At 40.9% G+C, this 144,179-nt stretch overlaps 2 long non-coding RNA genes across 2 annotated transcripts; one reads left to right on the top strand and one right to left on the bottom strand.

Moving 5' to 3' along the window:
• Window positions 1–44,434: 44,434 nt before the first annotated feature.
• Window positions 44,435–94,992, bottom strand: LOC110522363 (uncharacterized). Its single transcript, XR_002473300.3, has 3 exons — window positions 94,169–94,992; window positions 93,998–94,053; window positions 44,435–46,820 (listed from the first exon to the last, which is right to left on the bottom strand). It is a non-coding gene; the product is annotated as an uncharacterized LOC110522363 (long non-coding RNA).
• Window positions 94,993–120,579: 25,587 nt separating this feature from the next.
• On the top strand, window positions 120,580–137,282 carry LOC149985495 (uncharacterized). The gene is made up of 2 exons (XR_016482855.1): window positions 120,580–121,010; window positions 135,584–137,282. It is a non-coding gene; the product is annotated as an uncharacterized LOC149985495 (long non-coding RNA).
• Window positions 137,283–144,179: the final 6,897 nt, after the last annotated feature.

Here is a 144,179-nt window from a genome sequence, read left to right as displayed (position 1 = left end):
GGATTTTTACCTATTCTTCAAGGCAAAACTGCTCCAGCTCCTTTAAGTTGAATGGGTTCCGCTGGTGTACAGCAATCTTTAAGTCAGTACCACAGATTCTCTTTTTTTTTTTCTTCTTTTTTTTTACCCCTTTTTCTCCCCAATTTCGTGGTATCCAATTGTTGTAGTAGCTACTATCTTGTCTCATCGCTACAACTCCCGTACGGGCTCGGGAGAGACGAAGGTTGAAAGTCATGCGTCCTCCGATACACAACCCAACCAAGCCGCACTGCGTCTTAACACAGAGCGCATCCAACCCGGAAGCCAGCCGCACCCATGTGTCGGAGGAAACACCGTGTACCTGGCCACCTTGGTTGGCGCGCACTGCGCCCGGCCCACCACAGGAGTCGCTGGTGCGCGATGAGACAAGGACACCCCTACCGACCAAGCCCTCCCTAACCCGGACGACGCTAGGCCAATTGTGCGTCGCCCCACGGACCTCCGGTTGCGACAGAGCCTGGGCGCGAACCCAGGGACTCTGATGGCACAGCTGGCGCTGCAGTACAGCGCCCTTAACCACTGCGCCACCCAGGAGGCCCAGTACCACAGATTCTCAATTGGATTGAGGTTGGGGCTTTGACTAGACCATTTCAAGACATTTACATGTTTACCCTTAAATCACTTGAGTGTTGCTTTAGCAGTATGCTAAGAGTCATTGTCCTGCTGGAAGGTGAACCTTCGTCCCAGTCTCACATCCCTGGAAGACTGAAACAGGTTTCCCTCAAGAATTACCCTGTAAATAGCACCATCCATCAGTCCTTCAATTCTGACCAATTTCCCAGTCCCTGCCATTGAAAAAGACCCCCACAGCATGATGCTGCCACCACTGTGCTTCACTGTAGGAATGGTGTTCTTGGGGTGATGAGGTTTGTGCCAGACATGACGTTTTCCTTGATGGCCAAAAAGCTCAATTTTAGTCTCATCTGACCAGAGGTCATCTTCCATCGTTGGGGAGTCTCCCACATGCCTTTTGGCGAACACCAAACGTGTTTGGTTATTTCTTTCTTTAGGCAATGTTATTTTCTTGCCACACTTCCGTAAAGCCCATCTCCGTGGAGTGTACAGCTTAAAGTGGTACTATGGATAGATACTCCAATCTCCGCTGTGGAGCTTTGCAGATCCTTCAGGGTTAACTTTGGTCTCTTTGTTGCCTCTCTGATTAATGCCATTCTTGCCTGGTCCGTGAGTTTTGGTGGGCAGCCCTCTCGAAGGTTTGTTGTGGTGCTATATTTTTTTCCATTTTTTTATAATGGATTTATTTGTGCTCCGTGGGATGTTCAAAGTTTCAGATATTTTTTATAACCCAACCCTGATCTGTACTTCTCCACAACTTTGTCCCTGACCTGTTTGGAGAGCTCCTTGGTCTTCATGGTGCCGCTTGCTTGGTGGGGCCCCTTGCTTAGTGGTGTTGCAGACTCTGGGGCCTTTCAGAACAGGTGTACATATACTGAGATCATGTGACAGATCAAGTGACACTTAGATTGCACACAGGTGGACTTTATCTATCAGATGAGTGTTCAATGTAGTTCCTGTATTTTCACAGTGAAGGTTGAGGCCATTAATGGTTATGTGTCTTGAGTGTGTAGGCAGAGATGTAGAGCACTGACTGTAATGCTGTCCTCTCTGGGCCGCTAGGGACTGTTTAGGGCTATAGCTCTCTGGGTATCGGTCCATGGTATTTTTGTTGTTGTTGTAGCTGCTACAGGAGTACATGGGATTGTTTAAGGCTGTAGCTGCCTTGGTATAGTGCTGTGGCTGTCCATGGTTCTAGTTTAGACTATAGCTGCATTGGTGTAGGCCTGTAGCTGTCCATGGTGCTGCATAGGTCTGTATCTGCCTTGGTATAGGACCCAAGCTGTCCATGGTGCTGTTTAAGTCTGTAGGTCAGGGGTGTCAAACTCATTCCATGGAGGGTCTAGTGTCTGCAGGTTTTCGGTTTTTCTCTTCAATTAAGCCTTAGACAAGCAGGTGTGGGGAGTTAGTTTCCTTAATTCATCAATCAAGTATAAGGAAGGAGCGAAAACCCACAGCCACTCTGTGCTCAAAGATGCGACCAGTTGTTCAGTGTTTTTGTTCTGTATCTATGGACACGTCGTTCGTTCTAAATGTTCCATTGCCATACTGGCAGGCAACACTCTTATCCCTTGCTTGCTAGCTAGCCAACTACGACTAACTTACAGTCACGTCAAAAAGTGCAGCCAGAATAATAGCAAAGTATCTGTATTTGCATTTGTTTAAGCTGTTTTCTAGAGACATTTATTTGGATACATCCATATTAATGAGCTAATGAGGCGCAATTTTGCCTGGCATAGATAATTTGCTCTCTCGTCCAGGACACTCGTTTAGAGAAGCCACAGAGGCCAACAACACAGCTAACAATCACTTCAAACTGAAGCTGGCAAACTAGCTGCACTTTGTTTCATTTGATATGTTTTCAATAGACATTTCTTTGTATATATACATAAAAATGATTCCAGCTGATTCATGATTTTGAAGAAACGCTGCCTGCCTGCCTGTCTGTCTCGTCCCGACTCCTGACATGTTCATTACTATGGGACAGCTGGAGGTCGAAATTGAATATTGAAACAATGTTGCAAATGTCAGAGAGACAGGCATCAAGGTGTATACAAACGTCCACTGTTGAAAACGAAATGTTAGTACAAAAGAAATGTGATATAATGTCTTGATGCTTTCTTTAGTGGATATCAAGTTCATAAATTGCTTCGCCTGGCTGATGAGACAATCAGTGGATTGCGCAGTCAGATGGAACAGAGTAAATCAGCATTGTAACATCATAGATTTGGCCAGTGGTAACTTGTGGAATAGATACCGGCTATGCGCTTTTAACCTATCATCATTCAGGATTAGACCCACCCGCTGTATAAATATTCAACAGGAGTGTGTGCATGCAATGAGTTATTGAGCTAATTTTCGCTGATTTCAATTGGCCACAGAAGACAAACAATCTGTTTCCCTTCCATTTCAGACTTATTTTATTCTACTGATTAACAACATTTGCATAGAAGTAGCATCTCTTCTTTTATAAAAGTGTGTGGTATCTCTTTTGGGGTCTTCCCCTGCCAAAGTAAGGAGCAATTGATGAAAGTGAATGGAGTTCATCCATTTTTTTTTATTATCGGGGGAAATATTCCCCTACTTTAAGAAGTTAAGAATAAACTCTGCTGCCAAAAATGAGGAAAAATAAAAAAGCAAGCACAGGCTTTAAACATTCCTAATATTTGTCCTGACTGATTATTATAAAAAAACTTTTTTTAAATGTATCCAGGATGGAAAGCCAAGCTCATACATATTGGCAGCTTGCTGAAAACCTGTATATTTCATTAATGTGTATCTGTTTATTTAATTACTGAAACATTTACATTGAAACTAATCAAAAGGCTCTGAAGAGATCTAAAATGGTATGTCAACATGTACTTCCTTATTCTACATTTATCCAAATCCACAACCGTATGTCATTGAGTACAATTAGTCTATTTGGACCTTCAAGTGGAGTTCTGATTAATTCCAGCCTGAACCTCAATATAGACCTGAAGTATCCAAGTGTGATGTTATGGCAAACAACAATTTTGAATGTAAGTAATTTACACATGTTGAAAATAGTATTTTACATTATCATTTGTGTATTTTCTTTAAACTACTATCTCACAAGAAACAAGCTCCCTAAAGTCAACTTGTTCAGAGCTTGCATCAGCACACGTCATTGCAGTTGACATTTAAAACACAAATACTTAAATGTTGTATCTTGATTGTCCTGTATATCTGACATCAGTCAACAAGTAGTGTGTTAGAGGTAGCCAATCTAACAGCTCTTATCATGTAAAAACATGATTGTTACATTTTCCTGTGATAGACAAGGGAATAGGACATTTTCTCTTTGTGAGTCAGCTTGCAAAGCAGACAATAATAATTAAGACACAGATGTGAAGCGGCTTACGACACCCGTCTGCTATATGCCATAACACCCTCCCCCTTCCAACATACACACACACACACACACACACACATGCACATGCACACACACACACACACCTATTGACATTGGCTGTGAAACAAGCAGGAGTGCAAACATGCAATAGTAATGAATCAATTGGTTGTGCATGGTGGCTAACCTCAGAGCAGTGACTTATGTGGCAGCAGCACAGCTAACATGTTGCTATCAGTCTCGGTATCAACTTACTGTTGAGAGTTATAAAAGAGGTGCAAGGTGCAATTTCAAAATTTGGTTTTGAATCAGCAGTTTTTCTCAATTAGCCCATGTCAGCAAAGAAAGTTAAGATTGGCTAGTTATCTAAACTTGAACCATTCATGGTCGAATTACCGATCGGAGGGCCCCCACTAGATTTCGTTCGTCAATCTCATTCACATATCATAGAATTGATGCAAAAATGCTTATACAGTGCATTCAGAAAGTATTCAGACCCTTCCCATTTTCCATTTTTTGTTATGTTACAGCCTTATTCTAAAATGGATTAGATTAAAAAAATGTCTCATCTATCTACACACAATACCCAATAATGACGAAGATAAAATTTGTTTTTAGAAATGTTTGCAAATGTATTAAAAATAAAAAACAGAAATATCCAATTTACGTAAGTATTCAGTCACTTTGCTATGAGACTCGAAATTGTGCTCAGGTGCATCCTGTTTCCTTTGCTCATCCTTGAGATGTTTTTACAACTTGATTGGAGTCCACCTGTCGTATTGGACAATTGATTGGACATGATTTGGAAAGGCACACACCTGTCTCTATAAGGTCCCACAGTTGACCGTGCATGTCAGAGCAAAAACCAAGAGGTTGAAGGAATTGAATGTAGAGCTCCGAAACAGGATTATGTTGAGGCACAGACTTGGGGAAGGGTACCAAGGCATTTCTGCAACATTGAAGGTCCCCAAGAACACAGTGGCCTCCATCATTCTTAAATGGAATAAGTTTGGAACCACAAAGACTCTTCCTAGAGCTGGCCACTTGGCAAAACTGAGCAAGGGCCTTGGTCAGGGAGGTGACCAAGGACCCGATGGTTACTCTGACAGAGTTCCAGACTTCATCTGTGGAGATGGAAGAACCTTCCAGAAGCACACTCATCTCTACAGCACTCCACCAATCTGTACTTTATGGTAGAGTGGCCAGACGGAAGCCACTCCTCAGTAAAAGGTACATGACAGCCCACTTGGAGTTTACCAAAAGTCACCTTAAGGACACCTTAACTTCTTGGTGACAGGAGGCAGTATTTTCACGTCCGGATGAAATGCATGCCCAAATTCAACTGCCTGCTACTCATCCCCAGAAGATAAGATATGCATACTAATAGTATTTTTGGATATAAAACACTCTGAAGTTTCTAAAACTGTTTGAATTATGTCTGTGAGTGTAACATAACTTATGTAGCAGGCGAAACCCCAAGGACAAACCATTCAGATTCCTTTTTTTGAGGTCACTCTCTTTTCAATGGGTTTCATTGGGAATCCATATATCTAAGGGACCTTCTTGCAGTTCCTACTGCTTCCACTGGATGTCACCAGTCTTTAGAAATTGGTTGAGGTTTTTCCTTTGTGTAAAGAAGAAGTAGCCCTGTTCAAAACGAGGGTCACTTCAAGTGTACTGTTAGATAGAGGCGCATGACCAGAAAGGTAGGATCAGTTTGTTTTCTTCCTGTACTGAACACAGATCATCCCGTCTTCAATTTTATTGATTACTTACTTACAAAAAGACCTAAAGTTGTATTACAAAAGTCGTTTGAAATGTTTTGGCAAAGTTTACAGGTAATTTTTAAGATATTTTGGGTTGGCGCCCCCCCCCCCCCTTGGGTTGTGCCGTGGCGGAGATCTTTGTGGGCTACACTCAGCCTTGTCTCAGGATGGTAAGTTGGTGGTTGAAGATATCCCTCTAGTGGTGTGGGGGCTGTGCTTTGGCAAAGTGGGTGGGGTTATATCCTTCCTGTCTGGCCCTGTCTGGGGGTGTCCTCAGATGGGGCCACAGTGTCTCCTGACCCCTCCTGTCTCAGCCTCCAGTATTTATGCTGCAGTAGTTAATGTGTCCGGGGGCTAGGGTCAGTTTGTTATATCTGGAGTACCTCTCCTGTCCTATTCGGTGTCCTGTGTGAATTGAAGTGTGTTCTCTCTAATTCTCTCTTTCTCTCTTTCTTTCTCTTTCTCGGAGGACCTGAGCCCTGGGACCATGCCTCAGGACTACCTGAAATGATGACTCCTTGCTGTTCCCAGTCCACCTGGCCGTGCTGCTGCTCCAGTTTCAACTGTTCTGCCTTATTATTATTTGACCATGCTGGTCATTTATGAACATTTGAACATCTTGGCCATGTTCTGTTATAATCTCCACCCGGCACAGCCAGAAGAGGACTGGCCACCCCACATAGCCTGGTTCCTCTCTAGGTTTCTTCCTAGGTTTTGGCCTTTCTAGGGAGTTTTTCCTGGCCACCGTGCTTCTACACCTGCATTGCTTGCTGTTTGGGGTTTTAGGCTGGGTTTCTGTACAGCACTTTGAGATATCAGCTGATGTACGAAGGGCTATGTAAATAAATTTGATTTTATTTGATATTTTGTAGTCACGTTGCGCAAGTTCGAACCAGTGTTTTTCTGGATCAAACACGCCAAAAAAATTGACATTTTGCATATATATCGAAGGAATTCATCTAACAAAAGGACCCTTTGTGATATTTATGGGACATATCGGAGTGCCAACAAAAGAAGCTCGCCAAAGGTAAGGCATGATTTGAGTTTTGTGTCGCGCCTGCAAGGTTGAAATATGTTTTCTCTCTATGTTTACGGAGGTGGTACCCTCAGATAATAGCATTGTTTGCTTTCGCCGAAAAGCCTTTTTGAAATCTGACATGTTGGCTGGATTCACAACACGTGTAGCTTTAATTTTGTATCTTACATGTGTGACTTCATGAAAGTTAGATTTTCATAGTAATTTATTTGAATTTGGCACTCTGCATTTTCACTGGCTTTTGGCCAGGTGGGACGCTAGCATCCCACATATCCCAGAGAGGTTAAATAAGATTCTCTGGTCTGATGAAACCAAGATTAACTCTTTGGCCTGAATACCAAGTGTCACATCTGGAGGAAACCTGGCACCATCCTTACAGTGAAGCATGGTGATGGCAGAAACATGCTGTTGGGATGTTTTTCAGTGGCAGGGACTATGAGACTAGTCAGGATCGATGGAAAGATGAATGGAGCAACGTACAGTGAGGTCCTTGATGAAAACCTGCTCCGGAACGCTCAGGAATCAGATTGGGGCTAAGGTTCACCTTCCAACAGGACATCGACCCTAAGCACATAGCCAAGATAACGTAGGAGTGGCTTCAGGACAAGTCTCTGATTGTCCTTGAGTGGCCCAGCCAGAGCCCCGACTTGAACCCAATCGAACATCTCTGGAGAGACCTGAAAATATCTCTGCAGCGACACTCCCCATCCAACCTGACAGAGATTTAAAGGGTCTGCAGAGAATAATGGGAGAAACTCCCTAATCACAGATGTGCCAAGCTTGTAGCGTCGTACCCTAGAATACTCAAGGCTGTTATCGCTACCAAAGTTGCTTCAACAAAGTACTGAGTAAAGGATATGAATACTTATGTAAATGTAATATACGTTTATTTTTTAGAAATTTGTAAACATAAAAAAAACTGTTTTTGCTATGTCATTTTGTGCTATTGTGTGTAGATTGATTAGGGAAAATAATGATTTAATCCATTTTAGAATAAAGCTGTAACGTAAAAACATTTGGAAAAAGTCAAGGGGTCTGAATACTTTCCGAATGCACTGTATAACTGCAACAATTTTCTATAGCCAATGGCAAAATGGGCTATAGAACTGTAGGACACAAACTCTCTGCTGTGAGGAGTGGGATGGCTAAAATGTTTTTCTTGCAAGGTAGGGCCTTCTCTGACTGCATGTGTGGGAATGAATGTGGGTACGCAGACCAACAAGCCACTACGGCCCTTCAATATAAGTTCTGATATTTTGTGGCCCCCACCAAGTTGAGCCCATCCATGGATTAAATGGTCTGAAATATGGACTGTTTTGTCTGACGAGGTGGCTATACATGTAATGGACACAACACACCCATCTACAGCTGAGCTGAATCTGAGAATATAATTCAAAAAGTGTTTTGTTGCCTTTTAGCTATACTAACAAAATAATCAGGCTAATTGTCTGCAGATTCAATTGCTTATTATAATTGTGTGAAGTTGGCTTGATGAAAAGCAATAGACAGTTACCACACACACACACACACACACACACACACACACACACACACACACACACACACACACACACACACACACACACACGAAGACTGCTGTTCATGCATTTAGGTTCTATCAGGATTGTAATTGTAACTCAGGGAGAGGTTGTAAATCAGGTCTGAGAGATCTGATAAAACCTCTGCATTGCTGTGTTTTTTTCACTAAACCTTTTATAGCAAACCAGGCATGACAACCTCACATCAACAATAAACCATTTTTAAGAGCCAGGCAAACCTCTCAAGCCATAAGAGTCAAACCTCTAATTATGAATATCAACCAATTGGTACATTCAAGTTCCAAAATTGTAATTTGGCATAATTAGTTGAGATATGGCACACACTGTGTACCACAGCAATACACTTTAACTCACTGGAATCATAATGAGCCACATTCCACAAAGCTCCCTGAGTATCAGCCAGCCCAAAATAAATGACAGCTTGCATGGAATGCAATGCCACAGCGTTAACTATGTGACAGCCAGGTAGACATTTGACTTCTGTAGCAGTCACTAGAAACATACCTGTAGGTTGACTCAATGTGCTTACCATGAAATGTAAAACCTTGTTGTTTGCCACTCTGAATGGCAATGCTAGAGTAATTTAGACAAGTCAGTCTGTCTTTAGCCTTTCCTATTGATAGAAGTGTTGAGATTCCTGGTATTGCAGTACAAATTCCCGACATAAATCAAGCACTATTTTAACAAACCTAACACAATGGTCAATCTAACTCTTAAGGTTCGGGGGTGTGTCAGAAATATTTGGGCTATTTTCACAAGCACAATTATCGTTGCAGTTGCGGTCGTTGGCGCAAAAGGGCTGGGTTTTCATGAATAAACATGTTGTGAGTGTGTCGAAGCCAATCAGAAGAGGTTCCATGGCGAAATATGTAGTTGTTTCAAGTTGTGTTTTTACGGTCTTTTATGTATTGCCTCAACTTTAACTTTATGTATTGCCTCAACTCCCATTCCAGTGTAAGTCCGTTATAGTTTGCTAAATGGCTTACATAAATTAAATAACAATATGAAGGCCTTCTGTATCTTTGCTAAATACCTTTACTTGAACCCATTTGCAGTCCACATTGTTTTCAGTAATTGCATGGCTTCAATACCATTCACACTGATACAAGGGCTAGGCCTACTCTAAATTGCATTATGGCTGAGCATGGACATGCCAAACATTGTCAAAAAGCAAGATTTAATTAATAATCGATGAGGCCTAAAAAGAGAACAAATAATTCTAATCAAATTCTAAACAAAACAACTTAGGTTATTAGAATGGCACCGGAGGGGATGGCTGCTGTTTTACGTGCTCCTAACCAAATGTGCTATTTTGTTTGTTTTTTCATGTTGTTTGTAACTTATTTTTTTACTTATTTTGTACATTATGTTGCTGCTACTAACTCTTATGACCGAAAATAACTTATGGACATCAGAACAGCGATTACTCACCTCTAACTGTCACACCCTGATCTGTTTCAACTGTCCTTGTGATTGTCTCCACCCACTCCAGGTGTCGCATATTTTCCCCGGTGTATTTATCCCTGTGTTTCCTGTCTCTCTGTGCCAGTTCGCCTTGTCTTTTCAAGTCAACCAGCGTGGTTTACCCATGCTACTGCTTTTCTTATCTCTCTTTTGCTATTCCTCCCGTTTTGACCTTTGCCTGCCCTGACTCTGAACCCGCCTGCCTGACCATACTGCCTGCCCTGACCTCAAGCCTGCCTGTCACTCTGTACCTCATGGACTCTGACCTTGTTATGATCTTTTTGCCTGTTCATGACCATTCTCTTGCCTGCCCCTTGGATACTAATAAATATCCGAGACTCGAACCATCTGCCTCCCATGTCTGCATCTGGGTCTTGCCCAGTGCCCTTACAGTACAAATTGGCCATGACAGACCCAGCAGACCTGGAGCATCTCTGCTGCGCTGTCTCCTTGCAGAGGGCCACCATTGGGAGGCATGAGGAGCTACTACAGGACCTTTTGGAAGGACTTTGTTCCCTGACGGAACACCACGACCAAGGGTTGAAGGCTATTATGGAGCAAATATGGAAGTTAGCTCATAGGCAGCCTGCCACCTCTGAGAACCCCAAACCACCCAGTAACCTTTTTTCTATTATTGGTGAGTTTGTACAGCCTACCTTGGCTCACCGAGAACCCCGAACAGACAGAGACCTCAAAAAAAAAAATATCTGAACGGTTAGTCCTCGGGGTTTTGCCTGCCACATAAGTTCTGTTATACTCACAGATATGAGTCATACAGTTTGTTTCTGTCCAAATCTACTAATATTATGCATATATTATATTCTTGGCATGGGTAGCAGGAAGTTGAAATTGGGCACGCTATTTATCCAAAAGTGAAAATGCTGCCCCCTATACCTTAAACCTCTCTGGGATATGTGAGACGCTAGCGTCCCACCTGGCCAAAAGTCAGGGAAAATGCAGAGAGCCAAATTCAAAAAAATTACAATAAAAATCAAACTTTCATGAAATCACACAATGCAAGAGGGCAAATTAAAGCTACACTTGTTGTGAATCCAGCAAACGTGTCAGATTTCAAAAAGGCTTTTCGGCGAAAGCAAACGATGCTATTATGTGAGGATAGCACCTCCGTAAACAAAGAGAGAAATCATATTTCAACCCTGCAGGCGCAACACAAAAAGCAGAAATAAAAATATAAATCATGCCTTACCTTTGACGAGCTTCTTTTCTTGGCACTCGAATATGTCCGATAAACATTACAAATGATGCTTTTGTTCGATTAATTCCGTCGAGACATATATCCAAAATTACCATTTATTTGGCGCGTTTGATCCAGAAAAACACCGGTTCCAACTTGTGCAAACTATCTCAAAGGTTACCTGTAAACTTTGCCAAAACATTTCAAACTACTTTTGTAATACAACTTTAGGTATTTTGTAATGTAAATAATCAATAAAATTGAAGACGGGATGATCTGTGTTCAATACAGGAAAAAAAAACTGTTTCGCCTGCTACATAAGTTATGTTATACTCACAGACATGAGTCAAACAGTTTTAGAATCTTCAGAGTGTTTTCTATCCAAATCTACTAATAATATGCATATCTTATCTTCTGGAGATGAGTAGCATGCAGTTGAATTTGGGCATGCTTTTCATCCAAAATTCCAAATGCTGCCCCCTATCCTAGGGAAGTCAACAAATTATCAGACTTCTGAAGGTAATTTATTGCACCAGATCTTATTTAGGGGCTTCATAGCAAAGGGTTTGTAAACATGTGCACACCACTTCTCAGTTTAAAAAATAATAATAATTGAAACAAGACATTTTTAAAAATTTCCCTTCACAAATTTGGACTATTTTGTTTATGTCCATTAAATGAAATCCAAATAAAAATCAATTTAAATTAAAGGTTGTAATGCAACAAAAAAGGAAAAAACACAAAGGGGAATGAATTATCTTGCAAGGCACTGTATGTGAGAATGCAATTCATTGACTACAGCTCAGTGTTCAACACCACATTGCCCTCAAAGCTCATCAATAAGTTAAGGACCCTGGGACTAAACACCTCCCTCTGCAACTGGATCCTGGACTTCCTAACAGGCCACCCCCAGGTGGTAAGGGTAGGTAACAAAACATCCGCCACGCTGATCCTCAACACTGGAGCTACCCAGGGGTGCGTACTCAGTCCCCTCCTGTACTACCTGTTCACCCACAACTGCATAGCCAGGCACGACTTGAACACCATCATTAAGTGGTAGGCCTCATCACCGACAACAATGAGACAGCCTATACGGAGGAGGTCAGAGACCTGACAATGTGGTGCAAGGACAACAACCTGTCCCTCAACGTGGTCAAGACAAAGGATATGATTGTGGACTACAGGAAAAGGAGGACAGAGTAGGCCCCCATTCTCATCGACGGGGCTGTGGTGGAACAGGTTGAGATCTTCAATTTCCTTGGCGTACACATCACCAACAAACTAACATGGTCCAAGCACACCAAGACAGTCGTGAAGAGGCCAAAATAAAACATATTCCCCCTCAGGAGACTGAAAGTATTTGGCATGGGTCCTCAGATCCTCAAAAGGTTCTACAGCTGCACCGTTGAGAGCATCCTGACTGGTTCCATCACTGCCTGGATTTGCAACTGCTCGGCCTACGACCACAAGGCACTACAGAGGGTAGTGGGTGCTCAGCCCCCTCCTGCACTCCCTGTTCACTCATGACTGCACGGCAAGGCACGACTCCAACACCATCATTACATTTGCAGATGACACAACAGTGGTAGGACCTGTCAACGACAACAACGAGACAACCTAAAGGGTGGAGGTCAGAGACCTGGCCGTGTGGTGCAAGGACAACAACCTCTCCCTCAACGTGATCAAGACATGATCCAAGCACACTAAGACAATCATGAAGCGGGTAAAACATAACCTATTCCCCCTCAGGAGACTGGAAAGATTTGATAAGGGTCCTCAGATCCTCAAAAGGTTCTACAGCTGCTCCCATTGAGTGCATCCTGACTGGTTGCATCACTGCCTGGTATGGCAACTGCTCGGCCTCCGACCGCAAGGCACTACAGAGGGTAGTGCGAAGGGCCCAGTACATCACTGGGGCCAAGCTTCCTGCAATCCAGGACCTCTTTAACAGCCGGTGTTAGAGGAAGGCCCTAAAATGTCTACAGCCATCTTAGTCATAGACTGTTCTCTCTGTTACCGCACGGCAAGCGGTACCGGAGCACCTAGTCTAGATCGAAGAGGTTTCTAAACAGCTTCTACCCCCAAGCCATAAGACTCCTGAAAATGGTAAAATGGCTACAAAGACTATTTGCATTCCCCAACCCCCCTCCCCATCATTGCCACTCTCTGTTGTCATCTATGCATGGTTACTTTGAAAACTCTACCTACATGTACATACTACCACATCTGGCCATTGCCCCCGCACATTTACTCTGTACCAGCACCCTCCCTGTATATACGGTTATTCTTTGCTGCTGCTCTTTAATTACTTGTACCTCTTATTCTTATCCATATTTCTGGGAAACTGCACGGTTGGTTAGGGGCTCGTAAGTAAGCATTTCACTAAGGTTTACACCTGTTGTATTCGGTGCATATGACTAATAAAATTGGATTTCATTTCAATAAATAAAGGTTAAATGGAATGACCTATATCATAAAATTGGCAGTATAAGACAGAAGTCAAAAGTTTACATACACCTTAGCCAAATACATTTCAACTCAGTTTTTCAAAATTACTGACATTTAATCCTAGTAAGAATGACCTGTCTTAAGTCAGTTAGGATCACCACTTTATTTTAAGAATTTGAAATGTCAGAATAATAGTAGAGAGTGATTTATTTCAGCTTTAATTTCTTTCATCACATTCCCAGTGGGTCAGAAGTTTACATACACTCAATTAGTATTTGGTAGCATTGCCTTTAAATAGATTAACTTGGGTCAAAGGTTCCGGGTAGACTTCTACAAGCTTTCCATAGTACATTTTGTGAATGTTGGCCCATTCCTCCTGACAGAGCTGATGTAACCGAGTCAGGTTTGTAGGCCTCCTTGCTCGCACACGCTTTTTCAGTTCTGCCAACAAATTTTCTATAGGATTGAGGTCAGGGCTTTGTGATGGCCAATCCAATAACTTGACTTTGTTGTCCTTTAGCCACAACTTTGCAAGTATGCTTGGGGTCCTTGTCCATTTGTGACCAAGCTTTAACTTCCTGACTGATGTCTTGAGATGTTGCTTCAATATATCCACATAATTTTCCGTCCTCATGATGCCATCTATTTTGTGAAGTGCACCAGTCCCTCCTGCTGCAAAGCACCCCCACCACATGATGCTGCCACCCCCGTGCTTCATGGTTGGGATGGTGTCCTTCGGCTTGCAAGCCTCCCCTTTTTTCCTCCAAACATAACGATGGTCATTATAGTCAAATAGTTCAATTTTTGTTTCATCAGACTAGAGGACATTTCTCCAAAAAAGTACGATCTTTGTCCCCATATGCAGTTGCAAACCATAGTCTGGATTTTTTGGCGGTTTTGGAGCTGTGGCTCCTTCTTCTTTCAGGTTATAGGACCCGTTTAACTGTGGATATTGATACTTTTGTACCTGTTTACTCCAGCATCTTCACAAGGTCCTTTGTTGTTGTTCTGGGATTGATTTGCACTTTTCACACCAAAGTACATTCATCTCTAGAAGACAGAATCCTTCTCCCTCCTCTGCGGTATGATGGCTGCGTAGTCTCATGGTGTTTATACTTGCATACTATTGTTTGTACAGATGAACATGGCACCTTCAGGCTTTTGTAAATTTCTCCCAAGGATGAACCAGACTTGTGGAGGTCTACATTGTTTTTTCTGAGGTCTTTGCTGATTTCTTTTGATTTTCCCTTGATGTCAAGCAAGAAGGCACTGAGTTTGCAGGTAGGTCTTGAAATACATCCACAGGTACACCTCCAAATGACTCAAATTATGTCAATTAGCCTATCAGAAGCATCTAAAGCCGTGACATAGTTTTCTGTAATTTTCCAAGCTGTTTAACCTCTCTAGGGTTGTGGTTATTCACAGTAATGCACAAAACTGAAACAAGGGTTTGTATAATGTGTTTATTTATTTAGTCAAAATACTGCAATATATGTACAGAAATAGTTGATACGTTTTTTTACCTTCTCGAGATCCTTCAATAATCTCCGGTTGAGGATGATTTTCCTCACTGCCTCAAGCTGCAGACGATGTGTTCATCTAGAGTCTCATTCTTCTTCTGGTTTCTAAGGGGGGTGCTCACAGCAGTTGAGTGTGAATCCAGTGAACCACTGGTGTTCATTCTTCATGTGGGGAACTGTGGTGATCCACTTTTCTTTTAGCACCTGGACACTCCCACCACAAGTGGTGCGTTAACCTCTCTAGGGTATGTGGGATGCTAGCGTCCCACCTGGCCAACATCTAGTGAGATTGCAGAGCGCCAAATTCAAATACAGAAATACTCATTATAAAAATTATATTTTACATAGGTTTAAAGATTAACTTCTTGTGAATCCAACCACGGTGTCAGATTTAAAAAATGCTTTACGGCAAAAGCATACCATACAATTATTTGAGGACATCGCCCAGCAGACAAATCATTGCAAACAGTATCCAGCCAAGTAGAAGAGTTACACAAGTCAGAAATAGATATAAAATTGATGATCTTCATATGGTTGCACTCAGAAGACATTCATTTATTCAATAAATGTTCCTTTTGTTCGATAAAGTCTCTCTTTATATCCGAAAACCTCAGTTTTGTTTGCGCATTTTCTTCTGTAATTCACAAGCTCAAACACAGTCACAACAGGCAGACGAAAAATCCTAATTGTATCTGTAAAGTTCATAGAAACATGTCAAACTATGTTTATTTTCAATCCTCAGGTTGTTTTTAGCCTAAATAATGGATAATATTTAAACCGGACAATAACGTCGTCAATATAAAAGGTAAACAAGAAAGGCACTGTCTTGGTCGCGCGCATGAAAAAGCTCTGTGACACGGCAGAGTCCACTCATTCAGACTGGTCTTACTCCCTCATTTTTCAGAATGCAAGCCTGAAACAATTTCCAAAGACGGTTGACATCTAGTGGAAGGCATAGGAACTGCATTTTGAGTCCTAAGTCAATGGATACTGTAATGGCATTGAATAGAAAACTACACAAAAAGAAAATCCTACTTCCTGAATTGATTTTTCACAGGTTTTCGCCTGCCAATTCAGTTATTTTATACTCACAAGCATTATTTTAACAGTTTTGTAAACTTTAGAGTGTTTTCCATCAAAATCCACCAATTATATGCATATCCTAGCTTCTGGGCCTGAGAAGAAGGCAGTTTAATTTGGGCACGCTTTTCATCCAAAATTCCAAATGCTGCTCCCTACCCTAGAGAAGTTAAATGCACAGTCAACTTAGTGTATGTAAACTTCTGACCCACTGGAATTGTGATACAGTTCATTATAAGTGAAATAACCTGTCTGTATTCAATTGTTGGTAAGATTACCTGTGTCAGGTACAAATTAGATGTCCTATCCGACTTGCCAAAACTATAGTTTGTTAACAAGAAATTTGTGGAGTGGTTGAATAACGAGTTTTAATGACTCCCACCTAAGTGTATGAAAACTTTCGACTTCAACTGTACTTTGCTGTTGAACCAGCCTTTGTCATAGTAGGCCTAAGAGAGGGCTTGGGTTTCCAATGTATGAAATGGAAACAAGACATTTTTACAGGTTAGATAACTTCTAAATATGAGGTTCACCAGTTTCTCTCATTTCATAATGGGCATGGACACGTAGCCTACATCATGGAGGGAGTTTTATGCACATCCAAAACGGGACCTGCATGGATAAAATAATGTGCGCCTGCCTACAACGCATGGATAAAAAAGTGAATGTCAGCTCAGTTTTACTCCTCTCAAACTTGATATTTTAATAACACTTTGATGATTGAGATTTATTTCCAAGCAGTCTCAGTAGCCATACCTGTTATCGACAGTCTTGACTACTTTGCGATTGCATTGTGGAGACAAAAAAATACTTAATTGAGAGGAGGGGAGGCTATGCTTGGTTTTAATTAATAACATTTAAAAATAATAAGTATACGGGCACCAAAAGCACATTTGGCTACTCTTGTTCCATTTACATATGGGCAGTGTGCATCACGGCTGGATGGGCTCCATTTCTGCCATAAGCATCTTACACAGGCAGCCCAATTATTATATTTTGTCTCCTAATTGGTCTTTTGACCAATCACATTAGATCATTTCACATCAGCTCTTGTTCAGAGCTGATCTGATTGGTCAATTAGTGAAAACAAGATCACAATTACAATCTTTGTAAACATAGCCATAATACTCTCAAAAGAGAGAAAATAGATTATTGAAATGAAGTCTTCTAACAACTACAATAAGTATTTGTGAGACTGGCTTGACAATCCTTGCCTCAGTGCACACACATGATAATCGACATGTGGGCCTTCAAAATAAGAAATACAAATCTACAATATACTTTGGAATATGTTTTTCAAACGGAACTGTTTTGTGGTTATACTGCAGATGAAATCCAACCCATCCAAAGACAGGAGGCATCTAATCACCTTACATACATAATATACAAAAACAGTCATCAGAAACATGTAATCACAAACAGGTTTTATTTTTTTAATTTCACCTTTATTTAACCAGGTAGGCTAGTTGAGAACAAGTTCTCATTTGCAACTGCGACCTGGCCAAGATAAAGCATAGAAATTTGACACATACTGTACAACAACACATTGAATAAACAAAACATAGTCAATAATACAGCAGAACAAAATGTAAAAAAAAGTCTATATACAGTGAGTGCAAATGAGGTAAGATAAGGGAGTTATGGCAATAAATAGGCCATGGTGGCGAAGTAATTACAATATAGCAATTAAACACTGGAATGGTAGATGTGCAGAAGATGAATGTGCATGTAGAGATACTGGGGTGCAAAGGAGCAGGTGGTGAAGTAATTACAACATAGCAATTCAACACTGGAATGGTAGATGTGCAGAAGATGAATGTGCAAGTAGAGATAATGGGGTGCAAAGGAGCAAGATAAATAAATAAATACTGAATGGGGATGAGGTAGGTAGATAGATGGGCTATGTACAGGTGCAGTGATCTGTGAGCTGCTTTGACAGCTGGTGCTTAAAGCTAGTGAGGGAGATATGAGTCTCCAGCTTCAGCGATTTTTGCAGTTCGTTCCAGTCATTGGCAGCAGAAGGAAAGACAACCAAAAGAGGAATTTGCTTTGGGGGTGACCCGTGAGATATACCTGCTGGAGCATGTGCTACGAGTGGGTGCTACTATGGTGACCAGTGAGCTGAGATAAGGCAGGGCTTTACCTAGCAGAGACTTGTAGATAACCTGTAGCCAGTGGGTTTGGCGACGCGTATGAAGCGAGGGCCAACCAACGAGAGCGTACAGGTTGCAATGGTGAGTAGTGTATGGGGCTTTGGTGACAAAACGGATGGCACTGTGATAGACTGCATCCAGTTTGTTGAGTAGAGTGGAGGCTATTTTATAGATGACATCACCGAAGTCGAGGATCGGTAGGATGGCCAGTTTTACGAGGGTATGTTTGGCAGCATGAGTGAAGGATGCTTTGTTGTGATATAGGAAGCCAATTCTAGATTTAATTTTGGATTGGAGATGCTTAATGTGAGTCTGGAAGGAGAGTTTACAGTCTAACCAGACACCTAGGTATTTGTAGTTGTCCACGTATTCTAAGTTGGCTCTCCTTCCCTGACAAATTGGATGCATTTCGCCAGGCAAAAAGGCTGAATATGTTAAAGGGTCTAAAAAACACAATTTGGGAGTGACATACCGGTGACAGAGTTAGAGAGACAGAGACAGCGCAACGGAGAGAGAGTGGAAGCCGCAATGAAAGGCATGCATGGAGGAAGTGGGACTTTGTTTAGATTGGCCGTAGCCAGGCACAAGAATAGAAAGTGGGATGCTCTGAGACATACTATGCTCATTTTGAAAACACCACCTGCAGAAAACCAGTTGGGCACTGGGGCTTCCATTTCATTCCACTGACACCACACACATGCACACGCAAGAACACATATGCACACATACACATATCCAATTAATTCCACTCACAACAAATGCATAAACACACAAACACAAGAGTTTCCATTAGCCAGCATTTGCCGGCTTTTGGTCAGTAAAAAATGAACAGCCGATAAATAAAGCTGTTGCTGGCCAAAATGACAGGGAGAAATATAAATTCCATTTCAAAATTATATTTTTTACTAATTGATAGAAATACCAGTAGATGAAAATACATTTGACCCATGTGCTTATCGGTCTCTAGGTTAATTTGCATAATGTAGTGGAATTAAAATGCAGTGTATTTAGCATATCTTATTTATCCAACAGCTGGATTTCTCCTGCAGCTCCTCAGCTGGTTCCTGCCAGCTTTGCCAACATGCAGTATATAAGCCCATTCATTGCACAACAATTCTAAATACAATCTGTGTTAACTGTTTTGCTGCACGATTAAAAAGAGCTAAGCCTACTATTTTATTTCTCAACTGGTATCCTAATTGAAAGCGCGCCTCACGTCCCATTCATCATTCGAGTGCAGGCAACAAACAGGTTATCAGCATGTCACCATCACTTTACAATGTGAGCAAACATAGGCCTACTTAATTGACTGAAACCTGAATGTTTTACTTCATATTATGAGGCATGTCTTACCTTGCATCAAGTAGCCTATAGGCAAATCTGACCAAGAAAACGTGGAGGCAATTATTTTATAAAAACTTTTCTAAAGACTTCAAGTTTGGGGAAGCTTACAATTTATCCTACCATTTCTACCTATCTGCGTGCCAGTTATGATATTCATATGCGCATTTTCGTGGAACAGTTTAATTTCAATAACAACGTGTTAGTTTCTCAAAATCATTGTCACCTGGTTAATCATAAAAATCTGAATTAAAATGATAAATATCTAAAGTTACAATGCAACTAATGCCAGAGCACTATCCTCTCCCATTATGATACTCAGTGATCTATCGGCAGCTAAAGAAACGAGCGAATGGAACGCATAGCCTAGAACCAGAATTTAACTACTGCTGCATTGGCCTATTGTCAAGTGTTAGTTGTGCATAGGTGAGAATGGAGTCAGGCGCAGGGCACTGAAATGAGTAAAAATAATACACTTTTCTCAGGAAAATAATCAGGAAAAATAAAGTCACACAGGGATCACAAACCTTAACAAAACAGACTAACATAAACCAGGAACAATCACGCACAAAACATAATGGGAAGCAGAGGGTTAAATAGGGAAATAATAATAACTTAATGGGAACCAGGTGTGTACACTCAAGACATAACAAATGGAAAACAGAAACATGGATCAGTGGAAGCTAGAAAGCCGGTGATGACGAGCGCCGAACAAGGAGAGGCACCAACTTCGGCGGAAGTTGTGACACCTATGAATTAAATTGTTAAGTCAAAATACATAAAGCCGACAAAAAAACTGTAGAAAATATGGTGAATTCTGATTCTTTCAATTGCATTTATCTCTCTACTCAGCCTGTCTGCATCACTTTCTATATCTTCACTTGATCTACTCTTTATCAAATCCCCATTTCATATGTTTACTACTGTATGTAATGGGGAATTGATCAAAAATAAACAATCAAAGGGCAAACAAAACACAATTAAACAGTGAATGTGCAAGAATTCATGGGAGACAGCTGAACCATTCTGGAGAGAGACTTGCCTATATCTTTGTCACAGAACCCTCCCCTTCTCCGCATCTCAATTGTCAGCTAGGCCTATTGCCACGCGCTCTGCCCAAATTGCGGGCTTCCCAAATAGGCATAGGCCTAAAACCTTGTGATTTGAAATAATCCACAGCTATTAAACAAAGCTAATGATCCTTGGCTTCTCTGTGGCTAAGGCATGCTTTCTGCTGAAGTATTTTAAAGTTATTTATTTATTTCTGTATAGAGAGAAGTAATTATATCATTTTGGCAAATTTCAATATACTTCTCAAGCCTATTTGACACGCCGTATATGAAAGACTTCCTCATATGCCATTTCTCTCCTGTTCTATGTAAAGAGCCATGCCATCGTGAAATTTAAAAAACAAATAAAACATTTAAAGATCTGATTTAACTGTACTGTATATAAGAATATGAACATGAATATATATATATATATATATATATATATATATAAAAAATATTTAGTCAGCCACCAATTGTGCAAGTTCTCCCACTTCATTCTTTCCTTTACACGGATCAGTCGTCCTGGTCCCTTTGTAGAAAAACAGCCCCAAAGCATGATGTTTCCACCCCCCATGCTTCACAGTAGGTATGGTCTTCTTTGGATGCAACTCAGCATTCTTTGTCCTCCAAACACGACGAGTTGAGTTTTTACCAACAAGTTATATTTTGGTTTCATCTGACCATATGTCATTCTCCCAATCTTCTTCTGGATCATCCAAATGCTCTCTAGCAAACTTCTGACAGGCCTGGACATGTACTGGCTTAAGCAGGGGGACACGTCTGGCACTGCAGGATTTGAGTCCCTGGCGGCGTAGTGTGTTACTGATGGTAGGCTTTGTTACTTTGGTCCCAGCTCTCTGCAGGTCATTCACTAGGTCCCCCCATGTGGTTCTGGGATTTTTGCTCACCGTTCTTGTGATCATTTTGACCCCACGGGGTGAGATCTTGCGTGGAGCCCCAGATCGAGGAAGATTATCAGTGGTTTTGTATGTCTTCCATTTCCTAATAATTGCTCCCACAGTTGATTTCTTCAAACCAAGCTGCTTACTTATTGCAGATTCAGTCTTCCCAGCCTGGTGCAGGTCTACAATTTTGTTTCTGGTGGCCTTTGACAGCTCTTTGGTCTTGGCCATCGCATAGACAATTTGTGGGCAGAACTGAAAAAGCGGGTGCGAGCAAGGAGGAATGGGCCGAAATTCACCCAACTTATTGCGGGACGCTTGTGGAAGGCTACCCGAAACGGTAGACCTAAGTTAAACAATTTAAAGGCAATGTTACCAAATACTAATTGAATGTATATGTAATCTTCTGACACACTGGGAATGTGATGAAATAAATAAAAGCTGAAATAAGTAACTCTACTATTATTCTGACTATTCACGTTCTTAAAATAAAGTGGTGATCCTAACTGACCAAAAACAGGGAATTTTTACAAGGATTAAATGTCAGGAATTGTGAAAAACTGAGTTTAAATATATTTGTCTAAGGTGTATGTAAACTTCCGACTTCAACTGTGTGTTGCAGCTTAGACCCTACTTTACATCAGCTGAGGTTTTTCTGTTGTGCCTGCCATCGTTTGAGACACAACATGCATTGACTATCTCAAAATATTTTTGAAACCTGCTCATATATGTATTTACCATGTGGTGTTATACAAATCAAGGACAAACATTTTTCTGATTCACAAGAAAAAATGGGCAGCTGATATTTGGTTTAAACCTAAACTTAGAACGTACACTCTCATCAAAGAGAACTACACCCCTGAACCATATGCCCGCCTGAAACTAACAAAAAGCCAAAGGACAGTTTGTGTATAACTCAAATCCGGAGACCTCCCTCTGGCTATAGAGATGGGTAGATTTAACAGGGTGCCTGAAGAGGAGAGAATTAACCTACTGTGTGATCTTGGGGAAATCGAAACAAAATCCATGTTGTGTTTTTTTGCCCTCTGTATGACGATCTGAGAAGTTATTTTTTGTAAAAGGAAAATGGTGATAACCCTGAAGTATTCTGCATACGGGACAATCAGAAGGTTGGATTTTGTTTCAGACAGGGCATGTTTGAGATTATTCAGTTTGTTCACGATGCCTGGAGGAGAAATATACTGTTTGTGTAGTTGTGCTTGCCATGATTACTGCATGTTTATGATTTGTACATTTGCATTTATTTTGAGAACAAGGAAAATAGTGCTGTGTTTAGTAAATCATATTATATTAAAAAGGTATGGCAGCCATAGAGAAGCAAAAACAACTCTAGAATATGTATATATAAACTGAGAGGCAAAGGCATAAGAAATACCAATTAAAGTGTGATAGTCGTATTCTCGGAAGTGAATATAAATTGAGACATGGTGTCATCACATGTTACATACACTGAGTGTACAAAACATTTGAACACCTGCTCTTTCCATGACACAGACTACCCATGTGAATCCAGGTGAAAGCTCATTCATTCACGACTCATTCAGGACTATCCATAATCATAGTAGCATCCACAATAAACATATTCTATTAATATTTACAATAAAAATGACTACAAAATGACACAATATGTTATTTACCATTCATTTTTATTGGTCACAAAATAATCTGAAATAAAACCAAAACAAACAGCAAATGCATCCAACAAGCTTGATGTAATAATTGCATGCTAGGAATATGGGACCAAATACTAAACTTTTGACTACTTTAATACACATACAGGATTATGGAAAGTATTCCAACCCCTTGACTTTTTCCACATTTTGTTACCTAACACCCTTATTCAAAAATGTATGTTTTTTCCCCTCATCGATCTACACGCAAAACCCGATATTGACAAAGCAAAAACAGTTTTAAAAAAAAAATATTTTGCTAATTTATTAAAAATAAAGATCTGAAATATCACATTTACATAAGTATTCAGACACTTTACTCAGTACTTTGTTGAATCACCTTTGGCAGTAATTACAGTCTCAAGTAATCTTGGGTATTACACTACAAGCTTGGCACACCTGTATTTGGGGAGTTTCTCCCATTCTTCTCTGCAGATCTTCTCAAGCTCTGTCAGGATGGATGGGGAGTGTCGCTGCATACCTATTTTCCAGTCTCTCCAGAGATGTTCGAATGGGTAAAAGTCTGGGCTATGGCTGGGCCACTCAAGGACATTCAGAGACTTGTCCTGATGCGACTCCTGTGTTGTCTTGGCTGTGTGCTTAGAGTTGTTGTCCTGTTGGAAGGTAAACCGTCACCCCAGTCTGAGGTCCTGAGCACTCTGGAGCAGGTTTTCATCAAGGATCTATCTGTATTTTGCTCCGTCAATCTTTCCCTCAATCCTGACTAGTCAGTCTCCCAGTCCCTGCCACTGAAAAACATCCCCACAGCATGATGCTGCCACCACCATGCTTCTCCGTAGGGATGGTGCCAGGTTTCCTACAGATGAGACGCTTGGCATTCAGGCCAAAGAGTTCAATCTTGGTTTCATCAGACCAGAGAATCTTGTTTCTCATAGTCTGAGAGTCCTTTAGTTGCCTTTTAGTATACTCCAAGCGGGCTGTCGTGTGCCTTTTACTGAGGAGTGGCTTCCGTCTGGCCACTCTACCATGAAGGCCTGATGGGTTCTACAGAGATTGTTGTCCTTCTGGAAGATTCTCCTATCTCCACAGAGGAACTCTGGAGCTCTGCTAAAAGTGACCATTGGTTTCTTGGTCACCTCCCTGACTAAGGCCCTTCTCCCCAATTGCTCAGTTTGGCCCGGTGGCCAGCTCTAGGAAGTCTTGGTGGTTCCAGACTTCTTCAATTTAAGAATGATGGATGCCACTGTGTTCTTTGGGACCTTGAATGGTGCAGAAACATTTTAGTACCCTTCCCCAGATGTGTGCCTCGCAACAATCCTGTCTCGGAGCTCTACGGACAATTTCTTCGATCTCACGGCTTTGTTTATTGCTCTGACATTTATTGTCAACTGTGGGACCTTGTATAGACAGGTGTGTGCCTTTCCAAATCATGTCCAATCAATCAAATTTACCACAGGTGGATTAAGTTGAAGAGGCATCTCAAGTATGATCAATGGAAACAAGATGCACCTGAGCTCATTTTCGAGTCTCATAGCAAAGGGTCTGAATACTTGTAAATGTAAATAATGTACTTCTGTATTGTTGTTTTTTTACATTTGCAAAAATAGGGTATTACGTGTAGATTGATGATGAAAAACAATTATTTAACCAATTTTAAAATAAAGCTGTAACGTAACAGGGAAGGGGTCTGAATACTTTCCAAATGCACCGTATAAGTGAATTTGTCCCAATACTTCTAGTCCCCTGAAATGGAGGAGGTTATCCTGATATGGATGAAAATATCCTCAAATTAATGCTGATAGTCTGTAAATATTGTATAATTTCAAATCCAAAGTGCTGGAGAACAGATTCAAAACAACAAAACATATGTCACTGTCCCAATACTTTTGGAGCTTTCTGTATGACATCTGTAAACAACCGCTTGCCTTCCAAATGGGATTCAGGGATCAGCTGTGTTCAACATATGTGCTTTCCCAGGACAATCCTTCAGCAGAGAAATAGGACAAGAGTAGACCTGTACCTCACAGGAAAGTAATTACAGGAACACATTTTTACCCCTGCTCTCCCTTTTGTTCTGGGTGTGTTGATTGTTCTCCTTTGCTTTGCTTTGCTTTGCTTTGCTTTGCTTTGCGAGAGCGAGAGAGAGAGAGAGAGAGAGAGAGAGTATATAGTGGGTTCCATAGTCTCTTATAGTTGAATGTTCCTCTCCCTGGCTACCCATTTCTCATTACAGTCCTGCGTTGTTTACCTTCAGTGGGAGGAAAATGGTGAAACAAAAATAAGCAATTTTTGCCTGCTAGATATTGCTGAGGGTGCACAGCAGGGTCAACATGAGGCCTGATGAACATTGCCCCAGTTCCACACAGTGTTGGGGCTTGCTCCTTCACAGGGTGGCCATTCCACCATTTTTATAGAACTGAAAAACAACCGATTGATCTCAGCAGTGTCCAGGGCAAATCAGAGGAAGGAAAAAGACAGATTCAGGTGTGCAGTCATCTGGAGAAGAGCAGAAGTTAATACCAGTCTGATGCTGCAATAAGCTTTAAAGGTACATGCTTATACACAAACACAACACACACACATGCATACACACACTAACTCATATAACTGTCATATGGTCTGTAAAAGACCACACACACACACACACACACACACACACACACACACACACACACACACACACAAACACAAACACACACACACAAACACTGTTACACACACGCACTGTTACACACACACACACACACACACACACACACACACTGCTACACACAAGCACTGTTACACACACACACACACACACACTGCTACATTTCCTTTCAAAATGATTTCGGAAAATAATTGGGAATGTGCAAAAGAGTCTCTTCAGGCATTCACATGGAATCTATCATGAGGCCCTGTGCTTTTTTCAATTGATTCCAGAATTGAAGTCTTCATGGACAGTTTTCAGTAACTCTCCTCCACCCAATATTTATCCACTCCATCCCTTCCAGTTTCCTGGTCCTCTTTTGATGGGCTGGGGAGCTATAGGCGCCTGTGAGCGTCTAGGGGAGCAGAGCAGCAATATCCAGCCAGTGGAAATGTCAGCAACAGGCAACAACACAATACTCTCACATATCACCACCCATCCCAGCGGGCAATGTAATAGGGCTGTGACATTTAAAAACAATACCGGCAAAATATCGAGCATGCAAGATGGTGGGTTACAAGCGAGCGTGGGTGTTGTGGATGCGCTGGTTAATTTTCCCAGCTCATAATGCACTAACATGGTTGCAGTTTATTTTGTGACACATCCACATGATTTCTCAATTAAAGATTGATAAATTCCTGCCCGTCTGCTAGTTGTCCGGAGGGACAGGCTATTTTAGTTCTCCGGTCAACCAGTAATGAGACACACAAAAGCGCAATCAACAGAGAAGAAAATTCCTCTGACATTGATGAATGGCTAGTTTAAAAGCATGAATAGCTGTAGACTTTACCGAATATTAACTTACCGGCACGAGGCACACTTGCGTGGCATATAATTACCTCAACGAGAGAAAGCAGTAATCTCAGATAATAATTTTTCAGGAGCAAGTGAGGTGTAAAAAGTGTGTTTCCTAAACAGAAGGGAAGTGTTGCAGAACCCCAGTTGAGATAGTGTCTCTGCACAGGGCTCCTGAGGTGAAATCTTACCCACTGATTAATGAAATGTCGCAATCAATTATGAACCTACAGCTACATTACAAACCTGACTAGAAGATGGTGTGTGTTTGTGTGTGTGTGTTTGTGTGTGTGTGTGCTTGTGTGCGTGGGTGTGTGTGCGCATGCATGTTGTGTGCTTGTGTGTGTGTGTGTGTAGCTGTGTGTGTGCATCTGCCTGGGTGCCTGTTTGTCTTCTTGCCTGTGTATACAGCACTGTATATCCATACTGTATGTTTGTGCTCTGTGGCTGTGTGAGATTGAGCATGTCTGCAGCATGTGTGGTTGTCTGTGACTGTGTACATGTGTAGAATATCAATGAGTCTCAGTGAGAGGCAGCACTCTGGGAGAACCTGGAGTCAGCACTAGTCGCTGCCAAGGTTATTGATGACAGACAGAATGTCTCTGAGGCTCCATGCCACAGCTTGGAACTGGAAAAAGGAGAAACCGCAGCCCCATTGGTGCACAGCTGCATTTTTATGTGCGTGTGTATTTGACTGCATTCTTGTGTTTATCAGTTGGGGACAGCACTGCTCCTCACAAAGTTACAGCCTGTCAGTTACTGTACAGGTAAAAACACAAAGACGCCTTGCCGCAATGCCTCCCTCCCCCGACTTTCTCCCTCGTCCCTCTCTCCCCTCTCACCCTGTCTCTCACCATACCCTTCTGTCCTTCTTAATGGAGGGGCCTGACAGATAGATCAAAAAGATGCACAATCATTGCAGATGCGGCATGGTTGGGGTTGGGGACGGAGCATTCCCATTATTCTAAAGCAAAGCTGTCTGGGGGGGCGAGCCCTGAACACTGCATGGCACCCTGATAGATGGGGGCCGTTAATCAAGGTAAGGGCTGGGGCCCGAGATTTATGCGGATAAAGTCAAATCCTCAAGCAGCATTTAGAAGATTAAAGCCTCATAGGCAAGTTTAGGAAAGAGTGGAGGGCCATTCCCCCAAAGGTGAGATAGAGTGGACAGATCGGGTGTAGGAGAGCTGTTCTCCTGTAGCAACTGTGTCATAAGTGTTCCGTCCCCATAATGATTCCCTTGTTTGATAATGAGGAAGATGTTTTCCATTCGTCATTGTCCCACAGACTTTTGTGAAACTGTGTGTTCAAGAGATACAGTATATTGTTTTATCCAGGACCTGGAATGATTCCAAATGTAGTCTCAAAGGGGAATTCACATTTTAGGAATAATTGAGACAGTTGTTCAGATTATGGGGCAGCATAATGAGCTAGTGTCCCACTAAGGTGAGCTGGGAAACTCTGAATAATATGTTTCTCAGGTAAATACAATCTATTTGTGTTGGAGTTACTTTCAGAAATAAGGAAATATCACCTTTAACTCTCTCCTGATACAATTTTAGGAAGAGGTAATAATTTTAACAGGTATACCATGGACAGAGGATCCATTTCTCAATCCCTTACTGGGACATCATGGATATCATGGAATCCTGACATTTCCTCAGGTTCTTGGAAGGAGGTGGAAAAAATACAACGTACTATTAATGTCTAGGGCAGGGGTTGCCAATCCTCCTCTTGGAGCTCCATTGGATCTGCAAGGTTTTTCTCCAGCGCTACACAAACACACTTATTCAGACAATAAGGTTCTGAGAAGCAGCTGATTGTTAGATTAGGGTAGCTCTGTAGGAGGGCACCGCTCCAAGAGGAGGGTTAAGTCATCAACAGGGTTAACAAGTGTGATGTGTCACAACCTGAAGATCTCCTCTAAATGTAATAAATGTGAATCATGTGACATATGTGGCTATTAAAGCTGTGCAATAGGAGGGACATCAAAGGCGTGAGAGAACAGAGAGAACAGAGCTGTGCATATGTGGAACAGGAAGCCAGGAACAGATGGGGACATTGTGGATCATTACCACGGCTTTGAATCAAAGACAACAGAAATTAAATTAGAAAAGGAGTGCCTGTTGGAAAGAGATTAATTGTGTCAGCTGCAAAGTGCCCAGCGACCTAGAAGAAAAAAGGAAAGCCAAACACATCTCACCATTTTCTGGAATCAGCATTACACACCCTGTGATATTTGCTCATCAAACACATTCCTGTGTTCCGAAGTGATTGCCAGCCTCATCAGATTGTTTCAATTAATAGGTATACTTCACCTCACTAACACCCCCCACGCCATCTACGACAATGTAAATACCCATCCCACGCTCCGCCTACCCCTCTGTCTGTCCTTCGTTTCATCTTCTGTCTAAACATACAGCCATGTACTTAGGCAATAATACATGGGAGGCCAAATGTTATGACTTTTTATCATGGCTTTGACGTGGTCACATTATGTCATTGCTTTTATACAACGGGTTACCAGCATTAAAAATACATTTTTCAACAAAACGTGATGCTACATTCACTAACACTGGTTGTCAAATGACATTTTCGGTGTTTCTGGTCGTTAGTTCTATGCGTATTGATTGGCATTTAAAGCAAAACTACCCAAGCGCTGGTTGATACACAATACAAAAGTATGTGGACAGCCCTTCAAATTAGTGAATTTGGCAATTTCAGCCACACCAGTTGCTGACAGGTGTATACAATCGAGCACACAACTATGCAATCTCCATAGACAAACATTGGCAGTAGAATGGCCTTACTGAAGAGCTCAGTGACTTTAAACTTGGCACCTTCATAGGATGCCAGCTTTACAACCAGTCAGTTTGACAAATTTCTGCCCTGCTAGAGCTGACCCGGTCAACTGTAAGTGCTGTTATTGGGAAGTGGAAACGTCTAAGAGCCACAAAGACTCAACCGTGAAGTGGTAGGCCACACAAGCTCAAAGAACGGGACCGCCAAGTGCTGAAGTCCAAGTGGTTGCAACACTCACTACTGAGTTCCAAACTGCCTCTGGAAGCAACGTCAGCACAATAACTGTTAGTCGAAATCTTAATGAAATGGGTTTTCATGGTCGAGCAGCCGCACACAAGCCTAAGATCACCAAGCGCAATCCCAAGCGTCGGTTGGAGTGGTGTAAAGCTCGCCACCATTGGACTCTGGAGCAGTGGAAACACGTTCTCTGGAGTGATGAATAAAGCTGAACCATCTGGCAGTCCGACAGACGAATCAGTTGCATATTGACAACTGTAGAGTTTGGTGGAGGAGGAATAATGGTCTTGGGCTGTTTTTCATGGTTCAGCCTAGGCCCCTTAATTCCAGTGAAGGGAAATCTTAACGCTACAGTATACAATGACATTCTAGATGATTCTGTGCTACCAACTTTGTGACAACACTTTGGGGAAGGCCCATTCCTGTTTCAGCATGACAATTCAACTGTGCACAAAGCAAGGTCCATACAGAAATGGTTTGTCGAGATGGGTGTGGAAGAACATGACTGGCCTGCACAAAGCCCTGACCTTAACACCATCAAATACTTTTTGGATGAATTGGAACGACGACTGCGAGCCAGGCCTAATCATCACACAACCTCAGAGCCCAACCTCACTAATGCTCTTCTGGGAAATCCCACAGCAATGTTCTAACATCTAGTGGAAAGCCTTCCCAGAAGAGTGGAGGCTGTTATAGCAGCAAAGGGGGTACGGACTCCATATTAATGTCCATGATTTTGGAATGAGATGTTCGACAAGCAGGTGTCCACATACTTTTGGTAATGTCGTGTAGTTTCAGAAACTTGGTTTCTAGGGACGCTGTCCATGGTTCTGAAAACAGTGCCCGTCTGGCCTATACATAGGACAAATGAATGCCAGATCGAAACATTGCATTGGGGCGCTGTTCATGGATATGAAAACAGTGCTGAACATTGTAGCAAAGACATTGATACTGTAGATCAGAATAGAAACCACAATGACATTGTTTCTATTGGTCACAGCATCGACAGCTATTTAAACTGAATTGCACATTTCCATGGGGCAGAGAACTTGGTTTCTTCATCGAAACTCAGTGTTGCATATCTCAAAATGTGTGTCTTCTTTTTGTCTTATTTTATTACGAATGCTTCAGTTTGCAATTTCCATCGGTGCCTCAGCTATTGTGGAACTGCAAATCAAACCACACCTTATTCAGTAATCCTCTAGGGGTGGTGGGTCTCAAGGCTTCGAACTAGCAGAGGATTTTTTTAGGTCCTGCTACATTATAGCTGGGTTGTTGCTGGTTCTGTCCCTGCCCTCCCAGCTGTTTTATGATACCAGCAAAGACATTGTTTGAGTTCAGAAACTCAGTATCTCTCATCAGGCACCAAGACTGGCACATTGGAGGCTCATTTAAGTGGCGGTTTTGGCCTGCCCGCAGTCTGCAAAGCTGCTGATTCCATTTCGGTCTCTTTTAGCAGTCCTTGCGGTGGTGTAGAAACTCCAGAGAATATTACCCATCTCCTGTTTTGAAACAGTTGCCAGATCGATGTATATCCCCTTTTTTGACAGACATTTCAGAAAGTACTTCCCTGCTCAGTTGGTTTGTCTTGATGTAGCTTTTTCATTTCTCTCCATATCTATGTCGTCTATAGCAGCGCTACTGATTAACACTATGCTCAGGTTGCTGGTCCACTTGCTCTTCTTCTTGTTTCATTTCTTTCATATCCTCCTCCTAGTTGTTAAAGTAGTAGTGGTAGTGCATTGCTAGGTAACAACGTAAATGATGCCACTTCATATGAATTTGGTGTTGTGTATGTTGTCTCATATATCATGGGCAGGATAGGTTATAACAATGGGCATTCCAAACCTCCCGTTGTATAAATTAAAATATTTAGAAAAGGACATGAATTATAATATACATGTATTCTGCTGTTTTACACTCAGTTGATCATTGTTGCAATGGCTCTTTCAAGCAGATTGAGCTAACTGACTCCTCTGCCAAAGTAGGACACAGTTTAATTAAATTCTCGCTGCGCTGTCTGCCCATTAAAATCAGGTGTGAGCTCCGTTCTCTGTGAGCTCCATAATTTTAACACTGACTGCAGAGGTCTAGACAGTTCTTCTACTCTCAATCTCTACACTCATCAAAGCGTATTAGTCCAAACTCTCCAACAGACTATGTGCTTTGGTAGACTTTAACACAAAACAAGTTCTCATTAGTGAGTGATACCTTTTCTCAAAATGGATTTCCCCATTATATTAATACATCTGCAGTTCCATATCTCCAGAGTAGCTCAGGCTAGTCAGGGTCACAAACATATGCAGGTCAAGATACAATTTTTTATTTGATACCAACAGAGCACAGGTCATCGGAAAAACAATATGTAGGTGTATTCATAAAAAAAAATATTGTTTTGACAGTGCTGGTTGAAAAGTGACAACCAGCTCTTGTTTAGCTAACAGTAGACACATACTGTATGTTTGGTGACCGTCAACATTGTTGTAATTTTCTTCAACGAGTACAGGCCTTTATGCATTGCACTTCTCCCCCCCAAAATGTTACTAGGCTCCCGGAAATTGTATTGTATGTCTGAGGCACATTCTCAATAAGCAAGATATAGCCTAGGTCTACCATTGATATGACCTTCTAGGGTTGAAAAATGTGAATATATTTGTAGGAGCCCTCTTTTGTAATCACTCTATGGAAATTGGGGTGGATAGAGGCCTAATGAAGTATGCACTGCAAGTCATCTTATGTGAATTGTGAATAATGCAAAAGCATGATGGAAAAAGCCTCACAAGTAGACCATTTAGAAACCTTTTATGGATATGTTACTTGGCTAATGCATGGCGAGGATAAGAAATACACCAGACACATTGTTGTTGAACCAGCTTTCGTTATAGTAGGTTAAGGACAGCCTACTATGGGCTTGTTTTTTAATAAAACAAAATGGAAGATATTACAGGAAAATAACTGAAATTTATCTAAATATGAGTGTCACCGGATTATCTCATGTCTTGTTTGATGATGGGTATAATTAGCCTACATGGAGGGTTTTTATGCACATTCAAAATAATAACAGGAGCTGGCAACAAATGTTGACAATAGCCTACATATATAAGAAGGTAGTGTCCACTCACTGATTTGTTGCTCCCAAATTTGTTCTTTTAATAAAGCTTTGGCGATTAAGAATTATTTCAGTCTAATGAGCCAAGCTCAAAATCTTTATTCTTGAACACTTGGCGAATTAAATGGGCAGGACAAAAAAAACAGCCTTCACTGAGAGTAGGGGAGGCTATGCTTGTTTTTTAATCAAATTAAACAAAATGGGAAAAATGAATATTAAAAAACAGTCTTTGAACAGGTCGAAATTGCAAATGAGCATGCATTTGACAAATGCATTGGCTTACTAATATATTGCCAACTGAAAATAGTGCCCGCAGACATAAGTGGATATGGGTATGTGGACTGCGGTGTGAAGGGTTGAGAGAGGCTTGCCTCGTAGGGGACTACTTCCTAACTACTGCCGAACTGTGGTGGTCTTTCTGGAGCTTATAGCTACCGAAGTATCACTCAGGTGGGTGCTGCACTTCAGTAGTGGACAATTCAGCCTACCTACAAAGGTGGAGGAGGAGACAATGAACAAGGTGCAGATAAAGAGCTCCGGGCCTGTCTAAGTAACTGACTGACGCTGCTCCCTCTCTGTGCCATCGAATCTCCCCCCGCTTAATACTGCCCAGCCTTTCTGAACTGCCTGAAGAAAATATTTTGATCTGAAGCTGTGGAAGAACATTGCCCAAGTCCTGTCAGATCTTTATATTTGGGTGAGTTCGTAAATTCACTCTGTTGAATATGACTGGTGTCAGTCGGCAACAAAACGTAATTAAATTGTTGCCAGCAGAAAGTTACAGTCACCAACGCTCTAGATAATATAAAAACAGCCTAACCAGCTCTGCTATGTGAGCGTTTGAGGAAATGAAGCATATGTTGCGGGTCACTACTTCCCAGGAGTGCCGTTTGAACAAATTCTTTACATTTTTTACATCAAAATTCCAGAAATGCCTTCTTGAACATGTGAACTTTCATGTGCCTTAATAACACACTTTTAAACCATCTGTAAATACCAATACAATTGTTAAATTACCAGCCTAGTTGGTTTAGCCAAAGAAAAGTTGGCAACCTTCCCACTAGCCATGATTGGCTGAGATAATGAGTGGGTGGACATGCCAAGAGATGAGTTTGGATTGGTCTGCCATATAGCACGTTTCTGTCTATTTGAGCTGGTCAGTATGTTTAGGTAATCCTTTCTAAAGCAGTTTTTTTATGTATTGTGTATTAAAACTACATAAGTGTTGCTCTCCACTTTCTGGAGGACTGAGTTTTGAAATCAGTGGAATTTGACTATGATAGCTTCTGGATTGCATCTTCAAACGAAGGGCAACCATGGCATCCAACAAGAGACGCGTCCAACCGTGAATGATGTATACGGCTAAAATAGTCTGTCTAGCTACATTATCAGATATTACATGTTTCTAATTTTGACAAAAAGAGACATTTATTTGGGTAACTAGCCAAGCTAATGGTAGCTGGCTGGCTCGCTAGCTAACGTTACGTCTATGACGTTATTATTAATTTCTCAGAGTTATTTGCTTAGCTAGCTATATTGAACCTGGTTGGTTAGCTACCTGCAGATTCATGCAGGGTAGTAATGTCATGAGTTGTTATTATGGTTCATTGTTTACCTAGCAAGCTAGCTAACATTAGCTGGCCAGCTCGCTAGCTAACGTTATGTCTATAACCTTATTATTAATTTCTCAGAGCAATTTGCTTAGCTAGCTATAGCCTAATGTTAGCTAGCTGACATTGAACCTGGTTGGTTAGCTACCTGAAGATTCATGCAGGGTAGTAACGTCATGAGTTGTGATCACGGTTAGTTTTTACCTAGCTAGCTAGCTACATGTCTTAACAAAAGACTCCAATATGCAAGTAACCATTTCGGGTGTGCTTTCGATTTCAGAGCACTCGAGTCTGAGTGTGCCAGAGAGCGTAGAATAACTGATGAATTTACAAATTCTTAACAGCCATTGAATATGGCCGGTGTCAGTAAACGTCAGTAAACTTATTGGCCAGAGTGTTCGCTGTGCGCTCAGAACGTGAAACGCTCTGAATTTACGACCGGACAATCTGAGAGCACAGTTGCAGTCACCAATGCCCTGGATAACATAACAGTCTAACCAGCTTTGCTAGGTCGAGTAATGTTCAGTGAACTGTTCTCTCTGACTTAGATGTCTGGAAGTAGCTAGCAAGTTAACTTGGGTGCTTGGCTGCTGTCAACCCTTAAGAGTGTGTGACTGATGCTGAATGGGTGTAGACAAAGAAGGGCTCTCCAATAGTAGTACCAATACATTCAAAAGCCTTATTCTCAAAAGTGAGTTTACAAGTTTATGAACTTTCAAAGCAAAATTACTTTCCCATTGTTCCTCAACTGTAGTGTATAATATACCATTTTGTAGCTTTAAGTCAAAATGTAAAATGTTGCTACATTTGTGTCTGGAAGTAGCTAGCAAGCTAGCCAAATTTAGCCAGTTAGCTTTGGTGCTTGACTATTGTTGGGAGGTCAGAATGTTAAGATCAATCCTACTCCTCGACCACAGCGTCCAGTGTGCACTCTGAACGGTCCGAGAGCGAAACACTCTGAATTTACAAACGGAAAATCTGACAAAACTCTGAATTTATGAATGGCCAAGGTGCACTCTGGGCGCACTCTGGCACTCCAGAGAGCATTTACGAACACACCCTTTGTTTTCTTTGTTTTTACAGCATCTTTGTAATGGACAGCAGTACTTAGAATAATTATAGTATTATTATATAGTTTGCATTGATGTTTCTTTGATATATTAGCTCAGTAGTACTGTAACAAAAAAAATGACAGTGGGAAGTTGAAGTTAGGAGAGAGAAAGATGAGTTTGAAGAGGAGAAAGAGTTTGCACTGATACTGTATCAGCAGGAATATTTGCAAAGCAGCATGGTGCAAATTACATTTCAACAGCTGAATCCCAATTTGTTGGGTAAAGCTTTGAGGATGGCCCCAGCAGGGTTCCTATTGTATTCCTTTCTGCCAGAACGCAGCGTGTTCGATCCCCATCATCTCCCTCCCTGTTACGTTATGGATAAAATCTCATTATATTACTCAACCATGAGCTACTAATCATCCAACTGTTGACCTGTACCCTCCAGAGATGCTGCTTTGAAATTAAACAGACATTTACAATAAATGTGTATATTTACAGTACTGCTCGGTAAAGTCACATGATAACAAAATATAGTAAAGAAAACAGTTAAATCACAGTAGGTTTAGACTCTGGTCAGCCTACAGCCAATGTACTTGTCAATTACACCACATGGATTAACTGTGCCATCCTGCAGGTGTCCAAGTTCATTTGGGAATACCTTCACTTCATAAGACTGTTCATTACATTGTTCCCTCACAGGGTAAGTCTGATAAGAGAGTAATCAGTAGTTAATTACAGAGAAGATCTCATTGAGGGGTACAATTTAGATGTGTTAGCCAGACTGATTAAACAGCTTACACTTCACATGCTTTTATGTCAACTGTTAAGACATCACAAGCAAACATTGTTAGATATTCTCAATTACAGGAGATCATATTAAATCCTTCAAGAGGTTCGCCATTGGATTGTGACTACCACTGATCAGAATAGTACTTAAAATGTAATTATAGTTAGTGAGTGTAGCCCTGTATTTGGAGGTCTGGTTGAGGAAGTCACTACAGCGGGAGGCATAAGGACAGAACACTGGTGTGGCAACCTGGACTCAGGGGTAGACATAACATAATAAAAGTACATCTCTCCCTCCATTTAGTATGACATACAGTTGAAGTCGGATGTTTGCATACACTTAGGTTGGAGTCATTAACTTCTTATGGGCAGGTGGGAAGGTAGCTGGCCAACATCCGGTGAAATTGCAATGCGCGAAATTCAAACTACAGAATTATAAATATTTCACTTTCATGAAATCACAAGTGAAATATATCAAAATAAAGCTTAACTTCTTGTTAATCCAGCCGCTGTCAGATTTCAAAAAGGCTTTACAGCGAAAGCATACCATGCGATTATCAGAGGGCATCACCCCGCATTCAAAAGCATGAAAAACATGTTTCAACCAGGCAGGTGTGCCACAAAAGTCAGAAATAGCGATATAATAAATACCTTACCTTTGATGATCTTCTTCTGTTGGCACTACAAAAGGACCCAGATACATCACAAATGGTCCTTTTGTTTGATAATGTCCTTCTTTATATCCATAAAACTGAAGAGCTGAAGAGCTGTCGCGCTTCAGTCAATAATCCACCCAGTTTCCCTCCATCAAAATGCATTCAAAATGAATCCCAAATGTTGCTAAGAAACCTTTCCAAACAAGTCAAACAACGGTTATAATCAAACCTTGGGTACCCTAATGCGTAAATAAACGATCAAATTTAAGATAGAGAATCATTGTCTTAACCGGAGAAAAATACCAAAGAACGCGCTCTCTTCCACGCACTTGGAAACACTACAGCCAAAATGGGAGCCACTTAGAAAAACTACAATTTCTGACTAATTTTTCATAAAACCAGCATGAAACTCTTTCTAAAGACTGGTGACATCTAGTGGAAGCCCTAGGAACTGCAAGCTTGGTGGATTTCGCTTAAAATAAAAATAATAGCCATTGAAAATAGTGGTAGGCTGAATTTGTTATGGGGGATGGTTTGTTCTCGGGGTTTCACCTGCCATATAAGTTCTGTTATACTCACAGACATTATTTTAACAGTTTTAGAAACTTTAGAGTGTTTCTATCCAGATCTACCAATTAAATGCATATCCTAGCTTCTGGGCCTGAGTAACAGGCAGTTTACTTTGGACACGCTTTTCATCCAGATGTGAAAATACTGCCCCCTACCCAAGAGAGATTAAAACTCATTTTCAACCACTCCACAAATGTCTTGTTAACAAACGATAGTTTTGGCAAGTCGGTTAGGAGATCTACTTTGTGCATGACACAAGTAATTTTTCAAACAATTTTTTACAGACAGATTACTTCACTTATAATTCAATGTTTCACAATTCCAGTGGGTCAGAAGTTTACCTACACTAAGTTGACTGTGCCTTTAACCTCTCTTGGGTAGCGGGCAGTATTTTGCATTTTGGATGAATGAGGTGCCCAATGTAAACTGCCTGTTACTCCGGCCCAGAAGCTAGGATATGCATATGAATGGTAGTATTGGATAGTTTCTGACTTTTGTAATTCCTTTACTTGGTTGTAAAATGTTTCTATGCTTTTGTAAGCGGGGCACTGTCCTCAGATAATCGCATGGTTGCTTTCACAGGAAAACCTTTTTTGAAATCTGACACAGCGGCTGGATTAACAAGAAGTTCATCTTTAAGCCGATGTATAACACTTGTATTTTTATGAATGTTTAATTTGACTATTTCTGTATTTTGAATTTGGTGCTTTTCAATTTCACCGGGTGTTGGCCAGGATGTTACCTGACGTTACCGTCCCACCTGCCCATAAGAAGTTAAACAGCTTGGAAAATTCCAGAAAATTGTGTCATGGCTTTAGAAGCTTCTGATAGGCTAATTGACATAATTTGAGTCAATTGGAGGTGTACCTGTGGATGTATTTCAAGGCCTACCTTCAAACTCTGTGCCTCTTTGCTTGACATCATGGGAAAATCAAAAGAAATCAGCCAAGACCTCAGAAAATTAATTGTAGACCTCCACAAGTCTGATTCATCCTTGGGAGCAATTTCCAAATGCCTGAAGGTACCACGTTCATCTGTACAAACAATAGTGTGCAAGTATAGCACCATGGGACCACATGGCCGTTATATCGCTCATGAAGGAGACGTGTTCTGTCTCCTAGAGATGAATGTACTTTGGTGCAAGAAGTGAAAATTAATCAAAAAACAACAGCAATGTCATGAATACCGCCGAAGATGGTGCCTCTTCCTGTTCGGGCGGCGCGCTCGGCGGTTGTCGTCGCCGGCCTACTAGCTGCCACCGATCCCCTTTTTCATTTAGTTTTGATTAGTTGCAGTTGTTTTCTGTTATTTGATATGTGTGATTTCTGTGGAAGTATTTTCTTCTCGAACCGTTTCGTCCTGTTGTTTTGGACTGGGTCTTATTGCGTCCAAGTGTGTGGCGTTGACCGACACTGTGGTTTTGGGAATAAACATTCCACATTTCAACTACCCTGCTCTCTGCGCCTGACTCTTCCACCCACTACTTCTAGAAGTACATGACAAGCAAAGGACCTTGTGAAGATGCTGGAGTAAACAGGTACAAAAGTATTTATATCCACAGTTAAATGGGTCCTATATCGTCATAACCTGAAAGGCCGCTCAGCAAAGAAGAAGCCACTGTTCCAAAACCACCATAAAAAAGCCAGACTACGGTTTGCAAATGCACACAGGGACAAAGATTGTACTTTTTGGAGATATGTCCTCTGGTCTGATGAAACAAAAATAGAACTGTTTGGCCATAATGACCATCATTAGTTTTGGAGGAAAAAGGGGGAGGCTTGCAAGCTGAAGAATACCATCCCAATCGTGAAGCACTTGGGTGGCAGCATCATGTTGTGGGGGTGCTTTGCTGCAGGAGGGACTGGTGTTCTTCACAAAATAGATGGCATCATGAGGGTGGAAAACTACGTGGATATATTGATGCAACATCTCAAGACATCAGTCAGGAAGTTAAAGCTTGGTCGCAAAATGGGTCTTACAAATGGACAATGACCCCAAGCATACTTCCAAAGTTGTGGCAAAATGGCTTTAATTTTAAGGACAACAAAGTCAAGGTATTGGAGTGGCCATCAAAGCCTTGAACTCATTCCTATAGAAAAGGTGCAGGCAGAGCGGAAAATGAGGGGTGCAAGCAAGGAGGCCTACAAACCTGACTCAGTTACACCAGCTCTGTCAGGAGGAATGGGACAAAATTCACCCAATTTATTGTGGGACGCTTGTGGAGGCTACCCGAAACGTTTGACCCAAGTCAAACATTTAAAGGCAATGCTACCAAATACTAATTGAGTGTATGTAAACGTCTGACCCACTGGGAATGTAATGAAAGAATTATAAGCTGAAACAAATCATTCTCTCTACTTTTACTCTCTCTGACATTTCACATTCTTAAAATAAAGTGGTGATCCAAACTGACCTAAGACAGGACATTTTTCCTAGGATTAAATGTCAGGAATTGTGAAAAACTGTGTTTAAATGTATTTGGCTAAGCTGTATGTAAACGTCCGACTTCAAATCTTTACCTTTAAAGAGATTTGTGGATGTCCATATCATTTCGAATGATATGCTATGAATTACAAATTGTATGATATGTTTCGAATAGCACCTTGTACAATTTGTTCCGAATTTCAATTTGTACATTTTGTTACAAAATGTGTAAATGATTGATATGTTATGAATTCCAATTTGTTGTAGCTAGCGTAAGTTAGGTGGCTAATGCTAATGTTTGCTGGGTGGATAATAGTAGCTAGGCTAGGAGTTAGGGTTAAGGGGTAGGCTAGGGGATGGGTTAGCTAACATGCTAAGTAGTTGCAATGTAGATAAAAAGTAGAAAGTGGTTGCAAAGTTAAAATGCTAAAAATGTCTCTGATGACATTCAAACATGAAACCTTTTGGTTGCCAGATGTTTGCATTATACATCTACCCATCCACCCCGATCAACCACCCTACTTTCGTTTTTTTACCTCAAATAACTTTCTGTCTCATGTAACCATACCAAACATAACATATCAACATGATTTAAGTGTCTAGGATTTACATTAACTTGTTACGTCTAGTCTATGAGACCAGACTTGGTGGGGAAGAGAAATGCTGTTTCTAGATGGTTCTAAAAACCATGTCAACCCCCCGATGGGGACAGCACCCAAATGGAATGCAGTCATCTGGCTCTGACAAAAAGAAATAAGTTAAGGCCCCGAAAAGGACTGCTTTATTTTTATATTGTTCCCATGACAAAATGGACCTTGGGCAACTCCAAACCCATCCACACAAGCATCTTCAATGGCTGTCTCTCCCCCTAGGGATGACATAAAGCATTGAGAGAGAGAGAGATTCTCTGTCAGACCTGGGCCTTGACAGTAAGTCTCAGTAAGACAAAAATAGTGGTGTTCCAAATAAGGTCCAGTTGCCAGGACCATGAATACAAAATTCAATCTAGACACCGTTGCCCTAGAGCACACAAAAAACTATACATACCTTGGCCTAAACATCAGCACCACAGGTAACTTCCGTAAAGCTGTGAACGACCTGAGAGACATGGCAAGAAGGGCCTTCTATGCCATCAAAAGGAGCATAAAATTCGACCTACCAATTAGGATCTGACAAAAATATTTGAATCAGTTAAAGAACCCATTATGGTTGTGAGGTCTGGGAGGTCTGGGGTCTGATCACCTACCAAGAATTCACAAAACGTGACAAACACCGAATTGAGACTGCATGTAGACTTCAGCAAAACTGTCCTCTGTGTACAAATAATGCATGCAAATAATGCATGAGGTTAAGAATTAGGCCGATACTCGCTAAATATCAAAATCCAGAAAAGAGACGTTAAATTCTACAACCAACTAAAAGGAAGCGATTCCCAAACATCCCATAACAAAGCCATAATATACAGAGAAATTAACATGGAGAAGAGCCCCCTAACCAAGCTGGTCCTGGTGCTCTGTTCACAAACACAAACAGACCACACAGAGCCCCAGGACAGCAACACGATTAGATCCAACCAAATCATGAGAAAACATAAAGATAATTACTTGACACATTGGAATGAAAAACTGAGCAAATTATAATGCTATTTGGCCCTAAACAGAGAATACACAGTGGCAGAATACCTGACCACTGTGACTGACCCAGAATTAAGGAAATCTTTGACTATGTACAGACTCAGTGAGCATAATCTTGCTATTGAGAACAGCCGCCAAAGGCAGACCTGGCTCTCAAGAGAAGACAGGCTATGTGCACACTGCCCACAAAATGAGGTGAAACCTTTCTAACCTGACAAATGTATGAGTAGAGACACATATTTCCCTCAGGTTACACAGACCCACAAAGAATTAAAACGCATCCAATTTTGATAAACCCCCATATATATTGAGTAAAATACCACAGTGTGCAATCATAGCACACAACAAAAGGGCAACCAGTGAAGAACAAACAAAATTATAAATACAACATATAATTGTTTATTTATTTTCCCATTTGTACTTTAACTATTTGCACATCATTAGAACACTGTATGTTGACATAATAGGATATTTCAAATGTCTTTATTCTTTTGGAACTTTTGTGAGTGTAATGCTTACTGTTAATTCTTTATAGTTTATTTCATTTTTGTTTATAAATAGATGCTATTTTACTTGCTTTCCCATGCCTGAAATTGAGAATTGAGAGAGAGTGAGAGAGACACACAGAGAGACCAGGTGCAGACATTCCCCTCTCAGTAAAATACTGCCCTGAAGGAACAAAAGATAAGGCTGGACCCAATAGACATATAATGTCTTATGTATTTTTTACTTGTAAGACTGTTCTAAGACAGATGGAATCTTATGGACCATGTGCTTGATTTGTTTAATCCTATCCCTATTATATGTTTCCTTAGAAGCCACCATTCCCCAAGTGGTCCAATGCTTTTAACCAGACTTTTATTCAATAATTTCTTATTTTTTAAGTAAGATATTTTCAATCACTGCTAAGTTAGTAACAGTAAGCCTTGTGTCTGTTGTAATTTGAATGAAAAGTAGGTAATTAGAATCACAAGATTGTTATAGTCAGAGAAGATTAACATGATTGACACAAGTAATAGACATGAAATAATAGAGAAAAGAAAGAGATGTCCAAAACCAGTTTCACAAGTATAGTCACCTCCCAAATTATTGGCACACGTAAAGATTAACATAAATAATACAATATTAAGCTATATTGTCTGCTCTAAACATTTTGACAATTATTTTATTTCATACTAATACAATGGCAGTCAAAAACGTGATTTATTTTAATATATATATATATATATACATATATTTCCACGCTATGAGGTTGGAATAATACTGTGAAAGTGTGAAAATTATGATAGTGACCTTTTCGTGTAAGAGCTGTTTGAAAAAACCACCTGAAATTTCAGCCTGTTGTGGTGGGATGGAGTTTTGGCCTGCCTGGTGACATCAATTGGTCTATTAATATTAACTAAACAGAGATTCATTTTAAAAGTAAAATGTTACTGCAGATTCAATTTTGTTTTAATTGAATTACATGAATCTTTAGGGGTGCCAAAATCAATCTATTTGAGAAAAAACAGTATTACCTGTTAAACAAAATCTCTTTCTCTGAGCAATTGTATTAGTATAAAATAATATAATTTATATTTTTTTGCATTCAATATAGCTCAGTATTTGTATTATTTATTTTATCAAGGGTACCAACCATTTTGGAGGTGACTATGCTTTAAGGACTTCAATCAAAGCAATCGTTTTTTTAATCTCTTCCCTTTGTAGTGCTGCAATACTTCAGCCAATACTGATAGAATGTAATTTCAGTGAAGCAGACATTTACGAGTGTGATGCATGAAATGGAGTTGGGTTGTGCAGTGTATCACAATGGATATCATCAATCAAGTGGCAATATAATTTACATTTTAAATTCTTATGAAATATACATGTTCTGATGTAGAATGCCAACCAAAAACCACACAGGTGATAAAAGTAATCAAAGATTCTCCCCGGAGAGGCAGGCTGGTGGTGGAGAGCCCAGTATCACAGATGAGTGGAGTGTCTCCAGGGTTGATCTCCCCACAGTCAGCTAGAGGTTGAAAACCAAGGTGGAAATGAAGAGTTCTATCAGTCTATGCAGCACCCATGGGAATAGCCTTTATTACAGGGGAAGTTCTAGAAGATGAGTCTCAGTGAGAAACACCCAGCTCAATGGAGACTTGGAGGCGGAATATTATAGGGATATATTTTTGTAATCTGGGATACTTTGGATACATCATTTTTGGGGGGATACATGCCAAAATTATCTCAGTGAAAAAATGTGTTATGTAGTGAGTTGATTATTATGTTACGCATTTGCAGTATGACAGTATAACTTTTCTGATTAAAACCTTTTTAACCATGCTAAAAACAGCATGCTAACGTGAACACAACCGTACCATCTATCATCTACTCTATGTGCCATCAACCTCCTAAACTCATCCTCAAAATGTCTTTGAAATTGGAGCAGGTGTACTGTTTTACTGTGTCGCCTAGCTGGGCTGAAACAAGAGGAACAGCCTAGTCCCATGGCACTCCTATAATTTATGTGGAGAATATTAAACACCAAGCGCTATTGATCTCCCTCTCTTTATGTGACGTCCTCCTGCTGGGAATAGCTGCTGAGGCCTTGTTAGGCACCCACCAGAGGAAGGAGAGATCCTGTCAAGATTTTTTTCAGAGGGACCTCAACACTTTGGTCTCGTTGTATCCGCAATGTCAAACCCTACACATTAAGCCCTCATCTTTTTTACAGGCTCAGTCTATATTTATTGTGCATAAATATAGACTGTAGGGAAAAGGGATAGATTATCTATTGTAGATATGGTACAATGTCAGAAGTGGTAAAATATAGTAAAATATAGCTACAGGTGAACTGTAACGATACACTGCTTTGGCGTTAGGGAGATGAAAATGTTCCAAAATATCAGCTAAAATATGGATACCATTAAAAGCAATATCAAATGATGTTTATTCAGGGAAGGGATTATATGTCAGTGAAAAAAAGTAAATAGTAAACACTTCAAAATGCATAGATGAATTTAATATAATGCAGGATACTGTTTACACATTTTGGTTATCCGAAGCCCATTACCGGTCGCCATTTAACATTTATCCAGAGTGCATGAAGCTTTACAGGCTCTGGAACTCACTTTTTGTGTATCTGTACATTACTATTCATATTTTTAACAACTTCAACTTCTACTTTACTACATTCCTAGTAAAAATATTGTACTTTTTACTCTACACATTTTCGCTGACACCCAAAAGTACTCATTAATAGCAGGACAAGAACATGGTCGAATTCACACACTTATCAAGAGAACATCCCTGGTCATCCCTACTGCCTCTGATCTGGCAGACTCACTTAATGCAAATGCTTTGTTTGTAAATTATGTCTGCATTTTTTACTGTGTCCCTGGCTATCTGTAAATTGAAAAAAAAAGAATTTGTGCCATTTGGTTTGCTTAATATTAGCAATCTGAAAATGTTATGCTTTTACTTTTGATACTTAAATATATTTTTTAATTACATTTACTTTTGATTCATACAGTAAGTGTATTTAAAACCAAATACTTTTAGACTTTTACACAATTAGCATTTTATTGGGCGACTTTCACCTTTACGTGAGTCATTTTCTATGACGCCATCTTAACTTTTACTTGTCAGGCAATTGGGTACTTTTCCCACCACTATTTGAGATACTCTTTAAAGTTTCAGAAGTTATCGGGAGATGGGCAGGGACTTCGCTGTCCTGACATTACGGTGAAAATTGTTCCATCATCGGCATGCTAGGACAGAGAATAGCTTTGACAAGGATGAGCGGGAACTGCCCTTCCAATAGGGTGGCAGGGCCAAGAGACCAGAGGTGGCAGAACAGAGTGTTTCAGTTGGGGTGTAGGGTTTGACCACAGTTCCCATTGCTGCTGCATAGGCAAGCACCAAGGTCTTGAAGATTATGTGAGCTTCGACTGGAAGCCAGTGGAGTGTGCAGAAGAGCGTGGTGGCATGGGAGAACTTGGGAAGGTTGAACACCAGGCACCAGAGGTTTGAAGGCACAAGTGGGGAGCCCAGTCAACAGAGAGTTGCAGTAGTGTAGACGGGAAATGACAAGTGCCTAGATCAGTACCTGCTCTGCTTCCTGTGTGAGGAAAGATTATACTCTACGGCTGTTGTAGAGCGTGAACCTGCAGGAGTGAATCACTGCTTGATGTTTGCAGAGAATGACAGGGTGTTGTCCAGGGTCACGCCAAGGTTCTTTGCACTCTGGGAGGGAGACACCCTGGAGTTATCAACTGTGATGGAGATGTCTTGGAGCGGGCAGGCCTTCCCCAGGAGGAAGAGCAGCTTCATCGTGTTGAGATTGAGCCTGAGGTGGTGGGCCAACATCCAAGCTGAGATGTCTGCCAAGTATGCAGAGATGTGTCACCACCTGGGTATCAGAAGTGGAGAAGGAGAAAAGAAGTTGAGCACCATCCACATACAGTAGCAATGATAGGAGAGACCATGTGAGGATATCAAGAGCTTGGGATTATAAAGGTTCTATCCGCAAAAATATGATTCTGAGAAGGTTGGCTTTCATTTTCGAAACCCTCATTTGTTTGAATGGTGTCAGCAATTTTTATATTGTATTATTCTGAACTTAACAACATGAATTAGGGTATTTAGAGTACTGTATAGGTAGAGGACATTGAACTGAACAAGGCTATGTCAATAGCAACATTTTGACAAAAATGCCTATAGAACCTTATAGTCCCAAACTTTCGATATGACAGAGCTGAGTGCAGACAAAGATCCTCTGTTTGAAGCAAACTTCCAGGTAGAATGCAATACAGCAGTGTGCAGAGCCTGAGATGTCCCGCCCTGAGAGGATGAAGAGGACAATCTGACTGTTCATGGTGTTGAAGGCAGCAGATAGATCTATGAGGATGAGAACAGATGAGAGAGAGTCATCTTTGACAGAGCGAAGAGCCTCCCTGACAGAGGAGAGTTGTCTCAGTTGAGTGAGCTGCCTTGAAGCCTGACTGGTTAAGGTCAAGAAGATCATTCTCAGAGAGATAGCGAGAGATGTGGCCATAGACAGCACGCTCAAGTGTTTTGGAAGGAAAAGAAAGAAGGGATACTGATCTGTAGTTTTGACATCAGAGGGGTTGAGTGTTGTTTTCTTGAGGAGGGGAGCAACTGGCCATCTGAAAGTACGCAGCCAATGGTCAGGAATGAGTTGATGTGGGACATGAGGAATGGTAGATGGTCTCCAGATATTGTCAGGAGAAGGGAGGAGGAGATGGGGTCAAGTGGACAGGTTGTCTGGTGGCCGGACATCACTAGTCACAGTATTTCATCTGGAGAGAGAGAGGGGAGAAAGAGGTCAATAAATATAGTGGTTCTGTGTGAGTGGACCAGTTGACTCCGTAGCGTGAGTGAATGAGGAGCGTAGGTCATCAACCTTTTTTTCAATGTGGTTGACTAAGTCATTAGCAGAGAGGGAGTACGGAGGGAGGATTAAAAGGAAACTACCCTTTTTTTCAATTTTCACCAAAAAATGACGGACCCAAATTTAACCGCCTGTAGCTCAGGACCTGAAGCAAGGATATGCGTGTTCTTGATACCATTTGAAAGGAAACACGTTGAAGTTTTTGAAAATGTGAAATGGATGTAGGAGAATATAACACATTAGATCCAATCAAAGATAATACAAAGAAAAAACATGCGTATTAATTAATTCATTAATAATATACAGTACCAGTCAAAAGTATGGAAACACCTATCCATTCAAGGGTCCTTTATTTTACTATTTTCTTCATTGTAGAATAACAGTGAAGACATTAAAACTATGAAATAACACATATGGAATCATTTGGTAACCAAAAAAGGGTTAAGCAAATCAAACTATATTTTATATTTGAGTTTCTTGAAAGTAGCCACCTTTTGCATTGATGACAGTTTTGCACACTTGCTATTATCTTAACCAGCTCCAAGAATTAGTCACCTGGAAAACGTTTCAATTAACAGGTGTGCCTTGTAAAAAAGTTAATGTGGAATTTCTTTCCTTCTTAATAATTTTGAGACAATCAGTTGTGATGTGACAAGGTAAAGGTGGTATACAGATTATAGCTCTATTTGGTAAAAGACCACATCCATATTATGGCAAGGACAACTCAAATAAGCAAGTCAATCCGGAAAATTTCAAGAACTTTGAAAGTTTCTTTAAGTGCAGTTGCAAAACCATCAAGCGCTATCATGAAACTGACACTCATGAGGACTGCCACAGGAAAGGAAGACCAATAGATACCTCTGCTACAGAGGATAAGTTCATTGGAGTTACCTGAACTTCAGATTCCAGCCCAAATCATGTATGATTCTCACCGTAAAGCATGGAGGAGGAGGTGTGAAAGTGCTGTGATGTTGACACTGACTTTGATTTATTTAGAATGCAAGGCACACTTAACCAGCATGGCTACCACAGCATTCTATACCGATGCGCCATCTCATCTGGTTTGTGCTTAGTGGGACTATAATTTATTTTTCAAGGGGACAATGATCTAAAACACACCTCCAGGAGGTGGGCTATTTAACCAGGGAGAGTGATGGAGTGATAAAAAAGATGACCTGGCATCCACAATCATATGGCCTCAACCCAATAAGATGGTTTGGGATGAGATGAACCACAGAGTGAAGGAAAACCAGAATGTTGGAAAAGTATTCCTCAGGAAGCTGGTTGAGAGATTGCCAAGCATGTCATCAAGGCAAAGGGTGGCTACTTTGAAGAATCTATAATATTAAATATATTTAGATTTTCTTAACACTTTTTTGGTTACAACATGATTCCATTTACGTTATTTCATAGTTTTGATGTCTTCGCTATTATTCTACAATGTTGAAAATTTTAATAATATAGAAAAACCCTTGAATGAGTAGGTGTGTCCAAACTTTTTACTCGTACTGTATATACAGTGTATCCAGAAGTATTCATATCCCTACACTTTTTCAAAATTTTGTTACGTCACAGCCTTTTTCTAAAATGAATAAAATATTTGTTTCTCATCTATCTACACATAAAAAACTGATATGACATTTACAAAAGTATTCAGACCTTTTACTCAGTACTTTGTTGAAGAACCTTTGGCAGCTATCACAGCCTTTTACAGCCTTTTGCAGTCTTTTTGAGAACGAGGCAACAAGCATGGCATACCTCTATTTGGGGAGTTTCTCCCATTATTCTCTGCAGATCCTCTCAAGCTCTGTCAGCTTGGATGGGGAGTGTCGCTTTTCAGCTACTTTCAGGTATCTCCAGAGATGTTTTATCAGGTTAAAGTCCAGGCTCTAGCTGGGCCACTCAAGGACATTCAGAATCTTGTCCCGAAGCCACTGCCGCATTGTCTTGGCTGTATGCTTAGTGTCGTTGTCCTGTTGGAAGGTAAACATGTGACAGAGTCTTAGGTCATGACAGCTCTGGTTTTCATCAATGATCTCTCTGTACTTTGCTCTGTTCATCTTTCCCTCTATCCTCACTAATCTCCCAGTCCATGCTGCTGAAAAACATCCAAACAGCATGAAGCTGCCACCACCATGCTTCACTGTAGGGAGGGTATTGCCCAGGTCATGAGAGGAGTCTGTCACTCAGGCCAAAGAGTTCAACCTTGGTTTCATCAGACCAGAGAATCTTGTTTCTCAGGGTCTGAGTCCTTTAGGTGTCTTTTTTCTGAAAAAAACTATTTTCACTTTGTCAACATGGGGAATTGTGTGTAGATTCACAAAGATTTTTAACCAGCCATGCTGGTTAAGTTTGCCTTTAATTCTAAAAATATAATTGACAGTGTCACCAGCAAAGCACCCCCACACCATCACACCTCCTCCTCCATGCTTAACGGTGGGAACCACACATGGAGATGTCATCCATCACCTACTCTGCATCTCACAAAGACACGGTTGTTGGAACCAAAAATCTAAAATTTGAACTCAGAACAAAGGACAGATTTACTCCGGTCAAATGTTCATTGGTCCTGTTTTTTGGCCCAAATAAGTCTCTTCTTATTATTGGTGTCCTTTAGTAGCGGTTTCTTTGAAGCAATTTGACCTTGAAGGCCTGATTCACGCAGTCTCCTCTGAACAGTTGATGTTGAGACTGAACTCTGTTAAGCATTTATTTATTTTTGCTGCATTTTCTGAGGCTGGTAACTAATGAACTTATCCTCTGCAGCAGAGGTAACTCTGGGTTTTCCTTTATTGTGGAGATCCGCATAAGAGCCAGTTTCATCATAGTGCTTCATGGTTTTGCAACTGCACTTGAAGAAACTGTCAAAGTTCTTGACATTTTTCGGATTGACTGACCTTCATGTCTTAAAGTAATGATGGAGTGTTGTTTATCTTTGCTTATTTGAGTTGTTCTTGCCATAATATGGACTTGGTATTTTACCAGATAGGGCTATCTTCTGTATACCACCCTTACCTTGTCACAACATAAATGACTGGCTCAAACTCATTAATAAGGACTGAAATTCCACAAATTAACTTTTAACAAAAAACAGCACGTTGTATCACTTTTTATTGATCTCTATAAGGCTTTTGATACAGTTGATCATGCTATACTGAGTCAGAGATTGTCAAGCTTGGGTCTTTCAGAACATGCAGTTGCATGGTTTGCTAACCATCTGTCTGATAGAACTCAGGAAACTCAATTTGATGGGCTCATGTCTGTTACATTATCTGTCTGTAATGGTTTGCCCCAGAGCTCTGCACTTGGTCCCCTCTTATAAACTATTTATATACTGTAAATAATTTAGACAAATGTAAAAAATGCGCAACTTCACTTTTATGCGGAAGATACTGTTATTTATTGTTTTGCCTTGTCTCTCACAAAAGCTTTCCAGATCTTGCAAATTTCTTTTTATGCTGTTCAACATACCTTGTGTCAATTGAAGCTTATCTACAATACTGACAAAACTCAACTAATGGTGTTTCCGGAAGCAAGAAATAGACCTCTGAACCTTTCACCTATTACTACCTGTCAGGGAAATGAGATTGAGGCTGTAACCTTATATAAATATCTTGGAATTTTAGTTGATGATGGACTCTCCTTTAAATTGCATATTTAACAATTTACAAAAAATTGAAGTTGACTTTAGGATTAAGAATGTTTTTCTTTTGAAGCCAGAAAAAGGCTATCAGCTACATTTATGCCTTTACTAGACCATAGGGATATTTTATATATGAATGCTTCCGCTCAGTGTTTGAAATCAATTGACACCCTTTACCATGGAGCATTGATATTTATTTTAAACTGCAAAACCCTTACGCACCACTGCACTCTATTTAGAAGGGTTGGATGACCTTCTCTAGTCAATCGTAGGCTCAGTCGCTGTTATACTTTTATTTACAAATCCATTTTGCGTTTAGTATTTTTATTGTTCAGACATGTGGTGGCTACTCTCTTCGTTCGTAGGACTTTATCCTGCTAAGTGTTCCAAATATCCAAACTGAATTTGGTAAAAGGGCTTTTATGTACACTGCATATCGGCTTGGAACGCCTTACAAAATACTTTCAAACTGGAAGAACTTGTCCCAATTGGTGTATTTAAATCATTGATTAAGGATTTTTGAGGCTGATTCCCTGACCTGTCAATGCTTTAATTTGTTGTTTAATTACTTTGTTTTACTCTTGTGAATTCTATGATTATTTACTAGATTACCTGTAATTGTGTAATGACTTGGTGCTGCCTACCTTGCCCAGGACGCTCTTGAAAAAGAGATTTCAAATCTTTATTAGCCCTTCCTTGTTAAATAAAGGTTAAATAAAATGTTAAAAAACAAAGCACACCTGCTAATTGAAATGCATTCCAAGTGACTACCCTCATGAAGCTGGTTGAGACAATGCCAAAAGTGTGCAAAGCTGTCATCAAGTCGTCTACTGCAGCGATAGCCTGCAAAGTAATGTCATACTTTCCAGGTCCATAACCAAACAGTTCGAACTACTAATTTTAAAAATGTCTCTCTCCAGAAATAAGTCTCTCACTGTTGCCGCCTGCTACCGACCCCCCTCAGCTCCCAGCTGTGCCCTGGACACCATTTGTGAATTGATCACCCCCCATCTAGCTTCAGAGTTTGTTCTGTTAGGTGACCTAAACTGGGATATGCTTAAGTTGAAACTCTGGAGCAGTATTTCATTTTTGGATGAAAAACGTTCCCGTTTTAAACAAGATATTTTGTCACGAAAAGATGCTCGACTATGTATATAATTGACAGCTTTGGAAAGAAAACACCCTGACGTTTCCAAAACTGCAAAGATATTATCTGTGAGTGCCAAAGAACTGATGCTACAGGCAAAACCAAGATGAAATTTCAAACAGGAAGTGAGCAAAATTTTTGAGGCGCTGTTTTCCATTGTCTCCTTATATGGCTGTGAATGCGCAAGGAATGAGCCTACACTTTCTGTCGTTTCCCCAAGGTGTTTGCAGCATTGTGACGTATTTGTAGGCATATCATTGGAAGATTGACCATAAGAGACCACATTTACCAGGTGTCCGCCTGGTGTCCTGCGTCGAAATTGGTGCGTAATCTCCAGCTGCAAGTATTCTTCCATGTGATTCAGAGGAGAAACCAGACTTCCACGAACGATATATCATCGAAGAGATATGTGAAAAACACCTTGAGGATTGATTCTAAACAACGTTTGCCATGTTTCAGTCGATATTATGGAGTTAATTTGGAAAAAAGTTTGGCGTTTTGATGACTGAATTTTTTTTTTTTGGTAGCCAAACGTGATGAACAAAACGGAGCGATTTCTCCTACACAAATAATCTTTTTGGAAAATCTGAACATTTGCTATCTAACTGAGAGTCTCCTCATTGAAAACATCCAAAGTTCTTCAAAGGTAAATGATTTTATTTGAATGCTTTTCTTGTTTTTGTGAAAATGTTGCCCGCTGAATGCTACGCTAAATGCTACGCTAGCTATCAATACTCTTACACAAATGCTTGTTTTGCTATGGTTGAAAAGCATATTTTGAAAATCTGAGATGACAGTGTTGTTAACAAAAGGCTAAGCTTGAGAGCTAGCATATTTATTTCATTTAATTTGTGATTTTCATGAATAGTTAACGTTGCGTTATGGTAATGGACTTGAGGCTGTATTTACGATCCCGGATCCGGGATGGCTAGTACAATCTACAATCTAAGCTAAATGCCCTCAATCTCACACAAATCATCAAGGAACCCACCAGGTACAACCCTAAATCTGTAAACAAGGGCACCCTCATAGACGTCACCCTGACCAACTGGCCCTCCAAATACACCTCCGCTGTCTTCAACCAGGATCTCAGCGATCACTGCCTCATTGCCTTTATCTGCTACGGATCCGCAGTCAAACGACTACCCCTCATCACTGTCAAACGCTCCCTAAAACACTTCTGCGAGCAGGCCTTTCTAATCGACCTGGCCCGGGTATCCTGGAAGGATATTGACCTCATCCCGTCAGTTGAGGATGCCTGGTCATTCTTTAGAAATAAACTTCCTCACCATTTTAGATAAACATGCTCCGTTCAAAAAATGCAGAACTAAGAACAGATATAGCCCTTAGTTCACTCCAGACCTGACTGCCCTCGACCAGCACAAAAACATCCTGTGGCGGACTGCAATAGCATCGAATAGTCCCCGCGATATGCAACTGTTCAGGGAAGTTAGGAACCAATACACACAGTCAGTCAGGAAAGCCAAGGCCAGCATCTTCAGGCAGAAATTTGCATCCTGTAGCTCTAACTCCAAAAAGTTCTGGGACACTATAAAGTGGAGAACAAGAGCACCTCCTCCCAGCTGCCAGCTGCCCACTGCACTGAGGCTAGGTAACACGGTCACCACCGATAAATCCATGATTATTGAAAACTTCAACAAGCATTTCTCAACGGCTGGCCATGCCTTCCTCCTGGCTACTCCAACCTCGGCCAACAGCCCCCCCCCCCGCAGCTACTCGCCCAAGCCTCTCCAGGTTCTCCTTTACCCAAATCCAGATAGCAGATGTTCTGAAAGAGCTGCAAAACCTGGACCTGTACAAATCAGCTGGGCTTGACAATCTGGACCCTCTATTTCTGAAACTATCCGCCGCCATTGTCGCAACCCCTATTACCAGCCTGTTCAACCTCTCTTTCATATCGTCTGAGATCCCCAAGGATTGGAAAGCTGCCGCAGTCATCCCCCTCTTCAGAGGGGGAGACACCCTGGACCCAAACTGTTACAGACCTATATCCATCCTGCCCTGCCTATCTAAGGTCTTCTAAAGCCAAGTCAACAAACAGGTCACTGACCATCTCGAATCCCACCGTACCTTCTCCGCTGTGCAATCTGGTTTCCGAGCCGGTCACAGGTGCACCTCAGCCACGCTCAAGGTACTAAACGATATCATAACCGCCATCGATAAAAGACAGTCCTGTGCGGCCGTCTTCATCGACCTGGCCAAGGCTTCGACTCTGTCAATCACCATATTCTTATCGGCAGACTCAGTAGCCTCCGTTTTTCTAATGACTGACTTGCCTGGTTCACCAACTACTTTGCAGACAGAGTTCAGTGTGTCAAATTGGAGGGCATGTTGTCCGGTCCTCTGGCAGTCTCTATGGGGGTGCCACAGGGTTCAATTCTCGGGCCGACTCTTTTCTCTGTATATATCAATGATGTTGCTCTTGCTGCGGGCGATTCCCTGATCCACCTCTACGCAGACGACCCCATTCTGTATACTTCCGGCCCTTCCTTGGACACTGTAAACTCTCCTTCCAGACTCATATCAAACATCTCCAATCTAAAATCAAATCTAGAGTCGGCTTTCTATTCCGCAACAAAGCCTCCTTCACTTACGCCGCCAAACTTACCCTAGTAAAACTGACTATCCTACCGATCTTCGACTTCGGCGATGTCATCTACAAAATAGCTTCCAATAAACTGGATGCAGTTTATCACAGTGCCATCCGTTTTGTTACTAAAGCACCTCTTATACCACCCACCACTGCGACCTGTATGCTCTAGTCGGCTGGCCCTTGCTACATATTCGTCGCCAGACCCACTGGCTCCAGGTCATCTACAAGTCCATGCTAGGTAAAGCTCCGCCTTATCTCAGTTCACTGGTCACGATAGCAACACCCACCCGTAGCACGCGCTCCAGCCGGTGTATCTCACTGATCATCCCTAAAGCCAACACCTCATTTGGCCGCCTTTCGTTCCAGTTCTCTGCTGCCTGTGACTGGAACGAATTGCAAAAATCGCTGAACGCTGCAGCTGTACATAGTTTATCGGTAAATAGCCCACCCAATTGACCTACCTCATCCCCATACTGTTTATATTGATTTACTTTTCTGCTCTTTTGCACACCAGTATCTCTACCTGTACATGACCATCTGATCATTTATCACTCCAGTGTTAATCTGCAAAATTGTAATAATGCCTTTTGCACACAATGTATATAGACTCTCTTTTTTTTTTTACTTGTTAATTGTTTACTCCATGTGTAACTCTCTGTTGTCTGTTCACACTGCTATGCTTTATCTTGGCCAGGTCGCAGTTGTAAATGATAGGCTAGTTGAGAACAAGTTATCTGGTTTTATAAAGGTGAAATAAAAAATAAAAAATAAAACAATTTGAAGAAAGTCACATAAAACATGTGTTTTACATTTTTTATGTTACTACATGACTCTATATGTTATTTCATAGTTTTGATGACCTCACTATTATTCTACAATGTAGAAAATATGGCATCATGAAGAAAAACCCTGGAATGAGTCAGTGTGTCCAGACATTTGACTGGTACTGTATATGCAGTTTAGCAGGCGTTTTTATCAAAAGCGACTTACAGTCACGCAAGCAAACATTTTACGTATGGGTGGTCCCAGGAATGGAACCCCACTACCGTGGTCGTTACAAGTGCCATGCTCTACCAACTGAGTTAGATTGAAGGAAAAATCTGTTACAGGTGTTTGAAAAATGCAAAATTCAATGAATTCAGGAGTTCACATACTTCCTGCCCCCTCTAAAATAATGGGTGACTGATTCCCCTGGCCAGAGGCTTGAAAGTCAGAGTGAAGGAAAGTGGCTTTAGCAGCGGATACAGAGGAGGAAGAAGAAAAATACAATGAAAAATTACTATTTCATAATTCTGTGGTCTTATCTTCATTTTGTATTACTAAAATATCTGCCCTATCACAAGAAGATTATTTCATGCCTGTACATAACAGTTTATATCTGACGCCAATCTCTTCAATGGTCTCCAGGCAGGAATAAAACCCATACACCCACCAGCAGCCTCACATCATAGCCTCACACTACGTCCTTTGGAGAAGACTAGATTATGTATGCTACCCAATACTGGCCATATCTGACTGTAACCCTGACAATCAGATATGATCAAAACATGTATTACAATGATAAGCAACCCAAACCACAAAAAAATGTGCTAGGCTATATAATTGAAAGGAATAAACAACTATCATAAAGTAAATTGAATAAAAATAGTAATAACAGCATTTAAATGGAAATGAAGAAGAATCCAGTAGCTACTCTTGTATTAAGTGAGCAGAAAAGGAGAATATTTTTGGCTAAATTGAGAAAAGAATTCCCTTGAGGCCTAGCTGTTAATGCAGTGTGGAAATGGGTGCAGATTAAAGCTTACTTTGTCAAGGCTTTAGCTGTTGTAGCTGTTTGCATGCTACTGTAGGGTACGCACACACACATTTTTGGCACCCTTGATAAAGATGAGCAAAAAAAATACTGTCTAATATAAATACAAATACTTAGCTATATTGTATGCAAAAACTAAACATGGCGGTGTTTTCCTTATCAATCTCACTGGAATAAAGACCTCCTCCATTCCTGCCGTTATTGAAAGAGATTGTGATACCTCACATCTCAAAATAGGGCTACTTAATGTTAGATCCGTCACTTCAAAGGCAGTTATAGTCAATGAGCTAATCACTGATCATAATCTTGATGTTTTTTATTTATTTTTATTTATTTTACCTTTATTTAACCAGGCAAGTCAGTTAAGAACAAATTCTTATTTTCAATGACGGCCTGGGAACAGTGGGTTAACTGCCTGTTCAGGGGCAGAACGACAGATTTGTACCTTGTCAGCTCGGGGGTTTGAACTCGCAACCTTCCGGTTACTAGTCCAACGCTCTAACCACTAGGCTACCCTGCCGCCCCATGTGATTGGCCTGACTGAAATATGGCTTAAGCCTTATGAATTTACTATGTTAAATGAGGCCTCACCTTACACTAGTGACCATATCCCCCGTGCATTCCGCAAAGGCGGAGGTGTTGCTAACATTTATGATAGCAAATTTCAATTCACAAAAACCCCCAGATGTTTTCGTCTTTTGAGCTTCTAGTCATGAAATATATGCAGCCTAATCAATCACTTTTTATAGCTACTGTTTACAGGCCTCCTGGGCCATATGCAACATTCCTCACTGAGTTCCCTGAATTCCTATCAGACCTTGTAGTCATGGCAGATAATATAAAAATGTTTTGGTGACTTTAATATTCACATGGAAAAGTCCACAGACCCACTCCAAATGGCTTTCGGAGCCATCATCGACTCAGTGGGTTTTGTACAACATGTCTCCGGACCTACTCCGGACCTACCACAGCCATACTCTGGACCTAGTTTTGTGCCGTGGAATAAATGTTGTGGATCTTAATGTTTTTCCAATTAATCCTGGACTATGGAACCACAATGTTATTGTTTGCAATCGCAACAAATAATCTGCTCAGACCCCAACCCAGGATCATCAAAAGTTGTGCTATAAATTCTCGGACAACCCAAAGATTCATAGATGCTCTTCCAGACTCCCTCCGCCTACCCAAGGACGTCAGAGTACAAAAATCAGTTAAACACCTAACTGAGGAACTCAATTTAATAACCTTGCGCAATACCCTAGATGCACACCAAACTGGAAGTCTCCGACTAGCTTGGAAAGACAGTACCCTGCAGTATCGAGGAGCCCTCACTGCTGCTCGATCATCCTATTTTTCCAACTTAATTGAGGAAAAGAAGAACAATCCAAAATGTATTTTTGATACTGTCGCAAAGCTAACTAAAAAGCAGCATTCCCCAAGAGAGGATGGCTTTCACTTCAGCAGTGATAAATTCATTAACTTCTTTGAGCTGCACACTGGACCCTATTCCAACTAAACTACTGAAAGAACTGCTTCCTGTGCTTGGCCCTCCTATGTTGAACATAATAAATGGCTCTCTATCCACCGGATGTGTACCAAACTCACTAAAAGTGGCAGTAATAAAGCCTCTCTTGCAAAAGCCAAACCTTGACCCAGAAAATATAAAAAACTATCGGCCTATATCTAATCTTCCATTCCTCTCAAAAATTTTAGAAAAGGCTGTTGCGCAGCAACTCACTGCCTTCCTGAAGACAAACAATGTATACGAAATGCTTCAGTCTGGTTTTAGACCCAATCATAGCACTGAGACTGCTCTTGTGAAGGTGGTAAATTACCTTTTAATGGCATCAGACCGAGGCTCTGCATCTGTCCTCGTGCTCCTAGACCTTAGCAGAAATGCTTGTTCTAGGTCCCAAGAAACAAAGAGATCTTCTGTTGAATCTGACAATTAATCTTAATGGTTGTACAGTCGTCTCAAATAAAACTGTGAAGGACCTCGGCGTTACTCTGGACCCTGATCTATCTTTTGAAGAACACATCAAGACTGTTTCAAGGACAGCTTTTTTCCATCTACGTAACATTGCAAAAATCTGAAACGTTCTGTCCAAAAATGATGCAGAAAAATTAATACATGCTTTTGTCACTTCTATATTAGACTACTGCAATGCTCTACTTTCCGGCTACCCAGATAAAGCACAAAATAAACTTTAGTTAGTGCTAAATACGGCTGCTAGAATCCTGACTAGAACCAAAACATTTGATCGTATTACTCCAGTGCTAGTCTCCCTACACTGGCTTCCTGTCAAGGCAAGGGCAGATTTCAAGGTTTTACTGCTAACCTACAAAGCATTACATGGGCTTGCTCCTACCTATCTCTCTAATTTGGTCCTGCCGTACATACCTACACATGCGCTATGGTCACAAGACGCAGGCCTCCTAATTTTCCCTAAAATTTCTAAGCAAACAGCTGGAGGCAGGGCTTTCTCCTATAGAGCTCCATTTACAGTGCCTTGCGAAAGTATTCGGCCCCCTTGAACTTTGCGACCTTTTGCCACATTTCAGGCTTCAAACATAAAGATATAAAACTGTATTTTTTTGTGAAGAATCAACAACAGGTGGGACACAATCATGAAGTGGAACGACATTTATTGGATATTTCAAACTTTTTTAACAATTCAAAAACTGAAAAATTGGGCATGCAAAATTATTCAGCCCCTTTACTTTCAGTGCAGCAAACTCTCTCCAGAAGTTCAGTGAGGATCTCTGAATGATCCAATGTTGACCTAAATGACTAATGATGATAAATACAATCCACCTGTGTGTAATCAAGTCTCCGTATAAATGCACCTGCACTGTGATAGTCTCAGAGGTCCGTTAAAAGCGCCGAGAGCATCATGAAGAACAAGGAACACACCAGGCAGGTCCGAGATACTGTTGTGAAGAAGTTTAAAGCCGGATTTGGATACAAAAAGATTTCCCAAGCTTTAAACATCCCAAGGAGCACTGTGCAAGCGATAATATTGAAATGGAAGGAGTATCAGACCACTGCAAATCTACCAAGACCTGGCCATCCCTCTAAACTTTCAGCTCATACAAGGAGAAGACTGATCAGAGATGCAGCCAAGAGGCCCATGATCACTCTGGATGAACTGCAGAGATCTACAGCTGAGGTGGGAGACTCTGTCCATAGGACAACAATCAGTCGTATATTGCACAAATCTGGCCTTTATGGAAGAGTGGCAAGAAGAAAGCCATTTCTTAAAGATATCCATAAAAAGTGTTGTTTAAAGTTTGCCACAAGCCACCTGGGAGACACACCAAACATGTGGAAGAAGGTGCTCTGGTCAGATGAAACCAAAATTGGCAACAATGCAAAACGTTTGGCGTAAAAGCAACACAGCTCATCACCATGAACACACCATCCCCACTGTCAAACATGGTGGTGGCAGCATCATGGTTTGGGCCTGCTTTTCTTCAGCAGGGACAGGGAAGATGGTTAAAATTGATGGGAAGATGGATGGAGCCAAATACAGGACCATTCTGGAAGAAAACCTGATGGAGTCTGCAAAAGACCTGAGACTGGGACGGAGATTTGTCTTCCAATAAGACAATGATCCAAAACATAAAGCAAAATCTACAATGGAATGGTTCAAAAATAAACATATCCAGGTGTTAGAATGGCCAAGTCAAAGTCCAGACCTGAATCCAATCGAGAATCTGTGGAAAGAACTGAAAACTGCTGTTCACAAATGCTCTCCATCCAACCTCACTGAGCTCGAGCTGTTTTGCAAGGAGGAATGGGAAAAAATGTCAGTCTCTCGATGTGCAAAACTGATAGAGACATACCCCAAGCGACTTACAGCTGTAATCGCAGCAAAAGGTGGCGCTACAAAGTATTAACTTAAGGGGGCTGAATAATTTTGCACGCCCAATTTTTCAGTTTTTGATTTGTTAAAAAAGTTTGAAATATCCAATAAATGTCGTTCCACTTCATGATTGTGTCCCACTTGTTGTTGATTCTTCACAAAAAATTAAGTTTTATATCTTTATGTTTGAAGCCTGAAATGTGGCAAAAGGTCGCAAAGTTCAAGGGGGCCGTATGCATATAATTGACAGCTTTGGAAATAAAACACCCTGACGTTTCCAAATCTGCAAAGATATTATCTGTGAGTGCCACAGAACTGATGCAACAGGCGAAACAAAGATGAAATTTCAAACAGGAAGTGCTCCAGATTTTGGAGGCGCTGTGTTCCAATGTCTCCTTATATGGCTGTGAATGCGCAATGAATGAGCCTACACTTTCTGTCGTTTCCCCAAGGTGTTTGCAGCATTGTGACGTATTTGTAGGCATATCATTGGAAAATTGACCATAAGAGACTACATTTACCAGGTGTCCGCCTGGTGTCCTCCGTCGAAATTGGTGCGCAATCTCCAGCTGCAGGCATTTTTCCACGTCGTTCAGAGGAGAAACCAAACTTCCACGAGGGATATATCATCGAATAGATATGTGAAAAACACCTTGAGGATTGATTCTAAACAACGTATGCTATGTTTCTGTCGATATTATGAAGTTAATTTGGAAAAAAGTTTGGCGTTATAATGACTGGATTTTCATTTTTTTTTTCTTAGCCAAACGTGATGAACAAAACGGAGCGATTTCTCCTACACAAATAATATTTTTGGAAAAACTGAACATTTGCTATCTAACTGAGAGTCTCCTCATTGAAAACATCCGAAGTTCTTCAAAGGTAAATGATTTTATTTGAATGCTTTTCTTGTTTTTGTGAAAATGTTGCGTGCTGAATGCTAGGCTTAATGCTATGCTAGCTATCAATACTCTTACACAAATGCATGTTTTGCTATGGTTGAAAATCATATTTTGAAATTCTGAGATGACAGTGTTGTTAACAAAAGGCTAAGCTTGAGAGCCAATATATTTATTTCATTTCATTTGCGATTTTCATGAATAGTTAACGTTGCGTTATGGTAATGCGCTTGAGGCTATAATTACGTTCCCGGATACGGGATTGCTCGTCGCAACAGGTTTTAATGCAGCTGGTGGCCACACCAGATACTGACTGTTACTTTTGATTTTGACCACCCTTTGTTCAGGGACACATTATTCCATTTCTGTTAGTCACATGTCTGTGGAACTTGTTCAGTTTATGTCTCGGTTGTTGAATCTTATCTTCATTCAAATATTTACACATGTTAAGTTTGCTGAAAATAAATGCCGTTGACAATGAGAGGACTTTTGTTTTCAATTCTAAATGTAGTTAAACATTTTAACATCTGAGAAAGTTGTCGGATCAACAATATTATTCCGTTATGAATCAAGTCTTCGGTTTTGACACTTTCAAAAAATCTCCTCCCTACAGCTGGAACGGTTACAGCCTTGATTAGACAATGTTTTACCGAGAGAGAGAGTTATACAAATATACAATACTCCCCTCCCCCATAAATGCAGTTTAGAATTCAAGAACATGGAGAAATGTTTTCTCCCTTAACTGGTGACGAAAATAACCTTGCAGGACTCACCAGTTTAAATGTTAAGATGCATTTCCAAAAGATCTTGGTTTACGTGCAAAACTGGGGCTTAGCTGAATATCCCTGACATGAATAATTCCCTCTGAATAAAAGTGATATCTCGTATTGCTGCAAAATCTACTTTTAACAAGTTCTCATGTAAATGCATTTTGCTTTGCTGCGTTGCATTTTTTTTATATGTTTGAAATAAGAAACGGGGAGCCTTTATTTATTCACTTTCAAGAAGTAAACAAATAAGGAGAGGGTAAACATTCATGCCATGGCTTTGAAAAGGTAGTCTGCCAGGAAAACACTGCATGGATATGGAGGCAGATAACAACACAAACAGAGTATCGGCTTGTATACAGTACATGTGGTAACGAGGTCAATGGAACAGTGGCAGCTCTATCATTAGGGTTTTAAGGGCAGCACCCCACTAAAAAGGTTATTCAGTTGTCTCCATAGGAGAACCCTTTGAATAACAATTTTTGGTTCCAGGTAGAACACTTTTGGGTTCCATGTACAACAGAGAGTTCTATATGGAACCCAGAAGGGTTCTGGAACCAAAAAGGGTTACCCTATTAGGACAGCCAAAGAACACACTGGGAACAATTTTTTCTAAGAGTGTAGTCAGTCACAAGTAACAGTATGGTGAAACAAAGTTCACTCAAGCGCTTCTTCAAAAAGCCAAAGTTGGAGGATGAAGAAATAACACCTGCTTGAAAACCTCTATCAGCCAAGCCCAATCTGTCAATCTCTCAGTCCATGAGGAGGCTAGCATGTCAGCCCCGTGAAGAGGTTCGCATGGCTACTGCTTCGACTTCCACAACCCAGCTAGCTCACCATCTCCCGGCCCTGCCTCATCATGGTGAGCATGTAATCACCAGTTCACCTGCGGATTTGTCTGCAGTTGACAAACCACCCACACAACCAAAAATGGAATGCTCCCCACTACAGTAATCAATGGAAAATCACAGTGTTTCTCATGGAAGTGATATGGACAGTTTTCTTGTCTACAGCTTGGCAAAGGACACTGTTTTCTATACAATATGTATACATTTCAACGAGGCCACTTTGGAAGGTTTGTTTGTTAGAAATTGACATAAGGGTTGGAAGCATATTTGTGAGGCATGTGTCAAGCACCAGGCTCACAAACCCCAATATTTTGCCCTGGATTTGAAGGCTACAGTGCAAGCCATCGCAACAAAGCCGTGGTAGAGTCATAAAACTATTTAACTGCGAGGCCATGAACTATTCATTTGTAAAGAGAAATTGTGATCACGTCAAAGTGGTTATGGACATTCTTATGCTATGCACTAAACAGGACATAGACTATGGACATACAGAGAGTAAGAGGCCCTTAATAAGGGCAACTTTCATATCCACTTTCATATACACATATTCATATCTACAAATGATCCAAAAATACAAAATTGTCTACAGCAGCTGCCCAAAGATGCAACACTGAAAGAAGCACTGCAGACCTCATGTGATAACTTGGATTTAAACTATATGTTGAGGATGCTGAATTAACCGTGTTAATTTTGCAACTGTATCGTATTGTGGAGGGGGTTCAGAACAATCCCTTTTTTTCTGAAGAGCTGCACCTCTGACATTTTCATGTTTTGGAAAAATGTTTTTTCTATTCTAAAACTGAAGCTTGCACTTCATGTAGTGACTCTTCTCCAACACAGGATGGATAAAAAAACATCCATCAGATCTTCTGCTGCAAAATGTGAAACAAACAAGAACAGGTAAGCCTGAATGCTGTTTTTTTTAAACAATTTAGCCTAATGTTTTCATGCCTGCCATGGTTGATCAGTCCTATGTGTTCGATTCAAAGTGAGCTAGGCTACTATATTCATACTCGCCTTGATACTATATGTATGATGATTTCATGTTATCATGCCTGCCTTGGTAGGCCAGGCTTATATGTTTGCTGATTCAGGTGAGCTACCTGCCAAGATATTATGTATAATGATTTCATGTTTTCATGCCTGCCTGTATATTTGTTTTTCAAAGTGAGCTATTCATTTCAAAGTGTTCATGTTTTATCTTAATGAAAAAACATTCAGGGCTTTCTTTTTCATTTCCTCCTTTCTTCTTTGTGCAAAATGCTGTTTGCCCATTTTCCGGGTGCCGAGATGGACGGACTGAACATTTCAGCCATTCTCCATATTTTGTGACAGAATAACTTTCCCCATTTTTATCACAGCACTTGTCTGATTTATAATCTCTCCCCTCTCTCTCTCTCGCTCTCTCTTGCTCTCTCTCTAAATATGTTGTTGATAGACCTGTTGTGTATTTCATTATGTTTGTTTACTGTCGGACTCAGACAGTCAGCCTGTTTTTCAAGCTGTGTTGTTCAAAGCGTTTGTGTAGTTGCGTTGCCTACTTGACAGTAACAACAGGCTTGTTTGCAAAGGGAAATGTGTGGTGTTTCTTGTCTACATTTATCATGTGTTATGCATTAAATGATGCAATGTGATTGCCCAAATTGTAACTTAAACATGTTTGGGTATGTTTGTTTATTACTTCCTGGAAAATGTTGGCCCAGTCACTTTTACGTATACCCAGCCACACAACAATTTCTGCCTATATCACTAGCGTTCACTGTGGAAAGTTCAGGAGAGAAAACTGCTCGTTATAGACACCTTTGGGGGTGCGCATCTTAGTGAACGGGGGTGGGGACAGCAAATTGAGCATGCGTCGTTTAGCTTTCCGGTGTACAGGGAGATAAAAAGCAGGAGAGGGTAATGACAGCTTGGTGAGTAAATTATGTCTCCTATGACTGCAGAATCTTTCACTAAGCATGATGACATGTAAACTCAGCAGAAAAAGAAACATCCCTTTTTCAGGACCCTGTATTTCAGAGATAATTCGTAAAAATCCAAATAACTTCACAGATCTTCATTGTAAAGGGTTTAAACACTGTTTCCCATGCTTGTTCAATGAACCATAAACAATTAATTAACATGCACCTATGGAACGGTCGTTAAGACACTAACAGCTTACAGATGATAGGCAATTAAGGTCACAGTTATGGAAACTTAGGACACTAAAGAGGCCTTTCTACAGACTCTGAAAAACACCAAAAGAAAGATACCCAGGGTCCCTGCTCATCTGCGTGAATGTGCCTTCGGCATGCTGCAAGGAGGCATGGTTCTGAATCAGGGACAACGATTGACAGCTGCCTCTGATTGAGAACCATACCAGGCCAAACATAGAAATCCCAAATCATAGAAAACAGAACATAGACAACCCACCCAACTCACGCCCTGACCATACTAAACAAAGACATAACAAAAGAACTAAGGTCAGAACGTGACAGGCTGGCTTGCTAACTAACATTATGTCATGCGTTAGGATTCATTGTTTACCTAGCTAGCTATATAGCTACGTTAATTAACAAAATACTATTGTTTTAGTGTGCCAGGGAGCAGAATAACTGATTAACTAAATGCACAACACCCATTGAATATGTTCGTAATTTAATTGTTGCCAGCAGCACAGTTTCAGTCACCAATGCTCTGGATAATATGAAAAAAGCCTACCCAGCTCTGCTATGGAAAGTAAAATGGTCATTGTGGGGTTTTCTCTCATTATGTGTCTGGGGGTAGCGAGCCAATGTTAACCAGTTAGTTTGGGTTCTTGACTGTAGTTGTGAGGTCAGAGCTTTCGGAACAACCCTACTTATTGGCCAGAGCGTAGAGTGTGCGCTCTGAACGTGAAACCACAGCGATAGGGCAAGTAATGTTTAGTGAGCTGTTTTCTCTCTCTCTTAGATGTCTGGAAGTAACTGGCAAGTTAGTGCAGAATGGTTGGATCAACCCTTAAAGAGATGGGTGGGGCTAAGGCTTAAGAGGGTGTGATCAATGCTGAATGGGTGTAGACAAAGAAGATAGCCAGCATGGCGCCGACAGAGATGGTTGCCTCACTTCGACTTTGAGGAAACTATGCAGTATTTTAGATTTTTTTATGTATCAGTTCTTACATTGTTGCCCCAGGAAATATGAAGTCTTATTACATACAGCCAGGAAGAACTATTGGACATAAGAGCAATGTCAATTTACCAACATTATGACCAGGAATATGACTTTCCTGAAGCAGATCCTCTGTTCGGACCACCACCCAGGACAATGGAGCTAAATCCAATAGGCAATCCAAAACAACGAAGCCGCAGAAGGGGCAGACGAAGCGGCCACCTGGCCAGGCTCCATAGATGTGCAAATGCACACCGCTCCCGAGTATACTACTAGCCAATGTCCAGTCTCTTGACACCAAGGTAGACGAAATTTGAGCAAGGGTTGCCTTCCAGAGAGACATCAGAGATTGTAAAATGATCTGTTTCACGGAAACATGGCTCTCTCGGGATATGTTGTCGGAATCGGAAACTAAACACTTATTTGCCTGCCCTGAGGATAATACAGTGCCACCGTTGCGGCCCGCTAACAAGGACTGGGCCCCCCTACTTTCCTTCACCGTGGCTGACGTGAGTAAAACATTTAAACGTGTCAACCCTCGCAAGGCTGCTGGCCCAGACGGCATCCCTAGCTGCGTCCTCAAAGCATGGGCAGACCAGCTGAATGGTGTGATTACGGACATATTCATTCACTCCCTATCCCAGTCTGTTGTCCCCACATGTTTCAAGATGGCTACCATTGTTCCTTTACCCGACTTGCCAAAACTATAGTTTATTAACAAGAAATGTGTGGAGTGGTTGAAAGACGAGTTTTAATGACTCCAACCTTAGACTACTTAAACTTCTGATTTCAACTGTAGACCATAAACAGGATAGTTATTGTTTCAACAGAATGACTCACTCTTGTAATCTACACATATTTATCAATTTAAACAACAGTGGTAAGAACAATGCAGCCACTCTTTCTGGATCATAGTCATAGTATACAGTGGGGAGTAATGGTGTTTGTTTCAAGGGGCCATGCTGGTTGACTTCAATTCCACACTCAGGTATATAGGGAAGGTGACATTAGATCGCCATGGGGCCGGTATATTGACCTCTCATTGTTTTTGTTTTTCTGTTTTCAGGGTGAGCTACCTGTTGTCCAGGTCAATGGAGCTGTGAGACTCCACTGAGCCCTATTGATTTTCTCACCTCTAGCTCTCCTAGGTCTACCACTTTAAATTCATCCTGTGTGCCGAGTCTGACCCCATCTCACCTATATCTACCTCTTTCCCTAAGCTCTCTACCTGCCCACTCCTCTCCTTCCCTTCGTCCTCTTTCCTCCTTTCTCCCTCCCCCACCCTCTTTTAGTGAGATTTTCAAAAAACATAAACTAGAACGCCCTTAAATGTTTTGCATAACTCAACTCAACAAACAATGTAGTTGTTGGCTATTTGTTGCTTAGAAAACACCAAGCATAATACCAATTGATTTGTTGTTCAGGGCATGAGCTGGTTCTAATGTTAGGAATGGTTCAGATAGAAATAAACATTTCTCTAGTCATGTGGAGGCAAGAGGCATAATTGAACTGTGCATTACTTTCCATGCAATAGCAAATATTCCCTGTGTGTACCTCAGCACCATGGACAGCTCCACTGGAATGGTTTTGGTTATTCTGACTGCTTTCTTTGACGCATACACAAAGCAGTGATTGAAAAGTAAACTACAATTGGCTATTACATCAGGTCATGTAATTGAAACGATAGCCAAAGCTTTTAGATTCGTATTTTAAAGGTTGTGATGCTATTCCCTGCTCTCTTGAAAGGATCATGGTGAAAAGCAGTGATGAAACCAGCCCTACTCATTTGGACCAGATCAGCGCAGTGAAGATGACCCCAGAACATTTGGGCTAGCTCTGCAGTGGCAATTCATCAAATGCTGTTTAACTCTGCTTACGTCAAATAAAGGCCATTTGGAGACACTGTTGTGGTTAATGTTGCAATTAGTATTGAACACTGCATTGAATTTCAACTCCAACATGATTCTGTCTGAGGCAGAGGCAATTTTAGAATGTGTGGGCCAATGTGAAAAGGAATTACTCTGGTCGTGATTTGTAAGGACCTTGACTATGTGACTAGGTGAAGATGGCACTGGGACGCATAGCCACTGTTTTACAGGTTCTTTACCAATTCTGTACTTTGTGTGTTGTTTTGCACTGATCTTAATTTTTTTGGTACATAATGTTTCCACCATTGTTCACTATGACCGCAGAAAGCTAAGAAAGGAAAAGACATCGCTATAGAGGTCACCATTTGTGAAGATTGATGAGACTATGGCAGTGAGTAAATAAACCGCCCTAGCCTTTGTTTTCTTGGCGAATGTGCAATTGCTGCATAACAAACTGGATAAACTCTGAGACTATCCTATCAATGGGACATTAATAAGAACTGTAATATATTATTATTTTCAGAGTCATGGCTGAACAAGGACATGGATAATATACAGTTTGCTGGGTTTTCCATACATCAGCAGGACAGAACAGCAGCATCTGGTAAGATCCGTGAGGGTCGGTTGTGTCTCCAGCTGTCATGCGCTCAATAAGGAAGTGTCACAATCGTCTGAATGAATGGACCAAGGTGCAGCGTACTTAGAGTTCTACATGTTTAATAAAAATGAAACTCACCAAAAACAATACAGAAGAAAATGAAACGTGATGTTCTGGGCTGCTCACAGGCAGCTACACAAAAACAAGATCCCACAAACAACAGGTGGGAAAAGGCTGCCTAAATGTGATCCCCAATCAGAGACAACGATAGACAGCTGCCTTTGATTGGGAACCATACCAGGCCAACAAAGAAATAGAAAACATAGATTGCCCACGCTAGTCACACCCTGACCTAACCAAATAGAGAATTAAAAGGATCTCTAAGGTCAGGGCGTGACAGGAAGTGGTCAGATGAAGTGGATGCTAAACTACAGGACTGTTTCGCTATCACAGACTGGAATATATTCCGGGATTCATCCGATGGCATTGAGGAGTTTACAACATTTGTCACCAGTTTCATTACTAAGTATATTGACGACGTTATCCCCACAGTGACAGTACATACCTACATATCCCAATCAGAAGCCATGATTTACAGGCAACATCCACACTGAGCTAAAGGCAAGAGCTGCCACTTTCAAGGAGTGGGCCACTAATCTGGAAGCTTATAAGAAATCACACTAGGCCCTCCGACGAAACATTAAACAGGCAAAGCATCAATACAGGAATAAGATTGATTAAGCTTTTGGTATTACAAATGTATTGACACCCGGTCCCGCCGGTGTAACTGCTTACTGGCTGTACACTAACTTTACTGCATGATTGTAGCGGGTTTACTAACACATTAGTTCTATTAGCTATGCTGACTATGGCGTTACTTTAGCTACGATGGTGACAATGATGGAGGCTATGTGTAGCGGTTTGGCTTGGAATTTTTTTTCTTTCTTGCTTGGTCACATACAGCCGATGTGTTGTGCATTGCCCACAAGTGAAGGGAAGAGAAGGAACAGAACGTGGCTGTTTTGAGAATAAACTCTGTTGACGTGTGATCAGGGTTGTATTCATTCCACCGATTTTGTTGAAAAAATGTTGCTTAAGCATTAGCAATATGTCCAATTGAAAATCTTGTTTGCAACTGTTGGACTAATAATTACAACCTATATCAGCTAGATGCAGGCAAGACTGTGCAAGGTGGTATTGAATGGCATTGTCTGTCACCTGAAATGTGTCTCTCGACCTGTGTGCACCTACGTTGTAAACTTCAATTGATAGGCTAGGCTGTAGCAACCTCATGATGGGTATGGGGAAAATTTGAGTGTCAGGTAGTAGCCTAAACCTATCACTGTTACTGTACATTGAACTGGGTGAAGGGAATATGAATGAGAGGCATCCAATATTCTGTAATAGAAATAAGGCCATGCTCATGAAAAAATGTATTGTTCTCCCTTATTTTAAACATCACTGACCGCCACAGATAGAAAGACTTTGCGATAAAGGGCACATTCGATGGGTCAACAAGGAGTTTCCGAAGGGTACGGAGTCATAGACCTATGTTGAAGCCCTCTGCTTGTCCCTCCATTTTCAATTTCAAGGGTTACGGTCATCAACATCACTTACTTCGGAGTCAAGCAACAGCCAAACTGAATTGAGGAGGCGACGCGAGTCAATGGAGCCTGAGGTAATGTTAAGGTAATGATGGGGCGGTGAGTCGGAAGCAGGTGCAGGTGAAACATTTGAATTAAATCAAGAACACGACACTAACATAAGGTGGTATGCTGATACACAAGAACAATACCAACTGATGAGTGAACCTGGGAGAGTGAAATATAAATGGCAGGTAATGATGAAAGTAATAAAGTCCAGGTGTGAATCATAATGATTCACAGGTGCGCGTAATGATGAGTGCCAGGTGTGCGTAATGATGAATCTCAGGACCGGTGGTTAGTACTCTGGTGAAGTCAGGAGGGGAGAAGCAGGGGCAGACGTGTCAGTACCCCCCCTGACATGCAGCTCCAGCCTCAGAACGACACCGACCAGGGGGACGACCTCGAGGACGAGGAGCGGGCGGCTAGGTGGAAATCACAGATAAATGTTTGGGCCCAGAATGTCCTCCACTGGAACCCAACACCGCTCATCTGGGCCATACCCTTCCCATACCCCTCCACCAGATACTGGAGCTGACCCCCATGACGCCGGGAGTCCAGTAGGGATCTGACAGTGTACGCCGGGCTCCCCTCGATGTCCGGGGGGATGGAGGTGTGCCGTGGGGGACAGCATCTGCTAGGGGTCCAGGAACCACCGGCATAAGAAGGGAGACATGAAAAGAGTATGAGATACGGTAGTGACTGGGTACTTGTAACTTGTATGTTGCCTCATTGTCCCTCTGTAGAACCTTGAACGGCCACACAAACCAGAAGCTCAGTTTCTTGCAGGGCAGGCGGAGTGGGAGGGTTCCTGGTAGAGAGCCAGACACGATCCCCAGGATGGAACACAGGGGTCTCACTGTGGTGACGGTCTGCCTGCTCCTTCTGACGATGGACGACACGCTGGAATCCCAGGAGTCTCAGTCTGGCCCAGGGTCCACGGGGCCAGGGCCGGCTGGAAACCCAACACCCACTGGAAGGGGGTCAACCCAGTGAAGGAGTGACGTAGAGAGTGACGTAGAGAGTACTGGCATACTCTGCCCAAGGAAGGAAATGTGCCCACTCACATTGCCTGTCCTAACAATAATTGGTATGCTGTAATGATGGGGGCGGTGAGTAGGAAGCAGGTGAAAGAACAGCTACTGGTTGGAGACGGAGGGATTAGAGAGATGACTGCAACACGGTGAGGTAAGCTACAGCCTAACCTATATTTTGTAGCTAGCCCAAGGGTTGTAAGTGTGTATTTGGTAAATGTATGGAGGTATCTTTAGGATAGTAATAACATCTTTATTACTTACAGGCCCATGGATGCAGTAATGAAATATTGTAAAATCACAACTATATGGTTATGATGATTCAAGTCAGTGACGGAATTTTGGATGAAAAGCGTGCCCAAATTAAACTTCCTTCTACTCAGGCCCAGAAGTTAGAATATGCACTCTAAACACTCTAAAGTTTCCAAAACTTTAAATAGTGTTTGTGAGTATAACAGAACTGATTTGGCAGGCGAAAACCTGAGAAAAATCCATTCAGGAACTAGGATTTTTTTGTGTGTAGTTTTCTATTCAATGCCATTACAGTATCCATTAGCTTAGGACTCAAATTGCAGTTCCCATGCCTTCCACTAGATGTCAACAGTCTTTAGAAAAAAATTCAGGCTTGAATTCTGAAAAAATAGGGAGTAAGAGCAGTCTGAATGAGTGGACCCTGCCGTGTCACAGAACTTTTTCATACGCGCGACCGAGAGAGTGCCTTTCTTGTTTACCTTTTATATTGACGTTATTGTCCGGTTGAAATATTATCGATTATTTAGGCTAAAAACAACCTCAGGATTGATTTTGAACGTCATTTGAAATGTTTCTACGAACTTTACGGATACTATTTGGATTTGTTGTCTGCCTGTTGTGACTGCGTTTGAGCCTGTGGATTAATGAAGAAAATGTGTTTTTGGATATAAAGAGACTTTATTGAACAAAAGGAGCATTTATTGAATAAATGAATGTCTTCTGAGTGCAACCATATGAAGATCATCAAAGGTAAGTGATTAATTGTATCTCTATTTCTGACTTGTGTAACTCTTCTACTTGGCTGGTTACTGTTTGTAATGACTTGTCTGCTGGGCTATGTTCTCAAATAATGTAAGGTATTCCTTCATCGTAAAGCATTTTTGAAATCTGACACTGTGGTTGGATTCACAAGAAGTTAATCTTTAAACCTATGTAAAATAGTTGTATCTTTTATGAATTATTTCTGTATTTGAATTTGGCGCTCTGCAATCTCACTGGATGTTGGCCAGGTGGGTGTCCCACATACCCTAGAGTGGTTAACGCACCACTTGTGGTGGGAGTGTCCAGGTGCTAAAAGAAAAGTGGATCACCACAGTTCACCACATCACGAATATACACCAGTGGTTCACTGGAGACACACTCAACTGCTGTGAGCACCCCCCTTACACACCAGAAGAGGAATGAGACCCTAGATGAACACATCGTCTGCAGCTTGAGGCAGTGAGGAAAATGGTCCTCAACCTGAAATTGTTGAAGGATCTCGAGAAGGTAAAAAAAACATATCTGTACATGTATTGCAGTATTTTGACTAAATTAATAAGCACATTTTACAAACCCTTGTTTCAGTTTTGTGCATTACTGTGAATAACCACAACCAATGAATTTAATAAAATCATTAACAGTGTAATTGTAGTAGCCTACTTATTAATTTCTTGCTCCTACTTGAGACGCAGACGTAGACGCAGACGTCTCAAGTAGGCACCTGGAAATGCAAATGCGCTACGCTAAATGCTAAATGTACTCGTTAAAACTCAAACGTTCATTAAAATATACATGCAGGGTATTGAATTAAAGCTACACTCGTTGTGAATCTAGCCAACAAGTCAGATTTTTGAAATGCTTTTCGGCGAAAGCATGAGAAGCTATTATCTGATAGCATACAACACCCCAAAATGCCTGAAGGCGACGTAAACAAAATAATTAGCGTAGCCGGCGCTACACAAAAACGCAGAAATAAAATATAAAACATTCATTACCTTTGATGATATTCTTTGTTGGCACTCCTATATGTCCCATAAACATCGCAAATTGGTCTTTTTCCCGATTAAATCTGTCCATGAATGCCCAAAATATCCATTTGTATAGCCTGTCTGCATCACGAAAAAAGCTCTCTTCCAACACGCAACGTCATGTTTAAAAATTATATAAGTTGCCTATATTCTTTGACAAAACACTTCAACCTACTTTTATAACCCAACTTTAGGTATTTGTAAACGTTAATAAGCGATCAAATTGATCACTGGGCGATCTGTATTCAATAGCAGCTACAAAAGAAAACAGTGTCCATTTTTCAATCTTCCAAAATCGATTGAGGTAGGCTGGATGGAATCACGGATCTATTGGTAATGTCTCAACGGATTTTTGTCAATGAAAATGACGTTTTTGGCGACATCGTGTGGAAGCTGTAGGAATTGCATCCGTCTCCATATTAAATTTGGTTTCCTTTAAATAATCCATGAAAGGGGCGCATGGATACTTTTTTCAGATTTCAGTGACCAGTTTTTCTTGCGCTTTTCGATGAAACACACGCTCTGTTATAGTCACAGCCGTGATTTAACCAGTTTTAGAAACTTCAGAGTGTTTTCTATCCACACATACTAATCATATGCATATACTATATTCCTGGCATGAGTAGCAGGACGCTGAAATGTTGCGCGATTTTTAACAGAATGTTCGAAAAAGGAGGGGGTAGGATAATTAATAACTAGTTACACAAATTAGATATTTATTTTGTAGGTGATGAAGAGTGTACATGCCCTGTACACTAAATACGTGCCTAAAAGGAATAAGTTTGGCCAGCAGGGGATGGTTGCAAGACTCCAAGTGGCTGTCTTGGACTACGATTATTCGGTGAACAGCCAGCAGGGTACAAAGCAAGCAGGAGTTCTCAAATGCGTGGTGAAACCCATCAAGAAGGAGAAGACATGGTGCTTCCGGTCTGAGCTTCTACACGGCATCGTTGACCGCTGTGCCAATGGCACACAGATCACTGCACCTGTACATAGCCCATCTGTAAACAGCCCATCTTTCTACCTACTTCATCCCCATACAGTATTATTTTATTTTTCTTGCTCCTTTGCACCACAGTATCTCTACTTGCACATTCACCTTCTGCACATCTACCATTCCACTGTTTAATTGTTATATTGTAATTACTTCACCACCATGGCCTATTTATTGCCTTAACTACATTATCTTACCTCTTTTGCACTCACTGTATATAGACTTTTTGTTTTCTTTATTCTTTATTCCATAACTGTGTAACTCTGTGTTGTTGTATGTGTGAAATTACCTTGCTTTATCTTTGCCAGATCGCAGTTGCAAATGAGAACTTGTTCTCAACTAGCCTACCTGGTTAAATAAAGGTGAAAATATATTTTTTAAAGTGTACTATAGTATTTCAGATGTAGACATATAGAGAGAGAAATTAACTAACATCATTAGTGTAACTTATATCTGGTCCTGGACCATCCCAGCGGACTTTCCTGAGTGCCCAAAGAGAGAGACAGAGAGTGGTGGTCACTTTGGGGGAGCTGGCTGCTGTTCTGACAATGGAGAAGGATCAGACCATTCAACAGCAAGTCAAAGTCAAAGATACACCCATCCATCGAGGGAATAGGAGTGATTTTTTTTTACCCATTTCAACGGACATGCTACCTTGTCCCGGACATGCTTTTTCGAATCTCTCTCTCTCTCCCCATCCCCCTCACCCTCTCGGACCTGCTCTCTCTCGAGCTATGAATGCTCAGCTATGAAAAGCCAACTATCATTTGCTCCTGAGGTGTTGAGACCTCTATAACTACTCTCATTATTAGTTTGATGTAAATTGTATTGTGTTTGTTTACGTTTTCTTTGTTTACAAACGTTGGAGTAAAACAAGCTTATATGTTGGGTTCTGACGTGGTATGAAATTTGAATTATGCTCATTTAAAAGTTACATTCTTCAAGAGTCAATGGTTACACATCATTAAAACTTCTTAGGGCTAGGCCCCTTTTTTTCTCCACTTCTTGTCTGAATGACGTGCCCAAAGTAAACTGCCTGTAGCTCATGCCCCTGGTTGATATCCCTTTAAATGGAGGATAGGCTTTCATAGGAACAGGGAGGTTTCAAAATAAGAGGCACTTCCTGATTGAATTTTCCTCAGGCTTTCGCCTGCAATATCAGTTCTGTTATACTCACAGACAATATTTTTACAGTTTTGGAAACTTTAGAGTGTTTTCTATCCTAATCTGACAATTATATGCATATTCTAGTTTCTGGGGCTGAGAAATAGGCAGTTTCAAATGGGTACGTTTTTTTTTGCCAAAAACTAAAATACTGCTCCCTATACGCAAAAGGTTAAGGTAAGCTACTGTTGTTTCGTCTATTGAGCTTGTGCTTGAGGCAAAGACTTGCATTCACAACCATACGCCTTTCATGTGAATCCTCTTCTTGTTTCATTGGAACTCTTAAAAACACCTATACTATACTATACTATACACCTATAATATATATATGTATACTATATATTTTGGGGAGTTCGAAATATTTTCTCTCCTGCCTGTGATGCAACAATGCCAATATGGCGATTTACAGTTACAGTTAGTTGGCGTTTCCATTCCCTTTTAATAATCGCTGGTCAACTGCCAACAACACTCGTACGGCCATTTCCCCTACATTTGCTTCACGCTGTTAGGAAGTTACTACTGAGGAATGACTGACGGACTGGGTTACACCATCTTATTTATTGTGCTGACGATGATACCGTGTTTATTATTGGAAGGGAAGTGGCTACTGTTTATTGTTATTGGTTGTATTTGGCATCGGAGGATCTTTTTATTGCCAGGATATTGGCCATTGATGTTATTCGTTTTCATTAATCTGATTATCATAAATTTGTTATTTTATCAGTCGTTATGGTACTCTCTCAATTTTCCAGTAGGCATAAGATGAACGTGTTAATTAGCATGTGTGGGTGTGTGCCTATGAATCTTGTCTTTTCTCATCATTAATCCCCATATAACTTGTCATAGGCGAACCTACCACCGTCGTCTTTGTTATACAATTAGTCAGTATGTCATTACAGTCTAAGTAAAAAAAGGGTGATGGCTTCAGGGAGAGAATATCCACAGCCTAATCAAGTGTGAAGAAATCAGACAAGGACTACAGGGAATCAACATCATGACAAATTTAGACTCTGAAAATAAATAAATAAACATGCAACAACATAAAACATAAAAGCCCCTAAGACAAGAAAGAGATAATCCATCGACAAATGTGTTTTTTTGTCCTCTGATTTCAGATAAACAAACAGGGATTCATGCCCAATTAAAACAATATTTACAGCATGTTTGTGAGAAGCTTCAGCCCCCAAGGTTGGCAATTGGAAGGAAAGCAGAGAGTTAAGAGATCTACCTTGTTTGTGTGTGTGCCTGTGTGTGCGCGTGTGTGTGTGTGCTATCAAAAGCTTATCCATTTGATGCCTCAGCCTGACTGTTAGCTCTGCTTTATCAACTCCAAGGTCTGGACGATGATGCAGCCAAATCCATTCTAACACCTCCAAGAAAAACTGTCCTAATAATACAGTTCCTGTGTCAGAGATTGGTCAATCATCCACAGTGTTCTGGATCTAAAGACTACTGAACAAAGCTGAGGACATAATCTACTGCCCCTTGACAATCTATTGTATATCTATCAACTATACAGTATGTACATCTTGAAAGGTTGGTAAATTACTAATGAAGGTGTATTTCCTACTTATCTACCCCTTAATACATCACAGAACCCTTTTTACTTCAAAATACAATCTAATGATCTGTTGACACAAGGGGTATTTCTGTGCCTCATACGTAAACAATCTGTTTAGATTTATATTAATCCATGATTGATAAATCAAGAATGCTATCAAAACAGCCAATACTGAAAACAATAGGCCTGTCATCAGCTGAATAGATGGAATATATAAATGATAGAAAATAGGTTGGCGGTAAGCAGTAACTATAGTAAGTGGTGAGACAATAGTGAATACAGATGACAGAGCCAGTTTGCTACAGCAGGAAAATTATTCAGCCGCAACATAAAATTTGAATTATTATGTGGATATAATGAATGAACTTTTATGTAGGAGTTGATACATTTTTTGTTTGGGAGAATGAAGTCTGAAATTTCATAGTGGACATTGCAAACTTCAGATGCCTTTTTAAACCTCAAATACACAAGTTTAACATGTCCTGTATTGCAGGAATGTCCTCCTGCAAGGGGATGATCAAATTAAGATCTTACATGTGTACATGCAAATGACTGGGCTGATATTCATCTATGGTGATCTTCTGGAAGGAAGAGGGTAAATGAGCTAAGGGAGAGTGAGATTTTGTGATGTTTGTACCATGTCTGTATCATGATAGCCAGCTCATCATGACATGTGGTGGCAATGTTATGCATGCTACAGATGGTGTCTGACGACCCTGGCATACGACGGTGCCCCGTGAATCATGGGAAATCTGGCAATGTGCATTCTGACTGGAGCCAGCAGAGGAAAATATGAATACTTTAATGTAGTGAGTAATATTTATCTTGTATGCATATTACAGAGCCTTGCGAAAGTATTCGGCCCCCTTGAACTTTGCGACCTTTTGCCACATTTCAGGCTTCAAACATAAAGATATAAAACTGTATTTTTTTGTGAAGAATCAACAACAAGTGGGACACAATCATGAAACGACATTTATTGGATATTTCAAACTTTTTTAACAAATCAAAAACTGAAAAATTGGGCGTGCAAAATTATTCAGCCCCTTTACTTTCAGTGCAGCAAACTCTCTCCAGAAGTTTAGTGAGGATCTCTGAATGATCCAATGTTGACCTAAATGACTAATGATGATAAATACCTGTGTGTAATCAAGTCTCCGTATAAATGCACCTGCACTGTGATAGTCTCAGAGGTCCGTTAAAAGCGCCGAGAGCATCATGAAGAACAAGGAACACACCAGGCAGGTCCGAGATACTGTTGTGAAGAGGTTTAAAGCCGGATTTGGATACAAAAAGATTTCCCAAGCTTTAAACATCCCAAGGAGCACTGTGCAAGCGATAATATTGAAATGGAAGGAGTATCAGACCACTGCAAATCTACCAAGACCTGGCCGTCCCTCTAAACTTTCAGCTCATACAAGGAGAAGACTGATCAGAGATGCAGCCAAGAGGCCCATGATCACTCTGGATGAACTGCAGAGATCTACAGCTGAGGTGGGAGACTCTGTCCATAGGACAACAATCAGTCGTATATTGCACAAATCTGGCCTTTATGGAAGAGTGGCAAGAAGAAAGCCATTTCTTAAAGATATCCATAAAAAGTGTCGTTTAAAGTTTGCCACAAGCCACCTGGGAGACACACCAAACATGTGGAAGAAGGTGCTCTGGTCAGATGAAACCAAAATTGAACTTTTTGGCAACAATGCAAAACGTTATGTTTGGCGTAAAAGCAACACAGCTGAACACACCATCCCCACTGTCAAACATGGTGGTGGCAGCATCATGGTTTGGGCCTGCTTTTCTTCAGCAGGGACAGGGAAGATGGTTAAAATTGATGGGAAGATGGATGGAGCCAAATACAGGACCATTCTGGAAGAAAACCTGATGGAGTCTACAAAAGACCTGAGACTGGGACGGGGATTTGTCTTCCAATAAGACAATGATCCAAAACATAAAGCAAAATCTACATTGGAATGGTTCAAAAATAAACATATCCAGGTGTTAGAATGGCCAAGTCAAAGTCCAGACCTGAATCCAATCGAGAATCTGTGGAAAGAACTGAAAACTGCTGTTCACAAATGCTCTCCATCCAACCTCACTGAGCTCGAGCTGTTTTGCAAGGAGGAATGGGAAAAAATGTCAGTCTCTCGATGTGCAAAACTGATAGAGACATACCCCAAGCGACTTACAGCTGTAATCGCAGCAAAAGGTGGCGCTACAAAGTATTAACTTAAGGGGGCTGAATAATTTTGCACGGCCAATTTTTCAGTTTTTGATTTGTTAAAAAAGTTTGAAATATCCAACAAAGTTCAAGGGGGCCGAATACTTTCGCAAGGCACTGTATATATAACTACACTGCGACCTGTGATAACACTAAGCAATTAATATACCAAAGTCTATTAAAATGTTCATCTGACTGCATAAAGATGATTTAGCAATATGTGCGAGACTATAGTTGAGTTACAGTAAAAGAAAGGTCAAGAAAGGTCTGAGAATTGTCTATCAAAGGCAAACGTATTGAATTACATTCATAAATGTAATGAATTCATATAAAAGGCATAAAGCTTCATAAGTTACAAGGCAATACTGACATAAACAAAACATGAAGTATCTAGGCATGATCAGAGAAGAAAGACCAAAAAACATGGCTTGTGCCATGGCCTATAGCTCATGGGAGAAAGGGGGGAAGAACAAGAGAGACTGACCACAGCAGGTCAGGAACAAAGAGAAAGACAATGAAATGAATACCATTTTATGACCATTTGACCATATTTATAAGTCAGGTTTTACATGAGTTGAGCAAACACAATTTGTATTTTTTTAAATATTTTTTTTACCCCCTTTTCTCCCCAATTTCATGGTATCCAATTGTTAGTAATTACGATCTTGTCTCATCGCTACAACTCCCATACGGGCTCGGGAGAGACGAAGGTCGAAAGCCATGCCTCCTCCGAAACACAACCCAACCAAGCCGCACTGCTTCTTAACACAGCGGGCCTCCAATGTGTTGGAGGAAACACTGTGCACCTGGCTACCCTGGTTAGCGCCGCACTGCGCCCGGCCCGCCACAGGAGTCGCTGGTACGCGATGAAACAAGGATATCCCTACCGGCCACACCCTCCCTAACCCGGACGACGCTAGGGCAATCGTGGGTCGCCACACGGACCTCCCGGTCGCGGCTGGCTGCGACTGAGCCTGGGCGCGAACCCAGGGTCTCTGGTGGCACAGCTAGCGCTGCGATGCAGTGCCCTAGACTACTGCGCCACCCGGGAGGCCCGCAAACACAATTTTGTGTTCACTGAATTTTTGCCTACGTTTTCTCAAGGAAGCTAAGTTTTGGCCAACTTAAAGTTAAGTTAACACTTTAACCGACAAGTTGAATAAACAAAAAAAGTCTGTGGAACCAGTTACTTAATAATAATTAGTTGAAACAACTGAACTTTTTTTTTTAACGCTGAACACCTAATCAACAGAAAATAATAGATATGCAGAGGAATGGACTGAAGCCACAGTTAGCATACAGGTCACCTGGATGAATGGAAATACAGATATGGTCTTTTCCTTTGCTTCTCCATCTTACGGACCGGACTCCCCTGCCACCCCCCGCACCGCTCTCTCACCGTCAGGGGAGGACATTACTGCCACTCAGACGTTCAACCTCTTCCTGCTGTTCACCCTCTTCAGTCGCTCCTTAAATAGAGCCATCAGTCTGGAGTCGGCCTGTAATTATGATGAAATACTAATTAAGGGCAGACCCAGCCAGACATGCCCCCACTCCCATTCTCTCTCTCTCTCCATCTTCCTCTCTCTCCTTCTCTCTTTCTCGCTCTCTCTCTTCCTCTCCCTCTTTCAGACCCTCTCTCCTTTCTTCTCCAGATGGTCTCAAGTACAGAGGACACCCGAGGAAGAGACTGCTTCCAGGACTAGCATGTGTGCTATCGTGTCTAGGATAGGTCTGGATGTGTTTAGACTTATATGCATGGACGTGTTTACACAGCCCGTTCTCTTATGGAATATGCCAGGAGGTGCCGATTCTGCATGTACAAGATTACGTTTGGACCTGGCGAAATGTGAAAGCTATACCCTGAGTGCCTACTACTGTTTTAGTAGACTTGCGGTTTGCTAGGGTGTTGTGAATGGGGATGGGGGATGGGCAGACTCCGGCTCAGAGGGTCTTGTGTTCAATCCCAGTGCTAGGCACTGTTTTTTTAAGCCTTTCCCAAACCTTTACACTTAACTTAACAACTCGGAACTAATACCTAAACGTAAGTTTAACCCTATGCCTAACCTTAACCCTAACATAAACCATTTGGGACTATTGCCTAAACTTTAGTTTCACTTCACAGGGTTTGACTGACAGCTAAAATAAGGCACCACATGGCTTAACATGGCATAATGCTGTTGCTGCAGTTATGCCACAGGTTTGTGTTTACAGTGCATTCTTTATCTTGTTTTCAGTTGCTAACTACATCCATTAAAACGCATTGGCCAAATAATATAAATGGATTGATGTCTAAGCCTCCTATTGTTCTATTATCTATAAAATGACCATTAGATTGTACTCTATCTTTGGTGAATGTTTACTAAAGTATGCTCTTTAGAGGTTCCATTAAGAGGTTAGCATTAATGTTTTGGTGGATCTGAACAGGCATTAAAAGTAATTATCTATTAGCTATATGGACATGCCAGCATGCTTCTGTGACTCCTTCCCATCCATTATTGGTCTTAGTTATCCTCAGAGGCCATCTCTGCTCAGATGGTGGGCAGATAACCCCAGATAGAGGTGATCAAGGGTGGGCACAGTTCATTACCTCCACCATCTCACTTCTGCCATACCTTGGTGCTCTCTCTATCTCTCGCTCTTACCCTCTCTTCTTAGAAGCCAAATGCTTTGCTAAGCAGCAGGCAGACAGGCAGGCAACTAATGTGTCAAACGGTGATGTATGAGGCATAGAACAGCTTAATTGGCAATCATTGGAGGATACACCCAATAGGTCCTCCAGTTCCTCCATGAGATATAGACCAGCAGATGGAAAACCTTGTCCTGTCCACCTGATCATCATCAGGAAGTAACAACACATACATGACAGGAGCCATCCCACGTACAGTATAGTAAAACTCTGAAAGTTAGCCAGGCTCTGTGCAGGACTACCCACATCAGTCATGCATTGGAAGGCTGAAATTATAGCCTTGAAATGTTGAAGTCTTGCCTTAAAAGGCTAGAATTCACTGGCCATAGTGCAACTCACCATCATGTCTTCATCAATATTTTTAAAGACAACCCTCTGTCCTCAGGGTAACCTGTATTCAGCCTCCAGCCTCCTGTCCCCAAATCTCCCTGCACCTGTTCCAAGTTACAAGTGCCAACCTGGCAAGAGCCTCATTGTCAGAGAGGAGTGAAGAGCTGTTTGTTCGCTAGCTCTCCTACTGTATCTCCCTCTCTCCCTGACAGCCCTCCATGAATGCCACTCGAAAGCTCCACAAAAGAGAGTGGAGCTCAGATAAACACAGGGACACAGAAAAAAAGCGTCCCTAGGATAGAGGCGCTCTGTGCAAGGTTGGGGGCTCAACTCACTGAGTTCCTGTGGAATCGCCAGGCTGAGGCATCCCACTTTGTTACTGAAATGTGCTTGTTGCTCTTCAACACTGAGATGAGTGCACTGTCACAACAGAACTAGTCCTACAGATGAGTTATAAAGTAAAAACAAAGAAATTGCATATAGTAGTAGGAGTATATCAAGGAGGGCAGTTTTGTCAACAAAGAATAATAACTATTCTGTATACATGAATTTCCATTACATTGTAGATATGTCTTCAAAAAATCTGCTATAAGTTAAAGTGTCATAACAACCTCTTTGATGCCTTGTTTGAGAAAGGCATGTTATAGGCCCTCCCTCTTCAGATGGAAGCCAGCTGCCGCTCACCCTTGAGGTCCACCATTGTGCCCCTGTTTCCTTCATGTATTTGATGCTGTTCCTATTGTTTTTCTTGTTCAATAATATATGGCACATATGCTTGCTTCTGACACTAGTGCTTCCAGTTTGGGATTTGAGCTGGATAAAACTTCTAAAGAATGGCTGACACTCTATTGTTCACTGCTGGCGCACTCTGCCAGTCCCTTGTTGGGGTGGTTTTGTGAACAGTGAAAGGAACCATCATTCGCCAATCTTGTTATTTTTAACCAGAATGGATAGCAGCTACAATAAACAATGATACTTTAGATTGATATTCAGACTTGGGGTCTAGTGACTCCATTATATACAGTATCTGTGTTGATGATTGTATATCTCTTATAAGCACTTCATTAATGTATTTTCAACTACTATGTCAATCAGGGCTGGATTAATGCAGGGGGTATATGTTATATATACAGTATATATTATATATGAAGTATATATTTTATATTTTTTCACTGCATCCACCAATCACAGAAAGACTCAGAGCCTGCTCTCAATGAGTGTAGACAGCTTGCTGCTGTCTGCTTCTACTCCGATAATCATCAGATGGGGGGAGGAGAGGAGGTAGGGAGCTCACATGGGTAACTGGGCGCCCTGGCTTGATAAATAAAAAAATAACTGCATAATAAATAATTGTGACTGGTCAGTTGTGTGAGTCAAGGGCTGGGCCCAAGCCCGTAGGGGGCCTGTCCCTCTGCCAAAAAGTGCCCCCCAACTTGCTAGGGTTGTTGCTAAAACTTGCAAAATACTGACCGGCTAACGCAATGAACCAAAGCGTCCATTGCTATGCTGGTTGCTTGGCTCTATTTTACCTTGTAGCTGTCGAAAAGGACGGAGGACTCAGGCAGTTCTAGTTCTATTTCACCTCATAAGTACTAGGACTCTGTTTTTGATGGTGACAACCTGCTGTCTACCTACTGCTTCAGAGGACTGAAAAGACTATAAAGAGAACACTCTTTATTTACCATATATTTGTCTTTACATAAGAAAATATTGTTAAAAAGGAAAGAATAATGTAAGCAGTTTTTAGATTGACATTGCTAGCTTCTGTACTTATTTACCTCAGCCTGCCTAGTCAGCTAGCCAGCCAGCTAGCTAACTAGCCAGACAGTTTTATTTAGCTAACGTTCCTCTTTAGGTTTCTTCCTAGCTTTTGGCCTTTCTAGGGAGTTTTTCCTAGCCGTGCTTCTACACCTGCATTACTTGCTGTTTGGGGTTTTAGCCTGGGTTTCTGTACAGTACTTTGTGACATCAGCTGATGTAAGAATATAACTTTATAAGTACATTTGATTGATTGATTGGTTAGCTAGCCAGCTAGTGGCAATGTCAATGGCATCCCTCGAGTGGCAATGGCATCCCTCGAGGAGATTATCTTTTATCTTTCCAACTAGGCGATGTACTATGAAGGCACCACTGATCTTGACAAGAATTAACAAATGAACAATTCAGGGTAACGTTAAGCAGTTAACTTCTATTAGATAACTGGACAGATTTAGCTATGTACAACCATTTTCCATCTAGCTAGTTGGTTGTCTACGTGTTGCTAGCTATATGTTATATGTCTGTCATATTGAAGTATCTTGCTATAAGTTAAACCTGATACATCAAATGGATAGGTGTAAGCAATTATGGTCATTCCAAATGCAGTAAACTATGGGGCTTTGCTAGAAAGACACAGATAAAGAGAGATGGGAGAGGAGACAGAGAGATGAATGGAGAGAGAGAAACAGAGTGAGAAAGACAGCAGTGAAAATTTACTTAGACCTGAGTATTTCAACAAGTCGTCTCTTCCAAATTGTTAGGCAATCATATGTACCTACGGGGGAAGGATGGCCAGCCACATAAGAGAGTGATTTTTTCTAAGGAGGAGAAGGAGGCTGTGCTGGTCGAGATGCATGCTGGCCATTTCGGAATGAAGTGCTTGATTGCCAAAATCAACCTCCGCTTCTTCTGACATGGAATTGTCAAGAAGGTGGACAGCTGGGCATATTAAATATCCTTTTGCTTATCAATCACATTCTATTATATTTTAAATTATTATGATTTCAATGAATGTCATATCAGACAATGTTTCAATTTGTGCTTAACGGTCAGTACCCCGTCTAGCCTGCCAGAAGTTTGAGAGGGTGAAGACTGTGGCGCCGGAGTTGAAGCCCATCAAAGTTGTTTCACCATGGCACATGATCAGTAAGTGTTCCACTTCAAAATTTACCGTGATAAGTTGTTTAGCAAAGGTTTCTTTATTTGACCACAGCAGAGTTCAATATTATAGAATGTGTGTGTGTCAGTATCCTTACAAATATAATATCTGCATACTGTATGACACAGATATGGGTAAGAATAAAGCAATCTTCCGTCTAACACTTTAAATGTTAGGGATAGCCCTTCACAAAATCCAGGAATGAAAACAGCTGGTGTCTGACGGCGACCAATCACTTTATCAAATGGGTGAAGGCAGTACCCATTAAGGATCTACGGGATCGGTGTCTCTATACTAGGACGGTTGTTGCTAACGTGCGCTAACGTGACTAGAATGACGTTGTAAGTAACAACACATTTTCCAGGACATCGAAAGCTTAAATGATTGTTAATCTAACTGCTCTGTCCAATTTACAGTAGCCATTACAGTGAAATAATACCATGCTATTGTTTGAGGATGGTGCAAAACAACAACAACAACAAATGTATCACGACAACTGGTTTGATACATTCACATCTGAAGGTACATAATGTTATTTCATTCAGTAATCTTATTCAGATTTTTATCCTGAGGGTCCCAGAGATAAAGGGTATCATAGTTGTGCTTCATAAAATCCATTTTTATATTCATTATTTGAACCCCTGCTTTCGCTGGTCCCACAGCCACCATGCCCGGCCATCTAGATGTGTGAAGGTTAGTGTTTTTCTCTGTAGGGAAGCTAATGATCCATCATGTGTACCATTCCAGGGAGTATGGAAACTTAATATTTGTATTACCATATCATTTGTGTATGTTCTCTATTGTTATGTACTTGAAAATGTATAAATTCGCCAATTTGGCACATTTGGGCAGACTTGCAATGCTTCACTGGATCAGACTGAAACTTTGCACACACACTGCTGCCATTTGGTGGCCACAATCTAAAATGCGCCTAAACTCCAATATGATATTATGGCATTTCTCTTGCATTTCAAAAATGATGAAAAAAATATATAGAGAAAACATATGTTTTTTGTTTGTATTATCTTTTACAAGCTCTAAAGTGTTATATTCTCCTACATTCATATCCACAAACTGCAAAGTGTTTCTTTTCAAATGGTTCCTCTGTCCATTGTCTGTGTTCTTTTGCCCATCTTAATCTTTCCATTTTGTTGTCCAGTCTTTCTTCACAACTCTGCCTAGAAGGCCAGCATCTTCACCTCAGTCGCCTCTTCACTGTTGACGTTGAGACTGTTGTTTTGCAGGTACTATTTAATGAAGCTGCCATTTGAGGACGTGAGGTGTCTGTTTCTCAAACTAGACAATCTAATGTACTTATCCTCTTGCTCAGTTGTGCACTGGGGCCTCCCACTCCTCTTTCTATTCTGATTAGGGCCAGTTTGCGCTGTTATGTGAAGTGAGTAGTACACGGCGTTGTACGAGATATTCAGTTTATTGGCACTTTCTCGCATGGAATAGCATTCATTTCTCAGAACAAGAACACACTGACGAGTTTCAGAATAAGGTTATTTGTTTCTCACCATTTTGAGCTTTTATTCAAACCCACAAATACTGATGCTCCAGATATTCAACTAGTCTAAAGAAGGCCGGTTTTCTTGCTTTTCTCATGACCAATTATTCATTTAAAATGATAAACTTGGATTAGCTAACAGAACGTGACATTGGAACACAGGAGTGAAGTTTGCTGATAATGGGCCTCTGTACGCCTATGTAGATATTCCATAAAAAAATCAGCCGTTTCCAGCTACTAGTCATTTACAACATTAACAATGTCTACACTGTATTTCTGATCAATTTGATGTTATTTTATTGGACAAAAATGTGCTTTTCTTTCGAAAACACTGACATTTCTAAGTGAGCCCAAACTTTTGAACGGTAGTGTGTGTGTGTGTGAATATATATATATATATATATATATATATATACAGTGGGGAGAACAAGTATTTGATACACTGCCGATTTTGCAGGTTTTCCTACTTACAAAGCATGTAGAGGTCTGTAATTTTTATCATAGGTACACTTCAGTACTTAAAAATCATACAAGGTGATTTTCTGGATTTTTGTTTTTTGATTCCGTTGAAGTGTACCTATGATAAAAATTACAGACCTCTACATGCTTTGAAAGTAGGAAAACATGCAAAATCGACAGTGTATCAAATACTTGTTCTCCCCACTGTATATAGAGTGCCTTGCGAAAGTATTCGGCCCCCTTGAACTTTGCGACCTTTTGCCACATTTCAGGCTTCAAACATAAAGATATAAAACTGTATTTTTTTGTGAAGAATCAACAACAAGTGGGCCACAATCATGAAGTGGAACGACATTTATTGGATATTTCAAACTTTTTTAACAAATCAAAAACTGACAATTTGGGCGTGCAAAATTATTCAGGCCCTTTACTTTCAGTGCAGCAAACTCTCTCCAGAAGTTCAGTGAGGATCTCTGAATGATCCAATGTTGACCTAAATGACTAACGATGATAAATACAATCCACCTGTGTGTAATCAAGTTTCCATATACATGCACCTGCACTGTGATAGTCTCAGAGGTCCGTTAAAAGCGCAGAGAGCATCATGAAGAACAAGGAACACACCAGGCAGGTCCGAGATACTGTTGTGAAGAAGTTTAAAGCCGGATTTGGATACAAAAAGATTTCCCAAGCTTTAAACATCCCAAGGAGCACTGTGCAAGCGATAATATTGAAATGGAAGGAGTATCAGACCACTGCAAATCTACCAAGACCTGGCCGTCCCTCTAAACTTTCAGCTCATACAAGGAGAAGACTGATCAGAGATGCAGCCAAGAGGCCCTGGATGAACTGCAGAGATCTACAGCTGAGGTGGAAGACTCTGTCCATAGGACAACAATCAGTCGTATATTGCACAAATCTAGGCCTTTATGGAAGAGTGGCAAGAAGAAAGCCATTTCTTAAAGATATCCATAAAAAGTGTTGTTTAAAGTTTGTCACAAGCCACCTGGGAGACACACCAAACATGTGGAAGATGGTGCTCTGGTCAGATGAAACCAAAATTGAACTTTTTGGCAACAATGCAAAACGTTATGTTTGGCGTAAAAGCAACACAGCTCATCACACTGAACACACCATGCCCACTGTCAAACATGGTGGTGGCAGCATCATGGTTTGGGCCTGCTTTTCTTCAGCAGGGACAGGGAAGATGGTTAAAATTGATGGGAAGATGGATGGAGCCAAATACAGGACCATTCTGGAAGAAAACCTGATGGAGTCTGCAAAAGACCTGAGACTGGGACGGAGATTTGTCTTCCAACAAGACAATGATCCAAAACATAAAGCAAAATCTACAATGGAATGGTTCAAAACTAAACATATCCAGGTGTTAGAATGGCCAAGTCAAAGTCCAGACCTGAATCCAATCGAGAATCTGTGGAAAGAACTGAAAACTGCTGTTCACAAATGCTCTCCATCCAACCTCACTGAGCTCGAGCTGTTTTGCAAGGAGGAATGGGAAAAAATGTCAGTCTCTCGATGTGCAAAACTGATAGAGACATACCCCAAGCGACTTACAGCTGTAATCGCAGCAAAAGGTGGCGCTACAAAGTATTAACTTAAGGGGGCTGAATAATTTTGCACGCCCAATTTTTCAGTTTTTGATTTGTTAAAAAAGTTTGAAATATCCAATAAATGTCGTTCCACTTCATGATTGTGTCCCACTTGTTGTTGATTCTTCACAAAAAATACAGTTTTATGTCTTTATGTTTGAAGCCTGAAATGTGGCAAAAGGTCGCAAAGTTCAAAGGGGCCGAATACTTTCGCAAGGCACTGTATATGTATATATATATATATATATATATATATATATATATATATATATATATATATATGTATACAGTGGGGCAAAAAAGTATTTAGTCAGCCACCAATTGTGCAAGTTCTCCCACTTAAAAAGATGAGTCAGATCTGTAATTTTCATCATAGGTACACTTCAACTATGACAAAATGAGAAGAAAAAAATCCAGAAAATCACATTGTAGGATTTTTAATGAATTTATTTGCAAAATATGGTGGAAAATAAGTATTTGGTCACCTACAAACAAGCAAGATTTCTGGCTCTCACAGACCTGTAACTTCTTCTTTAAGAGGCTCCTCTGTCCTCCACTCGTTACCTGTATTAATGGCACCTATTTGAACTTGTTATCAGTATAAAAGACACCTGTCCACAACCTCAAACAGTCACACACCAAACTCCACTATGGCCAAGACCAAAGAGCTGTCAAAGGACACCAGAAACAGATTTGTAGACCTGCACCAGGCTGGGAAGACTGAATCTGCAATAGATAAGCAGCTTGGTTTGAAAAAATCAACTGTGGGAGCAATTATTTGGAAATGAAAGACGTACAAGACCACTGATAATCTCCCTCGATCTGGGGCTCCACGCAAGATCTCACCCCGTGGGGTCAAAATGATCACAAGAACGGTGAGCAAAAATCCCAGAACCACACGGGGGGACCTAGTGAATGACCTGCAGAGAGCTGGGACCAAAGTAACAAAGCCTACCATCAGTAACACACTATGCAGCCAGGGACTCAAATCCTGCAGTGCCAGACATGTCCCCCTGCTTAAGCCAGTACATGTCCAGGCCCGTCTGAAGTTTGCTAGCGAGCATTTGGATGATCCAGAAGAAGATTGGGAGGATGTCATATGGTCAGATGAAACCAAAATATAACTTTTTGGTAAAAACTCAACTCGTCGTGTTTGGAGGACAAAGAATGCTGAGTTGCATCCAAAGAACACCATACCTACTGTGAAGCATGGGGGTGGAAATATCATCGACTGATCCGTGTAAAGGAAATAATTAATAGGGCCATGTATCGTGAGATTTTGAGTGAAAACCTCCTTCCATCAGCAAGGGCATTGAAGATGAAACGTGGCTGGGTCTTTCAGCCTGACAATGATCCCAAACACACTGCCCGGGCAACGAAGGAGTGGCTTCGTAATAAGCATTTCATTGTCCTGGAGTGGCCTAGCCAGTCTCCAGATCTCAACCCCATAGAAAATCTTTGGAGGGATTTGAAAGTCCGTGTTGCCCAGCAACAGCCCCAAAACATCACTGCTCTAGAGGAGATCTGGAGGAATGGGCCAAAATACCAGCAACACTGTGTGAAAACCTTGTGAAGACTTACAGAAAATGTTTGACCTCTGTCATTGCCAACAAAGGGTATATAACAAAGTATTGAGATAAACTTTTGTTATTGACCAAATACTTATTTTCCACCATAATTTGCAAATAAATTCATTAAAAATCCAACTATGTGATTTTCTGGATTTTTTTTCTCATTTTGCCTGTCATAGTTGAAGTGTACCTATGATGAAAATTACAGGCCTCTCTCATCTTTTTGAGTGGGAGAACTTGCACAATTGGTGGCTGACTAAATACTTTTTTGCCCCACTGTATATATATATATATATATATATATATATATATATATATATATATATATATATATATATATATATATACACTGCTCAAAAAAATAAAGGGAACACTTAAACAACACAATGTAACTCCAAGTCAATCACACTTCTGTGAAATCAAACTGTCCACTTTGGAAGCAACACTGATTGACAATAAATTTCACATGCTGTTGTGCAAATGGAATAAACAACAGGTGGAAATTAAAGGCAATTAGCAAGACACCCCCAATAAAGGAGTGGTTCTGCAGGTGGTAACCACAGACCACTTCTCAGTTCCTATGCTTCCTGGCTGATGTTTTGGTCACTTTTGAATGCTGGCGGTGCTTTCACTCTAGTGGTAGCATGAGTCTACAACCCACACAAGTGGCTCAGGTAGTGCAGCTCATCCAGGATGGCACATCAATGCGAGCTGTGGCAAGAAGGTTTGCTGTGTCTGTCAGCATAGTGTCCAGAGCATGGAGGCGCTACCAGGAGACAGGCCAGTACATCAGGAGACGTGGAGGAGGCCGTAGGCAGGCAACAACCCAGCAGCAGGACCACTACCTCCGCCTTTGTGCAAGGAGGAGCAGGAGGTGCACTGCCAGAGCCATGCAAAATGACCTCCAGCAGGCCACAAATGTGCATGTGTCTGCTCAAACGGTCATAAACAGACTCCTTGAGGGTGGTATGAGGGCCCGACGTCCACAGGTGGGGGTTGTGCTTACAGCCCAACACCGTGCAGGATGTTTGGCATTTGCCAGAGAACACCAAGTTTGGCAAATTCACCACTGTGCTCTTCACAGATGAAAGCAGGTTCACACTGAGCATGTGACAGACGTGACAGAGTCTGGAGACGCCGTGGAGAACGTTCTGCTGCCTGCAACATCCTCCAGCATGACCGGTTTGGCGGTGGGTCAGTCATGGTGTGGGGTGGCATTTCTTTGGGGGGCCGCACAGCCCTCCATGTTTTCGCCAGAGGTAGCCTGACTGCCATTAGGTACCGAGATGAGATCCTCAGACCTCTTGTGAGAACATATGCTGGTGCGGTTGGCCCTGGGTTCCTCCTAATGCAAGACAATGCTAGACCTCATGTGGCTGGAGTGTGTCAGCAGTTCCTTCAAGAGGAAGGCATTGATGCTATGGACTGGCTCGCCCATTCCCCAGACCTGAATCCAATTGAGCACATCTGGAACATCATGTCTCGCTCCATCCACCAACGCCATGTTGCACCACAGACTGTCCAGGAGTTGGCGGATGCTTTTGTCCAGGTCTGGGAAGAGATCCCTCAGAAGACCATCCACCACCTCATCAGGAGCATGCCCAGGCGTTGTAGGGAGGTCATACAGGCACGTGGAGGCCACACACACTACTGAGCCTAATTTTGACTTGTTTTAAGGACATTACATCAAAGTTAGATCAGCCTGTAGTGTGGTTTTCCACTTTAATTTTGAGTGTCACTCCAAATCCAGACCTCCATGGGTTGATGAATTTGATTTCCATTGATAATTTTTTGTGTGATTTTGTTGTCAGCACATTCAACTATGTAAAGAAAAAAGTATTTAATAAGAATATTTCATTCATTCAGATCTAGGATGTGTTATTTTAGTGTTCACTTTATTTTTTTGAGCAGTGTATATATATACATATATACATACACACACACACACACACACACACACGCTATATATTAATATATATATAGCATATATAAATATATATCTTCTGTCATGTAAATAATGTAGAATTGCATGAAATGCATTTTTATAAGGTATTTTTTTTTCTGACCCTGCTAAAATTTGTTCCCCATGTGTGGAAAAATCCTAAAAACGCCTCTGCTCAATTGTAGCTTATGCCACATGGCAAATGCTATTGTGGCTTTATTATAAAGGGGCTTTTTCTTTAACAGCAAATTTACCATGCATCGAATTGCATCTGGTATGTGTATTTGTTTACAGAAAATGATGGTGTGCTGGGAAGGGGGAGGCTTTAAAAAAAAATCCGGCCCTGATGTCATTAATCTTGTTGAGATTGATTTGAAATGGTTTATTACATCATATACTATGGGACTGGTGTTTAAGTGTTAATAGGACTGTGTTAAGATCTATGCATATTCATGTTGAAAGTAGAGCAGTATATAGATTTGAGAGAGGACTGACACAATGTTACTGAATTAATCCTGTTTCCGCCTGGTTAAAAAGAGCCAGGCAGATGATGCAGATGATCCATTACGCATGAGTAAATACTTATTACTAATAACTTAATCAGCTGTAATTACTTCCTTTCATCATCACCTCTTTGCTTGGAGACTCATCGCAGAGCCATCAAGGGGACCCCAAACCCTCACGCCTCAGTGCATACCCTTCCAGGGGGAGCTTAACCTCTCTTCAAGCATCTCAGACCTGATTACAGACAACCAAATGTGTGGGTATTATCTGAGTGTTTGTGAGCTCCGAGGTGCTCACCTCTTATCTCAATAGACCTGTGGGTATCAAGTGTGATTGTGGTAAATAGAAACCGCTCACCATCCGACTGCTCTCAAGACACATAGAGTACAAAGAGACAGGCATTCACTTCCATCAACAGTGTATTATGGTGAATCCTCAGTGTCCCAAGCACATGTCAATTACAATTATGTGTAATTACAGTAGAAGTAGAGTGGGAGTTGGTGGGAGGCAGGGATACCAATAGCATTATGGTGAAGCTTGTGAAGATGATGATTCTGTACAAATCAGACATGGCTTCAAATAATATTTGTTTCTTTCAAATATTAAGAAGAAATTAGTCAGTGATCTTTCCCTTTGTTTAAAAAATAAAATCACTCAACAATGAAAAAAATAATCTCTTCACTCTTGACTTCATCATCCAACTCTCTTATGCGCCCAGTTCCCCTACCCAACTGTAAAACAGAATGAATGAGTTGAAGATTTCTAGAAAGACCACATTTACTGTGACAGACTAGAGGGTGTGCTTCCACAACCATCCCACCAATCAAAGGGCTTTCAAGCAGCTAGGAGGTTGGTTTCTGGCAAACAGGTCTGTCAGGCTGACAGGGAATGCATCCCACATTCTGATGAGTAATAATATAGTCATGTTCCTATAGCTAGACTGTACAATATGTGCAGAAACTCAGATTTATAATCACTGCCAGACATCTCGGGCTGACAAGGGGAACTACTATACCACTAATGCAATAACTCAAGTATTTACAGGTGTTTCCTGTAGTTGACACAATCTTTTTCCACCAGCACTCAGCAAGAAAACATAACGTAAAAGCAGCAAGTCATTGAATATTCCCTGCACACATTAATAATATTGTTGTATAATTGTCCACAAACACAAAAGGCAGTGGCACAATTGGACTTAAAACCCCAGGCAAACTTGTGTGCGATTAAATGAGTGCACAAGTGCGATTAAATGAGTGACAAATACACATACTCAGTCAGGGGTAACTGCTGACACTCTTTTCCTGTAATGCACCAAGTTATGCTCACACACATTAAAACCCACAGTCACACTTTACTTGGATAGTTTGGATTGTCCATCTTTAGATGCTCTACAGATGGTAATACGATCAACAAACTATCTGTGGATAAGCAACTGCTTGCAAAGGTTAGGTTTAGAATAAGAGTTAGGGTAAGGGTAAAGGTTAGGGATATGGTTAGGATAAGGGTTAAGGTTAGGGTCAGGGTTAGGGTTAGGCTTAGGAGATAGTCAGTTGAAATGTTACTGATAATCTGTAGAGCATCTACAGATGGACTATCCAAATAAAGTTATATTAATCCCACTAATGGAAAAAAGAAAATATTCAATGCATTCTAAATTCAGTTTAGAATTTACGTAGAAATATAAAATGTGAAAGTCACTCACCAGTGCAAGATGTCCAGTTAGCATGCAGAGTCATGGAATTGTACCGGTCTCAAGTGCTTTCAGAATGCATGAGGAAGGATGCACAATTTTATATGCAGAGAAAAAGCAAGTAAAAAATCTATATTTATATTTCTCTAGCGCCAATATATTTTGAGCACAATGTCAACTCACTTTAGTTGATTTGGTTAATTTTCAGTGCGACGAGGGCAGCAGCAAAGTAAAATGAAAATAAAACTCAAAATCCAATGAGTTTACTCCTTTTAACTCTTGGAAGTCAGCTGTGTGCAAGGAAGCGGAAGAATCAAAACAGCTCGAGGCCTAGACTTGAACTCAACTCTTTTTCCTCTCAGTAACACAATATCAATACATCCACTAGATTGTTTACCCTGGCTGAGGCTCACAGCGATGGGCAACGCAGGACCCCTGGGGAGTGAGGAGGACAGGAGGCGTCCCAAGGAGATAGAGATGGAGATCCTGGGGGTGCAGAGAGGTGCAGAGAATGCTCCTTGAGTCCTCTACTGGTACTTCCTTCTTTCTGTCTAACCTGGAGAGCTCCAGCAGCTGATTCTCATTCAAGCCAGGCTCTCTCTTGGCATGAATCCCCCTTCAAACACAAGCGGAGGAGTAGAAAAGCAGAGGAGGGGAGTAGATGGATAGAGCAGGAGGAGAAAAGGAGGGGTGTTAAGAGACTGACTGAAAGGTACAAAAAAAAAAAAAAAAACAGTGTATTCCGAAAGTCATATTGCTTGTGGCATGTGAAAGACGTAGTGGTTCCTCCTGGTGTGCGTCCTGTGTACCTCCCCCTTCCGGCGTCTCCCTGTGTAGTGGTTGTGGCGCGGCTGGAGCGGGGGAAGTGAGTGACAGAGCGTTGGTGAAGGCTGCTGTGTCCTTCCTGCTATAGCAGCAGTCTCTGCTCAAATAAATGCCTAGGCTGTCACAGCACTCTGCTGATTCACATTAGATTCAGCTTCCCTCTCTCTCTCTCTCTCTCTCTCTCTCTCTCTCACACACACACAAACACTCCCTCCCTCTCTATATCTCTTCCTCCCTCCTTCCCTCCCAAACTCCCTCTCTCTCTCTCTCTTGTTCAATGACATGTGAGGAGCCCGGAATACAAATCAGCCCTTTATTCTGATTTTATAAAAAGATGCCATTGTGCAACCCCAGTTTGCCAACTTCGGGAGCCAGAGGGGGCTACATGTCATCCCCCAGACCCCTGACTGATAATCTGTCTCACCTACAGCTGGCCTGGGCTGCTAGAGGGGGGTCACGGTCAAAGCAAAGCTGGAATGCTGGACAGAAATTGAGTGTGAGGAAGTGTCACTGTGTTACATGATAGGAGAGGGAGTAAGTAGTACGGTATCTATTTATGAGGTTATCAATTCACATTTCCAATCAAACGATCATTTAAAAAAATGATGAACATCCTGCAGGTTACCGCTTAGAAAAAAAGGTGCTATCTAGAACCTAAATGGGTTCTTCAGCTGTCCCCATGGGATAACCCTTCGAAGAACACTTTTGGGATCCATCCCTTTCCACAGAAACTTTGACCAGTTTCATCAGTGTCACGCCCTGGCCATAGAGAGGCTTTTATTTTACACAGAGTGTGACTAGGGTGGGCATTCTATGTTAATTTTCTATGTTTTGTATTTCTTGTTTGGCCAGGTGTGGTTCTCAATCAGAGGCAGTCTATTGTTGTCGCTGAATGAGAACCATACTTAGGTAGCCTTTTCCCACTGGGTTTTTGTGGGTAGTTAATTTCTGTTTAGTGTTTTTCACCTTGCAGGACTGTTTCGGGTTTTCCCTTTGTTGTTTTTGTTAAATCAGTGTTCAGTTCAATAAAGAAATATGAACACTTACCACGCTGTGCTTTGGTCCGACTACTCTTCCTCATCCGACGACGAAAGCCGTTACAGTCAGTTAAAGGTATACTGTGAGATTTTGGAATTTAAACCCTTGTTCTACTTCCCCAGAGACAGATGACCATGCACGCAGAGACATAAAAATGGTATCCACAAGTTCATCTGACTCTGGGTAAGTAGAACAGGGGCTTAAATGCCAGAATCTCACAGCATCCCTTTAAGTGGCCCATAATATCGCTCCAACCTTCCTATCTTATTATTTCATTTTGAACATACTGATTATGTTGTGTTCTCACCTTAGCAGTTCCAGTACAGTGGATAAACCACACTGCCATACTCTGTTAGTAATCTTCACCTCAATCAGTTACAATCGTTATTCTAAACTTTGATCCATTTTGCTTCAGGTAGAATATGAGAGCTGCCGACAATATGTTTCTCACATCCATTGAACGTATTTAGCACAGATCATACATAGTCTGCCGAAACTCAAGCATATCAATCTATCCTATGGGGATTTCAGGTTAGCCTGGAAAGTATACATAAATGCACATTAATTCACAGTGGATATCCACAGTGCAGGTATGTTTGGAGGCACTGCTAGAAGGTAAGCACATCCCACAGTCTGCTGGACGGATAATGAGAGAGAAAGAAGAAAAGTGTATCCAAAAAGACTTGGCCAACAGGGAATACACGGCCAAAGCTGAGTGAATGAGCAGGCATCATCCACTCCAGTGAGGAGCCGGGGTGAAGCTTTCCCACAGCATTATTGACAGTGATGCAGAGGCAAATCTAGAATGAAGGGAGATAACAGCCTCGGTTGCCTGGGAGCTTTAGGACTGATGGAATATTTCAAGCACCAAATCTACAGCCTGAATCCTCACTAGCTGTCCTCTCCACACATGATGTGTGATTCCAGTGTGGATTTAATAGGGGGAAAACATACAGTAAACATGCAGAAACAAAGTTTCACAGCTGCACTGTAGGCTTTGTAATGCTACTTTCACTCTGTTCTGACTGACTTTAACATACAGGGTGCCAACTAGTTACAACTGACAACATGGCCAAATGTGTCAAAAGAACAGTATTTCTTACATGACTGAGCATAGCAGACAATTTTTTCAGCACTTAATGTTCAGATGGAGCTATATCCATCACACCCACCCCCCATTTCCCTCACCCTTCCCCTCTCTCACCCACCACTACCTCCTTACCACCTTTACTCAGTGATGGAAAAAGTACCCAATTTCATACTTCAGTAAAAGTAAAGATACCTAATATAAAATGAATAAAAGTGAAGTAAAAGTGAAGGTCATGCAGTGAAATACTACTTTAGTAAAAGTCTAAAAGTATTTGGTTTTATATATACTTAACCCTCCTGCTGTGTTCTGGTCAAATTTGTATTTATTATGGGTACAGCAAAATTAAGGCAGTTTAAACCATTTTAAAACTTTTCAATACATTCACAGATTTCACAACACACTCTATGCCCTCAGGCCTCTACTCCACCACTACCACATATCTACAGTACTATATCCATATGTGTGTATAGTGCATATGTTATTGTGGGGGAATTGGACCGATTTACAAGTTACTCCACCACTACCACATATCTACAGTACTAAATCCATATGTGTATATAGTGCATATGTTATCGAGGGGTAATTGGACCGATTTACAAGTTTTCTCTCTGAAAAATGTTGTTAATTTAATCTGATTGGCATAAGGTTCCATGACTTTGTCCACACAGGGCATCTGAACACACAAAATACATTTAGATGATTTTCATGACATTTTGTTTTACTTAACTTGTGTAAAATACACCTGTGGTGTTCCTGGTCAAAAATGACCGGTCATTAGAAATTAATGGGTGAGACTACAATCAGTGTATAATATTGAGTTCAGGCACATGCCCATTCATCAGATGGACACATTTCCTCTCCCATTTCCTCTCCCTCTCCCATTGTTTCAATAATATATAGAACTTTTCTCGCAGCTTTGGTATATAAAGCTCTTTTACTCTGTGATAAATAGCACAATATGTATGAGTATTTGTATTAGTCAAAATAATCCATACATTGTTTTTTTAAATTGAAAATCGAGTTGTATGAGCTCAGGTCTATGAGGCCTACAGGCCGTAAATAGCAAATAGAAGTTCAAAACTTGTAAAGTTCACAAGAACTTATGTTGATAAAAAGATTGAACACAATGTTAGGTGAGAATATATGTATTATTATGGATTGATAACCAGCTATAATGGGGGCGGTCATTTTGTACACAGAAGTAATACACATGAAACGAACACAACAGGAGGGTTAAGTATCAAAAGTAAATGTAATAAATAATTTCAAATTCCTTATATAACTCAAACCAGACGGCATCATTTTCTTGTATTTTTTATATACAGATAGCCAGGGGCACACTCCAAAACTAAGACATAATTTACAAATGAAGCATCTGTTTAGTGAGTCCACCAGATCAGAGGCTGTAGGGATGACCAGGGATGTTTTCTTGATAAGTGTGTGAATTAGACAATTGTATTGTCCTGCTATGCATTTTTAAAAATTATTACTTTTGGGTGTCAGGGAAAATGTATGGAGTAAAAAGTACATACTTTTCTTTAGTAATATAGTAAAAGTTGTCAAAAATATAAAAAGTACAAATACCCCAAAAAACTACTTAAGTAGTACTTTCAAGTATTTTTACTTAAGTACACCACACTGCCTTTACTTAGAGTACTTTCACATACAAATCAACTTATTTCACTGGCATTAGCTCTAGCTGTAGCAACAGTTTCTTAGCAACGGTCATGGCTGGTCTCTGTGGAGTAATCACATCAGGAGAGGTGTGGTTCTGTATAAGGTATTGTGTCATGCTCTGACATGCTGTAAACACATTCATGTGACAGTCACCACACCTGTCAGTCACACTATAGCCAATGCAAAGATTAAACTATTTTGGGATAATACTTCATGCACACGCACACAAACATTCTATCTCTCTCTCTTTCTCTTTGTCTCTCTCTTTCCTTCTTGCTCTCTCTCTCTTTCCCCTATAACAAACTACAATAGCGCAAGAGAACAAGGCTGACGTTTTACGCAATCCTAACCAATTGTGTTTTTTGGTTTCTTTGCGTTGTTTGTAACTTATTTATTTATTTATTTTGTACATAATCTTGCTGCTACCGTCTCATATGACCGAAAATAACTTCTGGACATGAGAACTGCAATTATTCACCACGGACTGGCAGAATCCTTTTTTTCCTTTAACGAGCCCGACGAGCCCGACGTGAATGATATACTGCTTCCCGGGAACAGTCCCAAAACCCCGTCATTTGAGTGAAGAGAAGGCAGAGAAAAAGGGGCCAGAGGGCAGGCTGCCTTTTGAGAATTCGTAGGCGATCATATAAACCCCCACTTCCTTCCATTCTGCTAGCAAAGTGCAATCTTTGGAAAATAAAATCCATGACCTGTGCGGAAGATAAAAATACCAACTAGACATTCAAAACTGTGATATCTTATGCGTCATGGAGTCGTTGTTGAACGACGACATTACCAACTGGTTGGTTACACGCTGTATCGGCAGGATAGAACAGCAGCGTCTGGTAGGACAAGGGGCGGCGGACTATGTATTTTTGTAAATAACAGCTGGTGCACGATAACTAAGGAAGTCTCGAGGTTTTGCTTGCCTGCGGTAGTGTATCTCATGATAAGCTAAAGACCACAATATCTACCTAGAGAGTTCTCATCTGTATACATACCACCACAGACTGCTGCTGGCACTAAGACCGCACTGGATGAGCTATATTCCGCCATAAGCAGGAAAACGCTCACCCAGAGGCGGCGCTCCCATTAGCCGGGGACTTTAATGCAGGGAAACTTAAATCTGTCTTACCAAATTTCTACCAGCATCTTAAATGTGCATCCAGAAAGAAAAAAACTCTTTACCACCTTTACTCCACACACAAAGATGCATATAAAGCTCTCCCTCGCCCTCCAGTTGGTAAATCTGACCATAATTCTATCCTCCTGATTCCTGCTTACGAGCAAAAAATGTAAGCAGGAAGCACCAGTGACTCGATCAATAAAATAGTAGTCAGATGAAGCAGATGCTAAGTTACAGAACTGTTTCACTAGCACAGACCGGAATATGTTCCGGGATTCCTTAATTGCATTGAGGAATACACCACATCAGTCATTGGCTTCATCAATAAGTGCATCGATGACGTTGTCCCCACAGTGACCGTACGTACACGCCAAAAACAAAAGCCATGGATTACAGGCAACATCTGCAATGAGCTAAAGGCTAGAGCTGCCGCTTTCAAGGAGCGGGAATCTAACCAGGAAGCTTATAAAAAATATCTCTATGCACTCAGACGAACCATCAAACAGGTAAAGCATCAATACAGGACTAAGATCAAATCGTACTACCGGATCCGGTGGTCGTCGGATGTGGCAGGGCTTGCAAACCATTACAGACTACAAAAGGGAAGCACAGCCGAGAGCTGCCCAGTGACACGAGACTACCAGACGAGCTAAACTACTTATATACTCGCTTAAAGGCAAATAACATTGAGACATGCATGAGAGCACCAGCTGTTCCAGAAGACTGTGTGATCACGCTCTCCGCAGCCGATGTGAGTAAGACCTTGAAACCACCATAGTCCCTGTGCCCAAGAACACAAAGGTAACCTGCCTAAATGACTACCTACCTGTAGCACTCACGTCTGTAGCCTTGAAGTGCTTTGAAAGGCTGGTCATGGCTCACATCAACACCATTATCCCAGAAACCCTAGACCCACTGCAGTTTGCGTACCGCCCTAACAAATCCACCGATGACTCAATCTCTATTGTACTCCACACTGCCCTTTACCATATAGTCAAAAGGGACACCTATGTGAGAATGTAATTAATTGACTACAGCTCAGCGTTGACTACACCTGAGCTGTAGTGCCCTCAAAGCACATCAATAAGATAAGGACCCTGGGACTAAACACCTCCCCTGCAACTGGATCCTGGACTTCCTAACGGGCCACCCCAATGTGGTAAGGGTAAGTAAGAACACATCCCCCACGCTGATCCTCAACACGGGGGCCTCTCGGGAGTGTGTGCTCAGTCCACTCCTGCTGCTCTTTAATCACTTGTTTCTTGTATTTAGTATTATTCTTTTTTTTAACTGCATTTTTGGATAGGGGCTCTTAAGTAAGCATTTCACTGTAAATGTAATTTGATTTGACATGAAATCTATTAGATCTAGCAGTTGAGTAATTGTGTCTGTGTCCATGTAAGTGTCCAGGCCCAGTATGTAAAACTCACAACAAGAGCACATCCATTTAAGACTTGCTTCTTGACCTAATGCTCTGCAGAGAGGACGGGTCTCAGACGTAATTCACAGCACAAGCTAAGGCACTTTAATCACACATAGCTCTTTACAACCAACCCAATCTCCTCCAAAAACCATATGGGACCACCTGGCTCAATTCAGACTCATGTAACCTCACTTTTGAGAAAATGGCACTTGACCATTTTGGTACCTACTGGAGAGCTCTTCTTTGTCTACACTGATTCAGCATCGTTCACACGCACGTAAGCTTTAGCCCCACCCATCTCTTTAAGTATTCACATGTGAGGCTATTTACTAAACAACCAAAGATTTCAAGACTAAAGGCTGGCTTATACTACGGGTGTGTGACGATTGTCATTGGTGGAAGAAGGTGAGGTCCAAGGTGCAGCGTGGTGCGTGTTCGGCATTTAATTAAATACAACTGAGCACTAGATAACAAAGTAACAAAAGGCACAACCAAACAGCTCTGTCAGGTGCAACACACACTAAACAGAAAATAACTACCCACAAAACCCATACGGGAAAAAGCTACCTTAGTATGGTTCTCAATCAGAGACAACGATAGACAGCTGCCTCTGATTGAGAACCACACCCGGCCAAACAAAAAAGAAATACAAAACATTGAAACTGAAAATAGAATGCCCACCCTAGTCACACCCTGGCCTGACCAAAATAGAGAATGAATGCCTCTCTATGGCCATGGCGTGACAGGGTATGTTCGTAAATGTAATCATCTGGAGTGCCAGAGTGTGCTCTGGGCATTCGTAAACTCAGTATTGTCAGATAGTCCTTTCGTAAATTCAGAACGTTTCGCTTTCAGAGCGCACACTGGACACTCTGGCCGACGATTAGGGATGATCCGAGCGTTCTGACCTAACAACAGCAGGTAAACACCCAAGCTAACTGGCTAACATTGGCTAGCTTGCTAGCTACTTCCAGACACAAAGGAGAGAACAGCTCTCTGTGACCATTTTACTCACCCTAGCAGAGGTGTTGCTGTTTTATGTTATCCAGAGCGTTGGTGACTGCAACTGTGCTGCTGGCAACAATTGAACTACGCTTTTTTTGCTAATGTTTACTGACACCAGGTATTATCAAAGAGTGTTGAGTGTTCGTAAATTAGGCAGTTTTTCTGCGCTCTGGCACACTCAGACGAGAGTGCTCTGAAATCAGAGTAGATAGCCAGAGCGAATTTACCAGCTATGTCTATTGAGAGTTGTCACAGTGACATCATAAACAATTAATTGAAATAATTACTTGCATAGTGGAGTCTTTTGTTTAGACCTATGTAGCTAGCTAGGTAAACAATGAACCATAATCCCAAATCATAATGTTACTACTCTACATGAATCTGCAGGTAGCTTACCAAACAGGTTCAATGTTAGCTAACATTAGGCTATAACTAGCAATGCAAATTGCTCTGTGATACGAATAATACTACTACACAGATTATACATTTAACAGCTAGCCAGCTAGCTAGCTAACAGTAGACTTTACCTTGAAATGAAAATTACTTTCTGACTAAATTAGAAACGTGTACTATCTAAGAATATAGCTAGCTAGACTCTCTTACTTGTATACATGGATGGGTGCTTCTCCTTCTCTGTCACAGATGCTATGGTTGCCTTTAGTTTTGAAGACGTAATCCGGAGACAGGTGTTTAATGCAACAGCCTTCTGTGTGTTCTCTTATCGACTCCGTCGGCATATTTGCAATCAAACATCAGAATTGTCTCCATCTCCTTAGCTATCATACTCTATTTCCACTGATTTCAAAACTCGATCCTCCAGAAAATGGAGTGCATCACTTATGCAGTTATACTGCGTGATATCTTTCATGAAAGCAGTGTTATTAGGTAGTACTTACACAGACTGACAAGTTCATATTACAGACAGAAGCGTGTTACTTGGAAGACCAATCCAAACACATCTCTCGGCATGTCCAGCCCATGCATTATCTCAGCCAATCATGGCTAGAGGGAAGGTTGCTGTTGTAATTTAACAATTTTATTAATATTTACAGATGGCATACACGTTTGTTATTAAAGCACATTTAACTTCACATGTTCCAGAAGGCATTTCATCCAAAAAATACATTTAGATTTTTTTTTTAAAGTTTACATTCAAATGGCACTCCTGTGAAGTACTGACGACTGACATATGCCTAGTTTCCTGAAAATATTAAAATGTTATTTTTATTTCTCCCCCCAAGCTAATTATTTATTAATAGGACACATACCTTTTTCCTTGAGCGGTTTATTCATCATCTCTCTCTCTTCTAAATGAAATAAATCATACGTTCAAAGAGGTGGAGGGAATTTCTATGTGGATCACAAACTGATGAAGGAGAGGAGGAGTGGAGTGGAGGAGAGGAGGAAAGGAGGAATATAGGGGGGGAAGATAATCCAGGTCAGGGGAGAGAGAGCACATTGCTTCTACACTCCTATAAACACTCCTATAAGCTGATCCAGGCTCATCCTGCCAGAGCTGGAGGTGAAGGAAGATCCAGCTTCACGCTGATATGAAACCAGATGTTAGACGATCATTAGCACTAACAGCCTTTGACCAGTTACTGAAACTGAAAGTTTGTACTGGAAATCTGGACAGATTAGACACATTGCCTTTTTTAATGTAAGCGAATGGTCTCTACGTGGAAGTTTAGGCTTAAAATAAGATTTGACTAGGGAGTGTAAATTCATTCAGATGTGCCTGAATGGTAGTTGTGACCCCTCAGACACAATGTGATGATATAAAACAAACAATCCTTCATGAGATCACCCAGGCGCAACCAGACCTCCAGAAGACCCTGGACATGCAGCTGTCAGCCTCCTCCTCATGCTCAACATTTCATAAGAAAAAGTAATCCTGTCATATTTTTTCAAAAAAGGCATCAACCACTTGATGCTAATGTCAATACATCTCAGTTAATGGGAAAAGATAGGTGTCAACCAATTGATACTTATGTCACTATATTGCATTCAATGGGAAAAGAAGTCTCCTACGATTGATCCTTGTGCATCAACAACTTGACGCTTATGTCAATACATCTCAGTTAGTAATGGGAAAAGATAGATGTCAACCAATTAATGCTTATGTCACTATATTGCATTAGATGGGAAACAATGAGTCTTCTAAGATTGATCCTTATGTAAATACATCGCAGCCAATGGTAAAAGATGAGTGTCAACCAATTGATGAATACATATTGCATTCAATGGGAAAAGATAAGTGCCACAGAGTTGACACTGACGTCAATACATTGCATTCATTTGGGAAAAGATGAGTGTCACAGGGTTGATGCTTTTGTCAAAACATTTCCAATCAATGTAACAAGATGATCATCAACCAATTGGCACTTACATTTGAAGTCGGAAGTTTACATACACTTAGGTTAGAATCATTAAAACTAGTTATTCAACAAATACACACATTTCTTGTTAAGCAAACTATAGTTTTGTTAAGTCAGTTAGGACATCTCCTTTGTGCATGACACAAGTATTTTTTACAACAATTGTTTACAGACAGATTATTTCAATTATAATTCACTGTATCACAATTCCAGTAGGTCAGAAGTGTATATACACTAAGTTGACTGTGCCTTTAAACAGCTTGGAAAATTCCAGAAAATTTCATGGCTTTAGAAGCTTCTGATAGGCAAATTGACATCATTTTAGTCAATTGGAGGTGTACCTGTGGATGCATTTCAAGGCCTATCTTCAAACTCGGTGCCTATTTAATCGACATCATGGGAAAATCAAAAGAAATCAGCCAAGACCTCAGAAAGAAAATTGTAGACCTCCACAAGTCTGGTTCACTCAATTTCCAAACGCCTGAAGGTACCATGTTCATCTGTACAAACAATAGTACGCAAGTATAAAGACCATGGGACCACGCATCTGGCACACCGCTCTCCTAGAGATGAACGTACTTTGGTGCAAAAAGTGAAAATCAATCCCAGAACAACAGCAAAGGACCTTGTGAAGATGCTGGAGGAAACAGGTACAAAGGTATCTAAATCTACAGTAAAACGAGTTCTATATCGACATAACTTGAAAGGCCACTCAGCAAGGAAGAAGCCAATGCTCCAAAACTGCCATAAATTAGCCAGACTACCATTTGCAACTGCACATGGGGACAAATATTGTATTTTTTGGAGAAATGTCCTCTGGTCTGATGAAACAAAAATAGAACTGTTTGGCCATAATGGGTGCACCTCAGCCACGCTCAAGGTCCTAAACGATATCATAACCGCCATCGATAAAAGACAGTACTGTACAGCCGTCTTCTGGCCAAGGCTTTGGACTCTGTCAATCATCGTATTCTTATCGGCAGACTCAGCAGCCTTGGTTTCTCTAATGACTACCTCGACTGGTTCATTAACCTGTTAGATCTCTAGGGGCGCTATTTCATTTTTGGATAAAAAACGTTCCCGTTTTAAGCGCGATATTTTGTCACGAAAAGATGCTCGACAATGCATATTCTATTATGACAGTTTCGGAAAGAAAACACTCTGAAGTTTCAGAATCTGCAAAGATTTTGTCAGTAAGTGCCCCAGAACTCATTCTACAGGCGAAACCAAGATGATGCATCAACCAGGAAATTAGCAGAATTTCTGAAGCTCTGTTTTCCATTGTCTCCTTATATGGCTGTGATTGCGCAAGGAATGAGCCTACACTTTCTGTCGTTCGCCCAAGGTCTTAGCAGCATTGTGACGTATTTGTAGGCATATCATTGGAAGATTGACCATAAGAGACTACATTTTCCAAGTGTCCGCCTGGTGTCCTGCGTGGAATTCGGTGCGCAATTGCCAGCTGCTTGTACTTTTCCATTTGATATAGGGGAGAAACCATGTGTCCAAGAACGATATATCAATGAAGAGATATGTGAAAAACACCTTGATGATTGATTCTAAACAACGTTTGCCATGTTTTCAGTCGATATTATGGAGTTAATTTGGAAAAAAGTTCGCGTTTTGAGGACTGAATTTTCGGGTTTTTTTGGTAGCCAAATGTGATGTATAAAACGGAGCTATTTCTAATACACAAAGAATCTTTTTGGAAAAACTGAGCATCTGCCATCTAACTGAGAGTATCCTCATTGAAAACATCAGAAGTTCTTCAAAGGTAAATGATTTTATTTGAAGGCTTTTATGTTTTTGTTGAAATGTTGCGTGCTGGATGCTAACGCTAATGCTAACGCTAAATGCTAACGCTAAATGCTAACGCTACCTAGCTACTTTTACACAAATGATTGTTTTCCTATGGTTGAGAAGCATATTTTGAAAATCTGAGATGACAGTGTTGTTTACAAAAGGCTAAGCTTGAGAAATGGCATATTTATTTCATTTCATTTGCGATTTTCATGAATAGTTAACGTTGTGTTATGCTAATGAGCTTGCTGATAGATTTACACAATCCTGGATACAGGGGTTTTTTCATAGCTAAACGTGACGCAGAAAACGGAGCGATTTGTCCTAAACAAATAATCTTTCAGGAAAAACTGAACATTTGCTATCTGAGAGTCTCCTCATTGAAAACATCTGAAGTTCTTCAAAGGTAAATGATTTTATTTGAATGCTTTTCTGTTTTTTTGTGTAAATGTTGCCAGCTGAATGCTAATGCTAAATGCTACGTTAGCCATCAATACTGTTACACAAATGCTTGTTTTGCAATGGTTGAGAAGCATATTTTGAAAATCTGAGATGACAGTGTTGTTAACAAAAGGCTAAGCTTGAGAGCTAGCATATTTATTTCATTTCATTTGCGATTTTCATGAATAGTTAACGTTGCGTTATGGTAATGAGCTTGAGTCTGTATTCACGATCCCGGATCCGGGATGGGGAGATCAGAAAGGTTAACTACTTCTCAGATAGAGTTCAGTGTGTCAAATCGGATGGCCTGTTGTTCGAACCTCTGGAAGGCTCTATGGGGGTGCCACAGGGTTCAAATCTCAGGCCGACTCTCTTCTCTGTATATCCCAATGATGTCGCTCTTGCTGCGGGTGATTCTTTGATCCACCTCTACGCAGACGACACCATTCTGTATACATCTGGTCCTTCTTTGGACACTGTGTTAACTTCTTTGGGACTGGGGGGCAGTATTGAGTAGCTTTGATAAAATGGTGCCCAGAGTAAATTGCCTGCTACTCAGCCCCAAAAGCTAGAATATGCATATAATTAGTAGATTTGGATAGAAAACACTCTGACGTTTCTAAAACTGTTTGAATTATGTCTGTGAGTATGACAGAACTCATAGGGCAGGCAAAAACCTGAGAAAAAATCCAACCAGGAAGTGGGAAATCTGAGGTTTGTAGTTTTTCTAGTCATTGCCTATCGAATATACAGTGTCTCTGTGGTCATATTGCACTTCCTAAGGCTTCCACTAGATGTCAACAGTCTTTAGAACCTTGTTTGAGGCTTCTACTGTGAAGGAGGAGAGAATGAGAGCCAGAGGTCTGGCAGAGTGCCATGAGCTGATCACGCGCGCCCCTGTGAGAGGTAGCTGCGTTCCGTAGCATTTCTAAAGACATAGGAATTCTCTGGTTGGAACATTATTGAAGATTTATGTTAAAAACAACCTAAAGATTGATGCTATACATCGTTTGACATGTTTCTACAAACTGTAATAGAACTTTTTTGACATTTCGTCTGAACAAGTGATCGCGCATTATGCATTTGGATTACTGGGCTATACGCACAAACAAAAAGGAAGTATTTGGACATAAATTATGGACTTTATCAAACAAAACAAACATTTATTGTGGAACTGGGTTTCCTGGGAGTGCATTCCGATCAAAATCATCAAAGGTAAGTAAATATTTATAACGCTATTTCTGAGTTTTCTGACTGGATGTTTTTCTGTAACTAGCGCTGACCTAACATAATCGCAAGGTGTGCTTTCGAAGTAAAGCCATTTTGAAATCTGATACAGTGGTTGCACTAAGGAGAAGTTTATCTATATTTCCATGCATAAAACTTGTATCCTTTATCAATGTTTATTATGAGTATTTCTGTAATTTGATGAAGCCCTCTGGACTTTCACCGGATGTTTGTTTGAGACAAAGCATTTCTGATCATAACACACCAATTTCAAATGAGATTTTTGGACATAAAGATTAACTTGACCTGTATGCTCTCGTTGACTGGTCCCTGACCTCAATCCCATAGAAACTTTATGGGCAGAACTGAAGAAGCGTGTGCAAGCATGCGCAGTCAGAAAAAGAGGACAAGGCACTGAAGCAGATGTTACGGGATGTGCAACCCTACCTACCCTCTCCCTCCGACACTCACAGAGACAGTTGTTGATGCAGCTAGCGAGAGAGATGAGGTCATCAAGTCCATCAGGCTCATCCCTCGACACCAACTCATCCTTGAGGGTCTCAGTGAGCGTGTTCCGGAATGCTCCCTGAAGGGCCTCCTCATTCCAGCTGCTCTCAGCGGCAAGGGTGTGAAACTCATATGCCATCTCAGCAACACTATGGGTGCATTGACGGAGGAACAGGAGTCGTTTAGCGGCATTCTTACCGCACACCGGGTGGTCAAAGACTTTGTTCATCTCCTCCGTGAATCTGAAGCAGGACAAGCAGATGGGGGACTGCCTCTCCAATACCACCATGGCCCAGGAAAGCGCTGCTCCACAGAGGTAGCAAATAAGAAAGGAAATCTTGGCCCGTTCGCTGGCATAAGAGTAGGGCTGATGCTCAAATACTAGCATTGTACCAAAAAGGCTCTGCAAGCTCCGAGGTTGCCATCGTAACGCTCGGGAGTCGAAACAAACGGCTCCCGGAGTGGAGGAGAAGGACGTAGAACTGGTTGTGAGCACTGGGCGAATGGTAGGCCCTGTAGGTTAGACAGGCTCTGTGAAAACTTCTTGATATGCTCCAGAAGGGTCTTCAGGACTTGGTAATGTTGCTCGAGCAGGCCGCCTTGGCCGACGAGGGAATGGTGGAGAGTAGCAGAGTCTGCTGAGTTCATCTCTTTGACCAATTCATACTGTTACGCGGAGTGGAACAGGGGAAACCAAGAGAAGACTCAGACGAGGAGACTGGGATGAAGCAACCAAGGTACTTATTGAATCACAGGGGGGAGATGGAGTGAATTCAAACGAAAGTATTATAAATATTTAACTTTCATAAAATCACAAGTATAATATATGAAAATAAAGCTTAACTTCTTGTTAATCCAGCAGCTGTGGCAGATTTCAAAAAGGCCTTACGTCAGAAGCAAACCATGCGATTATCTGAGGACAGCGCCCCGCATACAAAACCGTTGAAAACACATTTCAACCAGGCAGGTGCGACACAAAAGTCAGAATTAGCGATATAATAAAAGCTTTACCTTTGATCTTCTTCTGTTGGCACTTCAAAAGGTCCCAGTTACATCACAAATGGTCCTTTTGTTCGATAGTGTCCATCGTAATATCAATAAAAACTCAGTTTAGCTGGCGCGCTTCAGTCAATAATCCACCCAGTTTCCTTCCATCAAAATGCATAAAAATGAATCCCAAACATTACTAATAAACTTTTCCAAACAAGTCTAACAACATTTATAATCAAACCTTAGGTACCCTAATACACATATAAACAATCAAATTTAAGACGGAGAATCGTTACTGTCTTAACCGGAGAAAAATACCAAAGAACGCGCTCTCTTCCCACGTGCTTGGAAACACTACAGCCAAAATGGGAGCCACCTAGAAAGACTACAATTTCTGGGTCATTTTTCCAAAAACCAGCATGAAATTCTTTCTAAAGACTGTTGACATCTAGTGGAAGCCCTAGGAACTGCAATCTGGGAGTACTTAAATAGCCATTGAAAATAGTGGTAAGCTGAATGTTTTTTGGTGGTGATGGTTTGTCCTCAGGGTTTCACCTGCCATGTCAGTTATGTTATGCTCACAGACATTATTGTAACAGTTTTAGAAACTTTAGCGTGTTTCCTATCCAAATCTTCCAATTATATGCATATCCTAGCTTCTGTGCCTGAGTAACAGGCAGTTTACTTTGGGAACACTTTTCATATGGACGTCAAAATACTGCCCCCTATCCCAAACAGGTTAAATAATATTTCTAACACAAAGAATGTGGGAAATGGTCGGGAGGGACTTAAAGAATAATCATGTCAGATCATGTATTGTTTTGTGATATCATTAAAGATGTTATAACGAAAACATTGTATCTTTAACTTCTTGGTAACAGGGGGGCAGTATTGAGTAGCTTGGATGAAAAAGGTGCCCAGAGTAAACTGCCTGCTACTCTGTCCCAGATACTAATATATGCATAGTATTATTAGTAATGGATAGAAAACACTCTGAAGTTTCTAAAACTGTTTGAATGATGTCTGTGAGTATAACAGAACTCATATGGCAGGCGGAAACCTGAGAAAAATCCAACAAGGAATTGGGAAATCTGAGGTTTGTTGTTTTTCAAAGCTTGGCCTACCGAATACACAGTGTCTATGGAGTCAAGTTGCACTTCCTACGGCTTCCACTAGATGTCAACCGTCTTTAGAAACTTGAATGAGGATTCTACTATAAAGGAGGGGCTCATGAGACCATGTTTGAGTCAGTGGTCTGGCATAGTGCCTTGGTCTCATGATGGGCGCTCCGGACAGAGTTACCTCTCATTCCAGTGCTTTTCTTCTTCAGACATAGGAATTCTCCGGTTGGAACATTATTGATGTTTTATGTAAAAAAACATCCTAAAGATTGATTACATACATCGTTTCACATGTTTCTAAAGGACTGTAACGGAACTTTTCGAGTTTTTGTCTGGACGAAGTGCCTGCGCCTCATGATGATGGATTACTGGGCTGAACACGCTAACAACAAGTAGCTATTTGGACATAAATTGTGTCGACCTGAAGATCACTGACTTCATGATTTTTCCCGGTTATCTTGAAAGCACCAAGAGCCCAAGCACCTCCCCTGCATTTCCCCAGGTCAAGTATGCAGACATTTGAACATCTCCAGTCTGAACAGGACCTGCACAAACTTTTTCTCCCTGGTGCATTTTCCAGTTGGCACTCGCATTGCCTTCATTGTTGTTTCCTTTTTGATAATAACTTTGGACATGTGTGCGTTCCTATCAAAGTAAATGCCTTATTACGCTATCTTAATAGTTTCTGTATATTGCGTTGTTTATACTGTATTACACCATATGTATGGAAAGTATTCTGTGTGCATTCCTTCATAACCGCAGAAAGGCAAGGTACTGATTTCATAAACTTTATGGTGTTATACTCAATTGTGCTTATGTAGCTAGCTACATTATTCTATTAGCTTTGTAAAACTATACTGATGGCGTCAGGTAAGTATTAACTTGTGTTGTATCACTTGAAGTTGGCCTGGCCTTATCACGACCATGGCCTGTGTTTTCATTTGGCCTGTTTAGCATAGGTCTTGCTGATTTTGTAAATGCAACTTATATTTTTACCGCAGTGTTATTATGTTACTTCATTGCAATATTATTTTATTGCTATAGTAAATTGTATTCTAATTACTAATAATTCCTCTTCATTCTTAAACTTTTAGAAACAACACACACAGTATTGATCATAACTTGCAAACATCAAAACTGGAACGTGACATCTTTCTTGACTAATATTTTTTATTTATTTAAACTTTATTGTACCAGGAAGGGCTCATTGAGATTTAAAACCTCTTTTTCAAGAGCGTCCTGGCCAAGATAGGCAGCACCAAGTCATTACAAAAATTTAAGACAAACAACATGAAAAACTACAAGTAATTTAGTAACAACCATAGAATTCACAAGAGTATAACAAAATCAAAAACAGCAAATTAAAAACATTGACAGGTCAGGGAATCAGTCTCAAGATCATTCATCAGTGATTTAAAAATACTAATCGGGACAAGTTCTTCCAGTTGAAAAATATTTTGTAAGGCGTTTCAAGATGATGGCGCAGAGTACATAAAAGCCATTTTACCTAATTCAGTTGGGACATTAGCAGGATAAAATCCAGCGAACGAAGAGAGTACCCGCCACATTTCTGAACAATAAAAATGCCCAAATAAAAAGGTAGTAAACCCAAAATGGCTTTGTAAATAAAAGTATACCAGTGACTGAGCCTACGAGTGACTAGGGAAGGCCAGCCAACCCTGGTATACAAAGTGCAGTGGTGTGTAAGATTAAGGACAGCTTTTGTATGCTAGCAATATACTGTTTGGAGAGGGAGTAGGGAGAATGAGGGAGTGGAGATGATTGACTGGGGAGGTGGGTGAGATACTGTAAACACAATTGCATAATGGAATATTATTTGATCTGTGCGTGAACTGTATGTCCGTGTTCAGTAATCATCTCATTTGTTAGCTGGCGGTGAACTATGTGGCCAATGAGGACAGCAGTGTTGATCAGATGGAAAAATATCTTCATATACCACTTGGTGGTTTTCTGAGTGTGTGCAGCAAAGCTGTTTACCATGTCCAACTTGTCATGACACTGCCACCATTTTGCAATTATAGTCAAGCACACAGTCTGGTTTTATCTTTCTCTCTCCCGTCAGGTGATACACCTTCCCTGTGACTCTCTCTTCTCATGTAGCTCCAAGGCATAGCAATTGGTCTCCTCCACTACACAACATGACCAAAGGTTTGTGGAATTTTGGAAATAGAACTGATTTATGAGAGTTATTTGACATGAGAAAGTGTAATAGAAATGGCAGAATATTCTCTTTTAGAAATCAAAAATGTTTTACCTGCATATGACTCTGAAGGAGAATTTGACAAAGAAAGTTACAAGATGCACCCATCTCTTTATGTACAATTTGACAATTGATAGGCCTAATACTGTCATTCATCAGATAATTGTCAATTTAATCTTGTCAATAGACTAATTCTTATTATGTGTGAAATTAGTTTCAGAATAGTTTAGGTGTAGTTTCAATGGGCTGACTGGCATCATTTGTTTCCCGCTCATCAAGTTGGACAGAGTCAAGGATATGTTTTGCGTTATTCTAGAGACCTACTGCAACACATAGCATGTTTTCGTTTTCTTTACAATACATTTGATTAGTAATAGAGTTACCCACAAGGCGCACTGTCAAATTATTAACATGAGCGCCAACTCTGATAAATAGGCATAACACAAGTCCATGATTACACTGTTGTTCTAAATAAAATTGACCTCTTCACCCTCATCTTTCAGTTAGGCCTAATTTTTTGTTGTTGTGAAATAACAATTATCGCCCATTCCATCCATTTGTAATTCATTCAGTGGGCTGTGGACAGTGGACAGTCAAGGATATGTTTTTATTAATCGAAAGGCCTACTGCAACATGTAGCATGTTTTTGTTTCCCTTACAATGCATTTGATTAGTAATAGCGATATAGTAAATAAAACTTATTTTTGCAAAGTAAAACATAAAAGAGAATGGTTTCAACCCCCAAGGCGCACATCAAATGATTTCCTGCTTATAAAGAGGCATAACACAAACTCAAACTCTTCAACCCTCCTTATCATTCAGTTAGGCGTAATTTAAAATGATATTGTGAAGTAACGTGCACAACTATCGTCCATTCATCCATTTGTTATTCATTCAGTTAGGAGAGAGAGAGGCACATTAGCGCCTGACTGGGTACCTACATCCTACAGCATATTGTCTTGGCGGGTTAAGTTAGGAATAGGTGTGAAAAAAAACTGGTAAAAAGGCTCTAAATAGTTTTCTGATTGTGATTTAAACAGTCTGACTACGGAGCAGTGTAAAATACAAACATTTAAGAAAAGTCAGAGATTGAGCGTGACAGTTTTTATTATTTACATTTTTTTACAAAATCAAACGTTGTTGGCCATTGGCCTATGGTGGTTTTAGTGTTAATACTAACCCTGACCGTAACAGTAACCCGAACCCACACAGAATTTAATGTGATTTTGAGTGACATCGGCAGAACGGTTGAGGCTAAAAACAAAATTCAGGTATTGCATCATTCAACAGACGCTTCCGAAGAATGCAAGCCTGCACCTGACCATGTGAGAGAAGAGCCCTGTGTTGAGGTTCAGCTTAATGTGGCAGCAGGAAATGGCTTAATTCATCCTCAACATGGTGCTTCATTCTTCTCTCTCTTACATAAAAACACTGTCTTCCATCTTCATTAGAATGGTCAATTCATAATGTAAAGACTTAGAACTCAGGGCACAGTCTCAAAGGGCTAAAAATGCTTAATCTTCTCAAATGTTACATATTTGTGACTGGGGACAATCATGAAAGCCTGGCTGATGTGCAACCCACGTGTCTACACAGCTGTGTGTCACTTCTCGGATAACTCCAACTTGTAAAAGGGAGAGGTTAGCTAAAATATTTAGCTACTTGGAGTGACTTTATGATTCTCATATGCACGCTATTTGCATGTGCAAAGCACCCCATGTGTCCTTGTCAATGTGTTACTCCGCACTTTAGAGGTAAAGTTAGGCTAGTTTAGGGATTAAGCAACTTGAAGCATTTTGTGCCTTTGTGCAAGGGGAGGATGTATGTACAAACAAATAATTTACCAACTAGCTAGCTATAGTAGTTATAGTCTTCAAGAAGCAAGGAAAACAGCCTCCAAATCTGACAGTTGTGTCCCAACTAAATGCTGTGGTGGAAAGAGGAACAAATCTTCAAGGCAACAGGCTTGAGTCTCAGAGAGGTGTTTGTGGAGGAGCACAAGAACACTATATGGGAGAATGCATGCGACTTGGTCTTCAGATGTCCGGAGAGCCGGTTGGGGAAGACAGGGATGCTCCAGTGTTGAGGATCATTGGGGTGGAGATGTTGTTTCCTAACCTCACCACCTGGGAGCGGCCTGTCAGGAAGTCCAGGACCCAGATGCACAGGGCAGGGTCGAGAACCAGGGTCTCGAGCTTAATGACGAGTTTGGAGGGTACTATGGTGTTAAAAGCTGAGCTGTAGTCGATGAACAGTATTCTCACAGGTATTCCTCTTGTCCAGATGGGTTAGGGCAGTGTGCAGTGTGATTGCGATTGCATCATCTGTGGACCTATTGGGTTGGTAAGCAAATTGGAGTGGGTCTAGGGTATCAGGTAGGGTGGAGGTGATATGGTCATTGACTAGTCTCTCAAAGCACTTCATGATGACTGAAGTGAGTGCTACGGGGCGATAGTCATTTAGCCCAGTTACCTTAGCTTTCTTGGGAACAGGAACAATGGAGACCCTCTTGAAGCATGAGGGAACAGCAGACTGGGATAAGGATTGATTGAATATGTCTGTAAACACACCAGCCAGCTGGTCTGCACATGCTCTGAGGATGCGGTTAGGGATGCCGTCTGGACTGGCAGCCTTGCGACGGTTAATACGTTTAAATGTTTTACTCACATTGGCTGCGAGGAAGGAGAGCCTGCAGGTTTTGGTAGTGGAGAGTGTCGGTGGCAACGTATTGTCCTCAAAGCGAGCAAAGAAGTTGTTTAGTTTGTCTGGGAGCAAGACATTGTGGTCCGCAACGGGGCTGGTTATCTTTTTGTAGTCCGTGATTGACTGTAGACCCCTGACACATACCTCTTGTGTCTGAGCCGTTGAATTGCGACTCTACTTTGTCTTTATACTAACGCTTAGCTTGTTTCATTGCCTTGTGGGGGGAATAGCTGCACTGTTTGTATTCGGACATGTTTCCAGGCGCCTTGCCCTATTAAAAGTCGTGGTTCGCCCTTTCAGTTTTGCGCGAATGCTGCCATCAATCCACGGTTTCTGTTTTGGGAAGGTTTTAAGTAGTCGCTGTGGTTACAACATCACTGATGCACTTGCTAATAATCTCACTCACCGAATCAGCGTATTCGTCAATGTTGTTGTTTGACGCACTGCGGAACATATTCCAGTCCACGTGATCGAAGCAATCTTGAAGCGTGGAATCAAATTGGTCGGACCAGCGTTGAACAGACCTGAGCACGGGTGTTTCCTTTTTTAGTATCTGTCTATTGGCTGGGAGCAGCAACATTGAGTCATGGTCAGATTTTCCGAAAGGAGGCGGGGAAGGGCTTTGTATGCGGCGTGGAATTTTGAATAACAATGATCCAGGGTTTTGCCAGCCCGGGTTGCGCATTCGATATGCTGATAAAATGTAGGAAGTCTTGTTCTCAGGTTAACTTGGTTTAACCTGTTTTGGGCAGGGGGCAACATTTTCACTTTTGGATAAATAGCGTGCCCAAACAGAACTTCCTCCTACTCTGTCCCAGATCCTAATATATGCATATTATTATTAGTTTTGAATAGTAAACACTCTGAAGTTTCTAAAACTGTTTGAATCATGTCTGTGAGTGTAACATAACTTATTTAGCAGGCAAGACCAAGAGGACAAACCATTCAGATTTTCTTATTTTGAAGTCACTGTCTTTTCAATATGGTTTTATGGGGAATCCAGAATTCGAATCAACTTTCCTGCAGTTTTTACCGCTTCCACTGGATGTCACCAGTTTGTAGAAAGTGGTTGAGATTTTTCCTTTGTGTAATGAAGAAGTACCATAGCTCAGAACTAACGTCACTTCATGTGTACCTTTTAATAGAGGCGCGTAACCAGAAAAGTAGCGTCAGTTTGTTTTGCTCCTGTATTGAACACAGATCATCCCTTCTTCAATTTGATCGATTATATACGTTTAGAAATATCAAAAGTTGTATTACAAAAGTAGTTTGAAATGTTTTTGGCAAAGTTTACAGCTAACTTTTGAGATATTTTGTAGCAACGTTGTGTAAGTTGGAAGCAGTGTTTTTCTGGATCAAACGGGCCAAATAAATGGACATTTTGGATATACAGTAGGGAGAACAAGTATTTGAAACACTGCCGATATTGCAGGTTTTCCTACGTACAAAGCATGTATGGTCTGTAATTTTTATAATAGGTACACTTCAACTGTGAGAGACGGAATCAAAAAGAAAATCCAGAAAATAAACTTGTATGATTTTTAAGTAATTAATTTTCATTTTATTGCATGACATAAGTATTTGATACATCAGAAAAGCAGAAATTAATATTTTGTACAGAAACCTTTGTTTGCAATTACAGAGATCATACGTTTTCTGTAGTTCTTGACCAGGTTTGCACACACTGCAGCAGGGATTTTGGCCCACTCCTCCATACAGACCTTTTCCAGATCCTTCAGGTTTCGGGGCTGTCGCTGGGCAATACGGACTTTCAGCTCCCTCCAAAGGTTTTCTATTGGGTTCAGGTCTGGAGACTGGCTAGGCCACTCCAGGACCTTGCGATGCTTTTTACGGAGCCACTCCTTAGTTGCCCTGGCTGTGTCTTTCGGGTCGTTGTCATGCTGGAAGACCCAGCCACGACCCATCTTCAATGCTCTTACAGAGGGAAGGAGGTTGTTGGCCAAGATCTCGCGACACATGGCCCCATCCATCCTCCCCTCAATACGGTGCAGTGGTCCTGTCCCCTTTGCAGAAAAGCATCCCCAAAGAATGATGTATCCACCTCCATGCTTCACGGTTGGGATGGTGTTCTTGGGGTTGTACTCATCCTTCTTCTTCCTCCAAACACGGCGAGTGTAGTTTAGACCAAAAAGCTCTATTTTTGTTTCATCAGACCACATGACCTTCTCCCATTCCTCCTCTGGATCATCCAGATGGTCATTGGCAAACTTCAGACGAGCTTGGACATGCGCTGGCTTGAGCAGGGGGACCTTGCGTGAGCTGCAGGATTTTAATCCATGACGGCGTAGTGTGTTATTAATGGTTTTCTTTGAGACTGTGGTCCCAGCTCTCTTCAGGTCATTGACCAGGTCCTGCTGTGTAGTTCTGGGCTGATCCCTCACCTTCCTCATGATCATTGATGCCCAACGAGTTGAGATCTTGCATGGAGCCCCAGACCGAAGGTGATTGACCATCATCTTGAACTTCTTCCAGTTTCTAATAATTACGCCGACAGTTGTTACCTTCTCACCAAGCTGCTTGCCAATTGTCCTGTAGCCCATCCCAGCATTGTGCAGTTCTACAATTGTATCCCTGATGTCCTTATACATCTGTCTGGTCTTGGCCATTGTCGAGAGGTTGGAGTCTGTTTGATTGAGTGTGTGGACAGGTGTCTTTTATACAGGTAACGAGTTCAAACAGGTGCAGTTAATACAGGTAATGAGTGGAGAACAGGAGGGCTTCTTAAAGAAACACTAACAGGTCTGTGAGAGCCGGAATTATTACTGGTTGGTAGGTGATCAAATACTTATGTTCTGCAATAAAATGAAAATGAATGATTTAAAAATCAGACAATATGATTTTATGGATTTTTGTTTTAGATTCCGTCTCTCACAGTTGAAGTGTACCTATGATAAAAATTACAGACCTCTACATGCTTTGTAAGTAGGAAAACCTGCAAAATCGGCAGTGTATCAAAATGACCACAAAATTACCATTTGTGATGTTTATGGGACATATAGGAGTGCCAACAAAAGAAGCTTGTCAAAGGTAAGGCATGATTTATATTTTATTTCTGCGTTTTGTGTTGCGCCTGCAGAGTTGAAATATGCTGCTCTCTCATTGTTTACTGTTGTGCTATCATCAGAAAATAGCATCTTATGCTTTCGCCAAAAAGCCTTTTTGAAATCTGACATGTTGGCTTGATTCACAACGAGTGTAGCTGTAATTTGTTATCTTGCCTGTGTAATTTAATGAAAGTTAGATTTTTATAGAAATGTATTTGAATTTGGCGCTCTACATTTTCCCTGGCTATTGGCCATGTGGGACGCAAGCGTCCCACCTACCCCAGAGAGGTTAAATCCCCAGCTACAATAAATGCAGCCTCAGGATGTATTGTTTTACAGTTTACATAGAGTCCGGTGAAGTTCTTTCAAGGCCGACGAGGTATCTGCACTGCTGTGACTATAATAGAAGAGAATTCTCTTGGAAGATAATGCTCTCGGCATTTGATTGTAAGGAATTCTAGATCAGGTGAAAAAAAGGACTTGAGTTCCCGTATATTGTTGTGATTACACCAGGAGTCGTTAATCATAAGGCATACACCCCCACCCTTCTTCTGACCAGAGAGATGTTTGTTTCTGTTGCACGAAGAAACCTTGGTGGCCATCAAGATGACACCGACAGAGATGGTCGCCTCACCAACGGTCAAGCATGGTGGTGGTCGTGTGATGGTTTGGGGATGCTTTGCTTCCTGCTGAAGGGAGGAAGGCTCATAATAATGGCTGGAACGGAGTAAAGGGAATGGCATCTGTGATAGTAAAATTACATATTTACCTGGTTTGTTTTGATATTAATAGTAAGCATATAATACTTAACAAATAGGACATTTCTGTTCTGTTTAAGTCTGTGTTTTCATGGACTCCACTCTATTTCCCTGCAGCTAATCTGGGAGTATGGTCACTGGAGATGGCTTGAGCTGAAAATGTGTTAAAAACTGCATTACATAGACAAGATGTGGTGGGCGTAATCAAAATAGAGATAGCCAGAAGGAGTTTAGAACAATTCCTTATTGTCTTAAAATCATCTTTGCATCTGGAAGCTAAGCCAGGTTGGGGTAAAGACAACAACCCACGTGCAGATATAACGACAGGATGAACCCAGAGTGGCTTATGATGCTCCTTGGACTGCATGAGAGGGGGTTGAACCAACAATGACTGAGAATTGTTAGTGTCAGCTATACAGTGGCTTGCGAAATTATTCACCCCCTGTGGCATTTTTCCTATTTTGTTGCCTTACAACCTGGAATTAAAATTGATTTTGGGGGGAGTTGTAGCATTTTACTTCAACAACATTCCTACCACTTTTCTATTGTGAAACAAACAAGAAATAAGACCCCAAAAAACAGCAAACTTGAGCGAGCATAACTATTCACCCCCCCCTCCACCAAAGTCAATACTTTGTCGAGGCACCTTTTGCAGCAATTACAGCTGCAGTCTCTTGGGGTATGTCTCTATAAACTTGGCACATCTATCCACTGGGGTTTTTGTCCATTCTTCAAGGCAAAACTGCTCCAGCTCATTCAAGTTGGATAGGTTTCACTGGTGTACAGCAATCTTTAAGTCATACCACAGATTCTCAATTGGATTGAGGTCTGGGATTTGACTAGGCCATTCCAGGACATTTAAATATGTCCCCTTAAACCACTCAAGTGTTGCTTTATCTGTATTCTTAGGGTCATTGTCCTGCTGGAAGGTGAATCTCCGTCCCAGTCTCAAATCTCTTGAAGACAAACAGGTTTCCCTCAAGAATTTCCCTGTATTTAGCACCATCCATCATTCTTTAAATTCTGACCAGTTCCCAGTCCCTGCCAATGAAAAACATCCCCACAGCATGATGCTGCCACCACTATGCTTCTCTGTGGAGATGATGTTCTCAGGGTGATGGGAGGTGTTGGATTTGCCCCAGACATAGCGATTTCCTTGATGGTTAAAAAGCTAAATTTTAGTGTCGTCTGACCAGAGAATCTTTTTATATATTGTGGCAAAGAAGGGGGTCGAGTGATAAATGGCAGATATGTGAGAGCAGAACTAATAAACGGGCTCTGCCCGATCACTAAAATGGTCACCCCTGTGAGAACTACAGATCACAAAATGGCCGACCCCAAAACTACAAGTCCCAGAAGCAAGGGGAACCCTCAGAAGGTGGAGCCGACACACAGATAAAGGGTCAAGAAAAAACAGGAAGAGAGAGAGAGTGCTGGAAGGATCTATGAACAATAGAGAAAGAGACAATAGAGATTGGCTGGATTTACTGTGTATGAGCTGGATTGTTTTGGACTTACCTGTTGGTGTTTGGACCTGGACCTACCGAGAACCCGATTCGTGTACCGAACCCTGCTATCCTTGACCTCGCCTACGGCCTGGGTGGACCAGGACGGAGAAACAAACACACAGGTACTGTCCTGTTCGAAAGAACTCTCATTCTTGGGTGATTTGGTGACAGTTTACCACTTAATTTGTGACAAACGCTCCTAACCTTGAAGAGGTTTGCCACAATATGTTTTGGGAGTGTTTGCTTATTTTTTACTTTAAAACTTCTTAGGGCTAGGCCCCTAATTTCTCAGTTTCTGCCTGAATGACGTGCCTAAAGTAAACTGCTTGTAGCTCAGGCCCTGAAGCCAGGATATGCAAAACACTTTTAAGTTTGCAGAAATGTTAAAAATAATGTAGGAGAATATAACTCAATAAATATTGTAGGAGAAAATCCAAAGAGAAACCAACCAGAAACGTATAAGTTTTAGTACAGGGACACAGTTTTGGAAATGTGTGTTTGCCCACGCCAAGAAGATAGTATGCACCTGCTAAAATCGGTTTCCTATTGAACATACTTCATTCCGCAAAAAAATATTATAGTTTGATTACATTTTAGGGTATCTGAAGAGTAAATAGTATTTTGACTTGTTGAAACAAAGTTTAGGGGCAGATTTTCAGATTCCTTTATCTGCATGTTGAACAAGTCGATTACTCAAATCGATGGCGCCAACTAAACTGACTTTTTGGGATATAAAGAAGGATTTTATCTAACAAAACGACACTACATGTCATAGCTGGGACATTTTGGATGACAAATCAGAGGAAGAATGTAAGTGAATATATAATTGTTATGGCAACAGCCATTTTCTCTCTCTCGCCTATGGAAGAAGCTACATTCCGGTTGAAATATTATCGATTATATTTTGTAAAAACAACCTGAGGAATGATTATAAAAACATTTTACATCTTTCTACGCACTTTACGGATACTATTTGGAATTTCTGTCTGCGATGACGTATTGAAATCTGACACGCCAGGTGGATTAACAACAAGCTAAGCTGTGTGACGCTATATTGCAATTGTGATTTCATGAAAATTAAATATTTTTTTGTAATTTATTTGAATTTGGATAATATAGAAATAAACACTTCTTTGAATAGTTTGAATCATCATTGAAATAATTAATCGATATTAAATAAAGATGATTGTTTGAAGAAATGAGCAAATCTCTCTCAGTACTACATTTCGTCGACACAAACACATGGGAACCATGTATTTGATACCATTCCACTTATTCCAACGATGACCACGAGCCCATCCTCCACAATAAAGGTGCCACCAACCTCCTGTGGTGACAATATTAGCCTATCACTTGTGAATTATATATTTGTGTCTGGGAAATTCGAAGCATTATCTAGTGCTTACCAAATTGTGAACGAGAGACTGATGAAATGTGTAAAGCCAGCGCAAAAAAAAACAAAGTAGAGCTCACACCTTTCATGCTACTTTTTTAAAACCATCATTAGAGTCTCATCATGCAACCATAGAATGTATGAAAAATCAAAACATATAGCCCAACATTTAAGCTCAGCAAAAAATAAACGTTCCTTTTTCAGGACCCTGTCTTTCAAAGATTATTCGTAAAGAATGCAAATAACATCACAGATCTTCTGTGTAAAGTGTTTAAACACTGTTTCTTATGCTTGTTCAATGAACCATAACAATTAATTAACATGCACCTGTGGAACGGTCGCTTAAGTCGACCCCCTACTTTTTCGAACATTCTGTTAAAAATCGCGCAACATTTCAGCGTCCTGCTACTCATGCCAGGAATATAGTATATGCATATGATTAGTATGTGTGGATAGAAAACACTCTCACGTTTCTAAAACTGGTTAAATCACGGCTGTGACTATATAACAGAGCGTGTGTTTCATCGAAAAGAGCAAGAAAAACTGGTCACTGAAAACTGGAAAAAATATCCATGCGCCAATTGCATGTATTATTTAAGGGACACCAAATTAAATGGTGCTGAGATTGCTTCCACACGATGTCGCCAGTCTTGTCAATTTCCTGGGAGTTATTTCTTGGTCAAATAAAGGAGAGACCCCATTCCATCCGGTCTCCGACAGGAAGTTTTGGAAGAGAGATTTCCGAACATGTTTTATATTTTATTTCTGCTATTTGTGTAGCGCCGGCTTCGCTAATTATTTTGTTTACGTCCCCTTCAGTTATTTTGGGGTGTTGCATGCTATCAGATAATAGCTTCTCATGCTTTCGCCGAAAAGCATTTTTAAAATCTGACTTGTTGGCTAGATTCACAACGAGTGTAGCTTTAATTCAACACCCTGCATGTGTGTTTTAATGAACGTTTGCGTTTTAACGAGTACTATTAGCATTTAGCGTAGCGCATTTGCTTTTCCAGGTGTCTAGATGAGACGCTTGCGTGTCAGGTCGACGTAAGAGGACCCTAACAGTCTACAGATGGTATGCAATCAAGGTCACAGCTATGAAAACTTAAGACCCTACAGAAGCCTTTCTACTGACTCTGAAAAACACCAAAAGAAAGATGCCCAGGGTCCCTGCTCATCTGCGTGAATGTGCCTTAGGCATGATGCAAGGAGGCGTGAGGACTGCAGATGTGGCCAGGGCAGAAAATTGCAATGTCCGTACTGTGAGACGCCTAATACAGCGCTACAGGGAGACAGGACGTACAGCTGATCATCCTCACAGTGGCAGCGCATGTGTAACAACACCTGCACAGGATCAGTACATCTGAACATCACACCTGCGGGACAGGTACAGGGAGGCAACAACAACTGCCTGAGTTACACCAGGAAGGCAAAATCCCTCCGTCACTGCTGAGACTGTCTGCAATAGGCTGAGAGAGGCTGGACTGAGGGCTTGTAGGCCTGTTGTAAGGAAGGTCCTCACCAGACATCACCGGCAACAATGTCGCCTATGGGCACAAACCCACCGTCGCTGTACCAAACAGGACTGTCAAAAAGTGCTCTTCACTGACGAGTTGCGGTTTTGTCGCACCATGGGTGATGGTCGTCTTCACGTTTATCGTCGAAGGAATGAGCGTTACACCGAGGCCTGTACTCTGGTGTGGGATCGATTTGGAGGTGGAGGGTCCATCATGGTCTAGCGTGGTGTGTCACAGCATCATCGGACTGAGCTTGTTGTCATTTTAGGCAATCTCAATAATGTGCGTTACAGGGAAGAAATCTTCCTCCCTCTTTGCGGTACCCTTCCTGCAGGCTCATCCTGACACGGCCCTCCAGAATGACAATGCCACCAGCCATGCTGCTCGTTCTGTAAGTGATTTCCTGCAAGACAGGAATATCAGTGTTCTGCCATGGCCAGCGAAGAGCCCGGAACTCAAACCCATTGAGCATGTCTGGGACCTGTTGGATCGGAGGGTGAGGGCTAGGGCTTTTCCCCCAGAAATGTCTGGGAACTCACAGGTGCCTTGGTGGAAGAGTTGGGTAACATCTCACAGCAAGAACTGGCAAATCTGGTGCAGTCCATAAAGAGGAGATGCACTGCACTACTTAATGAAGCTGGAAACCACACCAGATTGTTACTTTTGACCCCCCCCCTTTTGTTCAGGAACACATTATTCCATTTCTGTTAGTCACATGTCTGTGGAACTTGTTCAAACAGATATTTACACATGTTAAGTTTGATGAAAATAAATGCAGTTGACATGGAGAGGATTTTTCTTTTTTGAGTTTAGCTCACAACTAAAGTTTCATAAATAACTCTAAATTAAGCATGTAGGAGTACCTGTTCCTTTGTTAATAGCCACGTGAGCAGTCCCTCAAATACTTTGGAAAAAATATAATTTCTATTTTATTCAGGTATGTTCAATTGTATTCTTCATTCTATAACAAAAATAGCAAATAATGCCATGAAATTCTAAGCAAATCTTGTCTGCTAAATGAACTACCACTCCCTCAACATGATCAAGACAAAGGAAATTATTGTGGACTACAGAAAAAGGAGGTGCGAGCACGTCCCCATTCTCATCGGGCTGTAGTGGAGCAGGTTGAGAGCTTCAAGTTCCTTGGTGTCCAAATAACTAACAAACTATCATGGTCAACACCAAGACAGTTGTGAAGCGGGCACGACAATGCCTATTCCCCCTCAGGAGACTGAAAAGTTTTGGCATGGGTCCTCAGATCCTCAAAAAGTTCTACAGCTGCACCATCACCGTCTGGTATGGCAACTGCTCGGCCTCCGACTGCAAGGCACTACAGAGGGTAGTGCGTACGGACCAGTACATCACTGGGGCGAAGCCACAGGCCACTCAGGACCTCTTTTCCAGTCAGTGTCAGAGGAAGGCCCAAAGGAAGGCACAACAAATTGCCAAGGATTCCAGGCACATCTAGTCATAGACTGTTTTCTCTGCACGGCAAGCCTTTGTCAAAATGGCTTCTTAACAGCTTCAACTGCCTATCCATAAGACTCTTGAACAGTTAATCAAAAACTCAACTTTTTACAAAAACTACACAGGATGACATTTTAAGGCTCAAATAAAATTGTATTTATCACATGCACTGAGTACAACAGTGAAATGCTTACTTACAATTTCCTGCAGGGAAATCAGGTGCAGGAGAGCAGAATTGGGTAGCAAAACGGAGCCCTTTATTACGGCGAACAGACACATGGCACTAAGAACAATAAACAAATACGGCTTGACATAACCCGGCGCAAACCAGTCTGACGTGCACATACACATAACAACAAACAATTCCACACACATACATGGGGGAACAGAGGGTTAAATACACGTGTGCGGGTACAACCAGGTGTGCGGCAAAACAAGACAAATCAAATGGAAAATAAAAAGTGGATCGGCGATGGCTAGAAGACCGGTGACGTCGAACGCCGCCCGAACAAGGAGAGGAACCGACTTGGGAGGAAGTCGTGACAATATACAGGTGGTACCTGTACCGAGTCAATGTGCAGGGGTATAGGTTAGTTGAAGTAATTGAGGTGATATGCACATGTACATAGGTAGGGGTAAAGTGACTATGCATAGATAATAAACAGCGAGTAGCAGTAGTGTAAATAGTCCAGGGTAGCTATTTGATTAGCTGTTCAGCTGTGTTATGGCTTGGAGGTAGAAGCTGTTAAGAAGCCTTTTGGACCTATACTTGGCACTCCGGTACCGCTTGCAATGTGGTAGGTATAGAGGTCCTCTTCACGACTGTCCTGGTGTGTTTGGACCATGATAGTTTGTTGGTGATGTGCACACCAAGGAACTTGAAGCTCTCGACCTGCATGTGACTACAATTTGATTTGATTTTGATTTGATTTGTAAAAGGTCCTTAAAGCTAACATAAAAACAAAAAGGCATCACAGAAGTTATCCATCTTCAAATGAGTATTTAACCCACATATCTCTATTAAAAATGTTATTTCCGAGGCCTGTCTTCAGAGAATGCTAATGGTGATGGCCATAATCATTATTAAAATGGATCCACAGTGCTTATAAAATATATTAAAGTGTCTTGGCTTCTACCTTCATGCTAGCAACATGCATAAATTATGCTTTTGAATAAATCATGCATTCAAGCAAATGTAGGACTGGACCAAAAGTTTGAGTTACTTACTTACCACACATCAGATCTGGATTTGAGTAGATCTGAATCTGTGAAAGTATATTTTGCATTGACATTTATCTTGTTGTATTGTCATCAGTTTGCTATGTTCCTAGGGAGAGAACAACACTCAATGTTAGATGAATTTAATAAATGTCAATCTCCTTGAGAAGCAAAATTACGTTCTGCCAGCCATGCCAATTACATAGCCATTCATACTCACTTAAACCCATGACACACTGTAGATCGTAATAAGGGGGCTCTTACAGAAGGACCCACACACCATGATAACCCCAAACTATAACAACTATTTAATTTACAAACAAGCAAACTATGGCATATCATATAATGAAGCGGTGTGGCAGTGAAAACAGTACAGGGGTTAAGCACACACAAACAGGCTAACCAACTCCATGGGAGGGAACATGCAATAAATACTGTATATACAGATAGATTATCAAGACACAGAACTCAGGGTGCCCACGGGCTGGCATACCGGTGTTGCCCATACAGATCTGCCCGTAACTGGTAATACTAATCAGACTGTTTTACCATCAGCATTAACTGATTATGCATCCAGTATGTGTCAGCTAGGGAAGATAAATTGAATGGAGGATATCTCTCTCTGTATCTGAATCTCTCTGTCTACCTCTCCTTCTATCTTTTCTTTTCCCTCTTTCCCTCTCCCTCGCTTTCATAAAGGAAGTCAGAGGTATGAGGCTTTATTTTGGGGAGGTATGATACTGCTTACGCCTTTCAAACGCATGGGAGGCTTTTTCAACAATTCTTTAATACTCCACAAACAATGAGAAGGACCTCTCTGTTTGTTTGTTTCTTAATTATCACAATGTGAATCTCATTCACATAGATTCATTTCAATCCATTCAGCCAAGAAGACAGTCAGACATGCAAGCACCTCAGTTGAATAATTGAGTGTAAGTTTCACAAAAGCATCCATCTCTACTTTCGAATGACACATAATATGTCATACTATACAGTATGTGTTTGGGCCCATTGTAAACAGTCAAAAGCACAAGTACATCAATAACAAAACAACTTGTTTTCTCTACATTCTATTTCCACTTTATTCTGAATAACAAAGGAAACACCTATAAATAGTTTGACATTTTTTTTATGCAAAGTTGTTGTTTTTGCACATTATCACCTTTATTACAGTAAATTGAGAATTACTGTATTGGTATGGTTTATTTCCTTCAAAAAAATAGCCAGAAAGGTAAAACAAAAAAAATGAAAAACCTGATTTGTTGCATGGTTGCCGTGTGAGACTTCTCAGACAGTGAGAATTGTCTGTGGTATTGAGCTCCACTGTCCAAGAGGATGAGGGCAAAGGTGTCATGCCCATAAGGGGCACAAGGAAACATGCCCCATAGGATTTGTCCAGTTTATTTACGTTTTCAGATGTTAAATTAATTACTAAACTTAATTTTTAAGCCCAAAGATGTCCTACGTCAGTGGAGGAGTGACAGAGTGTTTGGTTTGATTTTCGCTGTCGGTGATGGCCAGGACTCGCAGGTATGTTTGTAAATTAATTTGATCAAGCTCTGTCGCCTATTCATTCCTTATTAATAAATAAATACAACTAAAATGTATTGTTTGTCTGTAATACTAGCCACCTAGCAATTTTATGAAGTTGGCTTTAACTAACCAGCTAGATATAGTAGGTTCCCAATTTCCGAACCTCATAACTAACTTTCAAGCCATTTCAAGCTATCAATCAAGTTATTGTAGCTTGTCTATCTTAGCTGGCATGCCTGCTGGCAAGAAAACATTTTATTTTATTTACCTTATTTAACTAGGCAAGTCAATTAAGAAAAAAATTGTATTTTCAATGACAGCCTAGGAACAGTGGGTTAACTGCCTTTTGCAGGGGCAGGATTTGAACTTGCAACCTTTTGGTTACTAGTCCAACACTCTAACCACTAGGCTACCCTGCTGCCCCAGATGACACTATAAACCAGTGTGGCAGTTGTACTAAACTGCTAAGGCACAAAAGTTCTCAAAAGAATCAATGTGCATCGATAATTAAAATTTCAATTGAACAGTTGAGTACAAGAATTATGCTTAGATAACCTATGCAGAAAAAATAGACAGAGAATTAGACTAGGCTCTAGATTGCAAGAAATAACCTTTTTCAGGTGTTTTAAAAATTCAAAATTCTTTGACTTCCACTCCCTCCTTCTTCACGTACTTTGTGCCCCCTCTAAAATAATGGGTGCATGACGCCCCTGAAAGGGAGGACAGTCGTTGGGCTGTGAGAGGACTACACCTCTCCTTCCATCCATCACTCCTGCCAAGGCCCTGCCAGAGAGCCTGTCTACCCACCTAGATGTCTCTCTCCTCCTTCTCAATCTTTCTTTCTCTCTATATACCCCTCTCCTTAACACTTAACACTTATTTTTCTCTTCCCCCCTCTCTCTCATTTTTCTGTAACTCTAACCCTCTCCTTTCTATCTTTCTTTTTTTCTCCCTCTTTCTCCCTCTTTCACTCTCCCTCTATTGCTCTCCTCCTTCCTCATGATGGATGATGCAGCCGCCTCCAATTCTCTAAATATGAGCGAGAGGAGGAGGAGAGGGAAGATGAGCCATAAGGACATAGCTGCCAGTCAGTCAGACAGGCAGTCAGTGTGGGAGCCTCCTCCAGGGGACGTGCCTGCCCCCTGCCATAGAAGAGGAGGCAAGGCATATGGGTGTGTCTAAACTGGGACCATGAAGTGTGCAGTCTATAGCGGTCCCTGCCATGAGTGTCACTCCTGTCATCTCTGGTATTAATACATTTATCAGTGCTGAGCTTATGTTCTGCAGGTGTGATCTAAAACTCAACAGATTGTCAACGTCTTACATTGGGCTTAAAGGTGGTTTATATTAAGTGCACATGGGGTAAACTTGAGGGATAATCTAAAGGCACAGAAATCTACTGATGCCCTCCCCTCGCTTTGCACACCCGTCTGAGTTGAAAAGTTTGGTGACTTATGTAAAGTTGTAAACATTGCTCACTGTATAGTTGTGAGGTGTCAGGGGGAAAGGGCCTGTGAGCGGTGCTGCTGAGCTAAATCTAATTGAAAAGGCGAGTTGCCTCCAGGTTTCTGTTCTCTCTTCTTAGTATCAAACTCTCATTAAATAACTCTTTCCACAGGTACTATCTCCTCTCCCGCACTGTACAATTTACTGATCATTTTTTTCCCAATTTACTGTCCACAACTCTTCAGCTCCTTCTCTCTCATTTCATTCGATAGCCAGTGTTACTAAATCACCACTCTAAGGACTGCAAACAGATTGCATGGAACATATTGCCTTTGGAGACAAAATTATATCCCAATTGTTTCATTCTGAACAGAACCACTATTACTTTTGTTACGTTCCATTGTTCCGACCAACATAATGTAGTTCTGAGCCAGTTCGAACCCCAGAAAAGTACTGGTTTATATCGTTCCTTTCTGTTCCATTTAGACCCTGTGAAATCAACATAGTTGTTTCGTTGAGCTAATTAAATAACTCCAACAATCAGCGTGAATAGAGCAGCTTGGACAGGGCAAGTGTAGGGTGCAAAATGCTAAATAAGTTTTCTGCTTGGAGTGAAAGAGAGGGGTGCACATGGACGAGGCTTGGCTTAAAGCACTGGGCATCATAATATGATGTGCATTATAATGTGTTTGGGATATTAGTATATTTTGCGCCACAAAAGGAGTTATTTATATTTTACAGTGTTCTTGTAATAAGATTTATATTGGAAAAATATCCCACGCCTTAAAAGTACGCATTGGAGTGCATACATCCACTATCAGACGTCAAGATATAAACTCGCCAGTTGCCAGACACTTTACAGAACAAAATCACTCGATGAATGAATTGCGGTGAGTCAGGATATAAAAAGTTAATTAACAACGCAGAGTTATGATAACAAATTACTCCAAAGAGAAGTCATGTGGATGTTTAAATTAAATTGTGTATCGCCACATGGTTTAACGTCTTGGTGACAGGGGGGCAGCATTGAGTAGCTTGAATAAATAAGGTGCCCAGAAAAAACTGCCTGCTACTCTGTCCCAGATGCTAATATATGCATATTATTAGTAGTATTGGATAGAAAACACTCTGAAGTTTCTAAAACTGTTTGAATGATGTCTGTGAGGTATAACAGAACTCATACGGCAGGTGAAAACCTGAGACAAATCCAACCAGGAAGTGGGAAATCTGAGGTTTGTACTTTCATTTAAGTGATTGCCTATCCAATATGCTTCGTCTATGGGGCCAGATTTCACTTCCCAAGGCTTCCAGCAGATGTCAACAGTCTTTAGAAAGGCCCGTTCCTTCTTTTTCCTCTAATGAATACGCTATTGTCCGGTTGGAACTTGAGCGTGCATAACTATTCACCCCCCAAAGTCAATACTTTGTAGAGCCACCTTCTGCAGCATTTACAACTGCAGGTCTCCTGGGGTATGTCTCTATAAGCTTGGCACATCTAGCCACTGGGATTTTTGCCCATTCTTCAAGGCAAAACTGCTCCAGCTCCTTCAAGTTGGATGGGTTCCACTGGTGTACAGCCATCTTTAAGTCGTACCACAAATCCTCAATTGGATTGCGTTCTGGGCTTTGACTAGGCCATTCCAAGACATTTAAATGTTTCTCCTTAAGGGGCTAGGGGGCACAAGGAGTTCCTAAAAGGGAACACCCCCTCTCATTCAGCTGAAAAAAATATTATTTAGAAATATTTAACTTTCACACATTAACAAGTCCAATACAGCAAATGAAAGATAAACATGTTGTTAATCTACCCATCGTGTCCGATTTAAAAAAAAAAAAAATGTTTTACAGTGAAAACACAACATATTTTTACGTTAGATGACCACCAAATTCAAAAACACACAGCGATTTTTCACAGTCACAAAAGCATAAATATAGATAAAATGAATCACTAACCTTTGATTATCTCCATCAGATGACACTCATAGGACATCATGTTATACATGTATTGTGTGTTTTGTTCGATAATGTGCATATATATATATTAATATTTTTTAAAAATCAGTTTACATTTGCGCGTTACGTGCAGTAAGGTTTTGATTCCAAAACATCTGGTGATTTTGCAGAAATACTCACAATAAACATTGATAAAATATGCAAGTGTTATTCACAGATTTAAAGATAAACGTATCCTCTATGCAATCGCTGTGTCAGATTTTTTTTTTTACTTTACGGAAAAATAATACGGTGCTCAGAACCCAAAGAAATAGCCGCCATTTTGGCGTCAACAGAAGCTAAAAAAAACACTATAAATATTCACTTACCTTTGAATATCTTCATCAGAAGGCAGTTCCAGGAATCCCAGTTCGACCATAAATGACTGATTTGTTCCATAAAGTTCCAAAAAGCACATAATTTAGCCACTTGTTGTTAGCTTGTTCAGCACAGCATTCAATCCTCAAAAAGCACGAGCAATTCCTCCAGACAAAAACTCAAAACGTTCCGTTACAGGTCGTATAAACAAGTCAAATGATGTATGCAATCCATATTTAGGATGTTTTAAACATTAATCACCAATAAGGTTCCAACCGGAGAATTTCATTGTCTGAAGAAAGGCATTGGAACGCAAGAACACGCTCTCGTGACCGCGCGCAATGAGACCGAGGCTTTCTGTCAGACCACCCACTCAAAGAGGTATTATGAGCCCCACCTTTATAGTAGAATCATACAGCCAGAATCTAAATACGGTGACATATTGTGGAAGCTCTAGGAAGTGCATGCTCATCCATATCTAAATGGACATCCAATGGCACTGTTTTCTAAGTTGAGTTCTCACTTCCTGTTTGGATTTCTTCTCAGGTTTGTGTCTGCCATATGGGTTCTGTTATACTCACAGACATAATTCAAACAGTTTTAGAAACTTCAGAGTGTTTTCTATCCAGCAGTAATAAAAATATGCATATATTCTGGGAATATCTGGGAAAGAGTAGGAGGCAGTTTACTCTGGGCACGCCTTTCATCCAAAAGTGAAAATGCTGCCCCCTAGCCCCATCTTTAAGTCATACCACAAATTCTCAATTGGATTGCATTCTAGGCTTTGACTAGGCCATTCCAAGACATTTAAATGTTTCTCCTTAAACCACTCAAGTGTTGCTTTAGCAGTATGCTTAGGGTCATTGTCCTGCTGGAAGGTGAACCTCCATCCCAGTTTCATATCTCTGGAAGACTGAAACAGGTTTCCCTCAAAAATGTCCTTGTATTTAGCACCATCCATCATTCCTTCAATTCGGACCAGTTTCCCAGTCCCTGCCGATGGAAAAACATCGCAACAGCATGATTCTGCCACCACCATGCTTCACTGCGGAGATGTTGTTCTCGGGGTGATGAGAGGTGTTGGGTTTGCGCCAGACATAGCATTTTCCTTGATGGCCACAATGCTCAATTTTAAGTACTGAGTACCTTCTTCCATATGTTTAAGGAGTCTCCCACATACCTTTTGGCAAACACCAAACGTGTTTGCTTATTTTTTTATTAAGCAATGGCTTGTTTCTGGACACTCTTCCGTGATGCCCAACTATTTGCAGTATACAGCTTAAAGTGGTCCTATGGACAGATACTTCAATCTCTGTTGTGGAGCTTTGAAGCTCCTTCAGGGTTATTAATGCTCTCCTTGCCTGGTCTGTGAGTTTTGGTGGGCGGCCCTCTCTTGGCAGGTTTGTTTTGGTGCCATATTCTTTCTATTTTTTAATAATGGATTTATTGGTGCTCCGTGGGATGTTCAAAGTTTCTGATATGTTTTTATAACCCAACCCTGATCTGAACTTCACAACTTTATCCTTGACCTGTTTGGAGAGCTCCTTGGTCTTCATGGTGCCACTTGCTTGGTGGGGCCCCTTGCTTAGTGGTGTTGCAGACTGGGGCCTTTCAGAGCAGGTGTATATCTACTGAGATCATGTGACAGATCATGTGACACTTAGATTGCACACAGGTGGACTTTATTTATTAACTAATTATGTGACTTCTAAAGGAAATTGGTTGCACTAGATGTTATCTAGGGGCTTCATAGCAAAGGGAGTGAATACATATACACACCACTTTTCCATTTGAAATATTTTTGAATTTTTTTAAACAAGTAATTTTCTTCATTTCACTTCAACAATTTGGACTATTTTGTGTATGTCCATTACATGAAATCCAAATAAAAATCGATTTAAATTACAGGTTGTAATGCAACAAAATAGGAAAAATGCCAATGGGGTGAATACTTTTGCAAGGCACTGTATCTGTTTGAATTGGATCAATCCACGGCATCCGCCTATGTCACACTTCCACATCTGCAGTGATAGGAGACAGAGTTAACTCGGTGTTTGTCAGACCATGAGAAATCCCTAAAATCGTTCTTCTCACAAAATCATCTGTAACGTTCAAACGGTTTGGTCTACAAACTATTATGACTCCTCAATGGAAAGATGAGACTCTCAATTGTGTCAATTGTTTTGACACAGGCCTCAAGACTTGTCTGGTTCCCAGTACCAGTTGAAAAAAAGCAATGGAAGTATTTATGGAGAAAGTTTAGTGCCAACAATATGGGGTTAAATGCATGTAAGAAAATGTATATACATGTAAAAAATGTATTTATATCTTTCCTGATCTTCATTATATCTCTCAGAACAAACAACGTTTAGATTTTTTTGGGGGTACTAGCTATTGTTCAATGTAATAGCAGTAAGGCCAAATAAAAATGTTAATCAAATATAATTTTGGTACCAAATAAAATCCATATATCTAAGTAGAACCCCTAAACTCCCCTCCCCTTGCTTAGACAGGGCTTAGACTCTTATGGGTTAATACATCCAATGTGAAATGTGATAACTACAGTATCCTTAACTATCCTAGAAAACTAGCTGACAGGCAGACACTGGAGCAGTTTCTGAGTGACAAGAGTGAGTGCTTTGCATAAGCACTGTGATGGTGTTTTTTTGTGCTTGAAACATAAAATACATTATTAACTACTTCCCAAATAAATAAATAAAAATGTATTCCGTTTTTAAATCTAGAGATCACTTTTGTTACCGTTTTTTTTTTAATGTTATTTTCCCGGTTTCGGTTCTGTTCCCTGTACTGGTTCCAACCACTGCTGACAAGTGCATATTTGTGAATACTGTCACTGATCTTGACATGTGTCTGATATGTAGCGTTCTGTGCAATATGTAGGATGAAACAGTAAAGTCGATAATGTACACAGAATACCATACAATGTTCTCAGTGGAAAAATGTTCTAAGTGGAAAATCAACCAACTGGTTTTAATGTACAGTAGTTATGTGGGTTAATGTCTACATATATTTGTTCTATGCCCCTGAGTTGCACAATCTCTGATCAGCATGAGAGCAAAACACGTCTCTGCCATGTTCCAGAAAGAACTCTTATTGATGATGTAAGCCCAGGATTGACAGGAATAACCACTTGGGCGACATGCTCTACTCCATGTGCGGTCTCTTATCAAACTTACAGTTTATTTTGAATTATCGTGACTTTCTTTCCCCTGTGTAGACTGATGCAGTGGAGCATTGGAACCAATTTCATCAGTCAAAAACAAGGACCTAATTTACCAGTGTCCCCGGCTCACGGCCTTGAGCAGGAAAAGCTTGTTTAGGCAACGAGCTTAGAGCAAGTCAACCACAGGAGAATTGGTTTGCTTTGTGCATGGTACACACAGCACACAGCATATTTATGTATTTCTCTCCATTTCAATTTGTGAAATATACTGTTCACTGCCTCAGATTCAAAGCGTTGGGTCTAAATTTGAACAACAAACTTCAAAGGTGGGGATTTGTTCCAGGTGCTTAGAGATCCTCTCTCTGGTAATGTTGGAGACGATTGCTTCACAAAACATCTCAAATCAGTATAACAATCTCACACATTTACATAACTGGTATGTGCTGCATTGATGAGCTATGCATTATGTTATGAGGTTTGTGTCTCTTTGAAATGGGTATTTCTTGTGTTCTATCAATTCAAATATACTGTGTATGCGTGTGTTTCTGCTTGTTTGTGTGTGTGTGTGTGTGTGTGTCTGCTTTGAGTGTATATTCTGAGTATTCTCTGTGTGCTTTGCTATCATAGATTCCAAGATGTGTATGCCAGCCCAGCCCAGTGGAAGCAGATAAAGCTGAGTCCTGCATGCCTCCATTCCTCCACTGTTCCACTCCTCCACCGCACAACACACTCCCTCTATATCCCGCGGAACCATCTGCTGTTTTGATAAACTTTGACCTTTGTCTGCCCGCAAGCCCTAGCACGATACCAGGGCATACCTACTGTATCCACCAACATGCCCCACCGGCGCATGCTGCTCAGAGCGAAAGACAAGGGGGTCATGATGTCTCTCTGGTTCGGTACACCCCATCCCCTTCGGCCCCATCGACTGGTTCCATGTCCCTGCAGAGAGCCTTGTTCAGACGTTGCATCCTTTCTTTCTCACCAGCAGCACACAATATATGATTCATGTGTCAGTTTGTGTTGATGTAACCATAGCAGCAAGCCTGGCATTTCACGATTTTAGGGGCAAGGCCATTTGGCGTACAAGAGGTGCCTAATCTACCAGGACATCTGCTAGGTTACCGAGGCCAATTACCAAAATAGTCAATTTAAATTGATTTGAAAACTGAAAAACACTAGCTATTCTGTTAAGTAAAACAAAAGTGTATGTAAATGTACATAAGTAATTAGCCTACATGCCACAACATACAGTTGAAGTCGGAAGTTTACATACACCTTAGCCAAATACATATAAACTCAGTTTTTCACAATTCATGACATTTAATTCTAGTAAAATGTCCCTGTTTTAGGGCAGTTAGGATCACCACTGTATTTTAAGAAGGTGAAAAGTCTAAATAATAGTAGAGAAAAGTATTTGTTTAATCTTTTATTTCATCACATTCCCAGTGGGTCAAAACTTTACATACACTCAATTAGTATTTGGTAGCATTGCCTTTAAATTGTTTAACTTGGGTCAAATGTTTCGGGTAGCCTTCCACAAGCTTCCCACGACAAATTGGGGAAATTTTGGCCCATTCCTCCTGACAGAGCTGGTGTAACTGAGTCAGGTTTGTAGGCCTCCTTGCTCGCACACTCTTTTTCAGTTCTGCCCACAAATTGTCTATGGGATTGAAGTCAAGGCTTTGTGATGGCCACTCCAATACCTTGACTTTGTTGTCCTTTAGCCATTTTGCCACAACTTTGGAAGTTTGTTAGGGTCATTCAGATTGCTTGGCATCTTCACAAGGTCCTTTGCTGTTGTTCTGGGATTGATTTGCGCTTTTCGCACCAAAGTACGTTCATCTCTAGGAGACCCATCTCCTTCCTGATCAGTATGATGCCTGCCTGGTCCCATGGTGTGTTTACTTGCGTACTATTGTTTGTACAGATGAACTTGGTACCTTCAGGCATTTGGAAATTGCTCCCAAGGATGAACCAGACTTGTGTAGGTCTACAATTTTTTTTCTGAGGTCTTGACTGATTTATTTGGATTTTCCCATGATGTCAAGCAAAGAGGCACTGCGTTTGAAGGTAGGCTTTGAAAAACATCCACAAGTACAGCTCCAATTGACTCAAATTATGTCAATTAGCCTATCAGAAGCTTCTAAAGCCATGACATAATTTTCTGGAATTTTCCAAGCTGTTTAACCTTTCTGATCTCCCCATCCGGGATCGTGAATACAGACTCAAGCTCATTACCATAACACAACGTTAACTATTCATGAAAATCGCAAATGAAATGAAATAAATATGCTAGCTCTCAAGCTTAGCCTTTTGTTAACAACACTGTCATCTCAGATTTTCAAAATATGCTTCTCAACCATTGCAAAACAAGCATTTGTGTAACAGTATTGATGGCTAACGTAGCATTTAGCGTAGCATTTAGCGTAGCATTTAGCGTTAGCATTCAGTTGGCAACATTTACACAAAAAAACAGAAAAGCATTCAAATAAAATCATTTACCTTTGAAGAGCTTCAGATGTTTTCAATGAGGAGACTCTCAGATAGCAAATGTTCAGTTTTTCCTGAAAGATTATTTGTTTAGGACAAATCGCTCCGTTTTCTGCGTCACGTTTAGCTACGAAAAAACCCCTGTATCCAGGATTGTGTAAATCTATCAGCAAGCTCATTAGCATAACACAACGTTAACTATTCATGAAAATGGCTAATGAAATTAAATTAATCTATTTGCTCTCTTAGCCTTTTGTTAACAACACTGTCATCTCAGATTTTCAAAATATGCTTTTGAACCATAGCTAAACAAGCATTTGTGTAAGAGTGTTGATAGCCTAGCATTGCATTAAGCCTAGCATTCAGCATGCAACATTTTCCACAAAAAACCATAAAAGCATTCAAATAAAATAATTTACCTTTGAAGAACTTCAGATGTTTTCAATGAGGAGACTCTGTTAGATAGCAAATGTTCCGTTTTTACAAAAAATATTATTTGTGTCGACTAATCACTCCGTTTTGTTCATCACGTTTGGGTAAGAAAAAAAAATATATATATATTTTTTCCAAATTAACTCCATAATATCGACAGAAACATGGCAAACGATGTTTAGAATCAATCCTCAAGGTGTTTTTCACATATCTATCGACGATAAAATCCATCGTGGCAGTTTACTTTCAATTCTGAAGAAATGGAACGCGCATGGACTTACTGATTACGCACACAGGACACCGGGCGGGACACCAGGTAAATGTAGTCTCTTATGGTCAATCTTCCAATGATATGCCTACAAACACGACACAATGCTGCAGACACCTCGGGGAATATACAGAAAGCGCAGACTCATTCCTGGCGCATTCACAGCCATATAAGGAGACATTGGAACACAGCGCCTTCAGAATCCGCGGCATTTCCTGTATGAAACATCATCTTGGTTTCGCCTGTTGCATTAGTTCTGGGGCACGCACAGATAATATCTTTGCAGTTTTGGAGACGTCAGAGTTGTGTCTTTCCAAGGCTGTCAATTCCATGCATAGTCGAGCATCTTTTCGTGACAAAATATTGCGCTTAAAACGGGCACGTCTTTTTATCCAATAATGACACAGCGCCCCTATAGGTTCAAGAGGTTAAAGGCACAGTCAACTTAGTGTATGTAAACTTATGACTCCAAAATTACTTGTGTCTTTTACAAAGTAGATAAGTAGTCCTAACCGACTTGCCAGAACTATAGTTTGTTAGCAAGACATTTGTGGAATGGTTGAAAAACAAGTTTTAATAACTCCAACCTAAGTGTATGTAATCTTCCGACTTCAACTGTATATACAGGGGGTACCGGTACAGAGTCAATGTGCGGGGGAACTTGTTAGTTGAGGTAATTTAGGTAATACGTACATGTAGGTAGATTTAAAGTGACTATGCATAGATTATAAACAGAGAGTAGCAGCGTAAACTAGGGGTCTGGGTAGCCCTATGATTAGCTGTTCAGGAGTCTTATGGCACACACTTAATGAAGTGTGTACAGCTTGCGCAAAAAAACAAAGCAGATCTCATGTTTTTCAAGCATCTTTTTTCAAATCATCATTAGACTCGCATCATACAGCTTTACAATGCATTAAAAATCTAAACACAGCCCAACGTCTGTAGAACACCGAAAGTTACATTAATTAATAACTCTAAACTAAGCATATAGGAAAACATATTTCTTTGTTAAATGTTCAACAGAGAATAGCAGCATATGTGCACTCCCTCAAATCATTTGGAGAAAATATTTGTCTTTTATTCAGATTTATTGTATTCTTTATACTTTCAAATAATGCCAATGAATTCTAAGCAAATCTTGTCTGCTAAATGAACTAGTGTAGTCCACAGCCATTTGTCATAGCCAGATCAGAACCTAACATAAGGTCAACTAAGAGTATGCTAATCTGTTCTTCTGAAATCGACAACATTTTCTTCATATCATGCTTATTTACACCTGTCGAAAATAAATAATGGATTTATTGTGAAGGTGTAGGGTATATTACATGGATTTATTAGACGTTCCCAAGGTCTGCATCAGTGGCATGTGGAAGCCAGGAGATGCTAAATGTCTTTATGTTAATTAACGTTACCGTGAGACCGACAGTTATTTGCTTGACAATCACCAGCTGACGAAATTTCGTGATCGCCACAGCCCTTACTGAAACCCCTAAAAGTATTTTCACAACTCTATTAAAAACACCAATATTCAGATTGAAGAACCACTCTATTCTGTTTTAGAAACACTTTCAGTGTATCAGAACACTTACATTGGGTTTACTTTCAAACACCCTCCAAACACCAGATCTCAGTTTAGGTGCACTACTTTTCATGGTTTCATTATACAATCATGGTGTTTTGAGTCATTCTGTTTTTACAGTGCAGGAATTTCATGTGCACTGTAATTGTTTGTGTTAATTATTGTGTGACTAGTAAATCTTATTAGTTGAAATGAGTAAATGCATTCCTCATTTTACAGAGTAGTTCTTTGATTTCATAATTTAGCAGGTGTATTGGTAAATAGTATTTACACCTAGTAAATTAGTGCTAGAATATTGGTAGCTAGGATTAAACTATTTGTATATAGGGGGCAGCATTTTCACTTTTGGATGAAAAGCATGCCCAGAGTAAACTGCATCCTACTCAGTCCCAGATGCTGATATTTGCACATTATTATTAGTATTGGATAGAAAACACCCTGAGGTTTCTAAAACTTTTTGAATGATATCTGTGAGTTTAACAGAACTCATATGGCAGGCAAAAACCTGAGAAAAATCCAAACAGGAAGTGGGAAAACTGAGGTTTAAAGTTTTTGAACTCAGCCCCTGTCGAATACACAGTGGGATATGGGTCATTTTGCACTTCCTAAGGCTTCCACTAGATGTCAACCATCTTTAGAACGTTGTTTCAGGATTCTACTGTGAAGTGGGGGAGAATGAGAGGGGATTGAGTCAGAGGTCTGGCAGCAGCTTTGATCTCAGTCATGTGCATTCACATGAGCGGTAGCTCTCGTTCCATTGCTTTTCTACAGACAATGGAATTTTCCGGTTGGAACATTATTGAACATTCATGATAAAAACATCCTAAAGATTGATTCTATACTTAGTTTGACAAGTTTCTACGACCTGTAATATAACCTTTTGAACTTTTCGTCCGACGTTCGGCTGGACCTGAACGTGCATTTGGATTTGTTTACCAAACGCCCTAACAAAAGAACCTATTTGGACATAAATTAACTTTATCGAACAAATCAAACATTTATTATGGAACTGCGATTCTTGTGAGTGCATTCTGATGAAGATCATCAAAGGTAAGTGAAGCATTCAAATAAAATCATTTACCTTTGAAGAACTTCATGTTTTCAATGAGGAGACTCTCAGATAGCAAATGTTCAGTTTTTCCTGAAAGATTATTTGTTTAGGACAAATCGCTCCGTTTTCTGCGTCACGTTTAGCTATGAAAAAACCCCTGTATCCAGGATTGTGTAAATCTATCAGCAAGCTCATTAGCATAACACAACGTTAACTATTTATGAAAATCGCAAATGAAATGAAATAAATATGCCATCTCTCAAGCTTAGCCTTTTGTAAACAACACTGTCATCTCAGATTTTCAAAATATGCTTCTCAACCATAGGAAAACAATCATTTGTGTAAAAGTAGCTAGCTAGCGTTAGCATTTCGCGTTAGCATTTAGCGTTAGCATTAGCGTTAGCATCCAGCACGCAACATTAACAAAAACATAAAAGCCTTCAAATAAAATCATTTACCTTTGAAGAACTTCTGATGTTTTCAATGAGGATACTCTCAGTTAGATAGCAGATGCTCAGTTTTTTCCAAATTAACTCCATAATATCGACTGAAAACATGGCAAACGTTGTTTAGAATCAATCATCAAGGTGTTTTTCACATATCTCTTCATTGATACATCGTTCTTGGACACATGCTTTCTCCCCTGAATCAAATGGTAAAGTAGAAGCAGCTGGCAATTACGCACCGAATTCGACGCAGGACACCAGGCGGACACTTGGAAAATGTAGTCTCTTATGGTCAATCTTCCAATGATATGCCTACAAATACGTCACAATGCTGCTAAGACCTTGGGCGAACGACAGAAAGTGTAGGCTCATTCGTTGCGCAATCACAGCCATATAAGGAGAGAATGGAAAACAGAGCTTCAGAAATTCTGCTAATTCCTGGGTGATGCATCATCTTGGTTTCGCCTGTAGAATGAGTTCTGGGGCACTTACAGACAAAATCTTTGCAGATTCTGAAACTTCAGAGTGTTTTCTTTTTCCTGTCAAGAATATGCATAGTCGAGCATCTTTTCGTGACAAAATATCGCGCTTAAAACGGGAACGTTTTTTATCCAAAAATGAAATAGCGCCCCTAGAGCTCTAACAGGTTAAGAACAAATTCTTATTTTGAATTACGGCCTAGGAACAGTGGGTTAACTGCCTGTTCAGGGGCAGAACGACAGATTTGTACCTTGTCAGCTCAGGAACCTTCAGGTTACTAGTCCAACGCTCTAACCACAAGGCTACCCTGCCGCCCCATAACACGCCATTTTTGGATATAAATATGAACTTTTCCGAACAAAACATACATGTATTGTGTAACATGAAGTCCTATGAGTGTCATCTGATGAAGATCAGCAAAGGGTAGTGATTCATTTTATGGTGGGGTTTTTCTGTGACTTGTTGGTGACCTAGCAATCATTTGTGGAGCTTTCGCTGTAAAGCATTTTTGAAATCCGACACTGTGGCTGGATTAATGAGAATGTTATCTTTAAAATGGTGCCTAGTACTTGTATGTTTGAGAAATTGTATTTATGAGATTTATGTTGATTTGTATTTGGCACACTGCAATTTCAATGGCTGTTGGCAGGAGTTCCCAGACAGGTTAATAATTGTAAAACGGTGCAAGTTAGACACGTGTTCATTATAGTCATACTGAGTGGTGATGCAAGGCTCACTACCTTGTCTAAATCCTCCAGAGACACAGGGTATGATGCATTCATTCACATTATTATGCAGTCAGACTGATTAATATAGTTTAGTATTGAACATAATATTCATTCAACCACATAATGGTGACCCCTCTTCCTCAGTCGATGGGGATTCCACCAACCAACAGCTACATGCACTTTGAAACCGGGTCCCCACAATTTCCCACTCTGGGAGCAATGCAAACCTTAGGTCAGGATTTTTGGCCTGGTTACACGTACATTGAACAACACAGACACTTTTCAGCATGTTTAGTTATCTGTATAAAAATAATTATGACGCAGTTGCCTCTTTTACAATGGGAATTTTCACCAATTTGTGGCCGTGGTAGAGGGCTATTCCTTCTTATGACATGAAAACCGACCCGGAGTATACCAACCACTGCATCAGGATGACTAGCATCCACCAGCTCTCTGATGCAAAGCTCTCTTAGAAGCTGTCCACAGAACCAGAGGAGATGGACTAACATACTAAAAGCTTGGTGGAACAACAAGGCAGTTGTTCCTGAGAAATGGCGCCCAGCTGAGAACCTGACGTTAGCTATTTCTCTAATTGTACACTGAACGGAAATGTGCAATTCAATTTGCATCGTAAATAAATAACAGTCGATGTGTCAAAAAGCATGTAAGGTTTATATTCTGATCTGCTGTATCGATGCTTTTGCTACAATGCTTCAGGGCAATAAAACATGAGAGTTTACTATATTATTTTGAGGGAACCTACATCATATAAGAGGTAGCCTATTATTATGAATAGACCTGAGCATTTTTCAGAACCATGGACAGCTCCCCTATACATCATTTCGATATGGCTTTCAATTTGCCTATGCATAGACATGCACTGTTTTCAGAACCATGGACAGCGTCCCTATAAGCCAAAGTTCTGGAACTATCAACCAGCGCTTGGGCACTTTTGCTTTACATGGCAGTCAATACAAATAGAACTAACGACCAGTTAACCCTCGCAAGTCTGCCGCCCCAGGCAGCGTCCCTAGCCGCGTCATCAGGGCATGCGCAGAACAGCTGGCTGGTGTGTTAACAGACATTATCAATTAATCCCAGTCTGCTATTCCAGCAATGCTTCAAGAGGGCCACCATTGTTCCAGTTCCCAAGAAAGCTAAGGTAACTGAGCTAAATGACGATAGCCCCTAGTACTCACCTCTGTCATCATGAAGTGCTTTGAGAGACTAGTCAAGGATCATATCACCTCCACCCTACCTGACACCCTAGACCCACTCCAATTTGCTTACCTCCTCAATAGGTCCACAGACGACGCAATCACAATCACACTTCACACTGCCCTAACCCATCTGGACAAGAGGAATACCTATGTAAGAATGCTGTTCATCGACTACAGCTCAGAATTTAACACCATAGTGCCCTCCAAACTTGTCATCAAGCTCGAGACCCTGGGTCTCGACCACTCCCTATGCAACTGGGTCCTGGACTTCCTGACAGGCCGCCCCCAGGTGGTTAGGGTAGGAAACAACATCTCCACCCCGCTGATCCTCAACACTGGAGCCCCAAATGGGTGCGTTCGCAGCCCTCTCCTGTACTCCCTGTTCACCCATGACTGTGTGGCCATGCATGCCTCCAACTCATTCATCAAGTTTGCAGACGACACTACAGTGTTAGGCTTGATTACCAACAACGACGAGACGGCCTACAGGGAGGTGGTGAGGGCCCTCGGAGTGTGGTGTCAGGAA

This window comes from Oncorhynchus mykiss, chromosome 1, assembly GCF_057628025.1.
Source record: "Oncorhynchus mykiss isolate SJ-2025 chromosome 1, ASM5762802v1, whole genome shotgun sequence".
In the NCBI taxonomy this organism is placed as follows: Eukaryota; Metazoa; Chordata; class Actinopteri; order Salmoniformes; family Salmonidae; genus Oncorhynchus; species Oncorhynchus mykiss.
The sequence above is the reverse complement of the archived record's forward strand: the minus strand, read 5'-3'. Positions and strand labels throughout refer to the sequence as shown.